General features: G+C 42.4%; 4 protein-coding genes and 1 long non-coding RNA gene across 20 annotated transcripts in view; 3 read left to right on the top strand and 2 right to left on the bottom strand.

Annotated features, from left to right (window-relative positions):
- TMEM106B (transmembrane protein 106B) overlaps positions 1-15779 on the top strand; it is a 21220-nt gene extending 5441 nt beyond the window's left edge. For 2 of the 3 annotated variants that reach the window (XM_083578896.1, XM_083578897.1), the window contains 7 exons: positions 1329-1541; positions 6967-7030; positions 7826-7985; positions 8091-8231; positions 8333-8382; positions 9804-9857; positions 11970-15779. In XM_083578896.1, coding sequence (XP_083435022.1) covers positions 1334-1541; positions 6967-7030; positions 7826-7985; positions 8091-8231; positions 8333-8382; positions 9804-9857; positions 11970-12108 — 816 coding nt within the window. In that variant the 5' untranslated portion in view covers positions 1329-1333 and the 3' untranslated portion in view covers positions 12109-15779. The remainder of the gene's footprint in view (positions 1-1328; positions 1542-6966; positions 7031-7825; positions 7986-8090; positions 8232-8332; positions 8383-9803; positions 9858-11969) is intronic. The other variant, XR_014540335.1, reaches the window with a different exon arrangement.
- A 9346-nt stretch (positions 15780-25125) lies between these two features.
- LOC310745843 lies at positions 25126-35914 on the bottom strand. 3 transcript variants are annotated; one of them, XR_014540366.1, is made up of 3 exons: positions 35684-35914; positions 33143-33229; positions 25126-26316 (listed from the first exon to the last, which is right to left on the bottom strand). It is a non-coding gene; the product is annotated as an uncharacterized lncRNA (long non-coding RNA). The 3 variants fall into 3 exon arrangements; XR_014540367.1 differs by having other exon boundaries at positions 25126-26372; positions 35732-35914; XR_014540368.1 differs by having other exon boundaries at positions 35732-35914.
- A 61-nt stretch (positions 35915-35975) lies between these two features.
- On the top strand, positions 35976-61882 carry LOC310745799 (uncharacterized protein). Its single transcript, XM_083578907.1, has 6 exons — positions 35976-36228; positions 42071-42166; positions 42593-42697; positions 43611-43706; positions 58092-58212; positions 61310-61882. Exons 1-6 carry the CDS (start codon positions 35985-35987, stop codon positions 61374-61376), a joined length of 729 nt encoding a protein of 242 aa, XP_083435033.1. The 5' UTR covers positions 35976-35984; the 3' UTR covers positions 61377-61882.
- Positions 61114-105420, bottom strand: VWDE (von Willebrand factor D and EGF domains). Of its 4 annotated transcripts, none has more exons than XM_083578440.1 (30): positions 104966-105417; positions 102763-102947; positions 101337-101568; positions 97896-97955; positions 96383-96642; positions 94829-94918; positions 93469-93613; positions 91446-91660; positions 90614-90687; positions 88456-88729; positions 86587-86795; positions 84224-85218; positions 82771-82907; positions 80251-80406; positions 79756-79860; positions 77434-77548; positions 75840-76090; positions 75491-75710; positions 74550-74687; positions 73701-73847; positions 71943-72629; positions 70989-71084; positions 68703-68798; positions 68008-68103; positions 66886-66981; positions 65207-65302; positions 64998-65093; positions 64255-64350; positions 62933-63036; positions 61114-62826 (listed from the first exon to the last, which is right to left on the bottom strand). In XM_083578440.1, the coding sequence occupies exons 1-30, from the start codon at positions 105048-105050 to the stop codon at positions 62806-62808; spliced, it is 5577 nt and encodes a 1858-aa protein (XP_083434566.1). In that variant the 5' UTR covers positions 105051-105417; the 3' UTR covers positions 61114-62805. The 4 variants fall into 4 exon arrangements, with proteins under 4 accessions (XP_083434566.1, XP_083434567.1, XP_083434568.1 ...); XM_083578441.1 differs by having other exon boundaries at positions 61431-62826; positions 75602-75710; positions 104966-105416; XM_083578442.1 differs by lacking the exons at positions 61114-62826; positions 62933-63036; positions 64255-64350; ... (3 more) ...; positions 68008-68103; positions 68703-68798 and adding an exon at positions 69598-70905 and having other exon boundaries at positions 104966-105420.
- A 14539-nt stretch (positions 105421-119959) lies between these two features.
- On the top strand, positions 119960-140175 carry LOC310745774 (uncharacterized protein C7orf78). 9 transcript variants are annotated; one of them, XM_083578845.1, is made up of 8 exons: positions 119960-120055; positions 120918-120989; positions 127327-127390; positions 128815-129276; positions 133012-133096; positions 135683-135831; positions 138813-138893; positions 139734-140175. In XM_083578845.1, the coding sequence occupies exons 4-8, from the start codon at positions 128836-128838 to the stop codon at positions 140004-140006; spliced, it is 1029 nt and encodes a 342-aa protein (XP_083434971.1). In that variant the 5' UTR covers positions 119960-120055; positions 120918-120989; positions 127327-127390; positions 128815-128835; the 3' UTR covers positions 140007-140175. The 9 variants fall into 9 exon arrangements, with proteins under 9 accessions (XP_083434971.1, XP_083434968.1, XP_083434972.1 ...); XM_083578842.1 differs by having other exon boundaries at positions 120918-120999; XM_083578846.1 differs by having other exon boundaries at positions 119965-120066.
- The last annotated feature ends 4004 nt before the right edge of the window (positions 140176-144179 follow it).

The raw sequence follows: 144179 nt of genomic DNA, 5'->3' as shown, positions 1-144179 counted from the left end.
GCTCAGCCCCACCTGCTCCCTGCCTCCAGAATGTCCTACTTAGAAGCTTTTTGCCGGCCGACACCCCACAGACAACACTCACAGTCAGCAGGAGGCCAGCTTAGCTAGGGGAGCTGGGTAGAGGGACCTCATTACTCATTTCAAACTGCCCCCAGCCCCGTTCTGGGCTCCGTTAGTCAAAGTTCTGCAAGTATAGCAGGGAAATGGAACAGACATTGTTGGACTGCAATTTCCATCAGCTCTAGCCAGCATGGCCAGTGGTCAGGTTTGATAGGCCGCCGGTTCCCCATCTCTGGAAGCAGAGTAAAAGCAAAGCAGGGATAGCCCATTCAGCCGAGAACACATATAACATTGCTGTGGATTTCAATTCACAGGAGCCCTATCTTAAAAAGTTGGCGACCCTACATGTTTAGTGTACTTACAGATGGCTCTCTCGGAGACAGCTGATTCCAGGATTTCAGATCAATATTTAAATGTTCTGGTTTCTGGCTGTCAGGATGATTTGTGAGGAACAAGTGTAGGATTAGTGTACTGAGTGGAACACATGAGTAGCTTTGCAGCAACATACATAGTACTGAAAGAAAACCAAGAGGTAGGTATTATGAAGAATGTATTCCCCATAACTAAAGATTCTGCACACAACTAGAAACTTTTGGCATAATTATCATAAAATGAATGTATGGGTGGTAATAATTCTTGAAACAATATAACTTTTTTCCCCAATCAGAAAAAGCAGATGATGATGATGATGATGATATATTATATCCTGCCTATCTGACCGGGTTGCCCAAGCCACCCTGAGTGGCTTCCAACAGAATATAAAATAACAACAAAACAGTACTAAACACCACCTCAGCCTTTCACAGACATAATGCTGAACAACTGTTTGTTTTCCTTAATTGGGATTATGTGTTGCAACTGAATACTTCAACTGTGATTAAGAATTGGCTTGCAACCAAACCAGGATGGGAGACCACAATGTCTGAGGTTTGCACATTATGGCTTGCATCAGTCACGGTTAAATATTACATCTGAACTGAGCCAGTCATGATTATGGCAGTTTGCCTCCTTTTCTAGGCTCCCTGCTAACAAGTTGCAAGCAAGTCTCCCTGAATGTTTTCCTGGTGGGCTGTGGTTTATCTCAGCAAGCTGAACCATAGTTTTAGTGTTTTTATTTATTCAATTCCCAATTGTCTCTAAGCATTGAACTGGAAACCCAATACAAACAGACTACAAATGAGTTCATAACTCTCCAAATGAAACCATATATATATATAATATCAAATGCCTTCAGGGTCTAAAGTCTGCCTCTTAACTTTTCCTACCAGCAAACATGGGGAAGTCTCTTTCAATGCCTTTACATGGATCTAAAGAAGATGGGGTTTCGTCAACGGACAACATGAGGAAGGGATTAGTTCACTCAGAATCTCACAGTGAAGATGGAAGAAATGGAGACGTGTCACAGTTCCCATATGTTGAATTCACAGGAAGAGATAGCGTCACATGTCCCACATGCCAGGGAACAGGGAGAATTCCACGTGGTATGTCTAAAATGCATGAAACAGTCTAAATGATAAAGTGCTAAATATGTTTTTGTCTTCCTCCTCTTCAAGTCCCCATTGGTTCTTATGCTTATCTGTTGTAGAAAGTGTATGATGACTGAGTACTGATATGTTTTGCTGGCCTTTTTTTGTACCTAAGAATATTATTGAAAGACTTATGGTAGGATAACCTTAGATTTGGGTCCTTTGATTTTCTCTCTCTGCTTTATTCACCAAATTCATAGAAAATCACATTGAACTTTTTAAACAATACTAATGTGATACCTTGCCAGTTTTCAGTTGCAAATATGGCAGCTGGGCATTCACAATGCAAGAAGGCAACCATCAGTCAACACCAGGGAAAACAAGCCATGGTTTATTATCTGTGAGCAGGATTCTGGTTTCTTCAACAAACCATTGTTAAAGCAAACTACGGCTTAGTTTTTCATCCAGTCATGGTCTATGATATCCTTTTACCATTTTAAAGTTATTTTTTCTCATTTTTAAATTTGGAAATGTTAGAACTTTTATCTGATGGCCTCTGTAGAGTTGTGCTTACTTGTTAAAGTTATGCTGATGTACAACTGGGAATTCCTTAATATGGTGCTAGTATATTGTATAATGTAACTGGTAGCTGAAGCGAATGTTACTCAATATACCAGTATATTTACATAAATATAAATTGCTTATACGTTAATAGGGGTAAGTTCTAAACAATGGATCCTATTGATACAGAAGGCTAAACTTAAAGCCTGCAGCAAAGTATGTTTTGAATGGAGTTTGAGAAAAAAACTTGTTGGATTAAGTAGCAGAAAACAATGTGTTGAAATTACTGCAGTCATTTTAACAAAATAAGTGAAAGGGTTTTTACTTTTAAAAAGCATTTCATAGGTTTCAGAACATGCGGTGCCATGAAAATTATTAATTCATAGATGTTATAGCGGTTTGGGGGGGGGCCAGCAGCAAGCTAAACAAAATACTAAATATAATGTCCATTGAAAATTTCCAATGAAAATTAGAAGCTGAGGGTAGGGTGGAAGACATATTCAGTGGTTGTTTGTTTAGTCATCCTGTTTATGTAGGACCTTTCTTTCCATAGGAGCACAGAATGAATTAGGCAGATTTTAATTTTAGGGTCTAAAAGTAGAGAGATACCTCAGATATGCAGATGACAAAACCTTGATGGCAGAAAGTGAGGAGGAATTAAAGAACCTTTTAATGAGTATGAAAGAAGAGAGCGCAAAATATGGTCTGAAACTCAACATCAAAAAAACTAAAATCATGGCCACTGGTCCCATCACCTCCTGGTAAATAGAAGGGGAAGAAATGGAGGCAGTGAGAGATTTTACTTTCTTGGGCTCCATGATCACTGCAGATGGTGACAGCAGTCACAAAATTAAAAGCAATGACAAACCTAGACAGCATCTTAAAAAACACAGACATCACCTTGCCGACAAAGGCCCGTATAGTTAAAGCTATGGTTTTCCCAGTACTATTGTATGGAAGTGAGAGCTGGACCATAAAGAAGGCTGGTCGCTGAAGAACTGATGCTTTTGAATTATGGTGCTGGAGAAGACTCTTGAGAGTCCCATGGACTGCAAGAAGATCAAACCTATCCATTCTTGAGGAAATCAGCCCTGAGTGCTCACTGGAAGGACAGATCCTGAAGCTGAGGCTCCAATACTTTGGCCACCTCATGAGAAGAGAAGACTCCCTGGAAAAGACCCTGATGTTGGGAAAGATGGAGGGCACAAGGAGAAGGGGACGACAGAGGACGAGATGGTTGGACAGTGTTCTCGAAGCTACTAACTTGAGTTTGACCAAACTGCGGGAGGCAGTGGAAGACAGGAGTGCCTGGCATGCTCTGGTCCATGGGGTCACGAAAAGTCGGACACGACTAAACAACAACACCACCTTTTATATTGTGTCTCTGTTGTGGAAATTCTACTCAGTATTGATCCAGAGTAGAACCTCAACGTATACTTAACCTAAACGTATACTTAAAAACCTAAACACGTTGTAGGATTCCCCCAAAATAGACCAGAGGCAATTGTACTTCATCCAGCAGAGCTTTACTGCTACTGAAGGCAAATGAGCATAATGGTCACAAATCCAATACATTCAGGATTGGCACTGTCCATAATAAATCCAGTTGCAGCAGACTTAACTTAAACATACAATTGTTGCTTTTGTTTCTGGGGGTAAGCAGGGGTACGCATACCCCTAAACATTTTGTGAATCTTAACGGGAGAAGAAACTACAAAAAATAGTTTTTTCTCTAACACGATGAATTGTCGGTTCTGTTACTACCTCTGATGGGGGCCTCATTTGTTGTCACAGTGTTTCCCGAGTCTCAGACGGAATGAAAGTACTCCTAAACCTTTTTAAAGAAAAAAAGCACTGCTTACAATAACTTATAATAAGACTAAACCGTAACACTATATACAGAACACCACACTAGAAGGAAAGAGAGACAGAAAGAGAAAGTGAAACCCAGGCTCCTTCTGGCCTTACTTTTATAGTCTGCATGACCTTGACAGAAGAGGTAACAGAACTAGTCTAAGCCAGCTGTACTCAGCTTCTCTGAAGGAATAACCCAAACATCAGGAACCTTCTGCTTGTTTCTTCCACAAAGAGAAGATTTACAGAACCCTCTTGAATTAATTAGAATAGGAAAGATCTCTGCACATCAGCTCAATACTTTCTGTACTAAGAAATGCAAACTGACACACACTCCTAAGGAGCCCAGGGTGGCAGACATTTATTTGTGTACAAAATTTCTATACAGCCCATTAACAAAGTTCTCTAGACAGTTTGTCTCTCTCCCCCCTGACATCTCATTTTAGTCTTGCAGGCAATAAGTGGCAAGTAGGTTAGTCTGAGTGTGTATGTGTGTTACTTGATCGAAGTAAACCAGCAAGTTCCCTTTCTGCGTGAGGATTTGAGCCTATGTGTCTCCTTGTCAGATGTTAACACTGAGGCCATTGCCCCATGCAGGCTCCCGTGTGAAGCCGATTTATGCGTAATTGCAATTTTGCAGCCTGCTTTCTTGACATTTTGCCAAAATCTTTGTTAACAAGAGTACACAACTCAAAAGCGATAGAGGCCTGAAGCCAACGATTTGACTGGCTACTTCAATACTCAGTGCAGATTCATAAAAGCTTGTTGCCTCAAGCCTCCCTACTATTCCCATGTTTTGCCAGCTCTTTTACTGTCCACCACACACTCCCTACCCCCAGGATCCATGAAGAGCACCCAAATGTCTCTTGTTTCTATTGTGGGAAGGAATCTGCATGAGGGTTTATCCTAATGTCTCATTCTGATTACCAATTAATTCCGCCCACTCCTCAAGTGCCTCTTTCCCTACCTCTTCTGCCTCCCCTTTCCTTGAGTTCCAGCTTCTCAGACGTAAAGACACCAGAAGAGCCTGCTGTATCAAGCCACAGGCCCATCTAGTCCAGCATCCTGTTCTCACAGTGGCCAGCTAGATGCCTATGGGAAGCCAGCAAGCACAACAAACTCTTCTCCTGCAGTTTCCAGCAAGTGGTATTCAGAAGCTTACAGCCTCTGACAGTTCCTCTCTCATCCTTTTGCCACCCTAACCTGAGCTTCCTATCCCCTTAGCATTGCCATCTTTGTCCTCCTTGTTCCAAAGCTGCCGATGAGCATCCACAGAAGTGGTGGTTGTGGATGAATCACAAGTTGTTGTTTTTTTAGTGATCAGATTTTCTGCAGTAAGGGGAGGGAGAATCCTGATTAAATACTTTTTAAAAAATATATCATGCGGATGCTACGGATAGCTGTTTGTGCATGAGCAGGACTGATTTCCCCAATAAACTCTTGCCTGGAAACACCCAAAATGGAAATATCCCTTTTCATTCAGGGCAGTGGCAGTGAAATGCTTTGCACCTCTTTTCTGAGCCGTGCGTAGTGATGTGAAGAGAGAATATTCTCCACAAACTGTAAATTCTAATGTAAGAACCAGTTTTACAACCCACATTTTAAAAAACTAGTAAATAATAAGTCAAGCTGTGATACAGCCAGTGTAAGTAATGAATGATGATTTTATTTTGATCCAGTTACATTATTGGGCAATGTGTCATTCACCATTAGCAGTTCTGAAATGTGAGCTACAGAAAACTTTTTTAAAAAAAGTTTTAAAAATGCTATTCATTTAATTTGATCAACATTTGAATTTGTATGTATTTCAGCTATATGTAATAGCCTTTTCTCTATTTTGGTGTGACCTTATTCTTAGCAATTCTATACCCTTGGCCATACAGTATGATTTATTTATTTTTACAGAAAATAGCTTTAATGCTTTATACACTTAAAAGTACCTAGGCCTATACAATTATGTGTAACAGCATGTGAGCTGGCCTTGATTCAAATGTTTCTATATTCTTATTTAGTGCCAGTAACTGGTTGTTTATATAATTTTCAATGAATTAAAATGAATATTCTATTTCAAATGAAAATTCTCTAATATTCTCATTAATTGAGAATATTCTCGAGAATAATCTCCAAAAGATTATTCTTGAGAATTTAACATCACTAGCTGTGCGTGTGTTTGCGCCCTTAGAACTGCTGGATATTGGTGATACATTCAGTAAGTGCTACTTGTCACACAACTATAGTCATGGAAAGTGGCACTGGTTGACTTTCTCATTATAATGTAGCAGTTCAAAGCACAAGAGGCACTACTGAAAAAGAAAGTAAGAACTCTGATGAAAGGTAAAGAGCAAATAATTTTCTGACCTAATTGGGACAACAGGGTGCTTAGGTGATGAGAGCAGCTATGGTCTGTGATCTGCCATGCATGTCTTGTACTGGTAGTTTCAGGTACAGTGTAGCCCTTGCCATTTTTCAGCCTCACTTGCCATTTTATCTTTCATTTATTTTAACATATTTATTAGCTGCCCTTCCACCCAAACTCTCATAGCAGTTCTCAAAACTAAAAGCATAATATAGTACACAATAAAAGCAAGGCAGAGCTAAATAAAATAAAAGCATAAAATGCATATAGTCTAAAACAATGCAAACCTCTGAAAGCCATGGGCAAATAAAAAGGTTTTCACCTGGCACCAAAAAGAAAGCAGGTGCAGACAGGACTCCTATTGGGAGAAGCCTTCAGAGGCATTATGCCACAGATGAAAAGGCAGCACAGAGCGAAGTGGCATGTCAATAAACTCCAAACCAGTTCTCTTCTGCAACAAATTTCCTTCAAAGAAATTGCCTCTTGATAGTTTTATTGCACATTTTTTTAAAATTTAGTAGACTGCGAAAGAATTCAGTGCAGAGCTGTAGTACTGCAGACAAGTCATTTTTATCATCCTAGGATGCTACACGTTTTATTGATTCTTTTTAGCTGCATCGAACATGGGTGGAAACTCAAGATACTGAACAGTTATGTTCTTATTTGTAGGTCAGGAAAATCAGCTTGTTGCCCTGATTCCATACAGTGATCAGAGACTGAGGCCAAGAAGAACGTAAGTTTTAAAGAAGCAATATAAACGTGTGTTGTCCATGAATTATTCAAGCTGGGTTTGGTCTATCCAAATCTAGAATAAAAAGATGTAATTTGGATGGTGTTCACTATGTGGCTTTTGAGTACTCGGGAACAATTCCCATTAACCTCAATAGCCATTTTTTGTGTTTGTGATGATAGGTGGCTGCTTTGCTAGAAGTGTTCTTGTGTATCAACACTGAAGCATTGTCATGTTTCTTTGAGTGGATGTCTTTACTATGGTTCAGGTCACTGTAGTGTTCTCAGGGGCTTCAGGGAAGAAAGCTGGCATCCAAGGTGTGCTCCTCCATCAGTGCCACTCTTTTTTGTTCATACCATTGGATTTTCTTTGCTATTATTTATCTATCTAAGATGCTTTGTCCAAATATTAGAAATCATAGGATGGCTCAGATAAACCTAGCTCTGCCTTGACTGGGAAAGTGCGGAACTATGTTGCAGTGGGTGTGCATAATGTCTTCATGCACTGTGCATAATGATCTTGTGGGGAGGGCGATCTGGCTCTCAGAAGGCTTTGTTGTTATGCTGGGTCTCTTTGCTCCCATACTTGCAGGATTTAGGTAGAATGCAGCCAAGCATTTGCGAAAAAGCGTATGCACACTACATGCTCTGTTCAAAACGGCAATTTGCTTTAGAATAGGTGAATGGTGAAGGGCAAAGCAAGTTGGGTGCAGCTTCTCCAAGAAGGTATCACATATATATAGTGTGTGTGTATCTATGTATCTACAGTGGTAACCTGTCTCTTCTCTCTTCCCTGCAGAAAACTTTACGTTACTGCTTCTGTAATTGTATGCTTACTACTTTCTGGGCTGGCAGTATTTTTCTTATTTCCTCGATCAATTGATGTTGAATACATTGGAGTCAAGTCAGTATATGTCAGTTACGAAGCACAGAGGCGCATAATATACTTAAATATTACGGTATGTTCATTGTTAAGTTCTCTTTTGCTTACTGTATATGGATCGTTGGGATGTGTATGACTTCTCTTTAATCTAGATTTTTTTTAAAAAAAATCTCTTTTGTAGAACACATTGAACATCACAAACAACAATTATTATTCGGTGGAAGTTGAAAACATTACAGCGCAGGTGCAGTTTTCAAAGACTGTTATTGGGAAAGCACGGCTGAGCAATAACACTCACATTGGCCCACTGGACATGAAACAGGTAAGTGTAGTTGATTTAATTCCATACAATATGGCTGAATGTGCCGCAGTCATCTCTTGTTTCACATTCTTTATCCTGATCTTTCTTTTTCTTTTTTCCAGATCGATTATATGGTGCCCACAGTTATACAAGATGAAATGAGCTACATGTTGTAAGTGGTTGGCTCTCTAGAGTACACTGACACACAAGAAGGGGGCCCACAATGAAATATTGCAGGGTATCCTCAGCCCCTAGCTAGCAATTACAGTCGTAACTTGGTTGTCAAATGCCTTGGTACTCAGACGTTTTGCTTCCCGAACGCTGCAAACTCAGAAGTGAGTGTTCCGGTTTGCGAGCGTTCTTTGGAACCCAAACGGGGCTTCCGATTGGCTGAAGGAGCTTCCTGCAGCCAATCTGAAGCTGTATTTTGGTTTCCGGAACAGATTCTGTTCCACTTCCGAGGTACAACTGTATGTCTATACTTGAAGGAAATTTGTCGAAGAAATACAGTAAAGTGTTCAGGTTCAGGTGCCATCACTCTGACCTTATTCCTCTTTAGCTGGGCTTAACTTCTTGGTGTGCATCTGTCTAGGAATTACTGCTGGACAGCCCAGCAGAAATCAGAGAGAAGCACCTTCCTGTTCAAAAGTGGCCTCTACACCTGACCATTAGGCTCACTTCCAGCCCCCCCCTCCATTTTTTCATTTTAACCGTTGAACATTCCTTGGGCAAAACTCCTTCAAGTATAGGCATAACATAAGTATAGGCATATGCCTTCAAGTATAGGCATAACAAGTATAGAAATTAGGATATGAAATGGTACATGTTTTTTGTTTTGTTTTTGTCTTTGTATGTTTATGTATGTTATGTTTATATGGAAAAAATTCTCGAATAAAAATATTTTTTTAAAAAAAACAAGTATAGGCATAATTGCTAGATTCAGGTAGTCCTCATTCTCACATGAAGCTAAACTATGGCTTAGTATTACATAATTGAACCTGGTTGATAGAAAAGACTACAACCGGAATACAGAAACAACACACGTACTTTGGTAACTCAAGAAAACCACAAGGAGGAGATTGGAAGCTTTCATTTTTAACTAACTGTGGTATAGCATCCTGCCCCAAAACAGTTAGTCTTAACTATGGGTTACTGAAATAAGCCAATGCATTGCCTTATTTCAGTAAGCTGTTATTAAGACTAATCGGCTGCTGTCTTGGTTTAGACATGCTAAGCTGATGTTAGTTAAATATTGAAACGAAAGCCTGGAGGTGACCGTCGCACGGATCATAGGAAAGCATGGATCATAGGAAAGCAATCTGAATTTCTCCCATTTTCTTCTGTCACTCTGACTTCAAAATACTTTTGTTTCGTTTTGTTTGTGGAACGACAGGAAAGTTTGGGGGATACATTTGTGTTTGGTTCAAGCCCGATTCCTGCCATCAACCAATTTTTGTTAAGTACCTTGTTTTACCTAAGCCCATTCCCAATTGAGCTAAGGGGAATCACTAGTTAGAATTAAGAACTTGGCGTGTTTGTTTTAGCCTTGCTAGCTTTTAATTATGCTTACATTACTTTTTTTCTTTCTTACAGTGATTTTTGCACCTTACTCTCTATCAAAGTGCACAACATAGTAGTCATGATGCAGTAAGTATATTTTGCATTTTCATTTACACAGAGCCCTAACTTTCTAAACTATGGGTTGTATCCAACATTCGTAATACTCGAGTACTTTCTATTTGCCATTAATGGGCACGACCAACTTAGGTCCATTAACTTCAGTGTGTCAGCTCTGATTATAATTTTAGTTCTGGAGTGGTGAACCTTTGTAGGCAATTTTTGACCCTCTGGCAGTTCCAGTTTGGCCCGTGAGGCCATGTTTTCTAAAGCCACGTCTGCCTGTCAATCAACTCGTGTCACTCTGATGGATGGGTGGCATCACTTCATTAGATGGTGTTAAATCATGCTCAGTTTGGCTGTGCATGTGGGTTTCCCACAACCAATGTAGCAGGATTCAACTCTTTGCTTATCAGCAAATGATTGGGGTTGGGTGGTGTTCCATTAAGAGCAAATGGTATGGGAGTGACCTCAGATAAGATGAGGAGGCGTATGATGACATATTTTTTCTTTATCTTCCATTGAATATCATGAAAAGTGACAGCAGCTAGGGTTTTCTTCTCTTTTGTTCCTTTTCTTTACAGTTTGTAAAAAACAGAGTTTAGTTTGTTGCAGGGTGGATGAAAATCAATGATTTGAAATAAAAAAATATTTTTTAATATTATTTAAATTGGATTTTTAAAATAAAATGCTTTTGGAGGAAAAATCTTTCTAAGGATAGTTTTCTATTTAAGTTACATTGTAGTCCAAAGGCTATTCATCAGGAAATAAGGATTTGTTTTGTTTAACCACATCAGTTAACAAACATGGATACATATGCTATAATGTTTTTGTTTTAGTTAAAGAAATTGTTTAAATTGTTACTAAGGAAATGATTATTTTTCTCCTTCCAAGAAAGTACTGCAGAAAAGTTTTCCAAATATAAAGTTAGCTTATTAAACCTCACAATAATTTTATAATTATTGGTCTATGTATTTCCAATAGTATAACCAAATCTGTAATTTTCGATATAACAGTTAAAAACTACTCTGAAAATTTATTATTCCCAAAAGGAAACCTTCCTCTGGTTGTAAATATTAAGATGATACCAGCAAGAATGAGTCTGTAAAAAAAATGATTTAAATCAAGTCTTACTGGCTAGAGATTTAAATCAATTTGATTTAAATCAAATCCACCCTGGTTTGTTAGAAGAGGTTGTCAGTAAATAAAAGAAATCTTAAGTCATCCTACTGAGAGCCGTAATTTCTGTTAAGAAAGCCTTGGCTGCTGCAATCCTGGGGCTTAAATCCTGCTCCGTTCAGCAGGATTTAACCCAAACCCCTGATCAAGAAGGTGTTTGCATTGAAGCCCTAAAGAAAAGGAATTTTCCTCCATTTTAGCAGCACCTTGCTGTCTGTGAGGTACCTTGAGCTACAGCACTTAAATCACCAAATCGGCTGATGTCAGATGATTGACAGGGTGGGCCAACCTGTCAAATTTGGTCTATAAGGCCAATCCAGATAGTTATCTAGCTCACAGAGCCAAAATGGTTCCCTACCGCTGAATTAGTTGGTTGCAGCTCAGTTGCTGTGTGACAACTGTTTCTTTATAAAACCAGAGTGTAGCACTTTATCAATCCCTGTCTACATATGTTTTATTGTTGTTGATTTACCGGGCACAGAACTGGAGTTTGGGGAACGAAACTGAAGGACTTGCATATTAAGTAAATGTTTGCATAGTGTGTGTTGGTTGCACTAATAGGAAAAGCCCTGTCAAACAACCATAAGCTCAGAAAATCCTGTAATTGCGGAAGAACGATATTTCTAACCTGTTAGGTGGTAGCAAAAATGGGTTGAATATGCTAGATGGACTGGAGGAGCTAGCCAAATACATCAATCTGGAGCTGTGAAAGATGTTTATCTTTATTCCCTCACTAAACCAAGAGTGTGCAGGCCCGATGTGGCCCAACAAGCCTTCCCCAGAGACCCCCCAGTCCCCCAACCCAACTTGGTGCCACCACCAGTGGATTTTTCATCTCAATATGGGTGCCCCACCAACATGGTCATGATTGCGAACGCCCCCTCACCTCCAAAAGCTGAGGTAGTATATAATGTATAAACTCTTCGTTCTCTCTTCCCTGTCCCTCCCCCCCCCCCTTTTAAGAGTGACCGTGACCACCTCTTACTTTGGTCACTCTGAACAAATATCTCAGGAGCGGTACCAGTATGTTGACTGCGGTGGAAACACAACTTACCAGCTGGGACAGTCAGAGTATCTAAATGTACTTCAGCCGCCTCAGTAGAAGAAGTAGAGTTTCTGGCTGCAAGAGGAAAGAAGATTAACTCTTGGTTCTTCTACTACCCATTGAAGTTGAACTTTCATATATAGTACTGCTTAAAGAGGTGGATGTATATAATTTAGCAGCCCTGAAGGCTTCTGTACTTTGGAGGCGTGAGCAGCAAAAGGTTAAACTGTATATATTCACGTTTGATAACTTTCCCCTTTCCACTCTAAATGTGTAAGTATTCTGTCAAACTGTTACAACGGGGAAGCGGGGAGGGGTGGCTGTTAAATCAGCAAATCTGTATTTTCCCTAAATGGAAACATGGGTACATGATTATAAAAGTCAGAGTGAAACCATATAATTGTATAAATTATGCTGTGATGCTAACAAGTATGTATTAGAAAGAAAACTAATAACGCACCAATAGTATGACTAAGGTGGTTTTTTTGTTTTTTTTAAATGAAGGAAGTTTGGCCGTATTGCAGCATTATAGAGGGTTACACATTTGCATTAATAACAATATGGCAGATTTCACTGTGTTGGAATTTTGATCTTAGAAATTTTTATTATAGGCGAAGTTACTGCTGTTTTTTCCACAAAGAACATAATTTGCTTGAAATCTTTGGGTATATTGAGTATATGAATACCACTAGATTGCTGCATATTTGCAGAGCAATAGGTACAAAATGAAGACTAAAATGTATTAAAATGTGGTTTTGTTTTTAAAAAACCTAAAATAATACATGTGCTTCAAAGCTTCACTATAGAAATCTGTAATGAGTTTTTATGGGTTTTGTGTTTTCCATATTAATCAATATAAAGAGGTCAACATGCTTATCTCAGAATGTGTTGTGCATTTTAAGCTTAAGTTCACTTCATTGTCATTTGAGTAATACCATAACTAGACCTCTGACAGCTTGAAGTGAATGTAAAATATACCAATCAAAACTGATAATGTCTTGTAAAAATCAACCATGTTTTGACTTAAATCAAATTTGAGAATTGCCATAGGTCAAAGCAATTGCATTGTCTTAAAGAGCTCATGTTTTGACTATCTTCTTACTGAACTGAATAGAGCGGTCACTGAATGAATGGTGTAGTCCTAGTATGGTTTGACTTGCTAACAGAGCCTTTCTCAAACTTGGTTCCCCAGCTGTTGTTGGACTACAACTCCCATCGTCCCTAGCTAGTAGTGGTCAGGGATGATGGGAGTTGTAGTCTAACAAACAGCTGTTGACATACTCCCATGTTCTTGTAATTTCGGAATGGAAGCAATTGCTATAGGAGACAGAATTGTTGCAGTGGTAGGTTATCAGTCACCTTTCAGGGATTACTTCCTTTCTAATAATAACATGAGATGCAACTGTTTTACAGTAGCTCCCATGTCATTCTGCTTATGTATGGATAGGGCTTGTTGCATCCAACTTGGACAACTGGTGAAAGGCGCATCATTTTGTCATTGCTTTGTTGAGATAGATACATTTTCAATTTGCTGTATTTTCAGTTGTATAAGCTCTGTTTTGTTGGTTAAGGAATACTAAAACTCAGCTGCAGTATTAGGCCCTGCTCATAAAATAAAAGCTAATTACTAACAATTTGAAAATACTGGACTTGATCCAACTCAAGTAAAGCAATGGGTTTACATGCCCATTTTTTTGCTTACATATATGTTTTCCATTTACAGATGTATATATAGACTTGATATGACAGGATTTGGACAGCCACACTTGTAAATTCTTATAGATTTCTTTTTAATGTTAATGGGGATAATGCACTTTGCTTGGGAACAATAACTGGTATGAGTTTTGCTATTGGAAAGAAAACCTACATGGGATTCTGAATCCTGAGATTTCTCTGGTATAGAGGAGTAAGTACATTGTCACAAACTGGCATACTGCCTTTGTATAGATATTTAGAATTTTGCTGTGTAACGTTTTTGGAATCAACTTAGTTAACATAACTGGGAAAATGTCTCATAGCAGGGGGTTTTTAACATGCTTTCTGCTGTCTGTGGAGCCTCTATGAATAGCCTTATTAAAATCATGAGACAACTCCAGGATGAAAATAAATAAATATTGGGCTATATTTGGCATCCTGAGTGAGGCCTTAAAAACCACGTTTTACTTAATATACAAACACAGAAGTAGTATATTACAGTTCTGAAGATTAATCTTTTCTTAATACAAAATGTCTTAAGCTTTTTGATCAAAATACAACAAAGAAACCGACCAACACAACAAATATAAGCAAAGGATAGGGAATATAACATTGTAAAATCGCTGAGATTTAAGAAATAAACTCGAGTGGTCAACGCCTCTTCTGTAATTCATTTATTTATTTGATGCATTTATATACTGCCTTTGTGACAAGGGGCAACAAATGGAATGAACACATTCTCTTGAGCTCTCTATAGTGACAACAAAACACAGTGATTGTTTTACACCCCTTAAAAGTTTTACATCCAGCAACCAGGCACTTGCGGTTTGGTGAAATGTAATTTTCGGCAATGCTCTTGCATTCCATCTCACAAAACAAAACATAATTTTGAGAGCATTAATGTTTGGCTGGGGGTTTTTTTGGTAGGCAGTATACACACCTGTACTATTTTGTGACTTTACTTAGGCACTCACGCTTTGATGAAATTCATACATCACCAATGTAATTAAACTTTTGGCATAGTCTATAAAGCGTAGGCCTCTCACAGTGATCTAGTCCAAACATGATTTAGAGGTATATGAGGGGGGCTGCTGTGAGATCCTGGGGTTTTTGTTTTGTTTTTAACCTTATCACAGAATAAACCACATTTCTATGTTTGGATGTAGCAGAAAACTCTGGTTTATTCAAAAACCGAAATTGGATGCTTTCAGTCTTCTCTCCTTGCATGTTGGGAGCTGGGAGTCAAGAGATTCATCACAGCACTCCCTTATAATGCTAAACTGCAGCTTGCTTTCCTTTGGGCTAGCATTGAACTTTTCTGCCATTGAACTTTGGGGAGAAGAAGGAGTTGACATGTATCTGAAGCAGTTTCTTTTAGAATAAAACAACAACAGGGTTTATGAAAACGGGTTTAAAACTAATTCTTTTGTGCAAACAGAATCAAAATGGCATTATTCATTGCTATCTTTCACATGTCTTTGAATGCCTTGTTTCTGGAAATTGTGATTGCTATGTTGGTATAAAAAATGGCTGCTACAACTGGGGAAAAAAAAATCCTTTTATTTTTCTTGAGTATGGAGTGCTGTCGTACTTACAGAACGCCAGTGCCACATTTAGACTACCAGCTATAATTAGAGATTAAATGTGCTGTGTCCAAGGCCAGAATACTAGCTACATGTCAATATTCTTGAATTTATGCTTGTCATTTTAGCCCAACATAAGGTAAATTGTGGCACATCTGTCATTATGCTGCCATGTTTTTAGCTGGTAATGGTAGGGCAGGCCCTACAATTTTTCTCTTCCTAACAATTTCTACATAAAACCTTGAAGCAGTAACCTGATGACCTACTTACTACTCATTAATTAACCACTAATAGTGCTCATAGGCAAATAATTTGTGTATAGAAATTCTAAAAGGTTATAACTATTTTTGTAATTCCAAAATTGTAATTCCTGTAATTCTGTGTGGCAAACTTACCTGTATGCAGTGTTTTGAAGCATGATAAATAAAGCTTCTCTATGCGGTTCTCTTATTTGGACATCCCTTTGGGGATCCTCTATGTAACTTCAATAATTTGTATCCTCTTACAATTTTTTATTGAAAAGGAATGACATTATATCACGAATTAATTTGATTCTTGCCAAGGGAAGTGTTGAATTTTATGAGAAGAATGTCACAATGTAATCCTATAATGTCTACTAAGAAGAAGGCGCCATTGAATTCATTAGGACTTCATCCCAGGTAAGTGTGGGCAGGATTACAACTTAAGTTAGCTAGGAGTCCTACTGGTGGTGTCAGGTGTGGGGCAAGTAGAGGCTCATTGGATTAGGCCAGGTATGTCCAACTCCCAAGAGACTGCATTCTACTCCAATACTCCCAAGTATTTAAAAAAATGGCAGTGATCTACACATTGTCATTGGAGGGAGGAGGAGCGTGGGGGGTGGAAGGGGAGGATTGCCCGGAGTTGTTGAGCTTTTTTTGGGAACAATTGCCCACAGTTGTTAGGGAATGATTGCAAAGATAAACATGCAAACGTGAAGAGCAAACAACAAACAATTGCACACAGGATGCGACGGAGGGGCAGAGTGAGGGGTGGGGGGCGGAGACATTCATTCCACATTTTTATACATCCAGAGATTGATAAGGATCCTGTGATCGACTGATCACCCAGGGATCTACCTGTCAATCACAGTCGACAGGTTGGACATTTCTGGATTAGGCCATTGGTTGTCAACCAGTGTGTTGTGGCACCCTGGGGAGACGTGAGGAATGTTAAAGCAGGGGGCTGTCCTTTCATTAACTTGTAGCTCATATTTTCCTGCATTCTCTCTCTCTTCCATCCCCCCTCCACGATGGCCAACCTTCTTTGAGTCGTCCTCTTCGCTGCCTCCCAGACACATCTCAGATTCCTAGTCTACCCACTTATAGACGTGCTGTAATGAAATCCTAGTGCAAGTAGTCACAGGGAAGCTGCAGAAAAAGAGTGGTTGGTCAAGGGAGCCGTGGACTCAAAAAGTTTGCAATTAGGCCAATGGTGTAGTCCAGCATGCCGTACTCATGGTGGCCAACCAGATCCCTGTGGGAAGCCTGCAAGCTGAACATGAGCGCAACGGCACTTTGCCTGCCTGCAGTTCACAGCAACTGGTGTTCACAGACATACTGCCTCTGATAGTGGAGGAAGAAGATAGTCATTGTGGCTAGTAGCCTTGTGTCCTCCGTGAATTTGTCCAGTTCTCTTTTAAGGCCATCCAAGTGGGTGGTCATCCTTGCCACCTCTGTGGGAGTCAGTCCCATATGGTGCTGCATGAAGAAAGTTATATCTGTCCTGAATAGTCCCAACATTGAGCTTCATTGGATGTCCATGAGTTATAGTGTTAGGAGAGGAGAACTTTTCTCCATCCACTTTCTCTTGTCACTTTGTAAGCCATGAGTAACTTCGTAAGTCGTGTCACCACTTTCTCACCCTTTAAGCTAAAAAGTACCAAGCGCTACAACATCTCATCGCCCCTTTGATCCTTTTGGTTCCCCTTTTCTGTCCGATTCTTCTCCAGTGCACAAACGGGAGCCTTAAAAGTCTGCTACCCTGTTGTGCGCTGGCAAAGGAAAGCTGTTGTGGACTAGAACCCACCACCGTGCATAAAGTTATCTCCTAAATTAGTGCCTATATTTACAAACAGTTGCAGGGCGCTGCCAAAAAGTGAAAGAGAAGATAGCAGGAAGGAAGTCATTTACGTAGAACAGAAATTAGTGTACAAGATTGTTCACAGTCTGCATAGATGTGTCACTCATGTATTTTCTCAACTGTTTGAGCTCCACCATGTAGTCTTGGGGTCCCACCATGCAAATGGGAAATTTCTCAAGAGAAAAGCCACTTATGGCACATTTCTAGATAGCTTTGTTTTGCTGGGATAGACGTCAGTGGTCTTGAAGTGTGATTATGGGCAAACTATTAACAAACTTTCCACACAGAATTTGTTTTCAAATCCCAACAGTAGTTTCATAGCTTTCTTTTAACATGTATTGAGGCCTATCATTTAGCGTTTGTGCTTTTCAGAGGAAATAATGGTGAAAATATTAGTTGTTCTTTAACAAGGTAGACTTTAGTAGCACCTCAGTTTTATTTCAGTTTAGGTAATCAAAGCTACACTTTCACTAAATCTGCTTTTCCAAACTCTTCATCTCACTCCGTGCTACTTTTTTAACTCTGGTCCTATAAATTTTTACATAATACAGTGAGGATATGCTCAAAATATCATGCATTGTTGATTTCTCTCAATAGATGGTGCCATATACTTTACATTCCTATTAGTGAAGCACATATTTATAATGTAAGCAGACAGGAAAGGCTCATATTATATTTTTATTAATTGTTCAAGGCTATAGAAATATTAAATGTATTGGGTTTTGCTGCAATATGGGAAAGTAAAAGAGGTACAATATGAAAAGAACAATTTATAGTACAGCCTCTGGCATAAACTTTTGATTGCCTAATAAAAGGGACTTAAAAATCAAGCATTGCCCAAAAAGAGAGAATGTACATGTACAAAAAGATAATATTATTCCATACAAAAAGTGTTTGTATGCAATCTTTTTTTTTTTTTTTAAGGCTTATCCAGTTTACTTTAATGGTCTCTTAGAATGATCTGTTGCAGTGCTATGAGCATAGTAACCACATTGCCATTTTAATCTGCTTGAGTTCCTCAAATATGGATTGAGGCCCAATCATGGTATTCAGAATGCACTTCACCTTCCAAAAAAGATATGCTGTAATTAATATATCTAAGGTATTCCGTGTGAACTTAACTCGTGTGTATTCAGCATAAACTAATGTTAGCTATCTAAGCTGCTAACTGTAAGAGAAGTGGGTACCTTATATTAAACTTGGCATTGTATGCAAATTTATTTCAGCAATAGGCTCAGCCTTACAGGACTCCTTTCACTCCATTGCTGCAGTCCAGCTTCCCCCTTTTTGCACAGGACATTCACTTTGAGATCAGGTTTAGGGACTATAGCTGTAGCCTTGTATCCAATGAAGCTGTCATGTTAGCACTTGGACTTTTGTCCGTGCAATGGGATGCCCTCTCCTGCTGCTCTCCTTCCGTGCCCTTTGTGCATTCCTCTCCCAAGTCTGTTTGGGTCATTCATCCAACCTTCTGGAGTAGATTGGGGAAGGGCAAGAGGAACCAGGAATGGGAGAGAGATGTAGTTTTGTCCCTTCCTAAGCATTTTAGAGCTGCCAGAACACACTGCACTTAAACTGCAGCATGTGCAGAAACGTAGCCAACAGCACAGTCGAATGAATCAGCTCTAGTTTTACGTTCCAAAACTTGGGAGGATAGGAGAAAATTCCCAAATGTAAGTGTGTGTCCTGCATTACAACTCTTCAAGCCAAGAACTGAGTGAATAACTTTCCACTCACCTAAATTAGCTATCCACAAGACACTAGTGTCTGAAACTTTGCAAAGTCTGTACTTTGCTTAAGGGATGTATTTCTCTCTATCCAAATGTTGAGGAAGGCACAGTATACGAGTAATAACAGACTTGTATAACTAAGGCCAACTGCAAATTGAGCCTTTAAGATACAGAGATTCATTTCTATATGCATTCTGCATCTGATATATTTATTTATTAAAGAACATTTAAAAAAACGCCTTCCTTTCAGTCTGACAACTTCCAGAGCATCTTGCAGACAGCATTTGAAAACAAGAAAAACGATACAAAATGAACAAGAGTACCGTAAGCATGCCAGAGCATACATCGAACCAAGATAATAATATGACCAATCCAACACTGCTGTTAACACAGCAATCCTTGCCACCTGCTCGACTGACTGGAAGTCATATGGGGAGTGTTAGAGCTTCACCCCTGGAGTTGCATCTCCACTGAGGAGGCCCCACAACATGTGCTGATGGCTTCATCAGTGTAGATGTACTACTGGTGGTGCTGTGGTCTAAACCACTGAGCCTCTTGGGCTTGTTGATCAGAAGGTTGGTGGTTCAAATCCCCGCAACGGAGTGAGCTTCCATTGCTCAGTCCCAGCTCCTGCCAACCTAGCAGTTTGAAAGCACACCAGTGCAAGTAGATAAATAGGTACCGCTGTGGCGGGAACATAAACAGCATTTCTGTGTGCTCTGGCTTACGTTCTGCTGCACCAGAAGCAGTTTAGTCCTGCAGGCCACATGACCCAGAAAGCTGTCTGTGGACAAATGCTGGCCTCCTCGGCCTGAAAGAGAGATGAGGGCCACAACCCCATAGTCGCCTTTGACTGAACTTAACCGTCCAGGGGTCCTTTACCTTTAAGCTTTTAGTGCTGGTGGTTCTTTTGCCAGCAAAAACCAGCATTAGGTCCCAAAACAGGACATTTGGGTGGGAAGGAAGGGGTGGGACAGAAGTAGTATACTAAACCCTGTATCTTTTGCTTGTGTTCAGGAAATATTTAAATATTTCTAACCAGGCTTTTAGAAAAAACAAGTTACAATAAATTGTTGACCATCTAGAAATGTACACCCAGGTTTTTTTGCATATTTTCCCCCATCCTTGCTTCAGATAATGATACCGGCAATGATATTGCTGCACTAACAACAGCGGAGGCAAACGGGGCTGTGCCCCACCAACTTCAACCAGCCCTCATCTGCCATCCGTACTTAACATCCAGTCCAAGGGGTGGTATTGGCTGTCAGCTTCCTCCTCCTTAGCCTCAGTTATGCCCTTGTAGAACTGGGCAGGGAGGAGGATGGAGCAAAAATTGAATCAGTTGCCTCCGACACTTACTAGCTCTGGCTGCAGCTACTGTTAATCTCCCTACTTTATCCCATTCGGCACCAGCCACCGCTGGAAGTAGGGTGGCCAATTATGCATTATAGGAAAAAAATGCGTCACCCAAAAAGAAGACGAAAGGGGACACAGGTTTCCAATAAATTTGCACATGCTAATTCATATGTATATATGCAGATATAGACGTCATAGTAACAAAATAGAAATGCATCTCACCACAGTGAAGAAGGCTGATGAAGGAGAAACCTGTGCTGTTCATGAGCTAATCGCTGGCAGGTATTTTCAAGCCCTCCCTCCCTCTCTCTGCCTTCTGATGGTTCTTTATCTTTACACCAGGACCTGGACCAGACAGCTCTTAAAATAGAGGATGCAAATAAAGTAGGACATATGACCACTCCAAATGCAAGTGACTCCATACGTGAAGATTTTGAAGGTGAACCAGAAACTACATTTAATCCAGAATGAGGCAGCTAGACTGGTGACTGGGAGTGGCCGTCAAGACCATATAACACTGGTCCTGAAAGACCTACATTGGCTCCCAGTACGTTTTCAAGCACAATTCAAAGTGTTGATGATGACCTTTGAAGTCCTAAACCGCCCTGGCCCAATATACCTGAAGGAGCATCTCCAACCTCATCGTTCAGCGCCAAGGGCCTTCTGGCAGTTCCCTCACTGCGAGAAGTGAGGTTACAGGGTACCAGACAGGCGGCCTTCTCGGTAGTGGCGCCTGCTCTGTGGAACACCTTCCTATCAGATATCAAGGAAATAAACAACTATCTGACTTTTAGAAGGCAACTGAAGGCAACCCTGTTTAAAGAAGTTATTAAAAACTTCTGGGTAGCTCCCAACAGAGTATTAAAAACATGTTTTATCATCAAACATTAAAGTTTGACAATAAAACGTGTTTTTAATATTCTATTGGGAGCTGCTCAGAGTGGCTGGGGAAACCCCGCCAAATGGGCGGGGTATAAATAACAAATTATTATTATTTAGTACATATGCTGGAATATATGCACATGTGCCAAATCTCTAAAATTATTTTAATGCCTTCACGTTCTTAAAAAAACAACCATGGATGAGTTGTTTCTTTATCTCTCCATCTTTCTCCACCACAGGGTAAAAATTGCCATGTGCTAGTTTAATTTCCTCCTTACTTACAAAAACCCTTGGATGTTTCCTCTCTTTGTCAGTGTAGTCGTTTAATTAAAACCACGAAACAAATCAATGTTAAGTCATTTTGCAAAACTGAAGACCTGGATAATGAAATCTACAATATGCTCTGCATCATATATGCAAATCACTGAAATATAACAGGTAGGATATCATTAAGATAATTTTATCAGAATTTCAAGTAATTGGACAGTAAGATAAACAACTCTTAGGCCTCTGAAAAGGATGATTCATACTGATGAGAGCTGACATCTTTAAATTAGCTCTCAAAAGTGCATCTGGGTGAGGTCATCTGTTTCCCCTACCCCTTTAGTTTAAAACTTCATGAAAATATACTGTATTTTTTGCTCTGTAAGACTCACTTTTCCCCTCCTATAAAGTAAGGGGAAATGTGTGTGCATCTTATGGAGCGAATGCAGGCTGCACAGCTATCACAGAAACCAGAACAGCAAGAGGGATTGCTGCTTTCACTGTGCAGCGGATGATCCCTCTTGCTGTTCTGGCTTCTGAGATTCAGAATATTTTTTTCTTGTTTTCCTCCTCCAAAAACTAGGTCCGTCTTGTGGTCTGGTGCGTCTTATAGAGTGAAAAATATGGTAGGTTTTTGATATACAAAAGCTTACGTGAATGTACAGTTGTTTTTCTGTAAATGATAGAAGAAAATTAGATGCTGCTTTTTTCCTCACCTAGGGAATAAAATAGGGTACACTGAAGAACCAGCTGCCTCCTGCCACACATCACAGGGCAGCACAGGGAGTCTGTGGAATCAAGTGGTGTAAATCTTCAAGCATTCAGTTACTGACCCCAGTCCTAAGGTATGGACTGCAAGGGGATAGATTCTCTTTTATATCATTAGAAATTCAACATGACATTATACAGACCACCTAAAAGTTTTAACCTGCAACTTGCTTTCAGCATTTTGATCCTAAACAATTTCAGCTGCCCTCTGTGCCTTCCGGCATTGTGCTGATGGAGTTGGTGGTTTGCTGGGGTAGCCAGTCTTAGGACTGAGCTGTTAAAAAGTTTTTCAGACTGTCTGATAAACCCATTTAGAGCCAGCAAGAAGGAAACAAAATCTGCAAAGTGATACAAAACCTTGTTCCCTCTTGGAATATTTCACTGCTACATAGGTCTCCAAAAAAAGCAGTCCTGCGGTTATGTTTCACCTGAAATGTTTGCCAGTTCTTTCACTGTTACTTTTGCTGCCAAACAAACATAACAAAACAAACCTTTATGTTCCATAGCCTCAACATGTAATTCTGTATTATAATTTAAATGGTAATGGGAGTGTGTAGTAACTAGTGTATCCAATGATTGTAGAGTTTATACCTTTGTGGACTTTGGGGCTTTTTAATTGAGCAAAAGGGTGGCCCCAGGAGCGTTCTGTAACATTTCATCACCTGAGCAAAATGGGACTGTGCCGTCTTCCATCTCCCTGCTGTCCCCACCCTCTGCCGCTCCTCACTTCTACCAACACCAGAACTTGGTGAGAGGGGAACATTCAGCTAGTGGTGAAAGCAGCAGGGTGGGAGCTCCGCCTCTTGCACTTCAGCTGCCTGAGGCAGCTCTGGGTGGCGCTGACTGTCAGTTTGTAGAACACGAGGAGGAGGAGGAGGAGGAGGATGGGGTCAAAACCAGAATTAGTTGATTCTGTGTGTCACTGACTCCGGCTCTCCCTACCGTTGGCCTCACTGGCTTCTGTTCCATCACTCTCAAAGGGCACCAGTCACCATTCTAACTTTGGTGTCCTCCCTGGCAATGTAATTTCTATAGGACACGTTATGCAACCGGCTGATTCTGCTTAATAAATATTTGCACTGCACACGCCTCAGTCAGAAGTTCTAGAGACAGACTGACCTGGGCCGTTGGTTTGCTTTAGATAGGTTTTTGCAATATCTGTTTTATTTATAGGTATACAAGAGCATGTTCTTCTGTAAGGCAGCAGGCCATCAGATTCCCAGGGGAGAGACCTTGAATCTCCAAAACGCTTCTAGCTTTCAGTCAACTCCTATCTCTTCCTCCCCACCCCCCAATTGCAGAACTCCTGATTCTACACACACACACACACACACACACACACACAGAGAGAGAGAGAGAGAGAGAGAGAGAGAGAGAGAGAGAGTACATCAAGTCACTGACCTGGGGAGGATCCCATTCTCTAAGCTCTGTTGGTGGCAACCTCTTTCAGACACATAGAGAGATTGCATTTCCAGGGGGAGCTAATGACTTTGGACACAGTTGGCAATCTCTTCAACCCTATAATTAAATAGGTGAAAACTAGGAAAGCACTTCAACTGGGCAGGAAGTAGGAGGGCTTTTGTTCTTCCAGGCTGGCAGTCAAATCCCTGTGCCAGCACCATTCTCTGCTCCGTGCATAAATTAGCTGTTCTGTCCAGCTTGATACCCCCAAGAGATTGCCATCTGCCTCCCAGCTGTATCATCACAAGGCTCAAGCTGAGATGCTATCTGGATTTCCCTGGGACAGCTACAAAGTCCACTGTGCAACTTTCCCTGGGAAAGAGTGCCACGTATAAACACATTTATGGTCATTTCTCTACCAATACTTGACTGGTGTCTTTGACAGAAACACCACTGTGATATTTCAGCAGATGACAGAGTGGATTGCCCTGGTAACTTTCCACGCTAATGCACTTCACTGGACATTACTGCCTCATGTTGATACATTGCACAGTGGACATGGGGGTTTTCAATGGAAGAAACAGTGAGCTGCTTTGGCTCTCTATATCCCCCTGTGTGTCTTAAAATACCTTTTCTTCCATTATTTCTTCCTCTGCCTTTTATAACTCAGAAAGCACACACAGGAGCCTTTGTTGCCCTAAATATACTGTACATTTACCGCAACTGTATTATTGGCTTCCGGGTAGTCTCCAGCACCTATTCAAAAGCACTGGTTTTAAGTGGGGTTTTTTGGAAGCCTGGGTCCAAAATGCCTTATGGACCATTTTCTTCCATACAACTATGAAGGCCTTCCTCAGACGTCTTGCTCTTGGTTCCCTCATTATCTGGGGGCAGGCAGTGGATGGAGAAGTAATTGAGACAGGGGCCTTTTCAGAAATAGCACCAAAAATAGCATCTTCACATACGTGTGTTGCTCTGTCCTTTCTCTGTTGGCCTTTAGCAAGGCTGGCTCAGGATGTACTTCTGTACGCCACCCACTGCCCACTTTCCTTGCTCATGCATTGCATTTCCAGATTTGTATAATGCCTAAATAAGACTAATGCAGGAAGCATCTGTGTACATGGAGCATATTGCTAATTTCTGCAAAGGTTTACTTCAGGAATGTTAATGTTCATTTAAATAATACCCAAGCACAGCAACCGTGATTTATTAGTCTGCTTTTATTTCAGGCTGACACTGTCCCTCTGCTAAAGTTTAATTGATATATATATATATATATATATATATATATATATATATATATATATGACCCAGCTTTTCAATTTATCATAGACTTGCAAGCCTCTTTTGTCCCATATTGGCCATCCATTGGCTCTCTGTGAAGCTGCACACAGAATCACGGTTTTAATGGATAGTCTGCTGAGGGGTAAGAGCGAAGGGATGACATGAATTACTTATAAAGTTCAGAGATATACTGTGGCTGACAACAAGACTAATGACTGGCTTCTAGGCTTAACTACTCCATTTCCCACCCACCCCTCACCTATAGGCTGTCATTAACAAACCACAAAGGTGTAAATGGGTTGAGAACACAGTCTGATGCCAGGATGTTCACAAAGTGATGGAAAAGCTATGAAATAATATGGGACGTGTACATTTTTCACGGCATCATATCTTAGCTTTAAATTCACAGATATCACCTTCTGAAAGAATATGCGGAGAGAATTGGCTGCGTGCCTTCCTTCCCCTTCAGATTTAGTGGGCAGGAGTCTTCTTTTACATCCAGACTGAGAGCGCAAAATGCTTTAGCAGGCTACAGTTAAGTCTGCATATTTTGGTATGTCTCCCAAACAAAGCAAATGTGTTTCTGTGCTGGGCTGCGGTTCAACATTCTGTGTTGTCTTCCTGTGAACAATGCAGCAGCTTCAGAAAGAATGCATGTGTGGGAGAGAAGTGGGGTTAATCCTTCAAAACATAGAAACGTGTCATGGGAAACGCTCCACCATCTGCTTTTACTAATCGTACAGGCACCCTGATCTTCGGTCCTCATCATCTTTTATCCAGAACACACAAAGGGGCCAAATGTGGTACAATGCAGTCTACGTGCATCAGCTCCAGGTTCAGCTTCCAGGAAGAAATTGTGGACTAACCCAATGAAGCTGGATGCTGGATGATTCAGGACACATAAAATAAAGTACTCCTTCACGAAGCACATAGTTAAAACTATGGAACTCACTTTTGCAGGAGGCAGTGATGGCCATCAACTTGGGTGGCTTTAAAAGACAATCGGACAAAATCATAGAGGACATGGCTATCAATGCCTAGTAGCCTTTTTACATTACACTTAATGGGAGAGGTTGTGGTAGGGAGAGTTCTTTTTACCTTACACTTAATGGCTGCCACTTCTCCAGCCCCACACTTGCAGATGGGGTCACGAAGTTGACTAGACTTGATTGCATGCAACTTCTGGTCTAGTTCGTTTCTCTCTTCATGGAGGACAAAGGAAAGAAACGTTATTGCAGTGCAGCTTTGAGAGGAAGCTCTACAAATATATATAATCAGATAGTTTAGCAATACAGGATCTGTTCTTCTAGAACCCAATATAGTTGGGTTAAATGAGCAACAATAACAAAACAATGCACATTGTTAGACATCTAAGCTTTTTATCTTCGGTAAACTTCTGTCTCACTCACTGGTACATTAGAAATAAGAAGCTTTTTCTCTTTTCATATGATGCGTTGTTTGGACATAGAAAGTGCATGTTGTCGTATTGTAATAGCTTACCCTCAGTTAAATGTGAGACAGTTGATTAAGGTGTTGCCCTGCTAGAGTCAGTTGCAAGTCTTCTGCAGGACATCCATTTGATGATAGAATCCCTGTGTGAGAGTGTGCATACACGCACATTTACGTGCACACACAGACAGACATGTGTGCTTGGAATTGAAAAGAAGGATGTGTCTATAGTTCAGCAAGGCAATCGAGTTGGCTTTTATTATTAGATTCATTGCTCAGACAATAAAACTAAGATCTTGCGGCTGGCGAAGTGCACTTTCCCTCCCCTTCCCAAATGATGTCAAATCACAAGGTGCTTTTCAAACTTGTCATTGTAATAAAGAAAAATGTGCTTTGAACATACTTCATTGCAACTGTTCTCCCGTGTATTGTATTGAAGTGGAACACTTCAAGCTGAGAAATAAAATTTTTGAAGAGAAAATATAACCCGCTTCAACTGTTTCAAAGGAAAATGTATGAGTATATATAAATGATAAACTTGCTGGGTATTAATGGACAAAGAAAAACGGTGTGATAAATGACCTTATTTGTAGAAACCCAAGAATACATTTTTGGACTTCAGCTCTGCTCCCCAACTGTCTGCCATTGATACTGGCTTGCTGAACCAAAAATTGGCTATTTCATAAAGCTTAAGCTATAGCTAGGTTTTTATAAAGCACTCAGTACAATGGTATTGAAGCATCACAATCCATTGGTTGTTAGTATCAACAAAAGCTAGCAGTACGGGACATTTTGCATATGTATAGCTTGCACTATTGGAAAATAAATCAATATCGAAAATAAATACGCTATCACACACCCTTTTGAAAGCACAACTGGTGCTTGATGTTCACAGGCTTCCTTTTTCAATAAGATGTCACAAGCAGCTCCGTAAGAACATTAAGAAGGCCCTAACAAGAGCAAACCAAAGGCCTATCAAATCCAGCTTTCTGTTCTCGCAGTGGACCTCCAGATGCCTATCGGAAGCCGACAAGTAAGACCTAATGGCACACTCCTAATTCCATGTGTGCATCCTTTTGATGCACACGTCTCAAATGTTGCAGTGAAGGAAGAAGCCTTGTCTTGGAGAAGGGATGAGGGTGGCGCTGTGGTCTAAACCACTGAGCCTCTTGGGCTTGCCGATCAGAAGGTTGGCGGTTCGAATCCGCACAACAGTGTGAGCTCCTGTTGCTCTGTCCCAGCTCCTGCCTACCTAGCAGTTCAAAAGCACGCATTTCATTGAGCCACACTTTATTGTTTTCAGTGGAACACGCATTTGAACATGCATCCCCATTGACATAATAGCACAGCCAGTCATGTGTAAAGGGTACTAAGCTAAATCAGCACCTTGGTATTTTAACAGATAATGTGTGATCAACTTTTGCTTCTAACCTAATACGTAGCTTTTCCAGCCCATTAACAGATATTTCAGACTGAAACAACTTAATTGTGACTGCTATAAAGTTGTGTCTGGTATTAGGCATAAGGGGCATAGATAGAACAACAGCATTAACAGCATTTGGTACACACATGCAAAGAGGAAAGTTGCTTCTTTGCTTGTATGTATTCCAACACATGACATCAGCTCTACTGCAAGTTTACTTTGTATGAATATAGCACATTTAACCCTTGCTACCCAAAGCTTTACTAACATTAATGAACTCTTACAACAATTGAGTTCGATCCTGTGCTGTTTCAGAAAACAGAAGCCTTGTTAAATGCACACCTAAGAAAAGCACAGATGTAAATAGCAACAATGCCAGCCGCGCAGCTCAGTGCAATGCAACCATGCATGTAAGTACCACAGAGTTCATTGGCGCTTACTCCCGAGAAAGTATCCATAGGAGTGAATCAGATCCAAAAAGTAAAAAATGATGCCCATTTTTCTTTATAGGAGCACACAGCTGGTTTTTTGTTTTTAAATGACAAGTAGAAAGATCAAGAACAGATCTAGGCACACTACTAAGACTCAAAGTCATGGCTACGAGTATTTTTTCCCCCTCAATCAAAGTCAACCTTGCCCATTTTTTCTTGCGTTCTTCTTTCCACCTCTGTTATTCACATACCCCAAAGATTCAGAGGCCTTTTAATAAACTGTGCGCCTACATATCAAATCATGATTGTACCGGATTCACACATACTGTACCAAGTTTCAAGAATGTGTAAAGCATTGATCTTAATGCACTGCTATAGAAGGACAGCTTGAAATGGTTCTGGCTGCTGTGGCATTGGCTTCTTCCTTTTGATCATGCACAGCATTATATTTTAGCATCCATTATGCAGAGGTTGTTGAGACCTTTATCTACAACAAGGTGAACTTCAGGAGTGACATTTATTCAGTACAAAGGGCCATAGCTCAGCGGCAGAGCTACAAATGTCCCTCATCTGAATCCTTGTAGAGTCACTGCCAGCCAGTGTTTGCATTCAAGCACCCATGTCAAGTACAGAAGTGAAAAGAATTCATTTGGCTTTTGGCTCCTGTTCCAAAAAAGTCACAAAATCCATTTATTAAAAAAGAATGTCACAAAACTAAAATAATTTCTAAAGAACACTAAGAGATTGGTTTCATGAAACAACAACTTAGAATGCTGGACTTTGTTTGAAGTCCAGCAATGCTAATGATGGTCTCCAGTATCTAAATATAAGTGAATACAATATTTTTCCTCATCGTTCCCCTGAATTGATCTAAATGGCTAAAGATTATTTGCAGTTCTATCCTAAGAACAGCACCGTTTCTGCTGGGGATGACTGCTCTGTATTTTGCATACAGAAAATGGTTACGAATAGTTCAACATACCCGCCTCCCCCCCCCCCCGCCGGTCGTCAATGCCCCCTTTACTCCAGTCCCTATTTACATAGAGCAATCTATGTATCAATCTATGCATCTCAGCATCAGCATCTATAATAAAACAGCACACACACAGATGGCACCAACTGGCTCATCCACCTGCAAAGGGGCTTTACAAAAGCCATTTGTAAAGACCCCTGTAACAGCCATTGATTATGTCCTAAGACAGAGATAGACTCTTTGCTCTTCTTCACAGTGGCAATCATTGGTTAGGCTCAGGAGGAAGGAGCTCTCTTTATTAGCATCAAGGCCAGGGCACTGGGGAGAGGAGGAGGGGGGCATGATACTAAAGGGGCTAAACCTTTTATCTGCACCATTTCCCCAATATAAATGAATCGCTCCCATACTGCCCTAGTAGTATGGTGGCTAAGAGATGGAGCTGTAAAGTCCCCAGTGTGAATCTTGTTTCTGCTATGAACTCATTAGGTTGGCCTAAGCAAGCCACTCTCTCTTATTCTCAGCCTAGAACAGGGAGGATAATAATACTAATTTACACAGGGCTGTTGTACCGATTACACCCAGATGATGCATGTGAACATTTGAAAATGCTATTAAAAGGTTGTAGTTGCTGCTGTTGTTGTTGTTACCTATACAGACAAGCTTTGAGGACTGCTTTTCTGATTTAAATTAGGGAAATGAAAAATGTGGCAAATGAAATCAGGCAAAGAAAGATGTTGGGAAATTCAATTCTGGATCTCCTCCATCAGATCTAGCTTTGTCTTTAGGGCCAACTAGAAGAAATAGCATGAGATACATTGTCGCGTTGCGGCAAAGCAGTCTCTCCTCCCACTGGTATAATTGTAAAGGATTCGGTCTGTTATTCGGGATCTAACTCACTGTTGTTTCAGCTGCTTATTTAGTCTGAAGGAGGAGAGTCAGCACAGTTCCTAAAGGAAGGTAGACTAGTCAATGTTCTCTTCCAACATAGTGGGAAAATAAATATTCCTTTAATGAGGTGCCACCTTGTGGGGTCAGGGAGGAAGCCGGAATTGAAGTGTTAATTCATGGGTAGGCAAACTAAGGCCCAGGGGCTGGATCCGGCCTTCTAAATCCGGCCCGCGGACAGTCCAGGAATCAGCGTGGTTTTACATGAGTAGAATGCGTCCTTTTATTTAAAATGCATCTCTGGGTTATTTGTGAGGCATAGGAATTCGTTCATTCCTCCCCCCAAAAAATATAGTCTGGCCCCCCACAAGGTCTGAGTGAGGGTGGACCGGCCCCCGGCTGAAAAATTTTGCTGACCCCTGTGTTAATTGGAGACACGGCCTGGAAGATAGGGCAGACAACAGCATCTGTTGGCAGTGTAATATGGGAATATTTCTGCCCTTTGTAAAGACACAGGATTTATTTATGTATTTAAAAGATTTACCGGTATATAATAAGCACCAACCAAGGATGGTAACCCAAAAATTGAAAAACTAGATGTATTTATATTAAGAAATGTACCATTAATTTCAATGACCTTCAATTGAAGGTCTCACTCACACCCCTTTAAACTTTTATCAGTCAATGACCATTGTTTGTGCATTCAATAACAGTAGGATTTTGTTCAGCCTTTCTTTTGTGAATTGGAAGGACAGTCCCTCCTCTTCACACACAAAACCAATTGAGCAGCTATTGGCTGCAAGGTTTTTGGTTTGGTTGTCACCAAATGTTTTGGAAAGATAAGAGCTTAATAAAGTTACAGCATGATGGTTGAATGGCTAATTGTTTTCGATTTACTGCAGTTAATGTTTGCACTAATCTTTTTACAAGCAAATTAAATGGATGGATTTAATGGATGGCAACTGCAGGGCTTTTGTTTGGTTTGGTTTTGTATCTGCAGCATGCAAAAACCCTCCAGCAACCACATTTTTAAATGTAAAACAGAATGGCAAAGCACCAAACTCTGGGTTTTTTTAAAAAAAATTAATTCATAATTTGTAGATATTTCAGTTACTAGTCTAGAGATGCTGGTAAAAATATGTCTGTTTCTCTGGTAAAAGAAAAAAACATTATATGCTACTGTAGTACCATGACACTCTGCCAAAAATTTCCATATTCTAGTGCTAAATAATTGTAGGATTGGATGAGACCCCAAGTGTCATCTAGTTCAACCTCTTGCAATGCAGGCACTATGCATGGTGCAGCAGGTAGGTGTCAATATATTTACTTTTTTTAAAAAAAACAACAACACCTTGGACAATGTAATGTGCAACGTGTTCACAATGGGTTATCATGTCATTTTCTTTTGTGGCAGAATTACGGTAGCATTTCCCCAACAGACCCAAACCAAACTGTTCAGATGGATTAAAACATAGATCAGTTGCTCTGACTGAATTAAAAACTATTGCTGCCCTAAGCTGCCATTAACTGAACGCTATGATGTATTTTTTGGCTGGGGAAACTGGCGTGATCAATGCTGCTAATCTATGATGTAATTTTTCATTGTCTGGTGTGATAAATCATAGATAGAATGATTATCGTGGTCTGTATACACGGGGCTGCCTTTGAAGATGGCTCAGAAACTGCAGCTGGTGCAGAAACCAGGAGCAAAAGTACTGATGGGAACAAAGCAGCTTGAACATATAACACTGGTTTTGGCACAGCTGGCTAAGCCACTTTGAATATACGCAGATGCAGCATTCATCCTCTTGAGTCGCTTCTCCAGGTGGCCCCACTGAGAAACATTCGGGGGGCAGGATGGCAAGAGAGAGGTTCCCCATCCATTGTAGTTCCCCATTTATGGAATAATCTCTCATGAGGCCTGTTTGGTGCCAACATTAACATCCGTTCAATGCCAGGTTAAAACATACCTCTTCTTCCAGGCGTTTGAAGAAATATGGTCATCATTACTACTGGTGATTCCATGTTATACATATCTTCTTTGAAGGGGCATTGTTGAACCACGTGAGTTTCAATTGCGTATGCAAATTGCGTAGAAATGTTTTGTATTAGGCAAGAAGGATGCAGCTAGCCCCATATGCCTGATGTTACCGTGTGCACTTAAAACATGAGCCTGAATATTTTCAAGAACCGGCAAATGAAACCCCTCTCTCTTAAGTAGTATGAATATGGGTATGGGTTGGCTTCATCTGTACAGTCCACTTTTCATCTCTGTGATGCAGATCTACTGCATGCCATAAAATTAGTTTCCGGTCCCAATTCAAATTGCTGGTATTGACCTATAAAGCCTTAAACAGCTCAGGACGGCAATACCTCAAGGACCGCCTCTTTCCATATTAACCCACCCGGACCCTGAGATCATCTTCTGAGGCCTTTCTTCGTGTGTCTCCTCATCAAGAGGTCTGGAGGGTGGCAACACAGGCCTTCTCTGCAGTGGCTCTCCGTTTGTGGAATGCTCTCCCCAGGGAAGTTCGCCTGACGCCTTCATTATACACCTTTAGGTGCCAGCAAAAATATTCCATTTTAACCTGGCCTTGGGTTGATTTGATTGATATCCTATGTCCTTTTAAAATGTGTTGGGGTTTTTTTTGGTGGTGGGGGGAGGGTTATTGGGTTGTTGTTTTTATTTTGATTACGGTATGTATTTTGTGGTTTTACATTTTGATTTTGATTTTATTCTGTGAACCTCCCTGAGACCTGTGGGTATAGGGTGGTACATACCAGTATATAAATTCTAATAACAACAACAACAACAACAACAACAATAACAACAACAACAACAACATATACACTGATGTCATACTCACCTGTGTTATTTCCATGCATCCCTCTTACCTGAGGGGAGCAGTAAGTTGTGATTCTGTTCCCTTCTGCCTCCAGGGACAACAAATGGGCTAGAATATAAAACATAACACTGTTAGCCTACATATACCCAAGTGACACCATTCTGCTTTGCAGGGCAACTGGCATCATTGGGCCAGAGGTTAGGCAGCTACACCAGTGCAAGGAGACAAGGTGCCCCCTGGTGCCCAACTTGTAATATGAGATAGTGCGTGTTTTTAGGATCCATTTGACAACTGGCAAATTTTATTTTATTTCAAGATTATAAATAAATAGTTTTTGAATGGGTATGTTTTTTTGGGGGGGTGTCTAGTTCCATGTCTGTGAACTCAGCATGCATCCCTTTTTATTGTTATTTTTATATTAAGCGGTAATATTATTCAGAAAGGAAAAACATGCCTACTGAGGTTACAAGCACTCGTTTTAAATGAGGTACAAACTGCATGACTCAGGCAATTTAAAAATGCAGATTACCAGACTCATAAACCCTTAGATGAATTTTGGTGCACAAAGATAATGACTAGACCTAATCCCTAATATTGGAGATAATGTTTAAACAAATGTATTTAATTTAATGAGACACCTGGACAAGCTTATTTAATTCACCCTTGCATCTAATTAGCTGTATTGAAGGGACAGTTACTATATTTCATCTTAAGGATTCTCCCCCCACCCATTTCATATTAATCCTTTTAATACCCTCAAAGGAAGCACAGATGAAAACAGGGAGGGGCGAATCTTGTTAATTAACCTGGACCTCTGGAAACCCTTTTCTGGGGTGTTATAGAATGCTGCTAATACTCTGACCTCCTATTAAAATCTGAGTTCTGTGCATGAATAATAATAAGTACGCAAATAAATGTATGCTGTTGCCAGAAAGAGGACTCTGTTAATATTAAATTGTTCAATAGTTATACCTAATCATATAAAACCAAACATTATATTAATAAAAACTGTGGTGTTTCCCTAGTATTTTAGAAGATTTCCCAGAGCAATGAAAACAACGGCCTAAGGCCCCAATCCAAAGATGCTGCCTTGAGCTCCTTGGGAGGCAGGATAAAATTGCGTAATAATAAGAAGTAGCAGCATATAATGCCAATCCTGCCCCAACTGCCAATTAGTTTCTGGGCCCAATTCAACATGCAGGCTTTGACCTATAAAGCCTCTCCCCATATGAACCGACCTGGACCCCGCAGCCCTTCATGTGCCTCCTCTGCGAAAAGTCTGGAGGGTGGCAACATGAGAATGGACTTTTCTGTGCTGGCTCCCCTGGCGCCCTTGTTACATATCTTTACAGGGGTGCCAACTTGAATAAAATATTGTGGGGGCCCAAATAGGCCCCGCCCCATTTAATTGATCACAGGACACAGTGCACACATACCATTTGAATGGGAATGCCCATCAACTTATTGCCCAATATTTTATTGTGGGGGCCGAAACCCCCACAGCCCCTAGGAGTTGGCTTCTATGCTTAGGTATGTCTCTCAGGCAGGGGGCGGACTTTCAAATGCCCTCAGTGCCCTATGTAACGCCGAAGTTCGGTACCCCCTGCCTTCTGTTCTCTGTGTGTGCAGTATTGAATTTGCTTTATGCCAGACTGTTTTACTTGATGTTTCAATGTGTTGTCTTTTTTCTTTTTTTTTTGATACAGTGGTACCTCGGGTTACAGACGCTTCAGGTTACAGACTCCACTAACCCAGAAATAGTACCTTGGATTAAGAACTTTACCTCAGGATGAGAACAGAAATCCTGCTCTGGCGGCTAGCTGAAGTGGTACCTCAGGTTAAGAACGGACCTCCAGAACGAATTAAGTTCTTAACCTGAGGTACCACTGTATTTTTATTTAAAATATTAAGCAGTATAGAAATGAAATTAATAATAACTACAATGCCCTGTGGTGCCCACCCCCCTGTCAGCTTGGTGCCCAGTGCAGGACCGTATTTAGGTTTGATGAGGCCCTAAGCTACTGAAGGTAATGGGGCCCTTTATATGTCCAGCTGTCCTCTGTCAACAACAAGTTGTCGCTGCTTTTTGTGTTGAATATATGCTGTATGGTAATTTATGGACCTATTAGGTATCTAAAGCCATTCGCACATAACAAAATATGCACATCATAGAAGCCCACGAAACACTGTTGCTGTATGTAGGTTTTATTCTATTTGTTTTTTATTTTATATTTTGGAAATGTACATCCAGTTTTTTTTCCTTTAATTTTTTTTGGGGGCCCCAAGAGAGTGGGGCCCTAAACTATAGCTGGTTTAGCATATACAGAAATCCGGCACTGGAAGCACAAGCTTAACCTGATACTTTAAATTTGCCTCTGCCCCAGGCCTTTCTCCCTTAATAATTAATTAAACAATTTTTAGCCTTTAAAACTGGGGGTTTATTGTTTCTGTTTGTTCAGATGGTATGCTTTGTTTCCATTGTAAACCACCCTGTGATTCTCTGATGAAGGAAGCTATAGAAATCAATAATAATAATAATAATAATAATAATAATAATAATACTCTTGCATTGGACAAACGCTTGGATTTTGCTTCGGAACATAAACTCACGTGCACAAGACAGAGCTTCCTTTCAGTGGCTCCAGCCACCCGAAGAAATATGTCGTGTAACGAATATATATATATATATATTGAAAAAGAGAAGCGAGTGAAACGAGAGAGGGTCCGGGAACAGAAGGCGGGGAAGGGGAAGGAGGGAGAGAAAGGGGGAAAGCAGAAGAGGAGGAAAGTGCGGGAGCGGAGGAGCGAGCGGCAGCGCGCACAAGGGGAGCGCAGCCGGGACCAGAGAGCGCCAGGCCGAGCGATGGGGTGGCGCGTGGCGGGAATCCCTCAGGCGGCGGCGCTGTGGCTGCTCTTGGTGGCCTGCGCGGGGTCGCCGCTGTTGGCGCTGGCGCAGCCGTCCAAGGTGTCTCGCGGCGTCGCCGTGCCCTTCGTCTTCGACCCGCGCGCCGTGTGCGACGCCCCGCCTTGCCAGCACGGGGGCCTGTGCATCCGGAACGGCACCTGCTTCTGCTCCAGGGGCTACGAGGGCGAGCGCTGCCAGTATGGTTGGTATAACGGCTAGAAGAGCGGGTGGTGGCCATAACAAGTGTGGGGGAGGGGAAGCCCCCTTCCCGTGCAAGGTCATTGCTGGACTTGAGATGTGTGTTTTCAGGATCCAACCACGTACCTTTGACTATCAGGGCTGAATTTTAAATTGCTGTAAGCCGCCCTGGGATCTTGCTGAGAAAGTGCCAGTAATAAATGTAACCCTAGTCCCTCTGGCGCAGGTTTGCAGTTAAGCTCTCCTGCCTCTCTGCACCTTTCTTCGGGGGCTGCCCATCCGAAGGGATGGAGGAGCGACCCTCTGGGTGGAGGCAGATCAGAGAGCCCTCTGGGGCGAGGTGGCAAGCTTCTTTACGGTCCCATTGTTTTCTTGGAATTAGTTTTGGGAGTTTTACTTCGAAGTCAAACTGCAGTACTCTGCATGCACCTTTACCTGGGAGAAATGCATGGGTGTTGGTTCTTCCAGATTATAAATACGCAGGAAAGGGGTTAGGGCACATTCAGGATCGAAGTTTTGCTGCCCGATCCTATCGTTTACTTGGAAGCCCCGTCGATTTCTGGCTGTCAAGTCAAGAAGTCGAGTCAAGTCCAGGAAAGCTAACAGTACAGTAAGACTGCAATCCTAAACCTAGGAGTAAAGCATCATTGGGCACAACGGGACCTTATTTTGAGTAAACATGATTGAGCACTACACTTCTCCTAAAGATTCCTGCCACAAAGCTCATGTTTTGTGTCTGCTGTGAAAGTTGACTGCCTGGAGTTTGTCAGCATTGATTTCATTGGTGCTGCTTGTTCCCAAGAAAGTGTCTGTGGGATTGCAGTCATGAGAACAAAGAGCGTTTTGGCTTCAGCAAGAGATTCTTCTTACTGAAAGCAAGATCTTGCTTGGCCAACAAACCCTGCCTCAATTCTTATACTGAAGTGCTTTTACAGGAATACTTTTGTGACTGTGAAGGAAGATGTAACCCAAGTATTCATCTGGTGGGAATAATGTGCTTGGCTGTTCCGCTTGCAAGTCACCTATTTTCCAGCACCAGGGAAAATGTTTGAGCAGGGAATCTAAAAAAGAAGAAACGCTGACCCTACTTTGTGTAATGTTTTTGTCCTCCTGAAAGTCCCAGATCCCAAAGAATGGGGGGGGAGATATGGGGGTGGACCACACTTCAGGGACTTTCTGTAGTGCTTTCCTAAATATTCAGCTTGTTTAAAAGTGGGTCTCTAGCCCTTGTAGAAACTTTTAGAGAAACAAGGAAGAACTCAGTGAGTATACTCTCCAGTTGATCCCTGCGCACCAAAGTTGTTCCTGCCTTCTGCTGTTCTGACCAATGAGTGCAAAGGCATGGGGACAATTGACAAGTGCTGGGGCAGCTAGGGAATATTGCATGGATTGTGAATGGAGCAACGTTTTGACAAACTTTGTGGAGAAACATCCAGGAGCCACCTATCAGTGGTGAGTGGAGCCTGGTGCAAAAGTGGACATGACTCTTACTCAGAGCTTTCCAAACTGTGTGCCGCGACACGTTAGTGAGTCGGCTGCAGTGTGTAGGTGTGTCACACGCTCCTCCCGGGGCTGGAAAGGGTTAGTTTAACCTCTGGTTTGCTAGTAAAACCGAATTACTGTGTTATGAAATGATGCAAAATTGAATTACTGTGTCGCAAAATGATGCACGTCCCAAAAGTGTGTCACCATCTTGAAAAGTTTGGAAAGCTCTGCTCTTATCTTTGTACTGTAGGCTGTGTTCTAGCTGTACAAATTCAGATGTTTCTACAGACACCCATTACATCTCTCTCCATCTTCGTTCTGGCAGGCAAGAGGAAGTGCCATCATTCAAGGAAGGATACATTCCAGCCAGGCAAAAGCACTCAAGGACGGTGTGCCCCAGAGAAAGCTTTGAGGGCCAATAGAGAGACCTAGAGGACCCAGGCCTGAGATTCCCCACCCCTACACTAAGTCCTTATTTCTACCGTTGCAAAATGTTTTTAAAAATTTGAATTAACATTTAATTAATTCATTTTATTTACCTTTATGGGCTGCCCAGTAACAAAAGTTCTAAGGGTGGTTTATGATGGCATATTTGTGTGCTCTGGCTGTACTATGGTGATTCCCTCCTTCTTTAGGCTTCCTCACCAAAAACCTTCAAGACCTCAGGATTCGGTCTGAGATATAGGTAAGTTGAGTAAAAGCTGGAAGATAGTGAGGACATAGTGTTCTAAGCCTCAAGGCTAGAAGCAAAGAAGATGAAGGGTTGCAAAGAAGATGAAGGGTAGGGTTGCCATATTTCAAACAGTGAAAATCCAGACAGAAAAGCTGTTGAGCCTTTTTGGCTAGATCGCAAAAAAATGCCGTTTTTTAATGAAAAATGGCACTGCCGACATGGGGTGCCATACGTCCGGATTTTTACCAATTTCCGCCCAGACACTGCTGCTGACTCCAGTGTTCCAGATATGTCTGGGAAATCCCAGCTATATGGCAACCCTATGAATAGGCCCAGTCTGTCCCTCAAAACTCAACGATCTGTGGAGGCCATTTTGATATTTTGCCAAACATATCCTAAGGCCAATGCTTGTTTGTTAATTTGTTTTGACATTTACACTCCATCTTTTATGATTTAACTCAAACTCTATGAAATTCCATTTGATTATGAATTAAATTTCAACTTAAAATTATAAATCACAACAAGGTTCGAGCAGTCCTAATGCTTAAATGAAACATCTGGAAGAATGGCAGCATAAAATCAGCCATCAACAACTGACAGAAAACCACACCAGTGGCTTATGCTGCCAGTGGCTTTAACTACAATATGCCTGCCAGAATACAGTCTTGGGAAAATGTATAAAAGTAGACACCTTTATTGATACAGCCAGTATAATGAAAGGAGATTATACCAATTAATCAGGTATAGTTGTGTCTAGGGTGGAAAGCTACTTATAAGGATTATCACAAGAGGGGGTCGAATATGAAGAATCTTTTATTTGCATAATTGAATTAGGAATAGTTCTTTGGAGAATCAAATGTATATCACTCTCTATTATTAAAGTGAATAGTTAGCATGCAGGTACACTGGGTATTAAAATGGGTGGGTCCCTGAAGATGGGAAGAAACAAAACCCCTCCAAGTATGCAAACAAATCTTGCTTTTAAAAAAAGAAAGCCCAACTTTTACTTTAAAGCCCGGGTTACAGAGCTACTACCACTACCCTATATCCATGGATCTCAGTGTGGTTCACAACGTAAAATCACAATATAAAAAACAGAAAATGAAAAAGGAAAAAATACATAATGAATATGTGTATATATATATATATGTGTGTGTGTGTGTGTGTACCTAATATGTACATGCATTTGATAAATAATAATACATTTAAAAGGCCATAAACTGTTCAATTAGCACAAGGCCTGGGAGAAGAGGAATGTTTTTGTCTGGTGCCTGAAGATTTATGACGAAGGTGTTAGGAGAGGCTCCCTGGGGAGAGCATTCCACAAGTGGGGAGCCACTGCAGAAAAGGCCCCTTCTCGTGTTGCCACCCTCTGGAGCCACCTTCATGGAGGAGGTACACAAAGAGTGGCCTCAGATGATGATCACAGGGGCCAGGTCAGTTCATATGGGGAGAGGCAGTCCTTGAGGGACTGCAGTATTTTGTTGAACATTTGAACAAGTTTTAAAATACTAATAAATGCTTACCGCGACCTTTAAAAAATATTTGAAGGATTTAATAATAATTTTGAAAACACTACAAAATAGAGAAAAAAGAATGGTAGCAGTGGACTACTTATGGGCAATACTTATTGCAATGCGCTGAAATATTTTTTTCTGCTCTTCTTCATTCATGAACAATGATTTAAATAATTCTTGCTCACGTACTTTTTTGAGAAGTGTTTCTTCTTGTGATAAGCTGCTAATGTTTGCCATTCATTATTTTTTGTTAAAGTGCACATCTTTTTATTATTTTAAAAAATTGCCATTTCCAACATTTAATTTGTGCGTTCAGAGACCAGAACCGTCATCACACATTATAGACTCCTGCCAGTAAATTCCTGGTGATCACCTGAATCTCAATTTAATCCATAATGCAAGTCCAGAGGAAAACCTGAAAACGTTCTATTGAAAATTGTTTGCAGATAGCAAATACATCGAAATCGGGATTGGCTCATGAATGATTTATTAGCCAAGAACTAGCTAAACTTGTCAGATAATTTGTTTGCACAAAATCATCGAAGCAGCCGTATGCCAAAATGTGCAATTTCCCAGTTATTTATTTGTCCATCGTGCAGGCACATCTTGTAGCTGCCACAAAGTATTCCCCTAGAATCCACAAGGAATACTGTTTCCTCAGCAGGTTTTCATTTTAAGCCCATATTTAGCATGGATGAAAACTTAAGAAAATGCTGTTTGCTGTAGGAAAACTATTTGTGAAGAAGCTGATTAATCACTGGGAAAGGCTGGTGAAAGGGGTGGGGTGCGGTGATGAGAAAAATGGTTGTTTGAGGACATAATCAGTTTTAACCTGTAGAAAGATTTGCAGTTGTGTTGTGCAGTTCCACATGGCTTCCAACCATAAAAAATAAAAAACTTAAGAGCTCAGATGAAGTTAGATGTGGGTTCACAGCTGCTCCCAGAACTGTCCTGAATAACCAGGCAGTCTAAGGACCCATGATATTCCCAATGGATTACTAGCATCAATAAAGCTTTAGAACCAACTACAGTTGTACCTTGGAAGTTGAAGTTCCAGCAGCCAATCGGAAGCCACAGAAGTTGTGATGGATGTTTGGGTTCCAAAGAGCGTTTGCAAACAGGAACAATCACTTCCTGGTTTGCGGCGTTTGGGACCCAAAATGTTTGACTCGCAAGTTGTTTGAGATCCAAGGTATGACTGTAGTTCCTTTTAGATAGACCTGTTAATTGTGTATTGCCCAGATCAGTGCAAGGGGTAACAATGAATGAATGAATGAAATCTGCTTTTTGAAATGCACCTTTACATCTTAAATAAGAAGCCATTCATGAAGCAAAATGGGCACTACTCAGAAAGAAGCATGCCAGAAAATAAATGATCAAATTATTAGTGTTACCGAAATGATAAACTCGCTGATTCAGGGAGAATCAATCAGGTGTTCAAGAATAAAGGGAGGGGGGGAGTTAACTTTATGCAGACTGAGCACTCGCTTCTGTCATATCTATCAGTACACCCAGCACTAACTTCAAAGGGACTTCAAGAGCTAAACCTGTCCCACCATCCTTTGACCAGTGAGATAGGAGTGATTCATTTATAATATTTCTGTAGCCATGTTGTACTGTTACATTTGCACCAATGTTCATCTGGATTAGCTCTTAATCAGAGTTTTAAAGCAAAGCATTTCCCATTACTGTAGCTCTTCTCTTTTGCCTCTGGTTTAGCTATTGAGGAATAGCTAATCTATTGAAGAATAGCTATTGAAGAATAGCATGACCCTTCGCTTTGGAGATTGGATTTGGTTCAGGGTCATCTTGTCACCAGTTCTTTTCATATAGCATTTGAGAGCTAAATAATATAATCAGTTGTGGTGGTTGTTATCAGATGACAAGCTTTGCTCCTATCACTGGATAGCAAACAGCATTTAACACAATAAGAAAGTTCAGTCTTCATTATAGCCATTTCACAAACCAAATTAGTAGATTATATTTACCATTACTGAATGTATAGCATGCAATCATATGAATTGCTGCCCGGACTACTGGGCCCAGGCAAATGTATGAATTAACTGGTAGGCTCCTTGAAGGAGCATGGTGCTTTTGAGTAGACTGTTCCCAACCCCGAAGCCCAGAAATGTCTTATCTAACTTTCTTTGTCCCTTTCTTTTGGTTCAAAGCAACTTGTTATCCGAAATGTAAAAATGGTGGGAAATGTCTCAGGCCTGGAAAATGCAGATGTCAGCCTGGCTATGGAGGACGATACTGTCATAAAGGTAAGTTGAATTTAGACAGTTTTCAAATTGTAGCAAAGAGTGGGGGAATAGTCTAAAACCATTGCACTTGTAGTCCAAAATTTTTCGAGGGTACTAGGTTGATCAGGACTGTAATACAAACATGGTATAATGTGTCTGGAACTCTTATATATTGAGATTAATATTTGATTACTATTTGCATTTCTGGATCTGTTGTGCAGTCGCTTTGAGTGTTTCATTTTGAGGCAGAAAGTCAGGATAGCAATGTTTTCCATAAATAACAATAAGCAGGTATAACGTTATCGTAAACAAATGAGCATGAAATTCCCACCTATATGCCTCAACTCCATTCTAGAATTGTTGCTTGGAAGAGGCAACATTTATGCAACAAAACACCCTTACTATAATGCTATAATGGCTTGCTTTGTGTGTGCCGTTTCCTTCCAGTAAGCTGTGAGGGAGGGTGTCAAAACGGTGGCGAGTGCATCTCGGTCAACGGGCTGGTAAAGTGCCTTTGTGCTTCAGGCTGGACAGGATCAAGATGCCAAGAAGGTAAAAATCTTCACTTTGTTAGTTATTGCGTTTCAGTCCCACTCTTCTTTCAACTTGGAGTTTTCCCCATTTTATTGTTGAAACAATCGGTATAACTAGATTAGGCCGAGAGAGAGAGAGAGAGATTTGTTCAGGGTTGCTCAGTAACTTTTATGGCTGAATGGGGATCTGAATTCAGGTCTCCTGTTCCAAGCTGAACTTTTTCCACTATGGTACACTAGTTATCTAATGCCTGGCAGAGGAGTGAAGATCTCAACTGGTGCTTGGATGCAGTTCATTAAAATATATCCAGTGTGTTTCAGGGGCAAATCGCCTTATATGATTCTGCACGGAGGGGTTCCTTCTACTCTTTCGCCCCAAAAAATCACTGTCAGAGCTAACACAGTTTACCCTCTGTTCAAGAGGTAACCGTTTCTGAGAATGACAGCTAAAGCCACTGCTCTCAATCGGTCAGTTTCATGCAAAGGTAGAATGTGGTCACTTTTAATGATGTTAGTGTTCTGTTCTGGTCCGAGGGAGGAAATATCCGCCCCCCCTTAAACCAGGGATGCCTAACCTATGGGCTTCTGAATGTTATAGAACTACAACTCCCATCAGCCTCACCCAGCATGGCGAATGGCCACAGATGATGAGAGTTGTAGTTTGGCAACATCTGTAAGACCTCTGCTTTAAACATTCTCTAATGCTCTATAGTGGGGGTGGGGAAATCTCATCATCACCCCTTCAGATGTTGGTGGACTACAGTTCCCATCATCCCTGACCACTGGCCATGTTGGCTGGGGCTGATAGAAGTTGGACTCCAGCGACATCTGGAGGACCATAGGTGTCCCCCACCCCCTGCCATCCCCAGCTCTACAGTATAATATTGAGAGACCGAGATAGATGACTTTGCTTTATTGTTCTTTCGTTGCAGCGGTTTGTCCTCAGGGATGTCGGAATGGAGCAACTTGCGTCGCTCCTGGAATCTGCAGCTGTGCAACTGGCTGGGTCGGCGGCGCCTGTCATTTAGGTGAGTTACATATCTTTTAGAGCCTCTTAAATGAAATGCCTAAAAGCTGACATGATCATTGCGACACCCGCAAGAGCAACAAAGTCTTTGCAGAGGCGTATGAGCTGCACCCAGATTCCCACCCTCATTACCTGTCTCATGTGTGTACTATCCCCTCATCTAAATATGAACGGATCGATGCAGATAGGAAATATTGCATGAGTTACTAATTTTGTATTGGGATATAGCTGACCTGAGCAGTTGCTGGCGTGTAGTTGGCAGTTCATTAACTGTACCTGCCTTTGGTCAGTGGCTCTTTCATGGCTGTCCCATGCAAGATTGACTGAAATGAATGAGACAGCAGCAATGTAAGGATAGATTGCTGGTTTGCATTGTTAGGCAAGTCCTACTGAAATTTATGGAAAGTGAATAGTAGTAGGAATGATGATGATCATTGTAGTAGTTGTAGTAGTAGTAGTAAATAATAATAATAATAATAATAATAATAATAATAATAATAATAATAATAAATTTTGTGCTTCATCTAATGCGGTCTGTTCTATATGAAACCTGCAATCTAATCTAACTTCAAATTTCATTGGGTAAATAGCCGTTACCACTCAGATGCTGATATTGGTGAAAGTTAGGATAAAATAGACAATACTGATGCTCCAGAAATGAGTTTCATATTACAGCAACCTCTAGGATTTCTTTTTCCAGTTCAGCAGGACTTTAAAAAGAAGGGAAAGAGTCTTCCTCTTCCCTAAAGGCAGACAAAAATAGTCTGTCCATAGCTGCTGCAGGCTTGAAGTGGAAAGCATGCAATCCTCTTAATGCAGTGGTTTGCAAATGGTGGGTCAAAGCCCTTAAGGCAATGATAGATGTCAAGTGGGCGGGTCACTAAACTGAGTAGCGAGTGCCAAGCATGAAGCAATGCAAGTGGATAAGAGAGTATCTTAAAAGCAGCTTCTGGGATCCTTCAGCTAAAGGATATAAGTGACTGTCAAGTATGTCTGTGCCTGGAGCTGCATTTGTCTGGGTCAGTGGCTGCAATCTAGTAGTGCATTCTGAATTAAGGCAATGTGGGATGGATTGGGTACAGAAGCTTCCAGGCAGGACCTTTCTTTAGGCAGAAAGTCAGCTGAATTGAATTGTGCTGCCATCTGTCTTTCCTTGAGACTAACGTGACAGCTACTCTTACAACAAATGACTGAGACTAACCATATAGGAGTGACTGTGAGGACCATAAACCTCTTGTGTTTACTGTACCTCTAATTCTCAAATATACCATTACTTTCCGTTGGGGCATCATTCTCTTTCAGTACTTGCATGATCATGAGCGCTTTTAGAACTATCAGTGGCAACTTCTTTCTTTTCTTGCTTCTAAGATGGGGGAGGGCTGCTTTCGAGCGATGGCCCTTGAACCGAGTTCCCTGTGAAGTGATTAGCTACTTCACTTTTGAGTCTCTGGATTAATCTTATGGGTTAATCCTCTTGAAATGAATAATCATTGCAATAGCAGTAAGTTGAAATAACAGGTATAGAAATATAGAACAGCACAGAAACATGCAAAACAGTAGGTACTGCTAGAATGGCTCTGCAAAGGAACACTCTATTCTGGTTGCTTTTATTAGGAACCCACACAAATCACCATCACTGGCTAAATAACTTGTAATTTGCTTCTCTCACCTGCAATGGTGCAGACCTGGAAACTGCTTTAAAGTTCAAGAACACCCATGAGGGTTATTTATTTTTCTATTTGTTTTATGAGTCACTTCTCAACGAGTTGTCTCCGAAGCATCTTGCAATATTGAAAAAGCTTGAAACAATAATGAGTGATAAAACCATAATCAACAGTAATGTAAACAACAGGCAGAAGTGAAAATTAATAAGGGAGCAGTCAATAAAAATGCAGATCCAATAGAAGGCAGAAAACAATTTAGCTTTGGTAAAAAGAAAAAAGTCGACACGGTGTGTAAATGATGATAATGTTTAGATTTACAGACCTGTCTAGGGAGTTTGTTCAAAAGATAAAGCGTCACCACTGAAAAGGCCCTTTTTTTTATTCCCAAGGTGCCAATTACAGTGTCCTCCTGGAAGGGAAAAACGTGTGAGCATCAATCAGTTAGCACAACAGATGTCAGGCGTCAGGGAATCCAACCCCCCACGGTAGACTGCCAGGAATAGATAAAGAAGACTCTTACCAATGTCATATATTCAGTATTCACAGAGGGGGGCTTAGAAATGCAGCGTCTTGGAGTAATGGCATAGCTCTGAGTAATCTTCACCCCCCCTTGTCTCCTCAATTATCAACAGACCACCTAACTTACGGTGGCTGCTTAGGGCCATTTGTCTCTGAGCCCTTTGCTCTCCTACTTTCACTGTTTGCTGGGTTCTGGGAGAAGGGGGGTCTGGAATGATTTCTAGCGATACGTGTTAGCCAGCTGCTCCGGCTCCTCTTCTCCCATTATTTCCCAACTTTTCCCCTCATCTGCCTCTGAGCTGTGACCTCCCTCAAACCCCTGTTGTAAATCTAAACTGTCTTCCTCTTCTCTGGAAGGTTCAGGCTGGGGAGGCGGTTTCCACCATTCCTCCTCTGTCCAGTCCCTGACAACAGATCGCCCTGCTCAGGCCTAAATTTTGTACTTGCGTGGAATTGTCATAGTCCTGCCAAGCCATGTTTCCCTTTCAAACCAGTTTGTAAACTCATGGGCAGGCAAGCAAGCAGGATGGGTGGGATTTAAACAAGCCGTAGATTTTGAAATCACAAGACATTTCCCCATTTGAATTATTTTTAAATCACGACAATCGTTTCTCCAAGTATAAGATTTAACAAAATTCCGACACTATAAGGATGAATGGCAGGCACGGATACTGTAGTTCTGCTGTATGTTACTGATATTTTCTTCTTAGGAATAATTGTGATAATTCAATAAAATACTATGCATCAAATGTGGCTATTGAGATGAAATCTGTGCTGTGTGACTGATGTGAGTTTTGGACTCTCCCCCCCCCCCCAGCAATGTGTAGGTTGCCATGTCACCATGGAGGCAAATGCATCGCTCCAGATGTGTGCAGATGTCGTTCACCATACTCTGGTATACAGTGTACAAAGAAAATGAAGCAATGAGACAGCCTACTCTGAAGACGAGCTCCTTTTATTTTAATGAATAAACATTGGGAGAAAGGAGAAATTTTGCATTATGCTAGTCGGTCCATCCATAGGATTTTAAAGTCTTGATTATATATTAAATGAAAGCTCTCCTATACTGAAGGGCGTTTTTGTTTTTTTAAAGTATGACAATATCAAAGCGGTTGAATGTGTATCAAAATATATGCGTGGGGAGAATTTGGAAGCACGTGGATACCTTATGTTTCATTTTAGCACATGTAACATTGAATATTTTTTACTGAATAAAGCATTCCCGCCCCCCGCCAAAACCTCCCCTGCTCTTGCTGTTTCATTCACTTCCACAAATAGAATATGTTTTCCCATGTAATGAATATAATCTTGGTTTTTAAAGCTCTTTGATCTAGCATGAGAAATCGCTGGGCAGAAGCAAAGAATGAAATGTGGATCTTGCTGGGTCATACGGTTTTATAGACATTGCTTTCCTCTAATAGTGAATTCAATGAGTATCAGGATAGCCTCAGTGGGGACACATGAGAAAAAAGAGGGATGTATCAGAATGGTTTTTGGGGGGTGGACTCCAAGGTTTGCAGAAGTACAAATTTTAAAATCTTAAGGGAATCGCACACAAAGTATGCGCGCACACACACACACACACACACACACACACAAAATACGAGTCCAGTGAATATAACAGGTGCTTTGGTTTTATAGCTTCCTGGCCCAGCGTGAAAAACCTCTGGGGCAGAAGCAGAGTTCTCTGTGTGGATTTTGCAAGCATGTACTCAGGCCTTGGGTGCCTATAGCCAGCAGTTGGGGCTGCGCATGTGGTTCTTGAGGAAGCCTGTGCACACACTCTATGGCACTTATGCAGCCCCCCGGCACTAAAGTGTGGTCAATTCACCTGCTCTATTAGCTTGTGGTGCAGATAGGAATAACACATGGGCACCCTCTGTCTGGAGCCAACCGCACACAGTTATTTCTCTGCATAGCTAGTCACACACAACGTTTTCTTCTATGCAGTTATTGCTGGGTTGGGGACAAGAGCTCCAAGGAAAAGTAGCTGCTTTAGATATATTTCCTACTTAGTGATTTCCTCTGTATATTAAAAAAAAAAAACCTAGCAGTCAACAAGAGAGAAAACATTTCTCCCCTCCTCCCCCCAATCCCTTTTGAGGCAGTAATCGGAATGTGCATGCGTTCAGAAATCTTATTCTGAAGTTGCCACGGTGCTAGACAAACATTAATTTCATGGTTCTTTAATTAAAAGCATGGTTGCTTTGCCAACGGCAGGCAAATGTTGGCCTCTTGCAAGGTCAGTGAATTTCTGTAGTTTTGGATTTTAAAAAATTGCTTGAAAACAGCTCCATCTGCTGGCTGTTAAGTTTGTTTTTCCCCCCTCCTGCCCAACTTTGTCCATTCCCCTCTGAACCTTCAATGTAATTTTACTATTCAGCATCAGCTCTCTTAAGTCTGGTCTGACACAGCAGCACATAGAATCCATGTCTTAAAGGATCAAATCACAAAGGCTGTGTTAACACAGAGCCTACGTCATAGCATTTACATTTGAAATGGACAGAGTCTGTGCCAGAACTAAATTTAGTTAGTTGCTGTAGTAGCCCCTTACCTTGTGTGTGTGTGTGTGTGTGTGTGTTTTACTACGGTCAGTGGGGTGGATTTTTTTTTCTTATTAGGCTGCATTTAAGATTTTGTCTGGGTAGATGACTCATTGCTAGAAACTGCTGGTTGCAGTCTAAATGTGTTGGTGTGTGTTGTAGAGTGAGGTATAATTATATTGATTTAAAATGGTAGATAAGAACAAAGCCTAATTACATGAATTGGCTTTAGCTGCAAATAGTTGTTTGTGCTCCTTGCTACAAGAGATAGCCTCTTCTGCCTCATTTGCCATAAAAGCTACAAAGCTGTTGGTAAAACAACAACAACAATGACACAGGGTTACACCATTGCTGCTGCTGGGCCAAAAGACCTGAAATCAGCATCTCTTGTGGCAACAACAGTCAGTATTTTTGGGCACCTGCTAAAACTCATATCAACATCTTTGGAGGAGAGTGGCTTCTTCTTAGCAAGCAACAGGCCTCTAGCGTTGTTCACTACTCAGCTGTTGAAACAGTATTTAAGCGTAGCATAAGGAGTTTATTTATTTTGAGAAAAATCTTTACTTTTCCAACTTTTAGATTATGGCTCCAGATGAGCACTGTAACCTCTGGTGAGCTGGTTTAAATTAAAGGGTATGAAAGATATAACGATAAGACTCTTGCCAAATGGCACCCAGTGAAAGAAAATGTGCACGCAACAGCATGTTGAAGCCTACAGGTTTTATGTTAGTGCTACCAATCACTCCTGGTCACTCACAGCATTCTTGCTCAGATTTGAGGGGAGGGGCATTGGTGAAGCACAAGGTGCCCTCTCCCCCATTTCACACACAGAAGCCAACTAGACTGGGCAGATGACTCTTACTTCAGCACCGGCAAGAGGACAGCGTCCTCCTCTTGGCAGTTGGCTAGATTAGGATGCACAAGCTGGGCTGTGTCGATACACCTGCTGCTCTGTCCTCCAGCTTCCGGAAGCACTCTGCCTAAGGGTAGGACCAACTTGGGCTCTATTGAGCGCATCTTGCCCAACCTTCCCCAAATACCGGTAATCTCTCATCAACCCCTTTTGCAGCAGAGGGGGAAAGGATTGCACGATGAATTGCAGAGAAAGAAGTGTTTCTTCTGGAATGTGAGTCCATCCAATGAAACTATGGGTGCTGGAAATTTCAGGACGCATAAAAGAAAGTGAATAATTCACACAATGCATAGTTAAACTGTAGAATTTGCCCCTGCACGAGGTGGCGGGAGCCATCAATTTGAATGGCTTGAAAAGAAGACGAGACGAATTAGTGGAGAACAAAGCTATCCATAGCTACTAGGCACGTTGACTATGGTCTCCCTCCACTGTTGGTAATACAGGCAATGACTGGCACAGCCAAATGGTGCGTTATTGCGCATGTGCACAGAGTACTGAACCCAGAAGTAACCCCAAAATGTCATAAAGTTGTCATGGAAAGGAGCGGGGTGGGCTTACACGTGCTCCACTGATGCACATGGGGTCCAGAACGTAACCCTCACACAAAACAACAAGTGCCTGTATGTCTCATAACTACCAGTTGCTGGGAATCACAAGTGTGGAGTGTGCACCAGCAGGCATCTATCTGGTTGGCTGTTGTGAGAACAGGATGATAAGACTATATGGCCTGGTCTAGGAGAGACTTGCTTATGTTCTTATTATGAACATTGATCTGATTGAGCAGGGCTCATATGTCTTCTTCTTTGGTGATCATTCGTAGCTGAGTAACATTGTTTTCCATAAACATGGTTTTAACAATGAGTTCATAAGTGACTCTGGAGGCCAGTTCTGGATCCACATGTCCTTTCACAGTGGGGTTCAGGAAAAAAGGGAGGCATCTTTTCTAATCCCTCCCCCTTTTCAGGGTGAGCAGAGTGGGTCCCAAAAAGGGCTGCTCAGTCATGGATACAGCTGCTGAGCTGTTCAACTGCCTCATTTCTTGAGTCAGAACGACTGAATCTATCCACCGCCCATGTGCCAGTTCATGACTAGGTAAAGGTAAAGGTACCCCTGCCCGTACGGGCCAGTCTTGCCAGACTCTAGGGTTGTGCGCTCATCTCACTCTATAGGCCGGGAGCCAGCGCTGTCCGCAGACACTTCCGGGTCACGTGGCCAGCATGACAAGCTGCATCTGGCGAGCCAGCGCAGCACACGGAACACCGTTTACCTTCCCGCTGGTAAGCGGTACCTATTTATCTACTTGCACTTAAGGGTGCTTTCGAACTGCTAGGTTGGCAGGCGCTGGGACTGAGCAACGGGAGCGCACCCCGTCGCGGGGATTCGAACCGCCGACCATGTGATCGGCAAGTCCTAGGCACTGAGGTTTTACCCACAGCGCCACCCGCGTCCCCAGTTCATGACTAGGGGCTTCCAAATTTCACGATCGTGCGCCCGTTACCATTTGCTGATCGCCATGGGACTTTTGGGGTTTGGGATGGGTTTTTGGAAGACACCTGTGCATGAATTTGTTTTATGTGTGTAGATCAGTGCACGCTGACCAACGCACAGTCTTCAAGGTAAGGCTCTGTTCCAGTGGCATGAGAAGTCACGAGGACCAGTAGATTCTTATCTGCTGCAGCTTTCATCTGCCTTCACAGCCATTGTAACATACCGTTTGTTATCACCCGCCTGCTCTGCCATTGAGGACATCTTGGATCATTCTTTGTCTAGCTCCTTCCCTTTGACCTTACCACTTTGGGTGACTCTGCTGGGAGTACGAGATTCCCAACGGCTTTGCTCACAAGGGTCATAGGAACGTGCAAGCCCATTCATCACGACAAGGTGATGATCCAGCACGTGAGGGCTCGTATGTACAGTGGTGTGGATTAGTACTGCTAAGGTAATGTAGTGCCAGGTCCAAGTGTAGCACTCGTGCTTTGAATCGTTACACCTAATCTTTTACACCTTTTGAGCTGCAATCTGAAGGCAGAGGCTTATGTGACTCAATTTTAATAGACGAGGAGAAATTCAAAATTACTCCACACTTTTGTAGCTTAACTTGGAATTGAAGTGGGGCTGGAATCATGTCTTTTGTTTCAGACATCCCTTAGGCTTGCACATTTGTCATGTCTTTATATTCTGATGATAGCAACATAGCCTCCAGCCTTCCACAGTGGCGCTCATAGAGTTGCTCTAGTGAAATTTCCAGGCTAAAGTCACCTCTGTAGGAAGACTATGTCAAGTTACTACAATGAAATGATAAAAGAAAGTTACAGATGCAAGTCATAAAGATAAAGATAAAGATAAAGATAAAGATAAAGATAAATTTATTGTCATTGTCCGTATATACACAGTATACACAACAACGAAAATCAAACACCCCCCCAAAGACCGGGTTCACATACACATTTACACGTATCTCCAACACTCTCATCCTATTCAGACATAATCTATAAAACATAACATAATCCAGAATATAACATAACCTATTTAAAGGCATAACATAACCTAAAACCTATCTCATTCCTTCCTACTCCCTGCTTGCTATTTCTTGCAACTGGCCCTGAGATCATTATTTAGTGCAATCAGAGCTCTTGGATAGAAACTATTCAGAAGGCGTGTGGTTCGTGTTTTCATTGTCCTATATCTTCTGCCCGAAGGCAACAGTTCAAAGAAGTTGTGAGCAGGATGGGTGGGATCTCTCAGGATATTGTGTGACTTCTTCAAAGTGCGAGACGTGAAGATCTCATCCAGGGTTGGTAGTTGGAGCCCAATAACATTCTGGGCAATTTTAATTATTCTCTGTAAAGCTTTTTTATCCGTTTCGGAGCTGCTCCCATACCACGATAATACACTATAGGTTAAGACACTCTCGATGGTACTGTGATAATAGGACAGAAGTAGGTGCTGGGATAGATTCAGTCCCCTGAGCATTCTCAGGAAATACAACCTCCCCTGCACCTTCCTCACAACCATATTAATATTTGCAGTCCATGAGAGGTCCTCAGAGATATAAATGCCCAGGTATTTAAAACTACCAACCCTCTCCACCTCCTCGCCATTTATGTACAATGGTAAAAATACACTTTTCTTTCTCCTAAAGTCAATTATGAGTTCTTTGGTTTTTTTGGTGTTAAGCATAAGATTGTTTTCTTTACACCATTGAATTAACCCCTGTACTTCTTTCCTATAAGCAGTCTCATTGTTCTCACTAATGAGCCCCACCACTGTTGTATCATCCGCAAATTTGATGATTGTGTTGGACTTATACAGTGGGGTGCAATCAAATGTGTACAGGGAATAGAGAAAGGGACTTAGCACACATCCCTGAGGGGCTCCTGTGCTTAATACTAGAGTAGAAGAATAGTAAGGTCCCATTCTCACTGTCTGCGGCCTATCAGTCAAGAAATTCCTTACCCACAGACAGATCTTCTGATGTATACCCAAATTGGTCATTTTAAGAAATAACCTGTCTGGCAGAATTGTATTGAAGGCAGAACTGTAGTCCACAAACAACAGCCTTGCGTAGGTTCCCTGTCGTTCTAGATGACTCAGTACAGTATGGACAGCGATGGAAATAGCATCATCAGTAGATCTGTTTCTTCTGTATGCAAACTGGAACGGGTCTAGAGTGGATGGAAGACCAGCCTTAATATGATCTAGCACCAATCTCTCAAAACATTTCATAACAACAGATGTTAGAGCTATTGGTCTATAGTCATTGAGAGATACCACCACTGACTGCTTGGGGACTGGCACTATAATCGATGTCTTCAGGCAGGTAGGGACAGAACCCTGCAACAGGGATAGGTTAAAAATGTCCGTAAATACCCCAGCTAATTCTGCAGCGCAGTCCCTAATAGCCCGTCCCATAATTCCATATGGGTCATGCAAACCAATTGTGTCTAGAAATGTGTCTGGAAAATCAGACATATTTTTATGAAGTAATGCTTTAAACCATTTGTCAGGGGGGGGACTTCCGGGTTGGCGCCATCGCCGAATGGCGGACTCCCTCCGAGCTCCGGAGGGAGTCTGCTCGGCAGGGGCTGGGTTCTACCGCACCGGCGATGCGGGGACCCTTAGAAACCACGGCCACGGAGGCCGTGGACATGGAGACTCGGCTTGCACCGTTAGCGCCCTCCCGACTCGTGAAGGAGCCTTTTTAAAGGCTACGGATCGGGTGCCGGGGAGAAGCGTGGTGCCTTGAGTTTTCTGCTTCCCCTGCTGAGCGAAGCCGCATGCCATCCGGCGGAGAGCGCTGACTTCTTCCATTGAAAATTCGGACTTTTCAACAACAACCCGTGAGTAAATTTGGAAATCGGGTTCAAAAGGAGGAAAAAAAATTTTTTTTTTTCGAATTGGATACGAGCGGGGGGGATCCAAAAAGGAAGTCAGTCCCCTCCCTATTGTAAACTTTCCAAAACAAGGACGGGGAAACCAAGACCCAAAAAGGCTTGCATTGCTGATAAAAATCCAAAATTTCACGATGGGGAACTACAAGAACTGTGCTGGAGGAGGAACTGGAGAAGGGAAACGCAACCCCCCCCCCTGGGAACCGGGGCGACTGAAGAGAGAGCCTGGTGAAAGGAGTCGGAGATTTTGACAGCTGTCAAAATAGCTGTCAAAGTCGAAAAGCGGAGTGGATTTTATTATGAGAACTTGGCTGGTTAAATTTGATACAATTTGCTACAACTTGTTAAAATTTGGATACAAAATGGCGAATATGGATAACAAATTGACTTTTGGATTAGAGGAAACAAAGTCACAACAATCCCCCTTGAGGAGCTTCGGGACATTACAAGGATTGGGAAAGTGGAAAAACACCAATGGAACTTTACAGGACTGGTTATCTTCTGGGAAAGCTGCTAAACGGAAATAACATCTTGTCTTCAGGGTGTTTTCTTTTTTGTTTTTTTAAAGGAGACAATAGATTTTTCTATTGAAGAAAGGAAGGGACTGAACGTAAGGTTTTGCCCCTGGATAACAACCATCCCTGCAGACTTACCAAACTTTCGAATTACAACGTTTTAGCAGCGGAACAAAGGGAAATTAGACTACAACCTGGAAAGAACAATGGAGGGAGTTCTATTACAGTTTTATTAAAGACTGAAGTTAAAGTTTTGAAAAATAATGATAATAATAATAATTTTGATTTTCAAAAAATTTATTTTTAATTTTAAAAAGAAAAAGCCAGCAAGGAGTTGGGGAAAAGTTCTGATTTATGGCCTTAAGAATTCCAGGCAGACACTAGGGGTTGATGGTCAGGGGGAAATTAAACCGGAGACAGGGGGGGGAGAACTAAAACTCCAAAGGCTTGCCAACTTTGTTATTTTTTGCTGAATTGGTCTATTATTCATTATATTTTTTTTTTATTTTCTACCTTTTCTGTTTCTATTGTCTGGGGTGTTTCTTTTATTAAAAAATGGAAATTGTGGAATGACACGGGGTGGGTCTTGGGGAAAGAACACTGGGTTTTTTTTCTTCTTTTTTATTATTATTAAGGGTAAAACAAATTAAGTTTCAATTTGAATGGGGAACTTGTTTGGCCAACAATATGAAAGGGGAATATGGTAGGGGTGGGGGAAGGGGGGAGTCCCGTAAAGTGATATTTTTTGTATTTTTGAAAAATTTTAATAAATATTATTTAAAAAAAAAAAAAAAAATAAACCATTTGTCAGGGGAGGGGAACATTTCCAGCATTGTAACATGTCAGATAACAAACACCCTTGATCTTAAACTTTTAAAATTGTAATGTACATGGTTTACAATGTTGTAAATGGATTAAAGGGGGAATTTTTTTTAGGTGCTGTAAATCCCTGTTCTTCTAGGTGGTCAGATGGAGGTCTTCACCTCTGGCATATTACTTTCTCTGAGTGAAGATGGGGTCAGGCTCTGACTTCATCAGAATCTTTTGCTCAGTGTGAAGCAGATGATTGGTGCCAACCGCAAATCCCACTTGTGTTACAGATTGACTCACCTCAGAAGTAGTCAACCCCAGCAAGACCAGCAGTTACCACCCAATTTAAAAGGTGCTGAATATAAGCCTCCCTTTCCATTATTATTATTATTATTATTATTATTATTATTATTATTATTATTCCGCCCTATACCTGGAGGTTCACAGAATAAAATCAGAATATAAAACCACAAAATACATAATCAAAATAAAAACAACAACCCAATAACCCCTTCCAAAAAACCTGACATTTTAAAAGGGCCTAGGATGTCAATCACTCAACCAAAGGCCAAGTTTAAAAGGTGTATAATGAAGGCGCCTAAAGGTGTATAATGAAGGTGCCAGGTAACTTCCCTGGGGAGAACATTCCACAGACGGGGAGCCACTGCAGAAAAGGCCTGTTCTCATGTTGCCACCCTCCGGATTTCTTGAGGAGGAGGCAAACAAAGAAGGGCCTCAGAAGATGATCTCAGGGTCCAGGTAGGTTCATATGGAAAGAGGCGGTCCTTGGGGTATTGTGGTCCCGAGTCATTTAAGCCTTTATAGGTTAAAACCAGCACTTTGAATTGGGCCGCAAAACTAATTAGTAGCCAGTGCAGTTGGACCAGGATCAGTGTAATATGCTCAAACCAGTGAGCAACCTGGCCACTGAAGGCTGCAATAGCTGAAGTTTCCAAACCATCTTCATAGGCAGCCCTATGTATAATGCATTGCAGTAATCTAACCTTGAGGTTACCAGAGCATAGACAACAGTATTTAGGCTATCCCTGTCCAGATAGGGGCATAGCTGAGCCACCAGCCAAAGCTGATGGAAGGCACTCTGGGCCCAAGCTATGAACCTCTTTCAGAGGAAGTGTAACCCCATCGAGCAGGCAATCTCCCACCCATCTGGTCTAGGTAACCACACACTAACAGTGCCTCAGTCTTATCTGGATTGAGTTTCAGTTTGTTGGGTCTCATCCAGTCCATTACCAAGGTAAGACACTGGTCCACCGCTTCCACTGCCTCACCGGCAGATGTAAAGGAGAAATAGAGCTGAGTGTCGTCAGCATACTGCTGACAATGTACTCCGAACCTCCAGATAACCCCATCCAGTGGTTTCATGTAGATATTAAACAACATGGGGGATAGGATTGAGCCCTCGGAACCCCATATTGAAGCATTCCCCAAGAAACACCCTCTGGGAATGACCATCCAAGTAGGACTGGAACCACCGCAAAGTGGTGCCACCACCCCTAGTTCAGACAGTTGCTCCAGAAGGATACCATGGTTGATGGTATTGAAAGCCGCTGAGAAGTCGAGACGTAACAGGGATATGTTTCCCTTGTCTCTCTGTTGACAGAGGTAACCATACAGGGTGACCAAAGCAGTTTCTGTGCCAAAACTGGGCCTAAACCCTAATTGAAATTGATCCAGAAAATCAGTTTCTTCCAAAAGCGCCTGGATCTGGCCTGCAACCACTCACTCCAGAACCTTGCTCAGGAAAGGGAGATTAGCAACTGGCCAGTAGTTAGTTAGATTTTCCGAATCCAGGGAAGGTTTCTTAAGGAGTGGCTTTCTGGCTGCCTCCTTCAAACAGGCAGGGACCACCCCCTCTAGTAAAGAGGCACTGACTGTCACCCTGGTCCAGCCAGCTGTTCCTTCCCTGTTGCTTTTTATCAGCCAAGAGGGGCAAGGGTCTAGAGCGCAAGCCCTGACCGACCTGAGCACCTTGTTCACATCCTCGAGCCTTACCAGCTGAGCCTTTCCTTGGAACAACCAGGAGTGCAGTCCCAAGTACTCCTTTGCAGCCACACATTTACCTGTTCCATGTGGCAGGTGTAGGTCAGGTGGTTCTGGCTTGGGCAAAACAGCTTCCCTAGCCACCCTTGCTTAGGCCAAATTTCTGGCTCAAAGTCTTATTGTGCACTCTAAATGCTGCCTTCAAGATGCACACAAGACAAAGTTAGATGGTTTTAATAATAATAATAAATCTCTAAGATGACCAGTAGTCAGTCTTTTCCCCTCCAGGATGGAGCCTCCTCTTGTTTGGAAGAAAGGTTGAATGGTGTCTTCACCAGGGAAAGGAGAACCCAGGATGCAGAGTCTTTATGAAGCTGTGTTAAATTCCAGCTTCTGTAACGAATAAAGCTCCCTTACTCCTCCATCCCTCATGACAGCAAATTAGAAACTTGTGAAGCTGCCATTGGTCTACCTAGCTCTGTACTGCCATGATAAGGACTGGCAGTGGCTCTTCATGATTTCAGAAAGGACAGTCTCAGATTTATACCTGGAGATATTAGAACCTTATGTTCCACCACTGAGCTACATCCTATCATGTCAAGTCTGGAGGTTCGACGTGACCCATCTTCTGTGCAGACATATAGAGCACAACAGCACTGTAATGTCAATTTCACACCTTCTCCCCACTCTGTCCTAGGCTGAAATAGCTCCAGGAGCCTTTTCAAAAGATAAATGCCAAGGTTGGACCAGCATTATCTCCCAAAGCCTGCAATCACAAAAGCTACAAAAAAAAAGTCAATAAAATCTCTGGCAGTACTGCAGAAATTGCAAAGTCAATCCCAGGCACAAAGTTCAGGAACAAGAGGGAAGGTTCAGCCTGCAGTCTCTAATTGAGAGTCTCAATGCCCTGAAGGCTAGAGTCACTGCTTCAGTTAAGGAGCTGCCCAGGAACTGGCCTAAGGGAATTGCTGGGAGGGAACAGAGAGTCTGGCTAATTGGATATGATGAAGGTATGCTCTTTGATTTAAAGCTTCAGGGGAAAGCAGCAGCAGCAGCATCCCTTTTGAAGAAAGAAGATACCAAACAGTCCTTACATCATCAGTCATGTCCTTCCCCACCATTTCATCAACAGACAAACTGCATTCTTCAAGGTAACTGCCATTGCTCCCATCAGAGAGGAACATTTCACTGGATGCTAAAGCCATCACGAATATTATGGAACAAACCAGAGCTGGAAATAAATTACATCTATCCTTCTCTCTGTCTTTAAAGTGAAATTCTGTGTTTCCATAATCCCTGGCACAGATGCTTCTCCTATGCAACCCAAGGCAATTCCCATCACTTGTTTGCCCATGGGACTCCAGCGAGCCCATATTTGAGTTTCATAATCTCTCAATACTATAACAAATCTTACATAGGGCAGAAAGGAGATGCTGAGCATGACAGGTCCCCCCCAAAAATATTCATCAAGAGCTCAACTTAGATTGCTGAATCAGAACTATAGTCTAGCATTCTGTCTCATCCTATGTGTGGCCAACCAGACACCTATGAGAAGCTCACAAGGAAAGCAGGACGTGAGCTCAATTTGGATAGCTCCATTGGTTAAAGCGTGATGCTGATAATGCCAAGGTTGCAGGTTTGATGCCCATAAAGGACAGCTGCCTGTTCCTGCATTGCAGGGAGATGGAGTAGATGGTCCCTTCCAACTCTGTGATTCTATGAAGAACATTCAGTAGTCTACTCTCCCACTCATGTTTTCCAGCAGCTGATACATATTGGAGTTAATATCTAGCCAACGTTACTAGCAGCCATTGATAGTCCTACCCTCCATATGTGGCAGGTGATATTTCTGTGGTTTTAAGAACATAAGGAGAACCTGCTGGATCAGGCCAATGGCCCAACTAGTCCAGCATCATCACAGTGGCCAACCAGACTCCTATGGGTAGCTTGCAAGCTGGACCCAAGCAACTGAGCACTCTCCCCTCCTGCCATTTCAAGCAACTGGGAATCAGTTTTGTTGCGTTGTTCGCTTTTCTTGCTTGCTGTTTTAATATGTTTCATGAAGCCTGGTGGAAACATAAAATTGTAATGAGTGTGTGTGTGTGTTGGGGTGAGAGCTCTGTGCAGGCTTGGCAACTGTTGCCAAGGAGATCAGAATGCTAGGAGAGTGATAGTCGGAGGGCATTTTAAGTAAGTGTGCAGCTGTTGGGAGGGGGGAAATGAAATAATGATAACTGAGGGGAAAGAAATAGCTGTTTGGAGTTTGTGGAGGACATCTTTGGTGGCGACTGAACAGACTCCACAGCATCAAAACAAGACTTGAAAAGCGGAGTGAGGGAGACTGCAGTGCCAGCTCATCTCTCTATAATTATGTTGGGAAAAGGCATCCCTTTCTCCACTTATAATAAACACTGATTTGCCAAAGTGTTTGTGCAGGCTTTCAAACTCCCTTCCCAAACGGCAAACTGAGAGTGTGGCTGGTCACAAGTCTTCTGGTGTCAGCAACAGGATCTGGGAATGAGGAATTGGAAGCAGAGACAAACAGGGAAGCTGGAGAAGAGCAAGGCCTGCTCAATTTAGGCATCTCCAGGAAGGGCTGAGGTGGACTTCTGTCTGAAACTCTTTGGTGGCACTTAACTGGTGTGGCTCATGGTGCCAACCCATGGTAATTCCTCACTTGTGCCTTCTTTGTTATCTAATCACTCTCATGCCCGTCCTAGATTTCAGTGAAATCCTACTTCCAAATTCAGGTTTATGTCTGCTGCTACAGCTGGACGCCCTTTGTATTCCCAAGGTGTTCAGCTTTCAGGGACACGGGCTGAAGGTTGCTCTAAGCTGTTTTTCTTATGCTTCAACCTCACAAATCAAGCTGCAGGAGCCCTGATTCTTCTGGAAGACTTTAGCTCATGGGCAGCTATGATGCTGAAACATCTGCGGACACTATATCAGCTACCCCTGCTTGATTTAAGTTCTCTTCCTTGCCTCTTGTTCTCTGTCCCAGAACCTCTGCACTGTGTTTGATATTTTCTCCAGGTTTAGTCAGGCTTCCTCAGCCGAAAGGCACCAGTCAGTGTCTTTCTAAATGCTGGATTTCCATTTTAAACTATAACAGGGGAACTCAAAAATGAACCCAAATACAACTTAAAAGGGAAAAAAGTTTAAGACGGTGGGAAGCCAGCACCTCCTCTCAAGGAGTGTGGTACATGAAGGAATCCCATGACTTGAAAGAGTTGGTGGTAGTCTCCATTTGGGTATAAGAATCTAGACCCCGGTTTCCCTCAACAACCCAAAAGTAATACAGATAAATATCCTAGTCCATTCGTGACAATGTACTTCAGTGAAAATCCAGTTGTTCATTTCTCTTTGTTCACTCTGACAGGACAGATCATTCTCATATTTCAACTCCCTCACTTCTTTCCGACTTTCACACTCCCCCAATCTTGCTCACATTTTCCCCTCCTTTAGTTGGAACATGTACTGTGTGGCACATGAACTTTGCCTGCTTTTTATCTGTCCTTCCACAAATAAGGTGGGTCTCTAGGACTTCTCCACAAAGCAATTCTCCACCTCTAGCCCCTTCTATTTCCACAACGTGGAATGGATAAACATGCAACCTTTAACCATTTTACTCTTCTACATCAACACTTCAAGCCTCAAAGCCTTTTTTATTTCTTGTTTGGCCAGTTACTTGTGGAGGAGACTCTTGAGAGTCCCATGGACTGCAAGAAGTTCAAACCTATCCATTCTTAAGGAAATCAGCCCTGAGTGCTCACTGGAAGGACAGATTCTGAAGCTGAGACTCCAATATTTTGCCCACCTCATGAGAAGAGAAGACTCCCTGGAAAAGACCCTGATGTTGGGAAAGATAGAGGGCACAAGGAGAAGGGGACGACAGAGGACGAGATGGTTCTTGAAGCTACCAGCATGAGTTTGACCAAACTGCGGGAGGCAGTGGAAGACAGGAGTGCCTGGCGTGCTCTGGTCCATGGGGTCACGAAGAATCGGACACGACTAAACGACTAAACAACAATAACAACAACAAAGTATTCTAATTATAACAGCAGTGTGATTATTTCCAATTCTCTGAAGCAAGCATTCCTACTGGCATTCAGGGGTCATTGTTAAGACTCCCTAGTGCAAGTGGCTTAATGGGGTCTACTGCAGTAACAGCTATGATGTGCAACCAGCTGCATTAAAGATCTCCATAGCGGTGCTAACTCTCCTAAACTGGCATTTCTGTGACTACAGGTTCTTCTTGGGCATATGCCAACCTGGTGACACCAACAACAAGCAGCAGGTCCTGCCAGGGCCCTGAAACAGCTTCCCAAGGATGCCAGCTGCTGCTCATTGGGCAATGGAGTAATAAGAATTAGAAAGAACATGCTATTCACTGGATCTGTGTACATGCGATATGTAGCCAAAAGTTCTCTTACATAGATGAATTGCTATAGGAAACCAAACTGTGATTGGCTAAGGTAGAAATGGTTAACATAACAGGAGCACAGGGATGTTTGAAGCAGTAACCCTGAGAAGTAGATGGAGCCATCCAGCATCCCCCAGCTTACTCAGATGCCGGTGTGAGGTTACAGTGGTTCATGATGTCCTATCTTACTCACAGGTCCACAGAATGCTGAGCATCTTCACTGGGTCGAGCCAGTCCTTTTGTATGTGGGCGTGTTTGATCTTTAATTTTCAACCTCAGCAAAAGTTCATCGCATACAAATATGGAATTCTCCTGGCTCACAGAGTATGGTGCAAATTTATGGTGCCGGCATGTTACATATGAGGGGATGTATAAACCGTTCCAGAGTTTCAAATTCATATTGTCTCCAAATGCTCATTTTTCAGTCAGTTGCAGTAAACAGATGGCTTTAAGCGGCACAATTGAATCCTACACCATACATATTGGCAGTGTCGTATTCCACGACTGAACTGGCAGAGGCACCTCACAAATTGCAAGACAGAATCCCAAGCAATATTAGGCACAGGTTTCTTTTCTAAAGCTTGCTCCCTCCAGCTATCATGGATTGGGAATCCGAATTATCTGCCTTATCCAAGTATTTATTACACAAATTTAAACCTGCCATAACCTAGTTCTGAGGCACCATGACAAACGTGTAAGTGATGGTGTATTATGCCTGATTTGGATGTTTTGCATTAATTAATCTCATTGGTTTTCAAAGCCATACTGAGACATATTCTTTGCTGTAACAAACTTGGGGTACTCCAGCCAGAGTAGCAGTGTGATGGATGTTGATTGCCAGTCAATCAGGAGCATTTGCTGCTATTCTGAGCCAGCTGCAACTTACTCAGCCATTTGTGGTTAAGGTAAAGCCTGGTCCAACCTCACTTGGAAGTATCCAGCAGCCCAGTCCCCCTTGGATCCCACATTTGATGCCACTATCTTTCTGCTGCAAAGAGTCTGCAAAGAGTCTGTGCACCACAGCCATGGGGAGAAGCAGGCCACTGGGTGCTTCGAGGTGAGCCCTGGACAGGCTTCTGCTTAACGTGATTGGCTGGGAAGGTTGCAGCATGCCTGGCAAAGCAGCGTTGTGCCCTACACAGAGGCAGCCTGGTGGGGAAGGGAAGAACTTCAAAGCATTCATACGAAGAACAACTCTGCACTTTGCATGTGGAAGGGCCAGATTGTGCCACTCATGTAACATTGTCTTGAGTGATCCTCTCCACACCAGAGATGGCTGACATCCATGCAGCACATTGTGTGACCCAGAGACGTTTGTTCTTTACACGTGACGTCCTTGTACCTTTGAAACATATGAAGCAAAAAGACGGGCAAATTAGGATGCAGCTTAATTTCTTCCTAAACCTCTTCCATCTTTTGAAAGCACTGAGTATTTGTACTATGATTACCTGAATTTTTTTGGCACATGTGATTCCCATGTAGCCAGGACGACAAGCACATACGTTCGGCAATATGCATGTACCTCCATATAGGCATTTCCGGTTGCACGTGGCTGAAACATACATGTGTGCATGTGTTTTAATCTGGCAATCAAAACAAAACCTGTCTGTCGATGAGAGAGCCCCTGGTGATTCTGCAGTAACTCTTAGGGTGCACAAGCATGTGTTTAGATGCCACAGCTCAGCAAGATAGTGCAAAAAACAAAAACAAAACAAAACCAGAACAACAATAAAAAGCATTGGTCAGAAAGGCATCCCTCATTCTGTTTCCAAATGGCCCATAAATATAGAGCAACAAAGCAACGTTTTCAAGAGTGTGTGGCTCTGCTAATGGCCCAGTCATTTGATGAATGTTGCACTCCTATAAGACGATTTAAAAAATGATATCACACTCCTCAAAGGCTGTGAAAAAAATGTATGTATTGACTTCCTATGACACAGTGTTGGAGATGCTAATTTTAGACCTATTTGATGAGACTGTAGGGAAATACAGTACTGGGCTGGTGAATATATAAAAGAGATATCAGGGTAAAAAGACTGCTAACAAATACAACTGTGTAGCTTTTAGGAAAGCTTGATGGTGCAATCCTGTAAAATGGCAGGTAATATGTGGATTGCAGCCTGTTTGCTAGTGGAAGCAATAGCAAAAGGGTGTAGTGTGGATTTTATTTTTGCCAATAATAAAGACTAGGAAAGGAATAGGAATTTAATGTGTAAGGGCGCAATTTTAACTCCAGCTGGCTGAGGTGCCTCAGGAAGAGCAGGAACCACTGTTCACCTAGGGAAGATGGAGGTACTGTGCACATGTGGAAGATCCAGAAGTAGCTAGCCCTCCAAAAACCACTTTTGACAGGTGGAAGGGCTCTCCATCTGTCAGTCACCCTATGTTGTGTATGACATTGGCAGGTGACTGAAAAGTCATGCCTCAGCTGCAAAGAAGAAGCCACAGTTTGAATTCAAAACAACAATACTGAAGTAGATTGGCAAAAATCTGGCTGGGTATAGGGCAGTTTCCTACATTCCATGGAAGTGACATTTCTGACCATCAGACATAAAAGCCCTATTGTTTTTAAACATGACTGATTACCCTGGGATGAATGGAAGGTGAGGCAAAAGTACCTGATCTTGCAGGGAATGCTCTCTTTCAAGTTACTTTAATAAAGACCAGTTCATATGGTGCAGCTCTGGATGAACAAGCTATTAAAAGCCCTATAAAAACACCTGTGGTCCGATCCCCCTCCACTGTAATCCAAACATTACATCTGACTCACGTGTTTGACACTGAACTCCTTCCCATCCTGGGGGGCAATGGCAAGTACTTGGTCCAATACATTCGCCCCCGTTCCTGCACTTCTGAAGGCATATAGCTGTACAAGAAAGGCATGCGTAGAAAGAGAAGTGTGAATACCCTCAATGGCTCAATATCTGCGCAAACAATGAACAAATGGTACTGGGAACTGTAAGATATACCTTTGCTTAATCTGCCTGCCATGTTGATGTGTTCCCACCCCTGATAGTTTTCTGCGAGCTTAGGCAAATTCTAACAACTGTCTGCTACTCTTGGCAATGGCATTTGCCGGCTTTTTATATATGAAATTAATGCAACCTAATGTTGACCTCATTTGCATTAGTTTAATCAAGCTACAGCCTCATGTCTTCTAGAGGAGAAATGGGAATTTGTCTCCCAGAACTGTGGTAATGCTTCAAAAAGACTGAGGGAGACATGCTGTGCCAGTGAGATACTAAGTTGAGCATTCAAAGCCTGTTTGCTTAAGAACGGAGATAAACAAGGAAATCTGAGCATGCCATTCTGGAGCAGAAGCTAAGACCTGCTTCCATCATTTAGACAGGAAAACCCTCAGGGTCACATTAAGCAGCAGTGGAAAGATGCCCTCCAGTTACAAGCAAATCTAAATTAAATGCTACTTATTGCTGTAGCTTGGACGGAGAGCCTTTTTTATACGCCCAATTTAACAGGCTTCTCCTTTTCCAAGCAGCTGAGAGTAATACATACGAGTGTTACATCTTTTGCCTCTCCAGCCCGATGGGCAGGAACAAACGTTTGGGCCCACGCATCTTCCTCTGTTCATGCATACTGGGTCACAGACACCTGAAACCAAAGAACAACAAGAAAACGCTCAGCACACGCGATTGAGCTGCTGGCATCGCCCCAAGTCGGCGTGTTGAGATGCGAGAGCATTTTTTTTATTGAAGCAGTCTTACTTTTTTCACACCGTCGGCCACCATAGCCTCCAGGACAGGCGCAAACATTGTTTCTCATGCAGTGGCCGCCATTCTTACAGGCAGGGTTGCAGATGGCTAAAGACAAGAGAGAGAGAGAGAAGTGAGGCAGTGGTTCGAGTGCTGCATAGCAGAGGGGCCTATTATTTTCATTTTCTTTTCTACAGGGAAAAGGCACCTTAGGAAGGGGTGCGGGATGCGGCCCTCAACTCTTCTGTATTTGGCCCTCCAGATTCTTCGCAGGCCACATCCCCTCATTGGCTCCCCTTTACATCCTGTTTTTGCCAGACTGGAATGTGTCCTTGAACTCTGATCATGCATCTGGTTTCACAGGATGGAGGGCACAGAGGGGTGTGTGAGCACAAGCACACTAGTGGCCAAAATTGTGGAAACCTTTTGGGGAAAAGTGTATTTCTGAGGTTTGATGCTTCATAACACCTGATTGACTCTCTAAACACTCGTGCTCATTGGCTACATTCAAACGAAGGAAAGCAATTGCATATCAACCTAAGCAAGTTGTGGTTCCATTTTCTAGTCATTTGGCTATAACTTTGGATAGAATACAGATAATTGGACAAACTTGATTGCATTACATTCTTCATTAACTTATCTTTCCATTGATATATAATTTTATGGTATTACTCAAAAAAAGTGTTATGAGCCATCAAACCTCAGAAATACACTTTTTCCAAAAGGTTTCCACAATTTTGGCCACTAATGTAAGCTACCTGTGTGACCTTCAGAAGGGAATGCCGCCCACGGGGTTTTAAAGGTTCCCCACCCCCTGATCTAGTTAGATCTGAAATTCTCGTCATTGCGGGTTGAGAAGGGGAGCTGATCGGTTCTCTCCAGCTTCTTAATTAGAACAGCTACTGCTGCTCTGAAGCCTGCAACCAGTGGCGTAGCGTGGGTTGTCAGCACCCGGGGCAAGGCAAGTAATTTGCGCCCCCTAACCCGTGGATTTGCGCCCCCTAACCCTAACCCCCAGATGTTGCGCCCGGTGCGGCCGGCCCCCCCTGCACCCCCCACGCTACGCCACTGCCTGCAACTACTGACTGTCCACACCTAGGCCTATTCATTCCCCATCAGCACAATCCGATGAAGATCAAAGGTGGGGCAGTGTTCCCTTTTGTGGATCATGTATAAACTGGGTCGTATATGATGAATGGTGCTGGAGTTGAGACCTGCCCCCAGCTGCCCTGCCACAATACGGTTAAAATGGGAAAGGCTGAAACCTGATGGCACTGAAACCCTCCATATGGATCCAGCAGTGCTTCTGCAACAAATTGCTGTCCTTCAGCTCCTACAAATTCTGACCAAGTGCTTGGGTTTGCCCAATGCTCGGACCACGATAAGCTACATTATCCCTACCAGGGGTGTTTTTAGAGCAGTGGTCCATGACACAAATTTGCATGTGCTAATTATATGTTCTGCCAGCACTGGTTTGTGCAGACTGCCCATAACCGAAATGGACGGAGGCACAGAAGTTGTGGGGTCCACCGCAAAGACGAAGGGGTCACCACCCCATCGCAATGCCCTTTGTGCCTGCTATATGAACCATTTGGAGCCATTCTATCAATCTTTCTTCCTTGAAAAATAGAAGTGGGGGGGGAACCATTAATTATCGTACGTTTCTTTTAAAATAAGCACAACAAAATTACCATTCTGGCAATAGGCACCGAAGAATCCATTGGGGCAAAGGCAAATGTTTGGTTTAATACAGGATCCGCCGTTGAGACACACTGGGTCACACACAGCTAGAGAAGACAAGGAGAGAAGAGAAAAGTATTTCATTTTAAAGGTTAAGTGGAAACACATTTAAGCATGTGTGCCATGTAGTGATTTCATTTCACTGCACACAAATACTTCTTTAAGTCACTTAACTAAGTTGTAATGGGAGAAATAACTGAAGTGTAATTTGCTTTGAACTGTTCTTTGGAAGGAGGGCTGCTATATCTACCAGGCCAAAAGACAAAAGAATAACCTATGCTTATTTGCATAGGTGGCTTATATAAATATATGCTTATATAAATATAGGCTTTTCACAACTAGCATGGAAACTGTAATTAACAACAAAACACCCTCCTTTTCCGGGAGAACAAAACACAAGGGGGGGGGATAGAACAAACAAACAAACAAACAAACAAACAAACAAACAAGAAAAATCCTAGTTGGGTGGCTTAAAAGAGGCCAGGTGACAGTCCTACCCAGTGTTTAAAAAATCAGTGAGGACTACAAGAAACTGCATGAAATATTATTAAAGCTGTTCTTGCACACATAAGAGAGTATTTGATTTTCAAAGCTATAGCAACCCCTGACTTCCCCCACAAGCCTCTCTAGAAGGTTGGAACCCACCTCCCTAAACCCCAGTTTAAACTAGGAAGCCAGGGGCTGCTGAGGGGAGGAGCAGGCAAGAGCTCATGTGGCTTCAGTGGAGAGATCCAAGCAGCAAATTCCCCTTCCATAACTTCCTTAAGTAGGATTGAAGCCTTGACTGTTATTCTGCAGAGGAAGACTGAGCAGAGCTCCACCATGTGGTTCCTACAGAAGCTTTCCAGACAGAAGTTCTTGTGGGAGCCGCTCCCTCTCCATCTCTACCTTAACACTTGTGCGAATAAATCTATTACCACAACCAGCTTAACGCTGGTCCTTCAAAGCCTGCCACTTTTCATATCACCAATCGTAATTTCAGCATTTTTGAGCTGATCTTGTCTCTCTTGGTGGCAACGTGTGTGTGTGGTTTTACTGCAAATAAATGGCCTTCGGGGCTATACTTTTTTTACCTGTGCTGCATGTGGGTCCATTCCAGCCAACCCTGCACTGGCAGACATCTGGGGCAAGACATTCACCGCCATTTTCACAGTGCCTATTGCAAACCACTAAACCAAGCAACCAATGTTTAAGAAACAAAATAAACAGAAGTTAGTAGAGGAAAAGGGGGTTGCTGTCATAGCTTTATTGCATATCTATATACACCCAAATAATTTCCCAGGTTTTGTCTGCAATTGTCTTTCTGCTATGATATTTATTTAATAAGATTTGCACACCAATCGATAGTAAAAACAAACAAACCTCAAAGTGGTTTACAAAGAGAAAATAACGAGAACTACACCTCAAGATATTTAGCTGAATCGGGACTTAACCATGCTTAGAACAGGCCTGTTGACATCAAAGAGGTTGCTGTTAGTATGTATTACTCCATCCAAAGAGCTAAATAGAAGTCATAGGTGTATTTTTCTGTTTTTTATCATTGCAAAGTATATTGTATTATATTACTGATTAGTTGCCTTGAGTTTCTTTGGAAAAATCAGGAAGGTCGATTTGAAAAAAAGCAAACTAATAATTTACTTCTGACAAATTCACCAAGAGGTTATTTTGGGGCACAGAACATCAGAAAGGTATAGCACCTCTTATCTATGTGCATCTTGCTACACCAGGATGCTTTGTTTATATGTTTGTCACATATTCCATTACTTACTTGTTTCACAATGTGGACCCACAAATCCATATGGGCAAGTGCAAAGGTTTCTGGTCAGACAGGTCCCTCCATGTTGGCAAGGTGGCTCACAATGTGCTGGAGGCGGAAAGGGAGACTGGTCAACATATCGGTTCCAGAAATCAATTAACATTAGAAACTTTTAAACAAAAGGTGTAAAAATAGAAAGAAAAGATTTCTACAACACTATTTTTGCATTGGTTACTGGCAAAACTATCATGTTGGGTCCATGTCCCCACCTAGTGGTCAAAAGGCAGGACAACAACTTGTGAAGAAGGAGACTCACAGAATGCATCTCAGTTCATCCTGCCTTTGAACAAAACCAGTTCAGGTTTGCTTGCGAACCATTTGAAATTGCCATCATCTTGTTAAAGAAACAACTGAAGCTGCTTCTTGGAATATCGAGAATATCCTGGTTTTAGCAGGGATCCAACTTAAGTATGCGTATAAATAGGCATCACTCTGACGATATCAACAGAGACAACACTGGTAAAGGTCAGTGCTGAACTCAATCTATGTTTGTTTTTGACAGTGGTCTAAGTAGCTTAATGACAGGAAATGTGCTCCATGGCAGATTTAAGACCCCAAGGGCTATTTCATTATCATCCTGTGCTTCACAGGCAAGCAATCCCAGGGTGAGTTATATAATCCAAGCAGACTGTATACAGTAAAGCAACACAATATTGAAATGTTGGTGTTTTTTTTACAATCTTCCATAACTTACTCCATCTCCTCCTTCTCACCATTAAAACAACTGGCCTACTATATTACTCCTCCTCCTCACCAAGAACCTGGAGGGAGAGCTGGGCCTTTAGCAGGGCTTTTTTCAGCCAGAACACACCTGAACTCAGTTCTGGCCCCTCTCAGGTGGGCTAAGAGAACAAGGGAGGTGTTCATGGTGAGTTCTGGCACCTCTCTTTCCAGAAAAATAGCACTGGCCTTTAGATTATCTATTCTAAAGGAAACATTAATTTGGCCATGAGGGATATGTTTCACTGAGTACTGTGTATTTAGACAATATGTCAAAATGTTGGCCATCAATAAAATGACCACCATTGACATCCATCTTTATACATATGAACAGGCATGGGAACTATGATTCCAAAAATATAGGGTCTTTAAGGACAAGTATATGTGTGTATGGATATTGTGTGTATGGATATTGTTAAGATGGAGAGTTGGGAGGTATATTCTGGGCGGTGTGGGGAGAAATTCGATTTTGTTTGCCTTTTACTGAGAAACTTCCTAATCTGCGCTTTTCAATTCAATGCGCGAACCACAATTTGCATGTCTCCAAATTTTGTGATGCAGTTCTCCAGTCAACTAATGGGTGCAGAAACAAGTGTATTAGGGGAAGTGTGCACACATGATTGAAAATAACATAATTAATGCATTACGTTTAGGAAATTTCCTTCCAAAAGGCATACATTAAAAACTGCATAGGGGGGAGAATGTATGTATTAGGTGAAATCTGTCCTAAAATGCTGTTAAACTTTCATGAGGATTCTTTTTAAAATACAAATTGCTGCAGAAAAGTGAATTGCATTTAAAAGTGGAAAAAATGAGAAACAGAGAAAAAACAATTGATAGATTCATCAATATCCCTACTATACCTTCCCTACACATTTATCACACCAAAAATATAACACAAAGCTGTGATGCAGGGTAGAATTAAGGAAGATGGAATAGGACACAAACAGAACTGAGAAGAGCTTGGGGGTGACTCATGCATGCATTCCAGCCATTCTAAGGCCAGTTACAACAGAACAAATCTTTGCACCAGATACATGGCAGCAAACTGTTAGAACAGAACAAGAGTTGCCTGCCTCATGCAGGGTGCCATTATTGCTATTCTCAGTACAGCTGCAGTTCTTTGGAATACCTTTAGGACCAAGAGTGGTGCACTAGAGTTTCTGCTGTTGTGGGAACATTGTGATAAACACGAAATACAACTTTTTCATTTGTTTCAGCTGTTTTCTGGTAGGAGTGAAATAGCTGACACTGCAACTTCTGAGAATCCATTTTGACACCGACATTCAGCATGCATTTTGGGTCATCCTTTAATTTTAAAAGGACAGCCCAGTGTTACCTTCATCACAGATGGGGCCACTGAATCCAGGGGGGCATTCACATAAATTAGGCTGGGTGCATTTCCCATTGTTTTTGCACTCTGGTCGACACAGAGCTGTATAAAACCAACATTAAATTCTTAGATGTACCATTTAATATTATTAAATGCAGAGGGTGCATAAAACAGGCATCACTCACCAGCCTGACAGCTACGGCCGGAGTAACCAGGCTTACACCTGCAAGTATTGGGTGCCACACATTCCATGTTTTCACCACAGTTATGCCTGCATATCGCTATGAGAGAGAAAAAACAGGGAAAATAAGATCAGTAACTCATCTGGTTTGTGGTATTTACTTTTAATACCTAGCATGCAAAATTAGCTAACAGCATTGACCTTGAAAACACTATACTTTCCATCAATTTGTGCAATTATGAAGTTCAAGTTGTTCTGCAACCCCATCACATGTGGCCACCAGCAGATATGGCGAAACGCAATGATCAGTGAACAGAATGTGCATTTGGGGAGCCATTTGTGCCATTTCTGTGACCTTGTTGATAGCGCTCCTGCTCCCCTCTCCTTCCCCACCATGACTGCTCTTTAGACACAACTCAGCCATGCAAAGTTTCACATAGAACAGCAACTACCCTAAATTTTTGTGTACCCCATGCAGCTTGGAAGCAGCAAGCTGTCCAGCTCTATGGTCTGGTTCACGCATAACAATAAGCCTTAGCTTGTTTAAGCAAAATCATGAGGTAACCATAAGTTGTTTCACAGATAATCAAACAAAACATGGTTTGTTCCTCCAAAGTTTGTTTCCAGCTGCTCATGCCTCATGTGTTTGTAGTTTGGTGAACCTCTGGAGTGGAGTGCTCAAGCCATGGTAAAGGGTGCTGAGTTCACATATAATCAAAGGTTCCTAAGTCAACAACATAAACATGGCTTTACATCGTGTTTGTTAACAGTAAACCAATGCTGGGCTGGGTTTACACACAAACCTAAGCAACGGTTAATAAACCATACTTTAATAAACCACAGTTTTGTGTTATGTGCATATCAGGCCTCTACCGCCATTGTAAAAGTTCGGCAAGAACATCTGCTGGAAATAGGATTATGTTGGAACAAAATAGCAAAACATATGTTGCCGCAGTACCTCTACAAATAATACCATCTCCGTAATAACCGAAAGGACAACGACCGCATCTGAAGCTTCCATTTTCACTTGGCTCACAAGGAACCCCGGGGAAACAGGGTGACTCTGCACAAGTGAGTAACAGGGAAACAGTTGACGCAGAGCCTGATTTTCGATCTGTGCCAGGCCTTTGGAGTGTCACAGCAAACCTTTCAAAGGTGGGTTGCAAAGTGCTGTCTTTAGGTTTGCCAAATGGCCTTTGGAATTTGTGGCCACTTCCTCCTCCCAGTTCTTTGCTGGTTATCAGTGTCACGTTAGCTTTGCTGCTCAGTGTTATGCTGGCTTCTAGGGGAGAATAGATCTGCTCTCGTGCCACTGTCGTCTTCTCAGGAAATACTGTTTTATTCCTAAGTGGCGTGTTAGATGCAGAGCCTACTGCATCTGCTGCTGACTCTTCCTTTGTGGTGCCAGAATGGATGTTTACAGTACTGGCACCTAATGCATAATCAGGGGGTGCACTACTAACAGGCTTTCTCAAAGCTGGGCTCTGGGAAATGAATACATGTGAAGACGCAGTTGTTTTGGCTGCAGAAACGGATGGACTGCTGTTGGCTACTTCTGTGGGAATGAAACTTCTGGGAACATCTGTGGGATTAAGAGGGAAGTCTGTGGTATTTGGAACCTCAGCAGTTGACAGTTGCAGGAAACCTGCCAAACAAACAGGAGACAGACACAAGAGCATTATTACAAGATTTACATTTCAAAGAGAATAGTTTTAAAAAAGTAAAAAAAGAAAGTAGACTTCTACATATATCTGGATTTTTCCAGTCGTGCTTGCTGCGGTGTACTTAGCATTAGAAGTCTACTAGAAAAACACACAGAACGTTAAACCCAAACAAGAGCTCCCAGAATTGTCGGCGGGGAGCATAAGACGTAACGGAGAGTTGGCAGGGAGTGTAAAACATAAACCTGAATTTAATACTCCTTAGCATCTACCTATCAGTAGCCTGCACAAGAAGTGAGCCGCAACACAAACCCTTTCCATATTCTTTCCTGTTTTTCAGTCCATCTTCCTTTGGATAATACATTCTCCAGAACCTACAGCCTAAGCAAGATGGATAGAAAAACAGAAAAGAGTGAGGCCAAGAGCTTATGCAAAGTAAGAGTAATGAGAATGAGGCATAAAGGAAGACTAGGGCCTGCAAAAAGTGTTTCAGTGAGGAATGCACCTGCTCAGGATTACAGCCAGCCATGCCTATTATTATTATTATTATTATTATTATTATTATTATTATTATTATTACCACGCCCATCTGGCTGGGTTTCCCCAGCCACTCTGGGTGGCTTCAACGAAAGGTTAAAAATACATCAAAGCATCAGTCATTAAAAACTTCCCTAAACAGGACTGTCTTCAGATGTCTTCTAAATGTCAGATAGTTTTTTATTTCTTTGACATCTGATGGGAGGGCATTCCACAGGGCTGGCACCACTACCGAGAAGGCCCTCTGCCTGGTTCCCTGTAACTTGGCTTCTCGCAGTGAGGGAACTGCCAGAAGGCCCTTGGAGCTGGACCTCAGTGTCTGGGTTGAACAATGGGGGTGGAGACACTCCTTCAGGCAAATGTCATTCCGTTTTCAGAAATGGAATATCCCCAGGAATACAATGCCGTTCATTCTGATGTTCAGAAATCAGAAGGAATTCTAATAATGTTTGCCTCCCACCCAGTTCTTCTATCTTAAAAATATATATGAATAACATAAACCTGAGCTCTTTACTTGCCAGAGACATTTTCATCAGTATGGGCACCAGCAATGCTATATCCGTGATTATTGCCCGCACCGATTTTTTCACTGGGGTCTATTTTGTTATATCCATCTTCTGGAGTCAAACGACCAGAGGGAGCCTTACTTGTTGGTTTTATTCCTGCTGTGACATAAACAAAAGAATGCCCAAATCAAAGGGATAGCAAACCAAAGATAGCTTATTTAAAGGAGAGCCAAAGGGTTACATAAAAAATTGTTAGGCTTTTTGAAAAATGTTCAATGTTCCAGGTTACAGCCACTGCCAGCCTCACTATTCCAACTGTGGCCAGAAAGATTCTATGCACTTCTTCTGCAAGCACACAGAGTAACGGACTGTACAAACAAACATTTAATTGGAAGTTGCTTATATGGGAAAACACATACAGACACAATTATTTTACCGCACTGTGCTGATCCTCTCTTGGAAAGTCTTAGTTTCTTACCCAGTAAATGCTGCTATTGTTTTTGTTGTTTGATTCCAACTCCCATCAGCCCCAGTTAGCTCAGACAATTGTCAGGGATGATGGGAGTTATTCCCCCAAAAATCTGGAAGGCAACTGGTTTGGGAAGGCTGACTTAAGTCAATCGTTCAACCTCTCCACGAAAACTTTTCTCATTCAAAACCATGTCTCCTATCCCATATAGACAGAATCAGCTATCAAGCATGAAAGTCCTATGAATTTCTATTATATGGGCAGTATTATTAGACAGGTTTCTGCCTTAGGCACATCCAATATTTTAAGCATGGCTTAGTGCAATGAACAAAACACTTGGAAATAAAATGAAATATGATTTTTTTGGTGACCAAAAAAGGATAGCTTTTTACCATAACATCTTTTCCCATCTCCGTACAGGCCAGTGGGGCATGGACCACAATAATAGGAATCCATAGTATTGAAGCAAGCTACTCCAGGGAAGCATGGTCTGGATTTGCATTCATCAGGGTCTTTTTGGCAATGTCTACCTAAACAGAAAGAAATACATTCGGGCATGCATCAAAGGCCCTTTTCGGGAACTAGTAGCTCACAAAAAAAAAAGCCACAAAGATTTTCAAAACAGAAAGCAAACGTTGGTTCATTGCCTAACTCTTGGGAGACAGCAAGCCCTCGATTTTCCAGAAACAAACAAACAAACACAAATCTGGGATTTTTATGATGTATTTGTTCCATATACATTTAAGGGAACATGGCCACTTTTGCAGAAAAAACCTCCAGCCTCAGGAAAAGTTATTTGGGATTGATTTCAAACAGCTGTGATGGAGATTCTGAGTTTTGATCATATAGATTCATCTGGACACATATCTCCCCTATTTATTCTTAATGTTTGGTTGTTTCAGATAAGATTTAAGACAAAATGATTTCATGTATATATTTATGCGGAATTTAAAAAATGAATTTTATGTAAAAAAATTTTTTTGTTCTCCTTCTATGCAGTCTGCGGACTAATTCAATAGTACCCTATCCTGTAGGATTAAACTCAATTGCAGGTACTTCTGAGTAGGCATGTATAGGATTGCACTGTGCTTTCTAACTCCTTATTCTAGCTTCCACTGTAATCTGCAAACCACACAAGCTTTTTGAAAGCCAAGCTTTTACCCCTCTTCCTCATTGGCTTTAACTGGCCTGAAGAGGCGTACACGAAGATCTAACTCAGTGATGCTTGAAAAATATTTGTTCTGCTTAAATAAACCTCACAGTAAACTGGAGCCTGAAATCATGCATGTAATTGAATTATTGTTATGTAAATGTAGAATAAGTGACAATTCACCCTGCAGCCCAGGTATACATTCACAGCGGAAGCTATTTATTCCATCAAAACATCTGCCAAGGCCACAGGGGTTGGATGCGCAGTCATTGGTATTCACTTGACAAAGGTCACCTTCAAATCCTGGCATGCAGATGCACAGATATTTCCCACTTCCAGGAGGGAAATTGGTATCGGTCACACAGGACCCTCCATTTAAGCAGTCACATGGTTTCACGCTGACCTACAAAACATGCCCAATAAACAGCAGGCTATAATTACTCTTGAATGGGATATTCCATTTGCAATGGAGCTCTTGTCATGGCTGCATGATAGCAATTAGCGTTGGCTATTTGACCACAATAGTTATTACCTCGATTGCAACTTTGGTTTCGGCACTGCAGTCGTCCGTTATGAAAAAGGTAAACAGCTCAGGCTTCTTTGACAATGCCTTCCATATCAGGAGTCCAGCGGGAGAAAGACTGGCACCTGGTGGGCCGGAATTCAATAAGAAAACGACAGCAGAGCCTTCTGCGTCTGTTGCTGAGAACTGATACACAAAATCCTCCCCGTAAAAGGTTTGCAGCCTTTCTTGCATATTTTGAAATACAGGAGGCTGGTTGTCTGAAAGGAAATAAATGGAACAGCCACAAAGTGAGAAATAGGAAAAACGGATAACATCAGGAAATTTTATGATCTGTTCCCCACCTACGTACATAGCCACTGTTAGGGACCTATACCAAATGTGCACCTGACCGCAGTGCTTTACTTGATCCCATATCATAGAGCTGTTGAAAGAGAGCATGAGGATCACCTAGTGCAATGCAGGAATCTTTTGCCCAATGTGGGGCTCAAACCCAAAGCCCTGAGATTAAGAGTCTCATTCTCTACCAACAGAGATATCCTCTTGTGCTTTTTCATTAAGCATTGCAGTAAGTCAGCCTTCCCCAACCTGGTGCCTTACAGATATTGTCAGATACCAACTCCCATCACCCCTGACCATTGGCCATGCTGGGGGTCCAACAGCACCTGGGGGTTGCCAGGTTGAGGACAGTTGTGCAACCAGTCCATGACACCGGCTCTAAGCATTTGCTGAAAGGGATTTCACTGGGGTGTGTGAGTTCCTGCACAAAGTAGTTCCCTGCTTCCCACTTGCCTGTGCCCATCATGATGGCAGGCATTGCTCTATACAAGGAATCAAATACAACCACAATTGCATTTCCTGGAATTTCAATGGGAGAGAGTTAATCGCAGGTTGCACTGAAACCAATGGGACATCAGTTAAGTTAGTCTGGATCCAACTCAAGGCTCTTTAACATTCAGAGGGTCATGAAATGTGTTTCTTCAAGACCTGTTTGCAGGTGCCAATGGATGCAAACAGGTCTTGAAGAAACACATTTCATGACCTACTGACATGCAATAAACATCACCCTCCCCCAAGAGCATTACGCCACAGAACAAAATGGCACAAATCCATCAGGAAAATGAACCCATGATGAACTTTAGCCATCATCCTGGCACAGGCAGCTAGGAACAAAATGAGCTGATTCAAGGTAAGCAATTGCTAGATATCAAATTTCGTCTGAAGTTTCTGTTTCTCATGAGAAGGTTCACAAGTCATACTCTCAGGCAAGAATGGACAGCCTGTGGCCTTCCAAGATGGTGTTGGACTCTCAACTTCAGTCACCTCCACCCAGCATGGCCAAGGGTAAAGAATGATACACGTTGTAGTCCAAGAACATCTGGAGGGCCAAAGGTTTCCCATTCTTGTAGGAGTAACACTTGACTCTCTGCCAGCTCCATGTCATATGTATCTCCTCCTCAACTTTCTGGAGATGTGTCTCTCCTTCACAGTTTACTGTAAACATTGGTATGCACATGGAAAAAGTGCATGAATCTGAGAACACAAATCATTTGTTAGGTTTAGGCATCTGAACCAGTGAGCTTCATAACTAATTAGAACTTACTTTCAGCAACTGACCAAGTTAACTTTGATATTTCCGGTCTGCAGAGTAAGCAAGGGCTTGTAGGATTTGTGTCACCTTCACCGTAACAAAGTCCATCTATGTTGCATGTTTTCTCCTTTGCAGAAATAAAACATCATTCATTAAGACTTCGGAATATTTTTCCTGCATGTTTATTCGTGTGCCACAAACTGTCAAAGCAGTGGCCTACTAGTTACTCTCACATGCCCCCAGCCTCAATTTAATTTTTGCATGCTTCAGAGAGTTCACAACTTGTTACAAGCCAGGTCTTCAGAAAGGTATTCTACACCACTGTCGCTAAAATGAACAGAACTTGGGCTGGACCGAGTATGGCCATGCTCTTGCACAAACAACATGCCTTCCAGTAGGGCATTCAGGAAATCCTTTGTAGTCCATACCTGATAGGATTTCAAGGTGCCTTGTTGAAACGACTGAGTTTGGTGTTTCAATTCTTGATCACGCAAAAGTCCACTGTGGGAATCTGAATTATTGGGAGGGTTTTGTAGTGGATCACTAAATTCAATGCTGTATTGTATTGTTCTATAGCAGATTGTGAATTTGGGTTGCAAATACCATAGAGATTTGCCTGGGAAGAATTCTTGCTGAACACAGTGGGACTTACTTCTGAGTAAACTTGCACAGAATTACCACATCCTTCCCTGAATTGGTGCCAGCCATATGTTGTTGGACTCTTCCATCAAACCCAGTCAGCATGGCCAATGGTCAGGGATGGTGAGACTTGTAGTCTAGCAATGTCTGGGGGAACCAGGGCAGGGCAGGCATGATGACATTTATTCATATCAAATTTTTTTTGGTGGATACCTGGTAATACAATACCATTTTGCATCCAAGTAGAAGCTGCCTGTTTTTAATTAGAAAATATCTTTTAAGCAAACCATTCTGTGCCTGAGACAATCCATCAATGTTCTGCAGTGCAAAGCTTCTACAAAATCTGTGTTATGCTGATTCAAGGGCTGCTCTGAAGTAGCTCTGCTATTGGTCTAGGGCAGAGCTGGAGAAATGGCAGTCCTCCAGATGCTGGACTACAACTCCCATCATCCCCAGCCACATGGCCAATGAGCAGGGATGGTGGGAGTCGGAGTTCAAGAACATCTGGAGGGCCATAGTTTTCCCATCCCAAATTTAGGAGATGTGAGACTCAGTAGCGCACACAAGGAAGTGATATTGTCATGGCTGTGATAACCTCTTAGACCTAGAGATGTGTGAGACACCTTAAGGACAGGAGGAGGAGGAAGGGCTGAAAGAGAGCACTTTCCCTTCTGGAAACAACCAACAATCAGAAGTTATTTCTGGAATGAATCCAGTCAACCCAGTAGGAAGCTGGGAAGCAGCATTATGAGTAAAGTTGGGAAGTAAGGCATTACAAGTAACAGACTGCCTACTTCCAACCTGTGAACCTTAAAAGTTTCATGTTCCCATCACCACTATTGGCCATCCTGGTTGGAGCTGTTAGCCAATGGGGAACTCCCCAGATGCTCCTATCCCTACACATTTAGCTGGGAGTCTCACTTAACTCAATCAGGCTTGCTTCTGAGCAGACATGTCTAGGACAGTATTGTTGGTCCTATGCATCTGATGGTGTGGACTCTAGTCATGAATACATATGCCATAAATAAACGTGTTGCTCTTTAAGGGAGTAAACCCCAAGGAAAAATTTGTACTCGCTCCCTTGTTGAGGAGCAAACCCTACACAAATCTGGAGTGAAGTCCCCAAGATGGTTGGATCACGTCTTGTACGCCTCCTTCCAGCAACTCCTGCAGCCAAGCTCCTGTCAAACGTATTGCTCTGCTTCCCCTTGTATCACATCAGCAAGGCCAAGAGTGGGGGGCTTGTCATCTGGGCAGCCCAGGACCTCCATGCACACTGCTAGGGCTTACACTCCAGAGAGGTCACTTTGGCGCTGCTAATGCAGCAAAAACAACGTAGGAGGCAGCAGTTATGAGTTACCGATCTCTGCAGCCACAGCAAGCACTATGATTCTCCAGCGGTTTGGCTTCACCTCTGGTGGAGCACCCTATCATCTCTTGAGACAGACAGATGCCAACAACAACTCATTAAGGTGCCACAAGACTCACAGCTATAACGGATTAACACTGTTGCCCCTCCAGAAATTGTGTATTGCATATTTAACTGACTAATTAATTGATCACTCCGCTGAAATTGTACATGATTAATCTATTCCGTTTCATTTAATGAGATGACATCTCTGCTAGATTTATCTCCTAGCCCTAATGAGGTTGTAAATATTCAAAGCAAAACAACAACAAAAATAAGACACTTGCCTTTAACGTGCAAAAGCCATTTGATTGTGGGTCGCATATCTGACAAGCTCCATCAAATAATGTCACTGTTTTAGGGTTGCTATAAGTGAACCCGTCATTAGAAATCTGTTTAGACATAGAGCAACAGTTCTGTGAGTTATATAAGCATCCGAAAGGGGATTATGGCGCGTTTCACGATTAACAACATGCACATCCTACCTAGATCCCTACATATTTTAAACTTGATTCCTACATACTGTAGGGGTAAGCAGAAGATATAACGGGAAGTAATGGTATATCTCTGGGTGACCTATTATAAACAGAGAACAAAACTTGTTTCTTTTTTATGATACAATGTGCATCCCCCCCCCAATAGTGTGCCTTCTGATGATTTTCTAAATGATTTTGCAAGCTATGCTCGTGCACCTCCTCAGCTTACTTCTGCGGGATTTGTTTTTTTAAAAAAAATTATCTCAGTCACTATATGACTATATGAAGTGAATCTCTAGAGATTACCTTAATTTGCCACTTTGCAATGGGTTGGCCATCCACAAGATCCAGACCATCATTCTGGTGTCCTTCAGTGGGAAGTTGGCAATCCACAGTCCTGGTGTTGTGGAAAGTGGCGTGGGTGAATAAAGATTCCCCAGGCACCCACTTGTTATCACTGTACTGAATTAAAGGACCAAAAATGCCTGATTTAGTGACCCTATAAACAAGACGGTGATATACAAATAGATATGCAAATAATCTCAACTGAAGCAAATCTCTACAGAGTACCTTAATTTGCCACCTCTTTTGACCCAATTTGGCAGTTCTGGGGGTACAAAATGGGCAAGTATTCTGCAGCACTAATGCATCATCAAATCAGAGCCATATAGCGTAACGGCAAAAGATCAGTTATTGGATCTCCTCAGGGCTTTTTTTTTTATTATTTAAAGCAATGGAGGCCCTAATTTAGATTTAGGCTATGACACTTGGCAATAACCAGTTCCCACTCCCCACTGAGGAATACAAGTAGGTCCCAGCTTGTGTGTGTGGGTGTCATTTGGATTGCAAAACCAGTGCAAGGAAGAAAATGGTTTAAACCATTGACCTACACCATCTCACATCTACTTCTAGAGGAGGGACTTTTTTTGCTGCATACCCTGAGATGATTCTCATTCAACCTGCGCAAGCACCTAGCTTCATCCACTGACAATGGGTCACTTTTATATTCTGTCAGTGAACTCTTTATTTACAACATAGTGGGTGAAATGTCCACGGGCCACTTAAAGAGTAAAAATCCTTCTGCTTGCTTCTTTAGGATGGTTTCCACTGCTCCCACATATAAGGTAAAGAAAAGAAAAAAGGTAAAGGACTCCTGGATGGTTAAAGTCCAGTCAAAGGCGACTATGGGGTTCTGGTGCTGAGGGAGCCAGTGTTCGTCCACAGACAGCTTTTTGGGTCATGTGGCCAGCATGACTAAACTGCTTCTGGCACACCAGGACACCGTGATGGAAACCAGAGCGCACAGAAACACCATTTACCTTCCCACCACAGTGGTACCCATTTATCTACTTGCACTGGCATGCTTTCAAACTGAGGTTGGCAGAAGCTGAGACAGAGCAACGAGAGCTCACTCTGTCGCGGGGATTTGAACCGCTGACCTTCCGATCAACAAACCCAAGAGGCTCAGTGGTTTAGACCACAGCGCCACCAGCGTCCCTCATATGGAGCAACTCAAACATAATACCTTTCTGAGAAACAACATTCCCTCAGAACATGGAGTATTCAAGTTGAATGTTAAGCAAAAACACAAACACAAAAAGGGGAGTCGGGGGAGAAATAAATAAAGATGACAGTGGGTAGGCATAGTGAAAAAAGTATGCCGTCTGTAAGGTGGATTGCATGAGCTGTGCAACACAATTCCATGCATACAGGTGCTGAAACAAGTCCCACTGTGTCCAACAGAGCTTACTCCCAGAAAAATGAGCAGAGGACTGCAGGCCTAATTAGGTCAGGTTGTGCAGTATGTGAGCAAAAAGATCTCAGGTTGTGCCAGAAGTTACAGCAATGGCTGTTCTTCTCCCTTTGCAAAACATAAAAATTAGACTATTCAGCTCTAATGACTCACATGGCAACCCAAAACTTTATCTGCTTGATAAAAGGATAGGCCACAGAACCTTTTTGTGGGGGGGGGGGAGCATAAGACCAAGCGTGTCGCTGCTGAAAGTGTTATTAAAACCCTCCAGCTTGCAATGAGTGAGGAGTGAGACAGTTCAAGCTGTGATAAGTGAACTCCCAATAATTGTCTCACTAGGAGTTTGGGGAGCAGCTCTTAACTTAATGGAATGTAAATGTGCTGTTGGCTTCTCGTTTCAAACTGACTTGCTGACGAGAGGATCCATGTTGTGTACAAAAGGAAATCCACAGCCTGCACTGTAATATAACCTGCCAAAATAACCTCAGCATCAGCTGGACGGAGCCAAGTATAAAGGTGCGCTGGAAAAAGAAAATGTTTTCTACTGAGTCGATGGGAAAATTGAATTTCTTAAACATGAGGGATTTTTATTTTTTTAAGTTGTATTATATCTCAGAGGCCAGGTGCTAGTTTCAGCTCCTTTAGCGCAGGCTTCTGACACTGGCCAATTGATCAAGGGTCTTGGATAAACTCCAGTTTGAGTAATTGCTTTCTCCCCTACAAAAATTGTCCTGTAAATTTTGCTCGCAGTCTTCATACTTAACCAGTAGTAATGCAGAACCAAGTAGCTGCACCCACAAGTCTGCATGGGACTTTCCAGTTTGTCACCTTCCCATGGGGCCAAAAAATAAAGTTGAGAAAAGAAAAGAAAAGAAAAGAAAAGAAAGGAAACCATGCTGAACTCGGTTTCTCATAGCTTTCTATTTCAGGCTCTTCCACTTGTACTACCTATGATTTCCTCAGTCAGCAACAGCTTGAATATGGACAATACGGATGCAGAATGGCTTACAGGAACTTCAGGTTCTAAAAACCTGAACGCTGAACCTTTATCAATAATACATAAAATAATCCACCTGCAACTTATTAATTTCACATCTGGGGCCTGGTGACTCCATGAATCCACGGCCAAAAACTCTTACAGTTGTGCAGTCATACTGCCGGACATCACACAACCCTCCATTGTTCAGCTCTGTAACTTCCGGAACCTGATCTTGAAAACGAAAATCAGAAAGTGAAACACACCGAGTCAATCAACGGGCCCTTCGTGTAAACAGTATGACAAAGCTTTTGTGCCAACAAATACCTATCAAACAAATATGAAGAAAATAGGGCACTACAGACACAAAACCTGGGCAAAGAAACAAACCAATTTCAACATATTTCACATTGAATTTCTTCGAGAAAATTCGACATACCGAGTTCTGTTAAAGGAAGACATAGGTTTCACAAACAGTGAGAATGGGGGCACACTTGTCTCTTAACCTCAAATTTCCATTCTGCAGCCGGGGTGGGGGGGTGCGCTCATATGATTTGAATAATGTTCCATCCAAAAATATCCCCAGCGCTCAGAAAACTGAATGTCGGAGAGAAGTGTTCTTACTTAGATATTCTAATTGTTTCATATGCACAAAGAATACGGGGATCATATTTAGATGCATTACAATCTGCGTTCAGACCTGGCCACAGAATGGAATCAGTCCGGGTTGCCTTGATGAATGACCTTTATAGAGAGCAGGACACAGGAAGTGGGACCTTGTTCCTGCATCTTGGTCTCTCATCATCAACCATGGCATCCTCCTGGACCAGCTCCGGGAAATGGGAATTGGGTGCACTGTATTACAGTGGTTTTAATCCTCCCTTCAGTCCAGAGAGTAGTATTCGGAGAGTGTTTTTCGGCACCCTGACAGCTATGCTGTGGGGTGCCGCAGGGGACTGTCTTATCTCCAGTGCTATTTAATATCTTCATGAAGCTGTTGGGAGCGGTCATGAGGAGTTTCAGGGTGAGTTGCCATCAGTATGCTGATGACACTCAGCTCTATTTCTCCATAACATCTGAATCAGGAGGCCACACAGTCCCCTGGCAGAGGCATAGTGTGGGGGGTGCTAGGGGTGGCCATGGGCCCGGGCACACAATTTATGAGGGGCTGTGAACCAGGCAACCCCATGTAGACACCCCCCAGCATGGTGCTCCTCTCCACCCACCAAGGGCCGTGTTGCATTATATAAAAGACCCAAAGGGTATCTAATAGAAATACCAAATAGAGGCATCTGGCTTCATTCTATAAGGAGGCTGGAATGTGAAATTGTACTATTTCCCCAAGCTAGTAATTGAGACTAGCGTTTCAGTGAGCAGTGGTTAAATATGGCACAACAGGAGCCAAATAGTACACGACTTACCTCTAGGAAACAGGACAGATGCAGAACAGACTGCAAAGCTGACTGTTTTACAGATTAGAACATAGATGTTGGATAAGGAGGCTTGCTGTGGGGCAGAGAAAGAATGCTAGTAACTGTAGCTCGACTCACCAGATGAGATGCTGCAGTCGTACGAGCTGAAGCCTTGAAAACATGCACAGCCCCATTCAACGCAGTGACCTCTCCCGCTGCAGAGGTTGGGACACTTCAGTGCTAAGAGCAAGTCCTCAGATAATCTCTTGTCTTCTTCTCCGGTGCGGTAATTAACTTCTTCCAAAGCTCTCTTTTCACATTCATTTTCTAGGAGGGCCAAGCCTGCCTTTGCCCAGCTGAGGTCATCTTTCAGTTGCAGATCCTTGATGCACAAGTCTACCACATCGTTGACCCGCTGGCCGAGGAGAGCCTTGCAAGCCCTCACTATGCTGGAATTGGCAACTGTCTCCCGGCAAAGGTCCAACGCATCCGACTCAGTGAGGCCAGAAGGCGTAGGCCATGAAGACATGGGCTCTTGGTATGGGTCAGCCATGTGATCTTCTGGGAAGAAATAGCTAAATCCATCCAGATCTGTTTGGCTTAGGCTCTGGGATGGAAACACAGAAAGGTACTCGTAGTCTTGTTGGCGCTTTGGGCGTGAATGTCTTTTGCGGCGCCGCTGGCTGCCAAACTTGTCTGTGTAGCTGTCAGCCCCCCAGCCCCAAACAGCCTGTTGGTGTGTTGTAAATCCTGTCTTGGAGTTCAGAAAGAGAGCTGTGCGTTCTGGGGTTGCTGTCTGAAGAGCTCTTTGATTCAGAGAGCGTCCCTCTATGGAGGGAACAGCAGAAGAAACCTCCTCCAGCACGGAAGCACGTTTCCTCAAGCCCCTGATAGGATCAAGCGAGCCAATGTACTCAGCGGTTACATCCAGCCCCGGGATCAAGGAAGGGAGCCAAGCGTTTTGTTTGTTTCTTCTGCAGGGCAAAGACAATTCCGCCTCAAAAACGGAATTCAGTTTATTTGCTGGTTGGTCTTCTCCCACGTCACCAGCATTGCAATTACAGAGAACTATATCCTTGGCCGGAGTTGAAAGATCCGGTATTTGGTCAAACAGACTCTCTCCTGGTGAAATCCTGTCAAAAAAACAACTGGAAAATCTCAACATGGCTGCTATCCAAACAAGCAACACGGATGGATGGATGGATGGATGGATGGGAGCGGGGGGAGGGCCACTGGAGCTTTGTGATACTTGTTACCATAGCAATTTTCCTTTTAGACATTTGGCTGTCCAGCCTCTGTTCCAGCAAATGAAATCCTACCAGACCTCTAGGCAATTGATTTAAATGTTGAACCAGTCTAACCATCAAGAAATTTCTCCTGCCACCCAACCAAAAAATATCTTCCCATAACTTAACGTCCATTAGATATAGGCGTGCCCTTTGGGGCAGCAGAGAATAAGAGCCTGCTCTCTTCTATATGACAGCCCTTCAGGTAATTGAAGAATGTCCCCCACTCAGGCTAAGCAGTTCCTTCAAACCCCCTAGGACTTGTTTTCCATACTGTTGAGCATCTCTGTTGCCTTTATGGACTCTAATTTGTCAATATCCTTCTGAAAGTGCAGTGTCCATTATTGCACAGTACTATATAGCTGGATTTTTTGTGTCTGTATATATAAACACACAAATACATAAATAATGGTGACACACCTGCCATCCCCTCAGCCTAGATTGTCTCATTGTGCGGATAAAAAGATCAGAGACCTTAAGCTATGGAACAGGACACATTCATAATGACAGGGGAAATTAATTAAATGGAAAATGGAGATTGTGTAAGTTTGTGCAGTATCTTTTCATATTTTTTTAATGTTATTGAGGAACTAGATTCCACATCCCCTTCCTGCTGTTATCATTTCCATAATTAACTTTAAGTGGCAAGAAGTCAGGGCATTTTGGTACAACATTTCAAAATTCGGTCAGTGCCTGGACGGAAGGCTGGGAACCACATGTATGTCACCTTGGGTTCCATGGCAGAAGAAAGGTAGAACAGAAATAAGTCTGCACTATTGCAAGCCAGTGTGGTATAGTGGTTAAAGCAGGCATAGACAAACTTGGCCCTTCAGATGTTTTGGGACTACAACTCCCACCATCCCTAGCTAACAGGACCAGTGGTCAGGGATGATGGGAGTTGTAGTCCCAAAACATCTGGAGGGCCGAGTTTGCCTATGCCTGGGTTAGAGTGTTGGACTAGGACCTGGAAGACCAGGGTTCAAATCCTCACTCAGCCATGAAGTTCATTGGGTGACCTTGGCCCAGTCACTGTCTCTTAGCCTAACCTACCTCAGAGGGTTTGTTGCAAAGATAAAATGGGGAAGGCAAAAAACCCACACATGTATGGCACCTTGAGATCCTTGGAGGAGAGGCGGAATATAAACAAATAATTGAAAGAATAGATCTCCCCTTTGCAATAATATAAAAGATACTGATAAGACTTTTGGTCATTACCTCCATTCATTAATAAAAGACGTGTAAGTATCAGCTCCTCCAGTGATTTCAGTTCCGTCCACATCATGGTAATCGTTCTCCACAATGCCATCAAATGTTCCACAGAGGCCCAGTGTGTGTTTATAATCCAAACTGGGGGCCCTGAGAGTTAGACTCATTCCCCATTCACTCACGTCGGCTCGAATAAAAGCTCCAGAAGAAAACGAGATCTAAAAACAAATGGCATCACACCGAGCGAACAGGAAGACCTTTCCAGACTGTGGTTTCAATTTATTGACCATTTTGGAGATGAAACAAATTACTGCTTTGCCCTATCTCATCTGACTCCTTTTATTTGTCTTTTAAGTACAGTAAGCCCACAACTTACGCAAGGAATACATTACAGGGATGACGCCTAAAGCCAAAATTGTGTATAGTCAAACACATTGGGCTTGACAGTGGGTGGAATTGCCAGTGTCTTTTTCATTTTCCCCATTCTAAATTTTCTATTTTGCCAAGTGCATAAAGCTGATTGCACACAAGTTAAATGCCCTTACTGCACAGCACTGCGTTTTCAAAGGAAACGAACCCTGTGCAACAACTCCACTTGCAACTGACTGCTATATTCAAGGGATGGAGGCCCTCAGGACAACCAACCACAAATCTGTAGATGGTAGGGAGAATTGTCACTTTGACATGGATACGTAGAAAAGGTTGGCTTATCAACACAAAAACCTCTGTGATGGTTCTCGTTCATCCCTGGACCACTCCCAAATCCATGTCAACCTCAGGTCACCAGATCATGTGAGAGAGGCAGAGGACTGTGACCCAGATTCTACAGATAATATGACCAACAGGACAATGGGGTCAAGAGCTTGTACCGCTCTCCTCCTCTGGCGTGGTCACAAGGAGATCAGAATCTTTTGCTCCTGCTTTCAATTAACAATTGTTTAGGATTTGGACATACGATTAATCTTAACTATGGTTTATTGGAAAAAACCTGCTTTATCAATCACAGTTTGAAGTTGGCTTCTTTCAGTAATCATAAAAGGTAAAAGTAAAGGACCCCTGACAGTTAAGTCCAGTCGTGAACGACTCTGGGGTTGCGGCGCTCATCTCGCTTTATTGGCCGAGGGAGCCGACGTTTGTCTGCAGACAGTTTTTCCGGATCATGCGGCCAGCATGACTAAGCCGCTTCTGGCGAAACCAGAGCAGTGCAAGGAAATGTCGTTTACCTTCCCGCCGGAGCGGTACCTATTTATCTACTTGCACTTTGACATGCTTTCGAACTGCTAGGTTGGCAGGAGCTGGGACTAAACAACAGGAGCTCACCCCATCATGGGGATTCGAACCGCTGACCTTCCGATCGGCAAGCCCAAGGCTCAGTGGTTTACACCACAGCGCCACCCGCATCCCTTTCAGTAATCATAGTTAAGACTAATTGCAGTTCATCAAGGTTTAGACATAATAATTGTAGCTAAGGCTTCTAATTTCCTCGTGGCCACACTGGAGTAGCAGAAAGAAGGAATGCACAAGTCCAAGACTAAGCCATGTTTGTTTAGATAATCAGAAATCATGGCTTATCATTAATGTCCGAACACAGCCCATGTATGTTTATTGGATTTTTTAATTTAAAAATCCCTAATGCTAAACTGTGGTTGGTTAAGAGTGGGTAACAAAAGCTCCTAGTTTCCTCATGGCTAAGTTGGAGGAGAAGGGCTGGGCAATGCAGAAGCCCAAGGCTCAGCCAAGCTTCTTTATGCAACGATAAACCATGGTTTATCATTCATGTCTGAAAGTAGCTTATATATGTGCATTGATTAAAAAGGAAACAGAAAACTCCTCCTGAATCAAGTTGCTTTACAACGGATATAAAATGGATCAACACACCGTGACTTTTCTTCCTGAATATGATTCAGTGATCCTGACGCCGCTGTCTGCCGAAGCTCTGCTCTTCACAGATAAGTGCGGCTGCGAATCACGTAGCTGACCACTGCACATGTCAAATGCTATTATATCAGCCCCTTCCTGGGCAACAAAACCACAGTTACATGATGCTGGGTAGTAGAGGCTCCCACAGTCCCACTGGCGTACGTGGACTTCAAAATCACGGGAAGTACTTCTGTATAACACAAACGTTCCCGTTTTAAAGTTGTCGTACATCCTAGAAAAAAGGAGAGCATGCGAAATTATTTGTGTTTCAAAATTATCATCACTTTTATGAATTGCTATTTTAATGCAGTGCCAATTCATCCAATGTTGTCATTTTTTAATTTAACTTGGGGGGGGGGGGGCTGTTCTAACAGTTTTTTTTATAACCCTATGCATGTTTACTCACAGGGATGTTCTGCCTAGTTTTAAAGGGCCTTGCTCCATGAACAGGATTGCGCACTTCCTCACTGAAATAAGAAAGTCAAATTATACCTAGCATTCTGTTGCGTGTAGTTTATCCCAGATTTCTTTTTATTTACAAAATATAGCTGGACTACAAACAAAAGCCGAAGGCCAACATTGGGTGGCAGTGATGATTTCTTAATCATTTTCCTTTTTGCATTTCCCACTAAAAATTGCCCCCCCCCCAAAAAAAAACAATTTTTGCCCTGCCAAGGAAAATATGATGCCTGCATCATTTTACTTGAAGGGTAAAAAGTTATTGAGGTTAAGGAGTTTTTAGGGTGGAAACTGAATGAGGGGAAAGCGTTATGAACACCTACTTTTGTTTACAGCCCCCATAGCTGCATTTTTGAAGAAAAAGAAACTATCAGGGACAAACTGTATGTGACTGAGGATCGGGTTTAACTTTGCCTCCGTCAGAGGATGTTTCTGGAACTTTCTTTTTCCTTTCAAGGCTGAAGAAATATTATTGGGGTGGACTACAATTCCCATCAGCCCCAGGCCATACAGTCCCCAGGGAGCTGAAACTGCTATAGGAGAGTCATTTTTACTCATGACGTGCATTATTATCTCTGCTCACACCCAGGGTGTAGGGTGAAGCCAATTCCCTCAGAAGAATTCCTGTACAAAAAACACTTTGGATTTGGCTTGGAATGTTGGATTTTGGACTCAGAGATGCTAATGTTTCTTTGAGCAATGTGTGCTTTGCTTCGACAGCTCCATGCTACTCAGGCAGCTTCCACAATTGTAAGTAGCACAATTATTACCCAGACATGGCAAGCACCAGATCTCCTGTCCTCTAATGGAACCTTACCTTACTCAGGTAATAGCTGCACTGAACTTCCTACTGCTCAGGAAAAGAAAGTAAGTTATTTCTTTGTTTGTTTGAAAGAGAACCAAAAGAGTATGCCTCAGCCTTCACCAAACTTGTGGCATTCAGATCATTCAGACGACTGCCGTTATCCCCAGCCAGCACTGTATGGCCTGGGGCTGATGGGAATTGTAGTCCGAAACACCTGGATGACACTAGGTTAGTGAAAGCTATATTCCACAATATTATTTAATCACTCCCTCCCCATTCCTTGGTGTGTTGATGTTCCTCCAACTCCCTAAATAATACCTTTTTATTTTTAAAGGGAAGGTTTTGTGATGACATGAGAATGGCATGATGGACAGTTTTTTCCAATACCATTCAGGCAGGCCGCACTTACCTGTGTGAATTTCAGGTAGTTGCTAGGAGACTGGGCTGAATAAAAAAATCTCACTGCCTCTTTGCCTAGTCAACGCTCACATAATATGGGTTTTTATAAGCACACGCTTGTTCCTGGCTACGCATTGTGGGTATGGAGCATTCAATGTAACCACCATTACTCATCTCTAGGGACATATTCTGTAGAACTGCTGAGAAGAGATGATCATCCCTAGCTGTGTTTCATTGTGACAGAACAGATTTCCTTCATAAATATAGCAACCGGCATCACTGAGTTGAAGCAAGTCACTAAAGCCATGGTTCTTTCTCCCCAGCATTTTGATGGGGTGGGAGAAGGTTTTGATTAACAAGTGACAGATAAAAAATATTAATGTATTCATCTTACGATTAAAAAAAAATCCTCTCTTGAAAAGAAAAAGGGGAAAGAGTAAGTTTGTAAATTACCTGCCATCAAATGTAATGATATGTGGGTCAGTAAAAGAGTAGCAATAGGCAGAGGGCAGATCTTTCACAGTAACCTTTAAAAGAAGTGAAGACATTAAGGTAAATCAGCTGATCAGGAATCCTTCAAATATATTGACGTGCTGATTACGGAGCTTGACTTACAAGTAAATAACACAGCAATGCTTCAATTCTAAGCCTCACTAATTTCAAAGAGACTTACTTGTATCAGGTAAGTGTGCAGAGCAGGCGATGGGGAATCTGTGCCGTTCACAGATGTTGTTGAACTACAACTCCCATCAGCGCCGGCCTGACTGGCCAAAGGCCCGGGATGTTGAGAGTTGTAGGCCAGCAACATTTGGTCACTGGTTTCCCCCATACATGGTGTATAGAGCGGCTGCTTAAGGGGGTCTACCTCACACATACAAAGGAATATGCTAGTCATCACTGGCTTTTCATTACGTTTTAGCAAACAATAATGTTTTTAACTAAATTTATCCATCAATTAGAGGCTTCTGATGAGGTGGCAAAATGGTTTTAAAATAGCTTTTTAATCAATTAAGATGTCCAAGTGCTGTTTTTATTTCATGTTTTATATATACATGTAAGCCACCTTGGGAGAGCCCTGCCCTGAAAGAATTTCACAAAACAAAACAAAACAAAACAAAACAAAACAAAACGACATGCTGTGCGAATTAGAAATGTCATTATAAATGATGCTCGTAAGTCATTGTTAAAAACGTGCAAAAAAAGAGAAAACCTAGCCAGTTTACATCAGCTAACTTCCAAGTGATTTCTTTTTCTTTTATCAAGACTGAACGGAATGGGTTTCCACCTGAATACTTTCCACCATGTAGCCATTCCACAGGAAGTTGTCGCTAACAATAGGTTCTGCCGCAATTCTGGTTACTCTTTCTCCATTTCGGGTGAAATCTGTCACCGCGGTATAATGGATGCTGGCGTGGCCACACGTCCCATTGTGGCAGGGATGCTGAAGAAGCTCCACAGAGCAAAAAGAAAGAGCCACGTTTAAGCTCTGCGGACCTTTACCTGTTCCAAAGCAGACAGCCATTAGCAAGATTTCTCTTTAAGATGCAACAGAGTTCTGTTTTTAGCATTAGTGATTTGTTAAAATCAAAGCAGTTTTTTGGGGAAGTGGCAGGATATAACTGTCAGGTTGCAAATAAACAGAGAGGCAACTAGTTTAACCTCTTGCAGGATCTTGTATACATTACTCACTTCTATCTCATCGCCCTCTCTTAGCTCCAAAATTTACTTATGTTATCATGTGCACACAAGCATGAAGCAGGGGTGGGAAAATGTGTTATTGGGGTGTCAGGCTGTGTGCCGAGACCCTTCTCACCCCTGGATACAGCAATGTCAGGGAATGGTCTGAATAAGATTGGGAAGTGTATCCTCAGCCAAATCAGCTTCTGTCTGAAGAGGAGGAGGAGGGGAACGATTCACACCCCTTCTACTGTGCAGTTTCAGTAGGAGAGAGAGAGGAGAATGCTGCACAGTCTCCGCAGGAGTTACCTAGCTACAAGATAGTTGAAGAAGAGGGGAAAGGGAGGGAACAGCCAGCAGAGACCTCCCTAGAGAGACTGGATGACCCCCTCTCTCCTCGGGCTCATAGGTCTCTCCATATTAGAGAATAGAGGATGCAGAGGGGTGAAACTTCCTGTTGGCGCCCAGGATGTTGCTGGAGATGGAAGGGAAAGGCTCAGAGTAGCCAACAACCTCTCTTTGTGGGGAGATATGGATTATTGCTTTGCAACCAGATGACTGAATAAAAAGGACTATAGAATACAAACTGCTTGTGATTCATGCCTATGAAGTTACCAGGGAAGGAGAGGACTCTCCATGCCTGACAAGCGAGTATTAAAATATAAGTCAGGCTAGCTTCCTGATGAGGTGATCACCTTGGTAATGGACCATTAAGCGAGACAAAGGAAAGGGGCTCTGTGTGAGACAACAAATGGGCAGGGTCCCCTCCTTCAACTCTTGGGGTGTTAATACTGTGAGCCCCTCCATCAGGTTGTACATATGTGTGAACAAACCATATATCATAAAGACACCACAGTCTCCACCGTGCCTCATTCCCAAAGGAGACATGAACCCTGGGTAAGCATCTGAAAGCCCTGAATCTCACACTGCTTGGAGATTGGGGTGGGGCGCAACATTATCACAGCACAGCCAGTGCCAGACACCAATACATCTTATTGCCTTAGGTCAAGAATGAAGAATGGAGAACCTTTGGTTCTTAAGATGCCATTGGCGTTCCCATCAGTCCCGGTCACTATGGGTCAATGGTGAGAAAAGGTAGGAATCAAAAATTCAGAACAGACAAAAGGAATTACTACCAAAGAAAGGCCATAGCTCAATGAGAGCATTTGCCTTGCATGAAGCTGGTTCCAGGTTCAAACTGCAGCATCTCCAGGTAGGGCATGGAACATCTCCTGTCTAGAACCCTAGAGGGCCATGCATATTGTCAGTATAGACAATTATAAGCTAGATGGATCAATGGCTGACTCAGTATACGGCAGCTTTCTGTATTCTATGTAGCCCAGTTTCCACACCTGTGACTAAGAAAAAGAACATGATGAACCCTCCTGCAACCACACTGGTTTAATCTTAGTTTAACGTGGGCATTGGCATGGTGTTTTCCACTGTTCCAAAGGGCAGCAAGCTAGGCTAGAGGTCTGAGCTGCAACACAGTGCTGGCTCCTCACACAAAGGCTGCCATGCAACCAGCATGCATCACCTGAGCAGAGCAATGCATGAACATGTCAAAATGAGGATAAAAAGTACGTATTCAAGGCACAAGCCAATTAAAAAAAAATTGAAGAAGAAATTACCTTCCTCTACTGTTCTTAATTTTAATGAGATTTTGCAGCCATTTTCCAGCTGACTAGCTTGAGGACAAGGAATGGGAATTTTGCTTTCTATCGTCAGTCTGTATTCCTTTCCATCTTCTGATATTATAAATGCCTCAGGATGTAGCTGAGTATAAGAAAAGGAACATGCTATGAACACAAGGTATCTGTGGAATTATCTCACAGTAAATGTTCAGAACAATGCTGAAAAGAATTTAAAGCGAAAACTGGTTTTTACAGCTGTAGAAAACAACAGAAAGGCAATCAATAAGATAACATCCAACTGTAAACCACTGCTGTGATGATGGCAATTTTAAAAAAAAGTCCCTTGGACTTAATTTCAGTAATCTTGCAAAATAGATTTCCCCCCCCCCCCAATGTAAAAGGAATACAAAAGCGTTTTGCTTTTATAAGGAAACTCCACAGAGTGTGCCTAAACACAGGCTGATTTAAACAAACAAACAAAATGATTGCGTGCCAACTCGTTAGTAGAAATAATTTAAATGGTTTGACGAAGACCAATTTAGCTTGCACTTAGTTCCCATTATGTCAGCATATATAAGCACATGACTTCCCCCAGAGAATCCTGCGGACTGTAGTTTACTCCTTGCACAACTACAAATCCCAGCAACCATGGCAAGCTACAGTTTCCATGACTCTTTGAGGGACATCATGTACTTTAAATGTATGGTGTGTACGCAGCCTTTTCACAGTGATTTAAATGGGACCCAAGTGTAATTAACTCAGGCTGGAATCCTATACACAATGGGGTTTAGTTCTTAGCAGGGTAAGCTTGTACAGCATACCTGGGCCAACTCAGAAAAAAAATTGCATGCATTTGGAGTGCCATTTATTACATTTACATGCTATCACACCACTAATTTTATTGCCAACAGAGAAGAATTCTTGCACTAGCAAATATTACAATATTGTTCTTCTGAATACTTGCACCACTGCAGTGAAGACAATTATGACTTACAGCACAATCCTATACAGCAGGGGTGAGAAACCTGAGGCCCTCCAGATGTTGCTGGATTCTCCTGTCAACCCCAGTATGGCCAATGACAGGGATAATGGGAGTAGCAGTCTAGTAACTTGTGGAGGCCCATCTACACATATATCTACTCAGAAGTAAACCCTACTGAGTTCAATGGGGCTTACATCCCAGTACAATGTGCAAGTGTGGGTCCTGTGGCCCTCCAGATGTTGTAGGATTCCAACTTAACTTCCAGCCAACATGGATGATGGGAGTTGTAGTCCAACTTCATCTGGGTGTATGGCTTTTCCACCTCTGAGGTACAGGGTCATAACTACACAATGCACTGTTTTCTTTTCAGTGTACCTTAATTCCTGCAAAAAATTCCATGCTCTCGATGAGTGAACTCTGCATTTCTGGTTTCTCTAAGAAAAAGGTGGAACTGCTGCAGTAAATCTATGTAAAGAACAAGAGAAGGGACAACACTATATTAAAGCAAGAATGGCAAAGAGCCTTGTGGCACCTAAAAGACAAACTAACTTAGCTTTCAAGGGTTAGAGTCCACTTCGTCAGAGGCATGAAGTGTCGTCCTCTGTTGCAGAAATATATACAAAATCAAGAGGGGTAGACAGGCAGAAGCAGTGAGATCAGAAGGCAATGAAATTCAAGGAGTACAGGCAATGCAGAAGATCACAGAATGTTTAAAAAGCAATTCCTGAGACTTGGTGCTTCGCTATTTCTGTGTTCCTTTTAACACTCTTATGTATCTCAATTAGATCTCCTTCAGTTATATGCCACTGGGGTCATTCCATATATCAAGTGATCCAACTTTTTTACCTCATGTCATCCAATTATCTTAACATTTTGTACACTCATTGAATGAGCAAAACCAAGTTTAAATCTAAAATTTTAATTTTTAATCTTATCCAGTTTTTGAGTTATGACGGTTTGAAATGTCAAAAATAATGACAATTTTGGCCTTGCCAGACTACACAAAAACCTTTAAAGCTCAGCCCAGGATTGAGATACATCAAAACTAAAAACACCAGTCTCTTCAGAACTTTAATCATTTCACAAGTGTACAAAATATTAAGAAAACTGGATGACATGAGGTAAAAAAGTTGGATCACTTGATATAGAATGACCCACCTTGAGAGTTTTAGGTCCTTAAAAATGAGATATAACTACTTTAATTTTTTTAAAAAATCCTGTTCCTTTGCCAAATTTGATTCTGGCACTGCCTATTTTGCCTCTAGCCACACCCACCACTGGTATGCGGCCCCCAGGAGCCTGGCCAAAAGGGAACATGGCCCTCAGACTGAAGTCTTCACCACCCCTGCTGTAAGCTTTATGGGCAGATGGAGATTTAAACCTGGATCTCCCTGATCAAAGTCTAGCCACCATGCAACGCTATCTCTTAGGTTGTAGGCATTTCCAGTGTCCCCTAACAGAGGGAACAGCAAGATGCTCTAGGTCAGTTTTCAGTTCACTTTTTAAAATTTGTATACTGCCTTTCCATATTACTATACAGTTTTTATGGAAATGCACTGAGATACATGTTATTTGTTTGCTCCGTACCTGGTAAAAATTTGCTTGCTTGTGGCAATTATGAGGGGGTAAATTTAACAAAACCAAGTGTTTAGACAGATGCAGATATAACCGTCTCCATCCCAACCCTAAAATCTCATCCGGTGAGCTTGCTGGATTCTTAGAATAACAGATACACAAACCACAACCTGGGAGTTAAGGGTGCTGCTTCTAAGGGAATCACAAATAAGGAGTTTTGGAACTCAGCATTTATCATTTGGTGCGACTCCTTGCTTAACATGGATTAACTTTTTGGACTTGTAATTAGAAGAGCACTGAGGAGCATTACCTTTTTGCAGAAACATAAAACAGTAATACAGAACTTAAACATACCCTGTCTCCTAGCCGGAGGTTTACCCCATCCAGTTCTAAGAGTGAGAATGCCTGGACTGTTGTCTCTTGCTTCAGTTCTTCTTTGATGCTTTCAGGAGACAGTCTGGACCAAGCCACAAGAAAGCCCACAGAGGTGTTTGTGGTAGGAACATCAAAGGAGCACCTTAAGAAAATGCTTCCTTCAAGTAAGACCGCCACTATTTCAGGTGTGCTTGGAGGGGGTGGTGAAGGAAGTGGCAACTGTGAAGTAGGTAATTTCTCTAACAACAAAAACAAGTGGAGAGGTGGGTTAATGCCATTTAAGAAATGTAAAGCAGAGAGAAGACTTCCGGAAACAAGCAGCAAGCAAAATAATGTGATTTCCTGCTAACTATTTTAAACAAGAACATAACAAGAGCCCTCCTGGATCCAACCAAAGGCCTATCTAGTCCAGCATCCTCTTCTCACAATGGCCAACATTTAAATTTAGTCTTGATGTAATCAGAGTCAAACAGGTATAGTGGTATAGCATAGCATGTGGTGTGAGAGTGCGTGGGGAAAGGGCGGCTATTGGGAACAGAAAAATCAACACGCAATTAACACACAATATCCATTGAACCTATGAGCAGATCATGCAACATAATGAAAACCAAACCATTTATTGATTATGTTTATTACTTTGAGCTATAAAGAGTTAGAAATTAATGCTGGTGTGAAGTCACAAAATGGCCGCTGTAGGGTGGACACAAATAACTTCAAACATGGGGAAAGAACGAAATGGACAGATAATACTCCATAGATTCCTTGTTACTTTTTAGCTGTTGTATTTCATTTCCCCAACCCCCACCCCAAACTGGTCAACAACAGGCATTTTCCAGTGTCTTTTAGACAGAAAGACTTTATCATTGCCCAAACTTGAGGGTGGTTACAGGACAGGGAAAGAAAAGCCAAGTATGTCAATGGGAGTCACCTCATGTGGGAGACATCACAGGCAACCACCCTTCTGGTGTCTCCCACTCTGGGCCAGTGGGCCACCATTGGGAGCTAATAGCTGCACCCACAAGGAAGCGGCAGATAGTTGGTGGAAGGACCCGAAGTGAGAGGTAAGGAAGTGAAGATCTTGAGAGGCTGCAAGAAGAGACAAAAGCTCCCAGGTGACTGCTCAGCAGGTCTGTCATTTTCTGTGGGTGGCCAGGACTGAGATCTACCTTTGAGAGAAGAGTCTCAATTTGCTGTATTTGTATTTTAGATACCACGTTGCTGATTTTCTCCTCTTTTTATGCAGTTGCGAGAATTTGTATTGCATTCTGTATTCCTGAATGTAACTACATTTGTATAATTGTTCTGATTTTAATGTTGCACATATATCCTGTTATGGTATTTGTGTTGTAAACTGTCCTGTGGTCTTCTGACAAAGGGTGGTATGTATAAACAAAACAAATAAATGTTAAATAAAATCAGAGTTAAGACAGAAAATACACAGAATCCCTGGGTCAAAATAATATATTGACAAAATCTGTACAAAACAACTTACCACTGCATGTGTTTTCACTCTCCCCAGTCTGGCAGGCTTGCAGTTCAGCACCTGAAGTAACTAGAAATATATTCCTTACATATAATTGCATCAGGTGACTGCTCAACAGGAACTCTGAGCATTTTTGCCTTGTATTTTATTGAAGATAAATTAGAAAATTAATGGCCTAGATTTTTGAGCCTACATTAACAGACCCTCCAAGTGTCCCTATTTTACAGGGATGTCCCTGATTGAAAGAAGCTGCACTGGTTTCTGATTTGACCCTGGAATGTCCCGCTTTTCCTTAGGATTCCCCTATTTTCATTGGATATGGATTGACAGCTGTGGCAAATTCCAGAGTGGTGGCCATGCCAGTTTCTCACAGCAGAAATAAGGGTCCTGTGACATCCTTTCAAAGCAGGTGACGAAAGCTAGCACCTGGTATCAAAAGCTCTCCACAATACTTTTTTGGCTTTTGCTCCAGCAAATAAGCATTTGAATCAGGGATTGGGGGACTGTGGCCCACCAGTTGTTTGTTGCACTACAATTCCCATCATCCCTTGCAATTTGACATGCTAGCTGGGGGTAATGGGAGCCGGAGGGTGTACATGTGCCCTCAGAGGCCTTCCTTTGTGCCCACAGGATTCTGTCCCCTCTGACCCTCCCTCAGCTGAAAGAAGCCCCGTTTAGGGAAGTTTTTAATATTTAATGCTGTATTGTTTTTAACACTTGATTGGAAGCCGCCCAGAGTGGCTGGGGAAACTCAGCCAGATGGGCAGGAAATAAATAAATAAATAAATAAATAAATAAATAAATAAATAAATAAATAAATATTTAGCCATCTATTTTTGCAGTGTGGGGTCAATGCAGGAGAGGCTACAACTGGGGTGGGTAGAGTCTTGCTGTGTGTGGAACCACAACAGTTGCTCTGGTTTTCAAATGTGCCCATAGGCCCCAGAAGCGTGGGCAAACCCTTCTATACTTACTCCGGTTTGAAAGTTACACCTCTGGGAAGCTCTGGCCTGGTTTATTTCTTCTACAAATATTAAACACCACCCAGGACTGAGTTATAGAGTGGGAAGATTGTTCACCCGCAGTCAGTAAGTCCCTAGTATTGTTAAATGTTGACATCTAAGTTCACCCTGAGAATGCTTATAATTAAAAGTTCAGTTTTTATTATAAACTATTCAAGCTGAGTGAACTGTTTAAAAAACTTTTCAGCACGCTGCAATTTCACTAAACAGCACTAAGCTTTTTTAAAACCAAATGTATTTTGCTTTTTTAAAGACAGCTCATTACTTTCAGTTTAAGAAAACAAGTTGGCTTTTAGTTTAATGTAGCAATGAAAACGTTTTCAATATTTAAATTGTTCTCCGCCATAAAAACAAATGGTATATTATACTATACACATTTCGCATTTTCAGTAAATAAGCTGCATAGGATGATGAAGAGTGTTTATGCCTTTCACTATCGGCTTTTCGCTGGCATAATAAAGAAATCCATTAAATTATGATAATTTCTTTTGGCACATAAAAGTAATAAAGAAAACATTATTATGGTGGCCTACTCAGGGTAAGTAACAGTTCCTCTTCCTGATAATAAAAAGTTTATTTCATGTCTTTTAATTAAAACACTAGACAGTACGAATTTAAAACCCTCTTTTACTGCAAGTAAAGTGACTTTTACTAAGAGATCCTTTTTTTGTTCTAAGGCCAATTTTCAGATGCAAATGGAATTTTGCTCCAACTACTCATCAAGTTTTTGAAAAATAATGCAGCTTAGCATGTCAATTGCTCATTTATTCTTTAATGGGAGGGTGTTTCAGAGGCCAGGAGAAGCATCAAATCTCCTTCTTTTAAGAAGAGAAAGGGAGAATCATAAGCAGAAGATTCAACATGAGATGCCTCCTTCCTGCCACTGTGAAAACCTCCATAGCCCTTGCCCTACTAGAAGGGTGTGCAGACTAGTGGATTGGAGATGGGTTAGTGGAAGTTTGGATCCAAAGGATCTATAGACTACCCAGTCCCTCCACACACCTCCAAACCGCAGAAGCTGGCATAGGGAACCTCCCTTTCACAGTTTCCAATGGGAGGGAAATCATTAAATACAAAATAACAACAATAAGAAGAACACCTGGAAATGGAGATAGAGGTGCTCGTGCCTTGCTTTGCCATTATTTCTGTCCTGCTGGTGAGAGGTTGGCAGGATTTTGGAAACTGCAGTATATCTGCCTTTGATTCTCCCTTTCCCGCAGCTTTTAGGATCATCATCATCATTATCATCATCATAATTTATTATTCATACCCCACCCATCTGGCTGGGTTTCCCCAGCCACTCTGGATGGCTCCCAAGAGAATAATAATAATCATAATAATAATAAAAAAGCGAAAAAACATCCAACATTAAAAACTTTCCTAAAAAGGGCTGCCTTCAGATGTCTTCTAAAAGTCAGATAGCTGTTTATTTCCTTGACATCTGATGGGAGGGCATTCAACAGAGTGGGCGCCACTACCGAGAAGGCCCTCTGCCTGGTTCCCTGTGGCTTCACTTCTCGCAGTGAGGGAACTGCTAGAAGGCCCTTGGCGCTGGACCTCAGTGTCCGGGCTGAACAATGGGGGTGGAGACGCTCCTTCAGGTATACTGGGTCGAGGCCATTTAGGGCTTGCAATCTAACTCAACTAATTCTTGTAGATGGGGCTGCAGCCTTGTCTGAGCTTATGAGGAACATATGATTTATTATTAGAGACATTTTATGTAATAACTTATAAGAATAAAGCACAATTCCTGTCAAGATTTTGGCTTGTGATAGGTGATCGCTGATTGTTCGGATCACTTTTGAGAGAGGACACATTGAGAGCAGCTTTCTAGAAAGGAAACATTTGAAAACAATATTCCCCAGCTGCAGGCTGGGGTGATGCAGTCTGCTCTATAACACTTCAGAATTCTTTCATGAGTAGACAAGGCCTAATATTCTCTATAGATGTAAAAGGTAAAGGTAAAGGGACCCCTGACTGTTAGGTCCAGTTGCGGATGACTCTGGGGTTGCGGCGCTCATCTCGCTTTACTGGCCGAGGGAGCCAGCATACAGCTTCTGGGTCATGTGGCCAGCATGACTAAGCCACTTCTGGCGAACCAGAGCAGCGCACAGAAACGGCGTTTACCTTCCCGCCGGAGCGGTACCTATTTATCTACTTGCACTTTTACATGCTTTCAAACTGCTAGGTTGACAGGAGCAGGGACCGAGCAACGGGAGCTCACCCCGTCGTGGGGATTCAAACTGCCCACCTTCTGATCAGGAAGCCCTAGGCTCAGTGGTTTAACCCACAGCACCACCCGTGTCCCTTCTATAGATGTAGAAGGACTTATAAAAACGTAACAAGAGACCAAATGTTTTGAGACACATTTGGGAAAAGAAAACATATACATGTTTTGGGATGTAGCAGGCAGCATGTGCTTCCTCACCTTCTGCACAATATCCCATGCACCCCTGGGTGGGCTGGAGTAAGTATACAAAGAAATCTCCACAGTTCCTCACACTCACAGGAATTCGGAAAAGGCAGCAGTCCTCTGTGGTGCTGAAGAAAAACTGCCAAGTTGCACAGGCTGTTAAGTGTTTGATCTCACCAGGCTGAGGCAAGGACTCGGACTCTCTCAGAGACAACCAAACAGGGGCCTGTGTCCCACAGTGATTCATCTTTTAGCACCAAAACCAAAACAGAAGAAAACAGTTGATCAACAGAATGTTTCCAGCATCCAAGATAAGAAAACACACACACACACACACACACACACATAAGCCAAGCCAAAGAGGAGATTATGGCCACTTCACTCTTCCTTGGTTGTTTTGTTGGGCTGAACCAAGCCACGGTTTGGCTTAGCTTAGCAGACTGTCTGATCCTGGGCACATGGTTCAGCTCTCTCTGGAGTAACCATGAGCTGTAACCAAGATTTGCTCTATAGTTTACAGCTCATGGTTCAACAGGGAGACCAAGAAGCAGATTCAGATGAAGAACTAAGTCAAACCATGGCTTAGCTCAGCACAGAACAGAAGCAAAACCAAAGAGCAAAGGGGTTGCAATCTCCTCTCTCGGAGCTTGATGCCGGTGCAAAATCATGGTTAGCATAACAAGCAAAACAGCCTTTTGAGAAATAAGGGACACCATGGGCAACCCATTCCCAACCTGTTGAGCGCCATAAAAATAATGAGGTTGACAAAGCACTTGGCAGGCAACAAATACATGCTGGTGGGCAGCCTCAGACTACGCAACACTTGGACTATACAAACTGAGTAGGTCTATAGCAGCAGCTATCTCTTAATACAGGGTAGGGAACCTGTGGTGTTGCAGAGGCTGCTGAACCACAACCTCCTCATGCCTGACTGTTGGCCAAACTGGTTGGGGCTGATGGGAGCCCAACACTATCTAGAGAGCCACAGATATTCCAGCCTTACTTTAGTGATAAAGGAACATAGGGAGCTGCCTTTCACCATTCTGGTCAGATTATTGTGCCTCCACCTTGCACTATACAAGTTGATTTTGGCACAGATGATAGAGAGCTAGAGGATGTCTTTCATAAGTTGATCATCTGCATTCACTCAGTGTCAATAATGTGGGGAAAGTAAACTTGTTTTAGAACAAGAACAGAAACTTTTTGATGCTGCCTACTAAAATCTTGCCCACCTCAGACCAAACAATTCTCTATCACTACTCTAGAAGAAGAATATTCAGTGAAGTTTTAGGATGCAGCTGTGGACTTTGCAGCCTTGTGGTGGACCATAAAGCCACGCATAACAGCTCAGATTTGCATGTATGGAAGATGAACAATATATATATTTTTAAAGGAGTCTGCCATATTATACAATTATAGGTTAAAAGGAGAGCATCCCTACCTCCACACACTTGGTTGGCATTTCAGCCTGCTTATCGAAAATCAGGAAGCGGTACCACCCTGATGGCAGTGAATGATCACATATTAAATCCTGGATGGCTGATTGCTGAAGCCGTGATGAATCAAAATCAACACTTCGGTATGGACTCTGAAGGATCTGATGACCGCCTGGATGACATTCCAGAGCTGTAGAAAAATTGGAGACATTAGCATTCTTATGCATTTATCTGCAGTGGGTGTCGTCAGTCATAAAATGGCTGCTATGGAGGATGTGCGAGTGGTTTAACACAAAATGGCTGCCTGGAGCACAGCGTAACACTAAATTAGGTAGACAACCCCTCCCATCCTCCTTAAGCTTATGACAGAACCTTAGCTATGTCCTGATTATGGAGGTTACACACACTGATGCTGTCTAATAACAACAGGGAGCATTCCTAGCCAAGGTTGCCACACCACTGTAATTTCACAGAAATCGCTTAGAAGTACCTGCACATTTTGCCCCATAACTTCCTTTCTAGGAGGGTTAGAGACTTACTTTTTTCTAAAACAAAAGCTGAAGTCTAGGGTACCTGCCAGAAGTACCATTGGAAACCTGCTGGGGTGCCATGGGCACCAGGTTGGTGACCTCTGATCTACAGCATTATATCTAATCTCGGTCTGGTTTGCAAAATATGGCAACCCAAACTATGGGTATACCAGGACAACTCTTGGGCACAACTTGTGGTTAGTGAGGAGAAGGCTTAACCATGAGCCTCAGTCTGGAATACAAACTAAGCCAAACTGTGTTATGCAAACCAGGCCACTATTTGCCGGAACAAAATGATGCCTTGCTTTTGCTACTAATATTTATATTAAATAAAGGTCTATTGAGCTCTATTTAGCAGGGAGCTAAGAAGTTCTGGAACATGAATCATTTAGCAAATCTGTCCCTTCTGTCTATCACAAAGAAGCTATGTTTGCAACTAAAGGAGTTTGAATATCCTTTTAAAAAATGCAAAGCTTGTGAATCAGTTGAATTCTGATAATATTGTGTGATATTTGCCAGAGACTCTAATCAAGACAGGAATCAAATATATAGTTTTTTGGGGGTTTCCCCCCCTTTGGAACAAGCACCTAGTATATCATGGCTCATTTCACCACAAAGACAAAAGACAACCATCCTGAACTGAAGAGCTTGAAATGCAGTATTAAACAAGAAGACAACTGCTTAAAGTAATCAATAGACAAGGAAGCACAAGATAACTTAATAAGACAGTCTCGGTTACCATGATAAGCTTAGGTCAAAACATATCAGCAATGCAATCTGTCTTTGGTTTGTATAATATGGCTAACTTCTGCCAAGTTGTCAAACAACATTTATATAAATGTTTTCTACTAAAGCCCATAACATAAAAAAGCAACTCGGTTGTCACTTTGTGTAAAAAATCATTATCAGCACTAAAATCAGTTTATAATCAGTGCCAAGACAATCGATTAAAAATAATATTGAAGCCTTTCTCACTTGGATTCTCACATTTCATGTACTATCCTAACCACAAAGAGTTCCCCATAGAAACCACAGCAGAAGTATTATAGTCCTGTCTCTTAACTTCTGATCACCATCATTATTCATTTGATTTATATCCCTCTCCTCCTCCCAAAGGAGTCCATTCCTGTATATATTCTGTTAATTCATCTAGAATTAGTACCCCGACTCCCTACATTCATACAGCAAGAGAAACATAGCATCAGTTATTAGCAATTATTGGTAGCAGTAATAAGGACATCACTATTCTGTTATTGAAATTCCTGAGGCTGTGCGCACACCATATCTTTAAAGCACATTCAAACCACATTTTTTACTCCTAAAGAATCTTGGGAACAGTCGCTTGTTTACCCTGTACGGAACTGTAGCTCCGTGAGGGATAAACTACAATTCACAGGCTTCTTTGGGAGTTAAAAAGCGTGCTCTGAATGTGCTTTAAAGGTACCAGAGCGCGCAAAGTGATGCTCAACAGGCACAGAAGGAAAACAAAACCACAGAACAACTTTTGCGGAGTTTTTTTTTTTTAAAGAACGATCCACTACAGAAGACGGCATTCCATTTGCCAGCATTACACCCGTGAACGCGCCCCTTTCCGTGAGCCTAAAGATCCTCCAGAGGCTCCCTTTTTCTTTCTTCGTGCCCAGAGCCACCGCGCGCCCTTGCTCTCCTTTCTCCTTACCTTGCTGGCCGCGCGCTACCTCGAAGCACACCACCAGCGCTGCGCAAAGGGAGAGGACGTTCCCCGGCAGGCTTGGAGAGCGCATAGCTCTCTCCTTTCTCCCACTCTGGACAAGGCGCTTTCTCCCTTCAGCAAGCCAGCTTGGAGAGCGAGCTTGGCCCCGATCCGCTGGGCACCCTCGCCGAGCGCGCTGGGAGCGAAGTTTGCGCGCTCTGGCTCTGCTGCAATCTTCTCGCTGCTGCTGCTGCAATTTCCCAGGTCCCGGGACAGCCTCGCGCGCCCTCTCCCTGCAGGCCGCTCCGCCTGGAAGAAGGAAAAGGAGACAAACAAATGCAACAGCTGGAGCACCAAAGCTGGGAGGGAGGGGAGCAGCAACCCGAGTAGCTGCAACCGAGCCTGGTCGCTGACCCCACTCAGGTCGGCGGGGCTTTCAGTTTTGACTGCCAGAGTAGCAGCGCAGTCCTAGCCGTGCCGCTTACTGCTAGGTAAGTGAGGTTGGGATTGCAGCCTGTAAGCCCCGTCGACCGTACGCTGTGGGTCTCTCCGGCGTACACGGGATTGGCCATTCCTCCGGCATTCTCACGTTTGGAATGCACGGAATGCTACCAGTGTGCGGCAGTGAAGCGTTAAGAAGCGGAGGCCCGGCACTTGTTCTTTCACAGGCCTCTCCACCTGCAGGGTCCTCCTTATTCAAGGTAGTCGTGGGATGATAGAGGCTTCTACAAGGAGATGAAGAGAAGGTGGCAAAATAAAATAATCCCAGGGTAGGAAATAAATTACCAATCTCTCCAACAGAAATAGGGGATGTGGACAACAGGCAGAATTATGAAAAACCCAACAAATCAGAAGAGTCCAGCTTTTAGGATTTGGCTTAGTGGTTAGTCTTAATTCCAAACACCCTGGAGCAGATACACAAACAAATTTTTCTGGATTATGCCCATTGTACAGAAATCACTGCTGGCAGTAGTAACAGAATGTTAGACTAATTATGCATACATTTAGTACATTGGGTCTTTCATAGAAGCATAGTATCAAAGAGCTGGAAGGGTCCACAAGGGTCGTAAAATGCTCCACAGCTGTGCCATGGTTTGTTTTGTAGGAAAATATAATCAGCAGGTTAATTAGCCAAATCCTATGTGGCGGATACTCAGTTTTGCTTCTTGTTTCTGTTAACTAATCTCAGGGAGTTACCGGAAATCTTAACCAGGTGTCCAGAGGTGGCTTTTGGATGGATACAGGCGAATGAGCTAAACTTAATTCAGATAAGATGAAGGTCCTTGGGTGTGGGTTGGGAAATCAATGACCATTTCCAAATGGTTCTAGATCAGGGGTCAACAACCTAAGGCCCATGGGCCGGAAGTGGCCCGCGGAGGTCATTTGACTGGTCCATGAGCCACCCCCGAACCGAATTGCCCACTCGTGCGCTGCACTAAATCTGCGCAGCACGGCGCAAGGACCCACTTCCACGACGCCGAAAATTGTGTCTGCACACGGGCCTGCGCGCGATCTGGCCCATGGAGGGATCTCCGCGGGACTGATCTGGCCCAGGCAAGATAAACCTTGCCGACTCCTGTTCTAGATAGTGTCATTCTTCCAAGCTTGTGCCTTGATATCAGTGCAATTTCTGGATGTGCAGGTAACACACCAACTGCAACCCTTTCTAGAATATGGACCTTGCCTCAATTTCTCATGCCCTGGTTACACCCAGACTAGACTCCCAGTTGGTAAAAATGCAGCTGCCCAGCTGTTTGTTGGAGCCAGATGTTTGGAACACGATACACCTATAACTGCACCAGTTGCATTGCCTGCTTGTTTGTTTCTGGGCCCAAAATCAAATGCTGGTATTGATATGGAAAGCCCTAAATTGTTCCGGACCAGGTTATTTGAAAGACTACCTTCAAATAACCTGGGAATCACAAGTGGGGGAGAGTCTGTTGCACTCAAGTCCTGCTAGTGGACTTCTCATAGGCATCTGGTTGGCCACTGTGAGAATGGGGTGCTGGACTCGGTTGGCTCTTGGGCTATTCCAGCACAGCTGTTACATTCTGATGTAGGTTCCCCATGGGATGTAAAATCCTGGAAATCAGAGAGCCCACAAGAGTGAAAAGAGGCTCATTGCCTTAAGCAAGGAACTGTTGCCTGCCATGGGATAACTCACTTGGTAGAGCATGGTAGAGCATGGGACTCGTAATCTCAGGGTTCTGGGTTCGAGCCCCACATTGGGCAAAAGATTCCTGCATTGCAGGGGGTGGAGTAGATGACCCTCGTGGAATCCTCCAGCTTTACAGTTCTACGAGCTTGTGGGAGATGAATGGAGGGGGCAGAGTTAATGCACTTGTCCCTGTATCCTCCTGCTTATGTGTTAGTTTACACAGTAGCCAGAACACCTTAAGAGGGTTCTTGTGTATCCTTTTGTTTATCCTTCTAAGCTTGAAATCCTAAACACCCTTAACAGGGAGTAAGTCTTACTGAACTCAGAGGGACTTAATTCTTAAACACACAGGATTCTTCTGTAAATCTCCTTGGTTTACACATTGCTTTGATATTGAACTCTGCAGATGTATGCTGGTTTTGCAAGAGATTGCTTAAGATCACACATCGGTATATGATTTTTGACAATACTTCAATGTCCCACAGCAAATTTTTACTCGGCTTCAATCTTATTGACGTTTCTTTCCCTTTCTATCCTCTCTATCCTTATTTCCCACTCCAAATCGTTCCTTTTCTCCCTGCCTTTCTTGATCACTTTGATCATTTGCATCTGCATTGGGTGCTCAACAAAACTGTTCTGAATCCCACTTTGCTGAGTAGTAGGTGTGTATTTTTATTTTAAATCAAAGTTAGCAAAAGGTACTCCTTTAAAACAGAGGGCCAGACTTTGTTTAAAACTTGGAACCGCTGTTTCTAAGAAATCTGACATGTTGATTACAGGACCAGGCATCAGTGTGCAACATTAATCACTAGAAAACAACATCAGGCCAACTTCCAAAGGTATAATCTGAACAGCAGGCTCCAGGGGAGCTGATTCATGCATATTAGTCTCCTGGACAACTTACGGTAATTATTCTGTCAATCCTGTCCTTGTTACCTTTTTTCAGCCAGGGTAATTTTCCCTTCACAGTCAACTGTCCCTCATGCTTTGTCTAAGGAGCTGTGCAAGCGACAGGCAATAAGCTGTCCAGTTTCTTGGCCATTTTGTAGATACTTGGTTATCATCATTGTAACATTTAAACATACTCTTGTTTTGTTTTGTTTCTTCCTTTTTTAATGATTTTGAAAAAATCCAAACACCACTTAACGCTCACATTGATAACAGAAATAGCGAACTGGTAAATCTGTGCTGTGTTAGGGTCGTTGATTATGGTACTTTCAGGCTGCAGCAATGTATAATCTCCACTAAAGTTAAAAGGTAAAGGACCCCTGGATGGTTAAGTCCAGTCAAGGCGACTTTGGGGAGCTGCGCTCATCTCACTTTCAGGCCGAGGGAGCCAACTTTTTAGTAACAACAAAATTTATAATTCTCTGTGTGTAGACATCTGTGGACATTCTTAATTAGTGGACAGGAGAGCTTATTAAAGGGAAAAGATGTTGTGAGAAATGGCAAGATTATGGTGGATTGCAGTAAAACAAATTTGCATTAGATTTTCACCACTTGGAAGCATTTCTTAAGGGACTGATGCACGGCAGGGATTGTTCCTATTCCACAAAACAGCCCATCTCACCATTTTGGTCTTCATCTTTTGTGAGTTGTCAGGCACTAAAACTATACTGCTGGTCTTTGCTCTGTAAGAAACTTACATTTTGTAGCCTAACCATTTGTTGCTATGATCACCCTGAAGGTTTTCCCTGCTGATAATCTAACTCTGCAAGGCCACCATTGGTGTAAGTTTGAGCCAAGGTTTATCTCAATGGTAGTTCTGAGAGAACTTCCATAAAAGTCTCACTATAAACTTCAAAGCCTATTAAAAAACAACTTTCTGAGATGGCCAAAAGCAGTTGAGGCCAGTTTTGTTGCTTAGTCGTTTAGTCGTGTCCGACTCTTCGTGACCCCATGGACCAGAGCACGCCAGGCACTCCTGTCTTCCACTGCCTCCTGCAGTGAGGCCAGTTAGTAAATGTTAAAAGAAGGTGGAGGTGTTTTAGGATCTTTTTAAAAGACTTTATAATTTAGACTTCAAGTCTCACCTCACTTACCTAAGAGTAAGCCCCACTGAATTCAATAGGGCTTATTTCTGAGTAGGCATCTTCTCTGAGAATGGACCTTTCAGCCACTAATTCCTTGAAACTGAATTTTGCCATCGCTATTCCCTTTTCCTGTTAAAGAAAATATGAATTCATGAATGGTTTTCTGATTTTATAGTTAGTTTTAATTGATTTTATCATCATTGTACCTTTTGTAACCTCACTGTATATCAGAACACACAATTTACCTCTGTGGCAGCTTTTTCACTACCCTTGAAGAGTGTTCTTAAGTCCTAGCAGGAGTTATGCAGAAGGTGTAAAGTGTGCAGCATTTTTTTAAAAAAGAGCATGTGGCTTCTTGTAGAGGATGCTATTTAGAACAACGATAATGATGGCCTTCAGAGTATAATGAAACTACTGTGTTCTTCAGACCAAGACAAAGGCAGAATTTTGCTTCAGGGCTTTTCTTTCTTTGGTCATCTTGTTCTGCCACAGAGAGAGGTTCGCTGAGTGGCAGCTTCTGATCCCAGAGGTAATGAAAAACAAGTAAAGGGCTTTGCAGATGGTGATCTGGTGATATGAAGTCAACAATAAGAAGCTAAGGAGAATCTAATTGCATCCGTGAAACTTTTCCTGTACTGAATGACGAGTGCTCATCCTGCTTTGCCATTTTGATTCAGTTTGGCCTTGGCAAGAGACGGATTCATCCCACCTCTCTATAATTATCACAATTTTTAAATAAATTGACTCTTAATTAAATGCACCTCTCACCTACTCAGAGGAACTAACTTCTCATTTGCAAGTCAGTCCCTGCCCTGTGAGTCACCCTTCCTCCCATCCTTACCTCCCTTAAACCTTTCCCAAGTTACTTCTGCTGCCCATCATTCTCATAGGCTGCATGCAGACTTAAGGAGGGCCCAGGGCAAGTGCTGCAGACCCTCCAAGTGTCCCTGTTTTCCAGGAACAGATTTACAGAAGCCGGTCTGGTTTCTGATTTGATCCCAGAATGTCCTACTTTTCCTTGGAGGTTCCTATTGTCATTGGAGAAATGTTGGAGGGTGTGGAGTTATGTGACGCCCGAGGCAAGGAGATAAGTAACACTGTAATCTTTAGAAGACATCTGAAGGCAGCCCTGTATAGGGAAGATTTTTAAATGTTTAGTGTATTATTATGTTTTTATATATGTTTGAAGGCTCCCATAGTGGCTAGGGCAACCCAGTCAAGATGGGTAGAGTATAAATAATAAGATGATGATGGAATAAGACATCCCTATTTTCATCTGAGAAATGTTGAAGGGTATGCAAGTGTTATCTGTGAGCACTGCCAGAGCTCCAGCAGATGGCCAAGGATGCCAAATGCTAATGCAGGCCCTGTTCTACCTTAGTATCGCAAGATTGTCATGAGAGCACTGGGACTAAAATTGTCAACCAAAAGCTTTACTTTTCTGGTTTATCAGCACAACAGTTATTTACACTGGGCTTCAGTAAAGCAAATAATTTAATTAGACTTCCCTATGACTTCGCTATGATATTGAGCGACAGAATAATCTGGCCACAATTAGGAAATTTTGTCCACGGTATGATTATTTCCCACCTAGCCATTTTGACACTTTGGCACCCTATTTGCAAAATTTAACAATTCCAAAATACAGACGCGCTTTCACTTTCTCAAGATAGAGTATACTGCCATCGGCCGTTCTTGAGGGTCGATTTCAAAAAATTCCACTGGAAAAACGGTTGCTGTATTTTTCCGTCTATAGGACGCCCCCATGTATAAGACCCCCCCTATTTTGGGGGACTCAGTTTTAAGAAAATGAGGGGAGATGGCTCAGAGTTGTTGAGCCTCTCCCCCCAGGCAGTTGCAGGCAGGAAATACTCCCTAGATCGTTTCCCGCTCACTGCGGCATTGGGGGAAACTGCACTCCTGCCAGCTGGATGGCTGGCGGTGCCCTGCTTCTCTCCCCCCCCCCCCATGCCACTATCCGTGTATTGGACGAACCCAGTTCTTTGACGTGATTTTTTAGTCAAAAAACCTCATCCAATACACGGGAAAATATGGTATGTCCCTGTGGAGATGGCAGTATTGAATGAGTGGCTCATGTGCTTCTGGCTTGCACTCTTGATGAAGATTTGAGGAGTGAGGTTATTACCCCTCTATTATTGTCTACGCCAGGTCGCTCAACCATTGCTACTGTGTCCTTTGTTTCAGTGGATCAAGATGATCAGGTGACAGCAAAAACTGCAAGGTTTTGAGTGGGAGCAAATAGAATAAGATCTATTATTTGATTATTGACGTAAACCTCCAAAATGTATTTTCCACAGTTAAGTTTTTACCTCTATCTTCAGTACATTTTATTTTATTGTATTGCTATGGCTAGTGGCTGTTGCAAATAAAGATTCTTCTGATTCTAACGGAAAACAAACAAACGCCCCCCCCCCAAGATCTGACACCATTGCAGTAAAGTCACAAAAGAACATAAGAAGAGCTGCATCAGGTCAAAGGCCCATCTGGACCAGCATCCTGTACTCACAGTGTCTAACCAGATGCCCCAATGGGAAGCCCCCAAGCCGCACACACACCCTAGCAATACCTATAGCTCGTATTCCGAAGCATCCTTTTCCCAGCTCTATTTCATGTGATGCAGCTGCAGCCATAACTTTGAACAATAAGCCTCAGATCTTTTAATTTCCTTGTTTATCTTTTTTTTTTAAAGGAAACATTAGCAAAGCTATAGCCCTCTGTTTTGTATCCAAGGCATCCATTAATAAAAGTGTTACTCAGAATCCTAAGGAAGGTGTGTGTTTCTGAAACGTAAAAGCTCCATGTGTTTTATCTTAAGAAACAGCCATAACAGAGCTAGTTATTTAAAAGTGATGCACCCATTTTTAACAAAAAGCTTTATCAGATTTCCCACCAATCCATTAAGAACTCTCTTGGTTCTTCTGCAAGCACCCCAACGTTGACTCTGTGACTCAGAGTCTCAGAACCCGTATAGTGCAACTTCTAACGGATGCAGATAAAGGCACAGTTTTCCCCCAGCTATTTGCTGCTGATGGGGTGAGCTCCTGTTGTTCGGTCCCAGCTCCTGCCAACCTAGCAGTTCGAAAGCACGTCAGAGTGCAAGTAGATAAATAGGTACCACTCCGGCGGGAAGGTAAACGGCGTTTCTGTGCGCTGCTCTGGTTCACCAGAAGCGGCTTAGTCATGCTGGCCACATGACCCGGTAGCTGTACGCCGGCTCCCTCGGCCAATAAAGCAAGATGAGCGCCACAACCCCAGAGTCGTCCGTGACTGGACCTAATGGTCAGGGGTCCCTTTACCGTTACCTTTATAGGACAAGCCAATGAAAGTTAACCATAGGCAACCATAGGCACTTGTCGCCTCTCTGCTCTATAGTTTTAAAACACCCTGTTTTTAACTGTAGCCTTGCTTAATGCCTCTCCCAGTTTTAGTCATCATAGCAAGTCACTCTGGCAGTGCCTGAGCAAACTTGACACAGCTAGGTAAATTTATGTCATGCATGTCTAATTCTTAGCAGCTTGAAAACAAATCATGTCTTTAAAAACCTTCGTGTTAAGGATGGGAACAGCAGGCAGCATCTTGGAAAACCTGAAACCTCCATGAAGCAGCTTCTAAAAGCACTTTTTATAAATGCATGGTTAAAAAAAAGTTTGAAAAGTTGAATCCTGCATTTCGTTTTTACTTGTACCAGAGTGATTCTGTAGTAAAGTAGCTTATGCAAATATATAGATTCCAAGCCTGGATATTTTAATGCCTCCTTATTTGCACCACAGCCAACTTATCTAAGGTTATATGCCCATTAGCAGTTTAAAACTGTGCCCCCCTTCTCCCGCAGGGTTCCAAGTTTCATTTGCATGTTTCTATACCAGGCATAGGCAAACTTGGCCCTCCGGATGTTTTTGGGACTACAATACTCATCATACCTGACCACTGGTCCTGTTAGCTAGGGATCATGGGAGTTGTAGTCCCAAAACATCTGGAGGGCCGAGTTTGCCTATGCCTGTTCTATACACACAAGAGAAGGGGTAGGGGTGTCTTCTCCTAATGTGCATTACCTAATGTCCTCTCACACACCAAACTGATATTCAGTGAGACTCATCTGCACACGCACAACGGCTACCTCAAATGCACATACCACAGCTTAACTGTGAAGTGAATGTGGCAAATAGGATGGGAGCTGGTTTGAGGGGAAGTGCATCACGTAGCTCCAGGCTAGAGATGGATTGTGACTCATGTTGTTGGGACACAGCTTCAAAGGCCAGGCGTGAGAGCACACTGGAACCAGAGTAAACATTAATGTGTACACAGCCCAAGTGGATCACACCAGAGGTTATTTAGTCTGTAATTCAAATTAATACATCATGCAAGGAATACTGGAACAGTTCCCCACATTTTTGTGACAACAAATAGAACTGCAAAATGGGAAGTTTCCATGCACAGTCATGTTGACGGTACTTAATTTAGAGTGGGGAAAGGATGTTGGGGCTCAAATCAGTCTGGAAAGGTCATCTTCCAGTCTAGAATCGAGACCCTTATTTGGGTGGAGACAGAAATTCACTCTGGACTTGCTCAGAGGCCCTTTTAAATTCTGTTCTTACTGCTTGTGTTCCGGAGTTGGAAACTTGGCACTGGAAACGGATGCCATGACTGAGCCTTGGCACAAATCGAGTCATGTGTAGTGAGTAGCAGAAGTTGGCATGGCATGAAGCTAAACTGTGGGCAGGGTACAGCTATGATTGCTGTTTTGGCATGAAGGTCGCTCCCATGCAGATCCTGAAAGTCCCACAAACTACATGTTCAGCAGGGCGGTCTCGGTTCCAGTCATTGCTACTCTCTCTTTGTAAAACTTCATTAAAAGCTTCTACATAAAATGCCAACTAGGCTCCATATATATATGGAGTTGATTTTGACATGTTTGAAACCCAGGCTTACCTATAAAAATGACCTTTTAAAAATGAACTAAAACAGAGACCAATCGTTTAGGAGCTCTTGCAACGGCAAACTATTTTAGATGTCCAAAGACCCTCTTCAAATACAATGGATGGGTGGAAAAGGCCACAGGTACAGTGGGTCAGTTTGGCTGGCTGTTGACTGGAAGTTTGGTGGTTTGTGCACAACTAGGGATGGCTGTGAGCGATTCTATCCCTGCCCCCCTTTTCCCCTTCTCTGTCTTCTTCTTCTTTTGACAAAGTAATAACCATAAATAAATAAGAATAAAAATGTGCACCCACCACTGAGACCATTCCATTGTAACTATCCAACCTTGCAAAATTTCAACACCTCTTGCGATGGTTTGACCCCTTTCCATTTTAGCAGTACAAATTCTACAAACACCTTCCGTTATCTCCTCAAAATCATTTCTCCAGTGCAGTCCTCGTCTTACCTCAGTGGCACATGTTAATTTATCAGTAATAGATACATCCCACTCCTCTTTATACCATTCTTCCATATTATATTCTGCTTGCCCCTTCCGTGATTCTATTATAAATTGGATGGTCAAGCTGAAATCTGGGTAGACTATCAATAGCCACTAGCCACAATAGCTCTGCTCTGCCTCCATGGTTGGAGACAGTAATTTTTCTGAATACCAGTTGCTGGAAACCACAGGAGGCGAGACGGCTCTTGTGTTCATGTCCTGCTTGAAGATTTTCCACTGGGGCACATGGTTGGCCACTGTGGGGACAGGATGTAGGCCTGAATAGGACACTGGTCTGATGCAGCTGGTTCTTGTTATGTTCTTAAGGTTTGCTAAAATCCTATTGAACTCAGCAGGGCTTACTAAACACTTGTAGGATTGTACTGTTAGATCTACGTACGTATTTTGATGGAGGTGTGAAATTTCTCTACCAGGACCGTAAGACTTGATATCCACAGGCAAAACAGGTTTGCCATGCATTAGGCTAGGGGATGTGACTTGATTGAAACTTGCAAGGAAGACCAGCTGACTATAATCAAAATACCACGGATGGAAATTTCTATGCAAATCTGAATCTTTAGCATTGCGGGTGTCGGAGCAGAGTTTGACATATTTTCCAATCCTAAATGAGTTTCCGAGATATAATACCTCTCTCTCTTTTTGTGTGGCTTCCCCCTCCCCATTTACATTTTGGTAAAATTACACTTCCTTCCACTCTGCCTCCTATAGCGATGGGATTTCAGAGGCTTCACTTTTCAATCATAATTCGCAGAATTCTCTTAACACGATGTGAGCACAACACCGTCTTTGTTCATAGCTAGGAGCTTTTCGAAATATCGTTACTGAGATAAGATCTCTGATTCAAAGAAGGCCGGACAAAGCACTTTTTAATGCCATTTGGTTAAGAAAGTAAAATGTTTTGCGGACAGGTTAAGTATTTAAAATGATAATAAACACTTAGTGAGGGGAAGATTTGCTGTTCAAAGCCACAAATTTGAGCTTGAGTGATTCACTAATTGCTTAGGGCTGGACAGCTGTGATAGAGAAGAAAATGTATCATCATATAGGTAGTTGATGGATGGATGATCTGCAGAGAGTTAAAATGGCTTTCATTCAGATTTGTAATTACAAATGGATTATTTGACCCCCCTGTAATTCAGCGGGTAATCTGAACTCATTATTATTATTATTTTAAATGTGTTTATTGAGTTTTCAAAAACAACAACATGCAGACAAGACGAACAATGAATAAAGAACAACAAGTGTGTGGAGCACATTGTTGCAGTTAGAATGAAATAAACAGAAGGTTCAGTACACTTTTGCAGACATAATAAAATAGGGAATCTATTTTAGGCATGTGTTGTTGGGGGGGCCTATGCAGCACATTATTTTTATTTGTGAGGCATAAAAACAGAGACCATGCAACATCAAAATGGTCTTATTTCTTAACCCCCTTATCACCCTCCTGTGATGGGTTAAATGCTCAGACAAAGCAATGGTCCCACACCCTCTCAAACCATCCATCCCTAGAGAGACCCAGTGCAGACTTCCAACTTGTGGGGATTTCTAGTCTGGCTGCAGCCAGCAGCAGACCTAGCAGCTCCTTGTGAACAAGAGTGGGATTTAAATCACCTTCAGTTATATCTTGTATGTTTGCTTGTTTTGTGTTACATATTTACTTTTAGCTAAATGACCACAAAACTAGGAAGAGGACATAAAGAAAAAACAGGAAGAAACACCAGGGCGCTTTCAGACTGTGACTGTTTTTGGGTCTCAGTGCACCAACACAGGTAGTTGTAGTGCGGCCATAGTCTTGCCTCCTGGACAAGGAGGAGAATGGTCTGAGGAAAGGCATGGAGAACCTTATTGGGCTGCATGGCCTGAGGTTCCTCACCTATAGGTTCACCTATAGGTTTAGCGAAGTGCAAGTTAGGGAAACACTTGTCCTACCAACCTTACTGTATGCTTGTGAAATATTGACCACTTATAAACGCCATCTCCAACTCCTCAAAAGATTCCATCAACAGTGTCTCCAAAATTTTTTTACACATCACTTGGGAAGACAGGTGAACTAATATCAGTGTACTGGAAGAAGCAAAGATCACCAGAGTGGAAGCAATGATTCTTCAACATCAACTTCGTTGGACTGGTCATGTTGTGTGGATGCCTGATGATCATCTTCCAAAGCAACTACTCTATTCCGATCTTAAAAATGGAAAGTGTAATGCTGGTGGTCAACAAAAGAGGTTTAAAGGCTCTCTCAAGGCAAATCTTTAAAAATGTAGTATAAACACCGACAACCGGGAAACACTGGCCTGCAAATGCTCCAATTGGAGAACATCCTTTACCAAAGGTGTCATGGGCTTTAAAGACACTCAAACTCAGGACGAAAAGGAGAAACGCCCTAAGAGGAAGGCATGCTTGGCAAACCCTCACCATGATCAACTTCTGCCTGGAAACCTATGTCCCCACTGTGGAAGGACGTGTGGGTCCAGAATTGGCCTCCACAGTCACTTGCAGGCTCACTGTTAAAACCATGTTTATGGATGGCAATCTTACTTGGCTACGAGTGATTGCCAAAGAAGAAGGGAAACACTAACTCAGAGAAAGAAAGATGGGGGGGGGGGAGAGAGAAGGAGCCCAGTTATTAGTAGAAAATTCTTTTTTTTTTTTTTTTAAAGAAGCCTGGAAGCACGTTTATGTCAGTTTTTAAGTGTCTTTGTATGACTAGAACATTTGCTAGCCCCTTAGTGAGGTAGCATCTGCATATTAAGGAAACTAATGAATGTATGGTGTGGTAAAATAGCACATAGATTTTTTTAAAAAAGCATCAGTCAGTCAATCAATCAATCAATCAATCAATCAAGGTGGGGAAATTCCTGATCTTTTAAAAGGGTCATTCTGTTCTCAATTTCCTGTTTCTCAGTGTTGAAGGCTATTAACAAAATAATAATAATATGTGTCGGCACCAGGTAGTAGTTCATAAAAGCTGAACTTTGATTCCGTTTCCTGTTCATGGAAATGTTAAGCTTTTAAGATTTGTCAGTTGTCCCTTTGTGTTTATTAAGAGGACACCATTGCATTCTGAATTCTGAGATCCAAAGGAAATACCTCTATTCAAATCCAAACATTGGGAAACGATAAATTGCCAGTAATAAAAAGTACCCCTTTCTTTGCTGAGATAAGCTATGGAATCGGAGTGTTGTCTTTTCCATCACTAGCAAAGTGGTCACATACAACTTATGCACCACCAGCCTCACAGCTGATTGTTGAATCGTCTCTGCACAGCATCCACAAAGCCGGCAAATCTCGCACAAGGGAGCAATTCACTGACTCTGCTAATGGATCTACATCAATATAAGTGGCCATTGAATTGTACCAAACGCTTGTAGAATCACAGAGTGATAATCCTTCGATCTGTGCTTCCTTCCATTTCCTTGTTTCACCCATCTGACAGCATCTGTGAAAAAGATATGGCAAATTTCCTGTGTATTCAATCATCTGTTGGTTTACAGCTTGGACAAAAAAGCAAAAAGAAAAGAAGAAAGACTCCCACAAGGACATTAAAAGCATAAATAGCAGGAGCTTAGTGAGGCAAGTGTCTCCATGGATGGAAGAAACCATGAATTGTCTGATATGCTTCCACAGAAATTGCACTGGTCTTTAAAGGCTCTTCCTTCTTGAAGCTCCTAAACAGAATGTCAGTCTCTCGATTGTCCCCAAGTCCCCATCCATGTGTAAAAGGGCTGGTTTATTAGATTGGGGATGGGGCACCTGTGGCCCTCCAAATGTTGCTGAGCTACAACTTCCATCCTCTCTTACCCTTGGCCTTGCTGGCTGGGGATAATGGGCGCTGGAGTTCAAAGTGCATCTGTGCTAGAATGTTGCATGAGAAAAGTTAAACTCAACAACGTACATTGGAAGCTGCCAAGTCAGACCCAGATTGTCTGCATTGTCTGGCAGCGACTCTCCAAGGTTTCAGACAGACCACATTCCCAGAGTACCTAACCCTATCTGTGTAGCAATTGCAGGGCTGGACTCTCATTTAAGCTCTTGCACAAGTGTTTAGGGAACAGTGCTAGCAAGCTATTTCCCTTCCGCCCACAGTTCTCTGGCTCTGTTTTTGTGAAATTCCAACCTGGTCTCAAGCCAAATAAACAATGAAGAGAGAGGAAACCGATATTTGGGGATACTGTATGTTCCAAAACCCTATATATGCTTTTTCTTACATGTGTCTATGGAGTTAATCTGAGCCAGGGTTTAACTGGACTCAGCTCCAGAGGCTGATTTCAAATGCCAGGGCTCTGCACTTAAAGCAGAAAAGAGAGAGAGACTCTGGGGATGTGCAGAATGTTTTTCTTAAGTCCCGACTGGGCTGCTTCCCCTGCATGTGAAGACAGGCTCTGGTGGATCGAGCAGACGAGACCAAGAATAGGTCCAATGATCAAAAAGGTGGTTTCTGCATGTGCTGTGGAGGGAAGCTTGGGTGCCTGCCAAGTTGAATAAAATATTGGGGGGACCCAGGTAAGTCCCGCCCCACATAATTGATCACAACACATGGTGCATGCACACCATTTGAATGGCAATACCCATCAACTTTGGGAGCTCCCGGACCCCTCAAATATTTAAGGGGGGGGTGAAGGGACCTCAGCCCCTAGGAACTGGCTCCTATGGAGGGAAGTGAGAAGTAGATGGGACTTGTCAACCTGGAAAGGGAGCTCATCTAAGAGAAGGGAAATTCTGATCCTGAACCTCTTCTGCCTTGCAAGATATCTTTGGGTGAAGAAAAGAGTAGGGAGTAGACCCTACACAAATCTGGAGTGGAGTCCCTAAGACTGTTGGATGGTGCTTTGTACACCTCCTTCCGGCAACTCCTGCAGCCAAGCTGGTGCCAAACATATTGCTCTGCTTTCCATTGGATCACATCGGCAAGGGCAAGAAGGGGGTCTTGTCACCTGGGCAGCCCAGTACTTCCATACAGACTGCCCAGGCTTGCCCCCCGGAGAGGTCACTTTGGAGCTGCTTTTTAAGGGGGAATCTTTATAATATACTTCAGTCAAGTGTATTAAGCACCTCTTGGTGATCAGTAATATAAAAGGGATGGTTCAGGATTAGAGAATATGGTAGAGAAGGATGTCCAGTTGTCCGTGTTGAGTGGAGATTCAATTGCCAGTCTAGTTGGCTTCTGTATCTGGAAGGGGGAAAGGTGCAGCAAAATGCTTTGGAGTTGCCTAGAGTAACAAGTGCCTGGAATTTCTGCTCTCCTAGCTGTCCTTTGTGAGGTCACGCATGGATCTTCCTTTGGGTTGCTTGTCATGAACCGGCTTTTGTGAGATCACAGGCATGCTTCCGGATGGAAGGAGCCCTACATCATCGAGCAGCGTCGTGATCTGAGCCATTGGCCTGCATGGCTCTGCGTCTCATCCAATGGGAGTTGTTAGGGTGTCTTTCGTTTCTGTACGCAGACAAAGGTAGAATTAATGTATGTGTTCTAAAAGCAACCGAGTCAGAGGGAAAGGGGGATCAGGGAAAGAGTGCAGATAGGTAGGAACTTTAATGATCTCCTTCATTTCCAAGCTTCCTTGATATTTTCTGATTCCAACGTGAGTAACTAATATTCCAAATTAACTTTTGCCCAATAGCAAGGCACTGCCAATAAAGAAATAGTTTGTCCACAACTCTGATTGATAATGCAGCCTGTAGGACAATTGAAGTTACTGTAAATAAATGTATAAATCTCAACAATGGCCACAACGGGCAGTACAGTGTCCCTTGAATTGCAAGAGTATATAAACTTTAACATACCCGATTAACAAAATGTTCCACTTGGCCTGCTTTTCCTTTCCAGTGGCATAAAGAGAGATTTTGCAGACAATCGTTAGATTTAAATACCTGGTACAGTGATCCCTTTTAAGCCTCTCCCACAGGTTTTGTTAAAAGGCAAGCTTTCCTGTGTCTTGTTTTAAAAACACAGACAATATTCCTACAGTTTTATTGTTCATGACCTGGTGTGGACTTTTGAGGGTTTTAATGATGATGATGATGATGATGATGTTGATATGGCATATAGTGACCTGGCTTAATCCTACATAGGACTCCATCTTGTATCTAATTCTATACCTCTGAAATCAGTGAGGCTGGCAAGATTGGAGCTACCCATTGCCAAAGTAGAAAAACAGAAGAAAGGAATGAACCTGTTACCCCGTCTCCCATCAACCCCAGACAGCAGGGATGATGGTCAGGGATGTTGGAAAGTATAGTCCAACAGCATCTGGAGGACCACAATTTCTCCATCTCTGCCGTAAATTGATTAGGACATATTGCTGTTTTCAGGCTGACAAACAAGGGATTTGGACCCTCCGTTGCTATAGGGAATCACCATGTGGCACAGGATCTACAGTACAGGTGGGAAGAGGTAGGTCATTCTATGTCATTAACAGCATGTGCATCCCGTGCCACTATCTTCAGATGTGATGGGTGTAACCCCATGAAGGCAGGGCCTTTTTGGTGGTGACTCCTCAGTTGTGGAATAGGTTCTCCAGGGACCTTGGCTGCCACCTAGCATGTGAGCTTTTGAGCACAGACTGAAGGCAATTTTATTCTCTCAAGCTTTTAATCAGTGATGTACAAGTGACTCCTGCATTTGCTAATTCACTCATTTTATTGCTTACTTTTATGGTGGATATTGCCGTTTGGCTTCAGCTTTCAATGTCACTTTCTAGCTCAGTGTTAATTGTTGATATTAAACCTTCATTCGTAGGAGCCTTGGGCGCCACTTAAATTGCAACATGGGATAAAACAAAACAAACTTTAAAATAAGTAAATCACTAATACATAGTTCTTTAATCTTGTGGTGTTTCCATTTAAAGGACCGATAGATTAATCTTGGAGTCTCTGAAAATGGAACTTTGCATGTTGTTTGATTTGCAAGTTGATTTGCAATTTCTTTAACAGTATATGGATTAGGTCTATAAGGCCTTAAAAATCACGCTTTTGAACTCTGAAAGTAAATGTCTCATAGCTCTGGCCTTGAATCTGAGGTACGAAGGGATTGTTTAGGCTATAACAAGGGGTGTCTCTAAATTTCCCATTAGAGATCCTGCTTTTAGTGTTGGCAGTTCCAGTCCTCTGTAATAGGCACCTACTGCAGAAGTTGATTTTGCTTAAGAAGGCTGTCCTGAAGTGTGAAATATTAGGAAATATTAATTGAACATTTGTATGAATTGGTTTGTTGTTTTTAGAGTTTGTTGAAATGGGTTTGATTGTTTTTAGAAACTGTGTTTTCTGTACAGGCAACCCCTGATTTGTGTGGGGGTTGCATTCTAGGTCATTGTATGTGACGGGGAAGGTGTATAAGCCTGGTCTAACCCCCCCCCACCCCCAGTTTCGCCCCCTTTTCTAGCCACTTTTGGGTCACCATGATGTGCGCAGTTGCGCACATATCAAACGCATGTCAATCGGTCATTGCCTGCATTTTGTTTTTTTCTTGTTTTGCATCACTTTGATGGCCTCAGGCTGCAACACGGTTTATAGACTCCTAAGATCATTACGTCCAGGGTCTGAAATTAAGTACTTGCACCTCTAGTGAGAATCAGGCTCCCCACTATTTAATTAGTTATGGAAAAACAAATTATGTATTGAAGAATGTATTAAGTATGCATTAAGTATAATGTATGGTTCTTGCCAGTGAGTATAATAATGTATAATCTATAGATTAAGCTAACATGGAAGGGTTGACCCAAACTTGGTTGCAACCTGAGAATCTAGGCTGTAGGTATTTTTAGCTGAAGATGGCGCAAACATCCTCTTTAATTATCTGTAACAAAATCTCCTAATCCTGTATCCTCAGGAGATGATGAGCAGTCATCAGTTAACCCCATTTAATATACGGCTGTTTGAAATGAGAGGAAGTCTGTGTAGTCAAGCATTTTCAGCACAGTGAAATTGAGTAAAAAAAAGGTAATATAAACCTGTCGGAGAAAATATCAGGAAAAGTAAGTGCTAGGATGATGGGGGCCTACAGGAAACAGATTGAATTATTTACACACATAGAATGATAATGCAGTAAATATATCCGGAAAGCCGTGGCTTATCCTTTATACACGGCAGGTTCCAATTAACCTACAGCCTGTGAACATCCAAATCCATTATATTCAGAGTTTAGGAAAGAGAATGTAATTGATTTAATGGTAACTTAATGGCACATAATTTTATACCATATTAACAACAATTAGATTCCCCCCCCCTCTTGTTATGGGATGGCGACTGTGGAGCAGTAGTACCACTGCTTCTGTGTGTTTTTAAAAATTCTGTCGGAACTTTGAGGGCTTTTTTGGGGGGGGGTGAGGGAAAGGATTTGTACAACTCAATCCTTCTCCATACTGAACGTTTAAGACAAATACCATCTTATATTGGGTTGGATCCCAATAAAAGCTGCAGTCCGACCTAAGCCCACTGAAGTGCCACCGAACCCAGGAGGACTTACTTCCGAGTAGACATGGTTGGGATTGCACTTGTTCTCCACTGAAATAATGGGACGTAAGTAATGACCAATGCAGGTTCAACTAAGTTAGGATTTAATTACCTATTGACAAATCCAGGTTGCGCAATTAAGGTAGATTTAAAGCTCCTACACAACAAACCCACTTCCTCCTCCCATACTCATAGCTGTCAACGTTTCCCTTTTTCAAAGGGAAATTCCCTTATTCCAAATAGGATTCCTCGCAAGAAAAGGGAAAAGTTGACAGCTATGCCCATACTAAATGGGGAAATGCACTTGAAAGTGCGAGAGAACACCTAATGCAATGTTGTCTGCCCTCTCCACAAGCAGATCAGCATAAATGATGCATAAATAACAGCCAGTGTTGCTGAACAGCAACTTCAGGCAAACAAACAAGAATGAACATTCAGTAAGGTTATCTGGCAGTGACTTTAGTCTGTATCCAACCGGTTATGTACTATCATCGTTCAACTTCTCACACTGTACAAGTAACAATAACTCCCCCATGGGCCTTTCTGGACCTTTTGCTACAAGTGTGAATCTCGGGTGTCTTTTTTCGTTGCCCCTGCAGCTGTTGTTTTGGAAGACTCATGCCAATAAAGCAGTGCAGAAGCCTATAAACACATCGAAGATGGCTGCTCACGCTGGTCACATGGCATGATTAGCAGGGCTTTCCATCCTCCAGATGGTTTGGTGCAGAGAATACAGCAGCACTACTAGCCCTCATGGAAACATCCAGACCTTTGAAATTGTAGCAACAGAGATGGTAACCTGTAGTTACAAATACACTGCACAGGAATGTCTACCAAAACTCAAAACCAGGCATAGGCAAACTCGGCCCTCCAGATGTTTTGGGACTACAACTCTCATCATCCCTGACCACTGGTCCTGTTAGCAAGGGATGATGGGAGTTGTAGTCCCAAAACATCCGGAGGGCCGAATTTACCTATGCCTGCTCAAAACTATCAATCTCCCACTTTATACAAGGAGTGTGCCAGCACCTTGGGTGATGATGTCCGCATAGAGCCTCACAAAATCCTTCTTCTAGCTCTACGTTTTCTGGAATGCAGAGCATGTTTAGCGGTGGAATCACGTAATCCTAGAATCATACAATCACCGGACCAAACCTCTGACCAACTTTGATCCAAGTCCTCTATGAACACTTTTGGAACGTGTCCTCAGATTTGCTCTGCTTCTAGTTTTTGTGGATGGAGGATGGATCTGTGTGTTTGTGTTCGTCGAAACCTCTGACTTTTGAATGGCAAGAAAGTTGCATCCATTGCCCTGCCCATGCTTGTATCTGGCTGCGCCCATCTTTGACTTCTGGCCACATGCATCACTGAAGGGATTGCTGCACTCCTGCCTTGGTTGCATTCACACCATAAATATAAAGCACTACAGTACCACTTTAAACAATCATAGAGTTGGAAGGGACTCAAGGGTCATCTAGTCCAACCTCCTGCCATGCAGGAATCTCAAGCATCCATAACAGATGGCCATCCAATCATGGCTTCCCTCAAAGAATCCTGGGAGCTGTAGTTTGTTCGGGGTGCTGAGAGTTGTTAGCAGATCCCTATTCTCTCCTCAGAGCTAACATTCCCACCCAGAGAGGTTTAACAATCAATCCTTCTTCACAGGGAACTCTGTGAGGGAGAAGGAATACTTTGTTCTGTCTTTCTTTCGTCTTTCTCCAAACTGGATGCCATTGCCTCTTGCTTTTATTCATTTCACAATATTTCTGCTTTCATTTAGATGTAAATAAATAATGCCTTGGGTTAGAAAAATATCAATTTATTTTGCAGAGCTATTTGTGGTTGCTTTTCTAAATTTTTTCATTATTATTATTACTATAGCAAGTAATACCCTGCCATCTAGTGGAGAAAAGAACCACCCAGTTTTACATGTCTGATGATGCCGGATATATGAATTCCCTTCACCTTTAATACACAGAAATCAATCCTTATGATTAGGAGTTAATATCATGCTCACGCATTCACTTAGATCAATAAATTTGGATCAATAAATTTGGATAGAAAATCTCAGGCTAACACTAGTTTGATGCCAGTACTTATTCTCAGCTTAAATCTATGTAACATTGACTATTTAAAATGACAACTTTTATACATTTTAATATTCTGTGCATTTCATTGAAGAAGAAGAAACACAGCAAGAGCATAAAATGGAACTCTGAGTACAGGCTGATTGTCATAAAGGCTCACTATTATTTTTATCTCATCCTTTTGACTTGCAGGCTTGTTATGTGATGTGTTAGTGGATGTGTCCATCTTGCTCCTATAAATGTTTTTTGTCTTTAGCGTTTCTTTGCTTGCGGCAAATTGGTTGCCCTATATTTCCTTTGCCGCTAGCGCTCCTCGGAGTTTTGCATGTCACTGATCATCGATACAGGGGATTTGTGGTGATGTGCAGAATTTGTGATGTCTTCTCCAGATACAACTGGAGAGGAAGGGGATGTTCAATCCATTGTGTGCATGGAAGGATGTGCTGGGTACAAATGATGATGATGGTGGTGTACAACCAGTGCTTTTTTTCTGGGGGTACACAGGGGTACGCATACCCCTAAACATTTGTGAATCTAAGTTTGGCCTCATTGAGGGGCAGTATTTCAATATGAGTAGGAAGATGAAAGTATCCCTAAACATATATTTTTTTTAGAATAAAAGCACTGGATACAACACTTCTTCCAAAAGCAGTCAAGGGCTGTGCACAACAATAATCAAAACATCTAAGCGCTACAAAACTAAAACAATATAGTACCACAGCATGGTACTAGAACTGCTAGATTCAACCATGTATTCGTTGGCATTTGGGGTGTGTGTGTGTGTACACACACACACACACATATATATATACATGGTGGAATCTCGGGCTACATACCGTCCTCCTTACGAATGCTTCAGGTAACGAGCTGCGCTAAGTAGGTGTTCCGGGTAGCAAACTTTGCCCCATGATGCGAGCGGAAGTTGCGCGGCACCAGGAGGCCCTATTAGTGAAAGTGCACCTCAGGTTAAGAACTGACCTCCGGAATGAATTAGGTTTTTAAATGGAGGTACCTGTGTGTGTGTGTGTTGAGACTGCAGACTGAAAGATTAAAGAAACTTATGGTTTATTACCAATGGCAAGCAAAGCCATTGTGAGTACAAGCTTATATGTGGCCATCATGGAGTCATAACAAAAGACAGAACACTAACTGACTGAGGGAGGAGGAGAAAGGAAGTAAAGCCTGAGAGAAAACAAATCTGCAGGTAGTTGCTTGATCAGCGAGGGATGAAAAGGTTGCCTTTCTGTTTATTGCCTTCTGCTGGTTCAGATAACTTACTGCAAGTGTTGTTACTCCCAACAGTACTGCCCTTTTCTATCTGCTGTTCCTGGAGACAGGACTAGTTTTCCATATTTTAAAACTGGATCCACTGGCCATAAATTGTGGAGTACTACTCAAGTACAAAGGTACCAACTTGGCAAAAGGTATACCATGCCCTCCAAAATTTTCTGATGAAATGGGGACGTCCTATTCCATAATAATAATTTTACTACCCTGCCTATCTGACTGGATTGCCCCAGTCACTCTGGGCAGCTTCCAACATATATATTATATAAACATCAAACATTAAATAACTTCCCTATATGGGGCTGCCTTCAGATGTTAATGGATAACTGCATAACCTCCAACATTTATCCAATGTAAATAGGGATGTCCTAAGGAAAAGCGGGGCATTCAGAAACTGGGACGGCTTCTGTAAATCTGGGATTGTCCCTGGAAAATAGTGACACTCAGAGAGTCTGTTATATGGGAGAGAGCTTGTCCTATAAGAACAGGAATAAAAAGACTGTCTTTGTGCTGGATCTCTCTCAATCGCCTGTTTCATCTTGTTCGTTTTCCCTCAGTTTCATTTCCCTCAGTGAACTTTTCTGTTTCCTAGCATTTGAAAAAATAGCCTTGAACTGGTGTAGCTTGTTGCTAGGTTTCAAGCTCATTTTATACAGCCAAGAGAGGCACTCTTTTCAGGGTTGTTTTTCCCCTCTTTTTTGAATTTTGAATGACGTCCTGAGGCAAGAATTGTCCTGTTTCTTAGCAACCCAGATGGGTTGAATACATTTATGCATTCAAACCTCTTTGTATAACAAAAAAGAAAAAAAAAGAAGAGCACAAGCATCTCCCAGAACAAACATTGCTGTTATGAGACTCTCCTCTCTCTCTGTGTGTGCTTGCTTTGCTCTAACCAGGGCTGCAAAGGGAAAAATGTGATCCGGCATGAAACACTTGGGAAAGGACTTGGCTTTAGAGAGGGTGAGTAGAATCTCCTTGCTTCTTCAGCTCTGCCTCCTTTAAAAGGGTTGCAGTTTTACTGTTATTAATAACTAGGGCAGCACTTAAAAGAATTGTGATGGTATCGGGGAGAACTGATATATCTAGCCAGGGGAGATTTCAAAAGTTCTCACCACAATTCCTAAAAAATGCAAGTTTGCACTCCATGCCAGCCTACTCCATGCCAGGTTCAGGGTTCCTGGGCTGATATACAAATGCCAGAACAACTTAGGTCCAGGATAGCTTAATATAAAGCTCAAACACTGTGATCATCTGGAGGAGTGCAGTTAATTGTCCCGCCTCCCACTCCTCCCTGTAGCAGAGGCCCACCTGGATGAACTTTAGGCTGGTCATTGAGTGTCGCTGATTCCATTCTTTGGAACACCTTCCAAGAGAGATTCAGTAAGCATCCTTGCTATTGACTTTCAGGTGTCCCTTGCAGACTTCTTTAGCTGACAGGCCTTTGCACTTGTCTAGTTTTTATTTTTGCTTAGCCGGTCACCTTAAATATTAACTTTTAAACAGTGTTTTGTGTTCTAACCATGTACACCGCCTTGATATCTTGGCAGTACAGATATACTTCTATAAAGGCATAAATATCTGGCTGCGAATATATCTGCATATGGGAATACAAGCCAGCTACTGATTGCATTTTTCCTTGGGGGAATGAACTTTTTTTGTTTTGTTTTGCATTCTTGTTGGGTGGGGGAGGGGGAAATGTATGTGGAGATGTTTTGCTGGGTACCATGTGTTGCCACAACCCCAATTTCAATTTGCTCATTGCCTGAGCACAACTTAGTACAGTGATACCTTGGGTTACATACGCTTCAGGTTACAGACGCTTCAGGTTACAGACTCCACTAACCCAGAAATAGTACCTCGGGTTAAGAACTTGGCTTCAGGATGAGAACAGAAATCGTGCTTCGGCGGCGCAGCGGCAGCAGGAGGCTCCATTAGCTAAAGTGGTGCTTCAGGTTAATAACAGTTTCAGGTTAAGAATGGACCTCCAGAACGAATTAAGTACTTAACCCAAGGTACCACTGTACTCAGCTACGTTCGGAATGAAAAAGCACTTTATATGCATTATAACACTGTGACACCAGATGGCATTGTGGAATCCCATCTTTCGCAAACACGATTTCCCTTTATGAAGTTTACAACGTGTTTAACTGAAACACTTTATTGATGTGTCTCAGTCCAGACCTAGCCAGTTTTTTTCGATGGTGACTTCTTCTGTCTGCCCAAAGGAAGCAATGCAGTGGGCTTATTTTCATGGGTTGTTGCTGTTGTTTCTAAACAGCTGTTTTCTGCAGAATTGTATTAAAAATAAATTTGTATGATAAATCAGTAATAATCGAAGTCTTTCTTCTTATTCCTCTTCCTCTTTACCTCTTTACCTTGTTTAGGCATAGAGCGGCGAGTGCAGAATGTTCCCCAATATCCATTCTGGGAACCAATCGAAGTGTACTTTCGATTTGAAGGGGAGATTTGCTACGAACCTGGAGTTAGCTTTACAACGAGATCGAGTCAATGAGTCTCAGCCACTCACAGCCCCTCTGGAAAAGGTTAGCTGCCTAAAACAACCTCCTGATTTCAGCTACAGGCTTTATATCACCCGAGGCCTTCTCAGGAAGCCACGAGGAAAGTCGAAAGAGCTGAAAAAGAAATCGCCCCCAAGCACGGTGCAGGAAGAGTTGCAGAGGATAAGGTCCAATTTATTTTTCTCCATCGTGGAACGCGAACAGGAGCCCAAGATCATTACTAGGTTCCCCCACATGGGTCCCTACGAAGCCCAGCTAATGTTCGTGAAGATGGGAAAGTTCAAGAGCAGCAAATACCGAGATCCAAAACCATTCGACCATAGACAGGTAAAGGGAAGGAAGAATTGAGATACAGTGGTACCTTGGGTTACATATGCTTCAGGCTACATACGCTTCAGGTTACAGACTCCGCTAACCCAGAAATAGTACCTCGGGTTAAGAACTTTGCTTCAGGATGAGAACAGAAATCGTGCTCCGGCGGCACGGCGGCAGCAGGAGGCCCCATTAGCTAAAGTGGTGCTTCAGGTTAAGAACAGTTTCAGGTTAAGTACGGACCTCCGGAACGAATTAAGTACTTAACCCGAGGTACCACTGTAGAGGCAACTGGAAAAGGGTGGCCTTTGGTGGAGTGGGGGATTGAGGCAATGTGCTGCACCAGGTGTGGGTAGACTTCAAGGCTTCTGGAATCTGCTTTGTGCTGTCCCAGATGTATTGGGACATTTATGCACAATCTCACTTTCAATACCGTTTACACTGTTTTGGGGTGGACATACTGCTTTGTTTCCAGTCAATGCATGTCCCATGACTTCTTGCTTAAAACACTTAACTTTTCATACTACAAATGTTCCGGGTTTGTTTGATTGTTTTCCTGCTTTCATTGTGCTGCAGCGCAAGACTGTCCCTTCAGACAGCAATAGTAACTAACATCAGGGAAGCTTCACAGAGCAACTAATAAAGCAAAATAAGCTGTGGATGGTCCGCAGCATAAATCTACCACAAATGCATTATTATTGCGTCAATGGCATGTTGCAGAATAACCTGCAAACAACAACAACCAGCCAAGACGGACTGTTTGGGGTCATTTATTTATTTGTTTGTTTTAACTATACGGCCGTACCTTGGTTTGCGAACGCCTTGTGAGTTGAACGTTTTGGCTCCCGAACGCCGCAAACCCAGAAGTGAGTTTTCCGGTTGGCGAAGGTTCTTCGGAACCCGAACGTCCAACGCGGCTTACGCAGCTTCCGATTGGCTGCAGGAGCTTCCTTTGGCAGGGCGACTTGATTCCATTCTCCTCGAAAGATGAACCTACCTAATTCACATGTCCCGAAATAATACATGAATCAAAACACAGCCATCCTTTGAAATTTGCATTTCTCCAAATTTTGCAGTGTGCTTCTCCGGCCAAGGAATATGTACAAAAATGCATGTACTAGAGGAAAGCATGCATATAAAAGCATGAAAGACAATAACATACAACAGGAATACTGCTTTGTAAAAATGTCAGTATTGGGCAAAATTGTATGCTACAAGGCTGATGAATTTTCATGAGGACTTAAAAAAACACACACTAATGTGAAGAACGAAAAATAAATATTAGAAAAATGAGAAAATGAGAGAACCCTAAATTGACAGTTTCGCCTATCCCTACCTACATAACACAGAAGCTACATCATTTCTGATGGGTGTGTCTAAAACAGGCATAGGCAAACTCTGGCCCTCCAGATGTTTTGGAACGACGATCCCATGATCCCTAGCTAACAGGACCAGTGGTCAGGGATGATGGGAATTGTAGTCTCAAAACATCTGGCGGGCCAGAGTTTGCCTATGCCTGGTCTATAAAGTACACACACACACCAAGAAACACACACAAGCAACAGAATTTAGTGTCTCCACAAGATGGCACTATTGCAACAAATGCTTTGGTCAAATGAATTCAGTGATGTGGATCACATTTATCTTTTCCTTATAGTGTAGTTGGGTTATGTGGTTATATTAGCCTTTGAAAAATGTCTTTGAAGCCTCAGGGTTCTTCAGAAACTTTTTAAACATTAAGATCTTCATCTTCAATCATGGTACTCTGTTGGTGACTGGATTTTTTTCATGAGACTTAAATTATTTTATAGAGTCACATTAATGTCCAATACAGCCATTTCTAATGCATTTCATTGTTTTTCTCCATTCAACCACAACACAAATTAACAGGTTAAGCCTCCCTGTGGTATTAAAAAACCCCCCAATATCATTACTTTTATCACACCGAACATTTAAGGTTGCAGCTAGGACAGGAGGCCTTTCCACCTGGTCCTCAGGACTCTTCCTAGGCCTCATCCCTTCCCAGGCCAAACCCCTCACTGGATCTGCACCCTTCTTGAGTGTTTGGCCTGGAGGATGCAGAGAGGTGTAGGGCAGTTCTGAGCTAGATGGACCAACAGTCTTCCACAACAGAAGGCAGCTTCCTATGTCCCTATGAGTGTTTCTGAGTGGCTGGAATATGTTCTTCAGCCCTTACTTCAATGGAGGACAGAGAAGGGTGCATGAATACATGTAGGAAGTAGCCTACCATAAAAAGGTAAACTTTAGAATTGTTGTTCTCCTACTTTTCCCTCTCATCTCATGTACCACTAGCATGCAGCAGGTTGCTTAAAAGAAAATGCGGCCCCAAGCAGAAATTGGTCCTCAGACCTGACTTAAAAGTGTTTGTTTTTTTCATTGAAAGACGGCCCTGCTTATGCAGTCACATGTGAACCTTATGATGTTAGCAAGGGGCAGGTGTTTACTAGCAGAACCGGTTAAGAATGTGCATACGGAGATGATTATCTGAGGTGCTTTGAAAAGCTAAGATTAGCATTTCCATACTAAACTTACTGGATAACTTATTCCTGCCTTAAACCAGGAAGTGACTGTATATTATTAACGACAGCTGTGTGTCTTCTGTTGACTTTTGAGAGCCTCAGAAGTTTACAAATCAGTTTTATTGATGTTAGCTGAGCTTTAACAACTGAGTATGTGGCAAGAAATGAGCTCTGTCCGGTTCCAGGATCACTTTTTGTTTGTTTATTTCTTTTAGAGAATCTCTACCCTACCTTGCAATCTGCTAAAATAAGTGTCTTCAACCTTTTCAGACCCATGACCCACTTTTAACCCAAACATGCATTTGGAGACCCATTTCTTAGTCTTTTACTTTATATTTGCAGAGTGCTCCTGTTGCCACCCACCTTGAATCAGGCTGCCACCCACTAGTTGAAGACTACAGTGGTACCTTGGTTTACAAACTTAATCCGTTCCGGAAGTCCGTTCTTAAACCAAAGCATTCTTAAACCAAGGCGTGCTTTCCCATAGCAGCAGGGGACTGAGTTTACAAATGGAACACACTCAACAGGAAACAGAACATGTTCTGCTTCCAAGGCAAAGTTCACAAACCAAAACATCTGCTTCCGGATTTGCAGCGTTCTTAATCCAAGTTGTTCATAAACTAAGCTGTTCTTAAACCAAGGTACCACTGTAGTGCCGTAAAAGGACCCCGGTGTTGCCTCGAGACTGAAACACAACAATACCAAAAAAAAAAAAAACCACCCCCAAAACCCACCCTAGTAACATAAATAAATAAAGCAAAATATGGGATATAAATCCATTAAAAACAGCAGCATGAAAGAAATGTAGAATGGCTCACTTATTAAAGCTATGTACACAGTGTATATTTAAAACACATGACTTCCCACCCAAAGAATCCTGGGAGCTGTAGCTTGTGAGTATGCTGGGAATTGTCATAATGTGAAAGATAAAATACAGTTCCCAGAATTCTTTGGGGGGAAGTCGTGTGTTTTAAATGTGTGGTGTATAGCCTTTGCTTTAAAAGTACAGTGCCACAGCAGGAGGCAAAAAAACTCGACAAACCTAAAAAAAATTAGAAGTATGTCAAAATAAAATAAAATAACCCTGTTTGCTATATACACAAGGAAGTCGCTGTGAATGGGCAGTAAGAATGACAAGTGCCAAAGCATTGCTTCCAAGTTGTTTGCCAGCAAATCCAGGTGTTCCCTCTTCATGTTTTTCCCCGTGCAGTATGAGCCAGATAGACCAAATTTTGTGACCAGCTATGCCAGAGACCCTCTGAATCTAAAGTTGAAATCCCAGTGTTTAAGCAAAGGTAAGTCCTCGCTGATCTTCAGAAGTAGGTATGACACCCGTTTAGTGCATCAGAGGAACATTATAGTTTGAACATCATGTTCTCTCAGTAATAAATTGGATTGGGAAGCTTGCATTGTGCTGGGCATGGGGTGTGGTGTGGGGTGTGGCTCTCAAGACTCTCTCCAGGCTGCGCTTCATCCTCCTGTTCCTGCTTTGCACCCTCCTTCCTTAGCTGAAATATGTCCTTGAAATCTGATAATGCTTCTTACTTACTTGGGTGGAGGATAGATAGGGGTGTATGAGTCGATATACTATATACTGTATAGCAGCCTACAGCATAATTGCACTCAATAGCTCAGTTGGTTAGAGCATGGTGCTGATAATGCCAAGGTTGCAGGTTCGATCCCCACATGAGACAGCTGCCTATTCCTGCGTAGCAGGAGGTTGGACCAGAGGATCCTCAGAGTCCCTTTCAACTCTAAAATTCTATGATTCTATAAAGGTAACAATGTCTGCTGCTCTACCAACTTTTGCTGCTGGCCCTGCAAAAGGTAGCCCACATGACAATGTGGCCCCCATAAGCTGAAAAGGGCTCCTCATCCCTGTAATAAATAATAGAATCATTAATAGAATCATGTAATAAATAATAGAATCATGGAGTTGGAAGGGACCCCGAGGATCATGTAGTACAACCCCCTGCTGAGCTATCCAGGAAGTTAAAGAAGGTTGCAATTGGCTCCTAGTATGTTTCTGAACCTCCTGCCAACCTAGCAGTTTGAAAGCACGTCAAAGTGCAAGTAGATAAATAGGTACCGCTCCAGCGGGAGGGTAAACAGTGTTTCTGTGCACTGCTCTGGTTCGCCAGAAGCGGCTTAGTCATGCTGGCCACATGACCCAGAAGCTGTACGCCGGCTCCCTCGGCCAGTAAAGCGAGATGAGCACTGCAACCCCAGATTCGGCCACGACTGGACCTAATGGTCAGGGGTCCCTTTACCTTTACCTATGTTTCCGAGCACAATTCAAAGTGTTGGTGCTGACCTTTAAAGCCCTAAACAGCCTTGGTCCAGTATACCTGAAGGAGCTTCTCCACCTCCATTTGTTCAGCCCAGACACTGAGGTCCAGTGTCAAGGGCCTTCTGGCAGATCTCTCACTGCGAGAAGTGAGGTTACAGGGAACCAGGCAGAGGGCTTTCTTGGTAGTGGCGCCCACCCTGTGGAACACTCTCCCATCAGATGTCAAAGAAATAAACAACTATCTGACGTTTAGAAGACATCTGAAGGCAGCCCTGTTTAGGGAAGTTTTTAATGTTTGATGTTTTATTGTGTTTTTAATATTCTGTTGGGAGCCGCCCAGAGTTGTTCTTCTTCGACACTGATAGTATTAATCTTCATTAAGCAGACATATTAAGTAGTTGGCCCTCACAACAGCCATTATTTCCTTTAGGGAACAATAGTAATAAAGGTTAGTTTCAGGCATATTTATAACACAAAACATTAATGTTAAGATTCTCATTTGACTGTTTATAACACTCAAAAGTCAACATATCATTACAAATGGGTGATTGTGAAGCTTGGCTAGGGCAGTCCAAAGCTTCCTCTTTTGTTCGTATACCCCACTTAAATTTCACTTGCCATATTTGACCATGCTGCTGCCATTTAGCAGTGTCCTAGGTGCTCTGGAGAATGTGTAAGTGGCACTGATAGACGAGTTCAGAACTGAACATCTACGCTAACTGGTTGCGATCTATGGAGCAGCAAACTCGGCAGAAGGCCGAACATCTGCTGTTGCATTTACAAAACTTCATGCGAATATGTGTCCAACTGTTAGGTAAATGGGATACAGCAAGAGGCACAGGTGTATGATGTGCCTGGTGCAAATCTGGCCACTGATTCTTGATTTATTAAGATATGCATGGCACTTGATTATAAAAGCAAATAATTTTGGTTTGCAAAATGAGTAAAACAGTGGAATTATCAGTAAAAAAAGAGTTAAGAACAACTATTTAAAACATTTTTTTGGGGGGGGGGAACCCCTCAATAAGCAAACAACAACAACCCCCCCCAGAATAAAACATATATCGATGTTCTGCCTATCTTGGTAGGCTTGCCTAAATGAAACTGTTTTACCAGGCACAGAGAAGGCCCTTGGCTGTCCCCTAGTTACTTTCAATTCACATGTACGTTTTTCTACTAAAGCTAATCTCCAAGCACTTTGATACCAGTAATCCAACATCACACCCTTTAATAAATCTACCCAAAATCTAGCCCAGTGGCAGACATTGGGCTCTCAAATTTTTGTGTCACCCTGTGCAACGCTAAAAATTGGCACACACAAACCCCACCTCTCATGCTCCATTCTGCATAGTGGTTGTGGCACCCCTTGAGGTTATTGGCACCCTGGGCAGCCAGACCAGTGTGGCTCCCCTAAAACTGGCTAGTTGCTTTGGCTGCCATACTATTAGTCCCATTGGCTCTTGTTGGACTTTCTCCCAAGTAAACACCATAGGATTGTGCTGCATGCACTTTCAAATCCTTTCCCTGTCAGCAGCAATGCACAATATGGATTCTGAGCACAAACTGCCTTTTGTTTTCTGTCCCTCTTCAGTCCACGGACTCCATCCTCTCGCGGAAGAAAAGGGGGGAGCCCGATCCAAGGAAAGATTCACCACCTGCTACAAGCCTCAAGAACTCAAGTGGGATTCGAAGTTACTTCTGCCAAAGGAGCCTTGGCCTACTAAACCTGTTTCCTTCACAGTTAGTACAACACTCCATAATTCCCTTCCCTTCTCCGCATCTTCTTCCACTGTACTCATATTTGGAATAGAAATCTGTGGGTGTTCTGAATGGTTTTTTTAAAAAATAAAATAAAATAAAATAAAATAAAATAAGGGCATTGCTTTGCTGGAGTACTTGGGAGTTTCTGCAAAGCTGATAGCTAGCCAGATTCTAACCTAAGGTGATATAATTAGAAGACAGGCTGTGGGTTGTTTTTTAAATGTCTCATAAACAGGTTCTCACAGGTAGAAGAGGAAGATATTTGTAGTCCTGCTGTTATTTATAGTTTTGTTTGAAAACTGTAACTGTTTCTCTTGCAAAATGCCATGAATGAAAGTGTGTTGCTTCACGCCATCAGATATGGGGATACTTTGTAAAAAAATATATATTTTTTAGAAAAAGCAAAAAATATACTGTAGAACCTTGGGTACATTGGCTACATTGCAGGCTGAAAGGAACAGATTCACCCAGTTTTCCAGGGATCAGAAGCGACTTGGGCTTTCTGACAAATTATAGACTTTTCCTAATGAGGCATGAATGACTCTTGTGTTGTTTTAAACGGAAACAAGCCAGAGCCATTTCAGAATGTGGGAGGCGTAATTTTCCTGAGCTAGTCTTGGAGATTCAAATGCATGTTGGCAAATAGTGTAATAGCATGTGTAGAATCTTGCCTACTGTTTAATGTTGCTTGAGCTGCAAATGCTCTTAAATTATAAGCACTAACACATGTGGAAGAAAATTCCATTGTAACCAGTAAGGTTTCCGTCTGATCCCCTGCTATAGATACGCTATATTGGGGATAAGGAACCTTTGACCCTTCAGATGTTGTTAAACTACAATTCCCATAATTCCTGAATTTGGCCATGTTGGCCAGGGCTGATGGAATCCAAAAACCTCTAGATGACCACAGGTTCCCCACTGATGCCCCATATGGAATGGGACACCTCCCTGACATTGGGTGAGGATGCCCATATGCACATGCAAAGTTTTGGATCGTAGCTATGAAGATATCAGTTAAGAATTTTTAGTCACTTTAGGGAATAACATACTAAGATTATGTTGTTTATGGTGAATGCTTGGATTTGTTCCTGCTTTGTTTAGATGCTACACAAAGTAGGTATAATCACAGATGCATGTATTCATGTGCCAGCATTTGCTGGGCAGCACAGAACCCAACTTTCTGATGCAGAACCTGATTTAGCAACTTTTTAGAGCTACATAGAAAATAATGGGCAGATATTTTTCTTGCAAAGCAGGGCCAGCCCACCTATGAGGCAAGGGGAGGTGACTGCCTTGGGTGGCAGAATTCACAGGGGCAACAGATCTGGCCTCCAAGGCATGCATTGCCCACTGCGGTGCGCTCCTTGGAAGCTGGGTCTGCTGCCTCCTTGGTAGCACCCCCCATGCCAACTCTATAGTGGTCTCTTGGCTAATAGGAGGTGCTGCTGTTCTCCCTCCCCTAGGGAGGAAATAGCAAGGGCTGCCTTCTGGAGTCTCCTAGGCTCTGCACCTGCCTAGTGCAGGCGTAGGCAAACTCGGCCCTCCAGATGTTTTGGGACTACAGTTCCCATCATCCCTGACCACCGGTCCTGTTAGCTAGGGATCATGGGAGTTGTAGTCCCAAAGCATCTGGAAGGCTGAGTTTCCCTACGCCTGGCCTAGTGTGATTCAGATTGGGCCCCTCCGACCCACCATGATTCACTGCTGGTTAGGTGCCCTGTACATTATCCTGTCCCTCCTGTAAGTTCAGATGTTTACTGCTGCCCCCAACCTATGCTTTCTGTTATTTTATTTGTTCCTCTCTCTCTTTGTTCTTCTGTGTTCAGCTTGATTTTTTAAATTTAAAAAACACATGGCATATTTTTAGGCATTGTGCGAAATCATATCACAGTACAAATCTTGCCAGTCCTCTGTATGGATGATTGGATGAGGTGCTTCCTGTTGTTGCTGAAGGGACTTCAATCGCTTGAAACGAAGCACACATCATGGAGGCTTTCAGGAACTTCGGCTTTGCCAAGAAACTGCAGGAAAAATAGTGCCAAAACACAAACATGCCACCACCGTTACATAAATGGATTGCTAACATCCCAGTGCGAACCATGTCTGCTTTGATGTAAACCCTGTTGAATTCAGTGGGGCTTATTCCCAGGCAAATGGAGGATGACAGGGATGGTGTAAAACTAGTTTGCTCGCATGTACTGAATGCCTGAAGGAGCGTCTACACCCCCACCACTCAGCCCGGACACTGAGGTCCTTCTCTAAGGGTCTTCCCTCAGTTACAGGGAATCAGGCAGAGGGTCTTCTCAGTAGTGGCGCCCTCCCTGTGGAACACCCTCCCCTCAGATGTCAAGGAGATAAAGAATTTAGCAACTTGTAGAAGACATCTGAAGGTAGCCCTGTATTGGGAGGTTTTTAATGATTGATGTTTTTATTATGTTTTTAGATATGCTGCAAGCCACCCAGAGTGGCTGGAGAATCCCAGCAAGATGGGCAGGGTATAAATAATAAAACAACTATTGTTGTTGTTGTTGTTGTTGTTGTTGTTGTTGTTGTTGTTGTTAAGCTTATATCTGCTGAGGCCAGTGCTCCTCACAGGCAACCACAGATATGTGAGGAGACAGACCTGCTGGGGAAAGTTTTTTGACAGGCTCTCATCATATTTGGCAACTGTGAAGCACTAGCATTAAAAACACTTGAAACAGGCTGAGTACATATCCTCACTAGTAAATGGGTGTCTGTATGATATTCAATTTGGATGGGTATTCAATTATTGCAGCTAAAGCCTTTTTTGCCAGTAAATGTTATATATCTTCTCTTCAGGCTATGCTTCTGTTATAAAGCCTAGCTGCAGAGCAAGGCCCTTTTGTTTTAAGATGTTTGATATCTGTGAATCCCCTTTTGGCTAAAACCATGCCCGTCAGTAGTTTTCTTATATCATTTTAATGATTTTTTTTCTTCAGAGGCACAGAAGCCAACGAGCTGCACACAGTGCCTTTCTGGAACGTGTAGAAGAAACACTAAGCCAGCTGTGGTTGAAAGAGGTAAGCTGCCTTCAGGAAATCTAGCAACTCAGTTTTAAACCAGTTTATTCCCCTCTAAGGAACTCTTATGGCATAAAGTACAGAGAATATTTAGACAACTCCCACCAGTTCCATTCAACACAGAGAGAGCCACAGGTTCCCCACATCAGGGGAGGAACTGAAGGAAAGTTGGGATAGAAGTTGTTGTGGTGGTTAGTTGTCCATGGGACTGGTGGGGCGGAAGGCCGGTAGACCAGAAGTAGGTAGAGTCAGAGCCAATGACAGGCAGTGCCACCTCCTGATTGGTTCTAAGTAAGAAGATGAGGGCTGACTGAGGACAGACTGACCCTAATGGACTCACCCAACTTGCCCTAATGAACCAGCCTCCACTGAGAAGAAGTGAGCAACGTGCTCCAGGAACACACCTGCAGCTTCATGGATCACATAAATAAGAACATATGTATCGTGCCAGAGGCCCATCTAGTCCAGCTTCCTGTTCTCACAGTGGCCTTATGGCAAGCCTGTGGTTTCCATTCAGAAGCATTACTGCCTCCAGCTATGGAGGAAGAGGAACAAGCATTGCAGCTGGTTGGTAGCCATTTCCTCCACGAATGTGTCCGTTCCTCTTTTAAATCCTTCTAAGTTGGTGGCTACCACTGCCTCTTGTGGCAATGAGTTCCACAGCTGAACTGCACTCTGTGTGAAGCAGTGTACCATTTTATATGTCCTCAATCTGCCCAAATATTTGCTTCATTGAATGCCCGTGAATTATAGTGTTGTGTGTGCGAGAGAGAACAAAATTAGGCAGGCTTTCTAGATATGGATGTTGACCTTTTGTGACATTTCCTCCCTGCTTTCCAGGCAGCCCAGAAGCAGGCCCAGGACAGAAGAAAAGCTGCATCTAGTCTGAGGCAGAAAACGCCAAGCACAGCTGTTTCCATTGAGAGCGATATTGAGATGCAGCAACAGGCCAGCAGGCAGCAGGAAAAAAGCTTGCAAAAAGGACGGCTCTCTCAGCCACCACCTATGGCAACGCTGGGGTTACAACTGTCAATGCATATAAAACCAGAACCTTTGGGCTTCTTGCTGCCAAGCGGCGTTGCCCAGAGTGTCGAGGAACTGAGGTGCAAATAATGAGGGAGAGACCACAGAACACTCTGCAAACACCTGGATTGTAGTATACTCATTGCTGCTATTCTAGTGCCAGTAGGGTTCTGTATTGCAGGGGGATAAATCTCATCCTCTCTTTAGCACAGTGAATGTAATAATTGTAAAAAATAATAATAATAAACAAACAAACATACATACAAGTGCAGCAAGGGGTGGTTTTCTCTATATAATACACTCCCACATCTAATGGCACTCAGGAGTGTTTTGCTAAAAATGATATACAGCGGTACCTCGGGTTACAGATGCTTCAGGTTACAGACTCCACTAACCCAGAAATAGTACCTCGGGTTAAGAACTTTGCTTCAGGATGAGAACAGAAATTGCGTGGTGGCGGTGCGGTGGCAGTGGGAGGCCCCATTAGCTAAAGTGGTACCTCAGGTTAAGAACAGTTTCAGGTTAAGAATAGACCTCTTGAACGAATTAAGTTCTTAACCCGAGGTACCACTGTAATCAGAACCATCAATCTGTATTCAAATAGGGGGAAATTAGCAAAAATATGTATGTTAATACCATGAGAATGAAGTAGAACTTCCTTTGGAGAAGACAAACGGCCCTGCTGCAGAATCTGCACCGTGATGGTGTGAAAGATCTGGGATAGCTCAGATTCCTGCATTGCAGGGGGTTAAGTTAGATGACCCTCGTGGTCCCTTCCAACTCCATGATTCAACGAAGTGTGTCTCACATGAGCATGGCCACAGCTGTCACTCCAACACACCACACAGAAATGCAGGCGCATATGCACTCAGCCCATGCATGAGCACACACGCAGGTGTGTAAAAGAAGTTCAGGTCACATAAAGGCAAATAGGATGCATGCATCTAAAAACAAAGGGGAAATGAGTGTTATCTGCCCCATGCGTGTGGAAGCACACTGTAGACACAGCATTTGCCAGGCTGCTGAAAAAAATTCTCACAGCTCCATGAATGAGTATAAAGGTGGTTTCCCTGGAAAAGCACATCACGTGCGCCTAAAGCTCTCACCCAAATGAAAGGCTGTGTCAGCGGTTGCCGTTTGTCTCTAAGCCTCGAGTCCATTCAGTGCTTGCTGCAGGGGAACAACAAAGATGTTCACAGTGTACGGTGCCGGATTTACATATAAGCTAAACAAGCTATAGCTTAGGGCCCCACTCTTGGGGGCCCAAAAAAAGTTTAAAGGGGGGAAAAACCCTGGATGCACATTTTCAAAATATAAGCTAAAAAAACAAACAAAATAAAACCTACCTACAGCAACAGTGTTTTGTGTTGTGTAGGCTCCTATGATGTAAGTAATGGGCTCCACCTGCTAGCCTGCTCCCTAAAATATCACTAATTTGCTCATTTCTATATATAAGGTGCCTACATTCTGCATGGACTGGTTGCATCAGTGACTACAGTATCATATGAGCACTGATCCAGAGCATATTTTCTACAGCATTTATATTTGCTTACATGTAAGATTGGCTTGTTAAGAAATTGAACTCCATCCTTCTCATATTAATTCTTACAAGTCTAGCTGATGAAGAATTGATGAAGCATTGAACGAAACAGATTGGTTATCTGGAAACTCTGTTCCGGCGATATTTGGTGACAGATTATGTATATATCAATTTTTTTAATTATTCTACTGTGACTGGTGAAGAAGATTTAGAGACTCTGGTTGTAATTTCTGATCATTTGTATTAGTCTATAATAGTGTTTAGTGCCATTGTTATTGGCCATTGTGTTGTGTTATATTGTTCAGCTTGTCTATATTGCAACACGGGTCTGTTTACGGATGGACTGGTTGCATGGCATCATGTGTAAATGGCTTTAGATACCTATTAGGACCATAAATTACCATATAGCATATATTCAACACAAAAACAGCGACAATTTGTTGTTGACAAAGGACAGCGGGACATATAAAGGGCCCCATTACCTTCAGTAGCTTAGGGCCTCATCAAACCTAAATCTGGCCCTGACTGTATAGATTTTCTTTATTGAACTATAAAGAGCATTCTGGGTTCTTTGATGAAGAACCTTAAGTGAAGATCACTTCATTCTTTTATTGAGCTGGTCTCAAGATATGGTGTTGAGGACTCCTAGACTGCTGGTTTTGGGGGACGTCAACATCCATGCCAAGGCAACGGGCTCTGGGGTCGCTTCATGGCTGCCATGATGACCATGGGGCTGCCCCACATTTCACCATTTGGCAGGCTACACTCTGGACCTACAACTGGGCACATGCTCAGAGTATTTCTTTTTTTAAAAAAGAGTTAGCTAACCATTGTTTTTGCTGTAACACTCTTAAGGAGTGTAGAAGCAATCGTAAAGCATGAAACAGTGTGTGCTTCGCTCCCCCTCACTCACTCCCCCCACCCCAGCAAGACCATTAAGTCCAGGGTCTAAAATGATGTAGCTGCCCCAATGGAGACGTCAGGTCAGCTTGTTACATGGACACATCACAAGTTGTCATGATCATCTTGTGCAATGGTCTTTGTGCCCCATTCAAAGTACTTTTTGTTGGCATTCATGACCCATGAGATGAGGCCTTAAATTCTTTCATGTATTTTTAACAGTACGAACGAGGTTTTTTAAAGACAAGTCAAATACACGTAGCTTTTTGGACTGATAATCCACATTTTTGACAGGGATCCTTGTTTGCTCTATTAGGCTTGTTACATAACTCTGAAAACGGCGGCAGTTTTCTCTCTCTCTTTCTAACGTCAAGGCAGCTTCCTCTTGTTCCCTGGAGTCAAAATAGCTGTCAGAAACAGAATAGGAATTTCCTTGTGTTTTGGAGATGTGCTTATTAATATCTGGAAACAGGAACCATCTAAAGCTTTGATGCAGAAGGGATCTTCCTTAGCACTGGAAAGCTTTTAGGCAATGTTGCTTTGGCCACTCTTTAGCATACAATGCTTGCTTCTCTCAGGACCTTAAACATGTTGAGGGGTAAGAAGTAAACACTCTCTTCCTTTCTATTCCTAGAAGACAGAGCCAGATCTTCTGTAAATTCCACTCGAGACAGTTTGGAAATAGACCTGTCCCTCTCGCCTCTGATCCAATTTGCTTGACTGTCCTTGTGAGGCCTTGATCCCTTTGAAATCAGTTGAAAGACCAAGCGCTGAGTTTAATGGAATTTGAATCTGTCCTTTCCTTTGCAAGACAGAGCTGTAGAACAGTTCATTTCCTGTCTTGTTCAAATGGAAACACAATAATTGAAAGTTTGTAGAGGGCTTTTATAGCAAGAGAGGCTCCTAGGGCTCTGAAGCAGTTTGGCATTGTTGTGCATGTCTTGTCTAAGCTAGCTGTTGACATCCATTTTGCAAAATACTTTGGGAAAAGCCGTTGCAAAACAAGAACTGGAAATAAATTAGGCGGACTTTGTACAGTTGCAGTTTATCCGCACCAGCCATTCTGATTTCTGCTCGGTAGAATATGAAACACGATTTTAATTCTGGCCACTTAGCTCGTAAAGATTGTTACATCATAACATGATCGTGAGATTTAATCACAGAACAATGCAAGTGCTCTAAATAGCTTGAGGGTTGTCTCAGCTGCTGCTTAATGTTCTGCTAACATTGGATTCTTGGATTTTGAGACAGTCAAGGGGAGCTGTACTGAAGAAAACTCAGCTTGCTATTTGCTTATACAGACTAGATGCTTCTCACTCCTGTGGTTTTCTTCAGGCAGTGATGGCAAGTTAAAGGGAAGTGTCTATTTAAAGAATAATAGAATCATAGTTGGTAAAGATCACGCCTTTCGCACATTTGTTCAGTGAGAGACAAACTGTGTGGTGTAAACAAAATGTTGGAAAGTAAAGGTGAGAATGCTCTGTGGTGTACTGTGTCGAGCGGGAACAAACTATGAGGGGTTTATTTGTTTATTAAATTTATATCCCATCCCTTCTCCAAAGGAACTCAAAGAGCAGGGAGAGGACATATCACCCAGCAAAGCAGAGCTTTCCAGGTGCTATTAAATTTCATGTTAGTAGTACATGTGAAAAGGATCCAGTGGTCTTATCATAAGTCAACAAGCTTAACATGAGTTGCAGTGTGATGCCGCAGAAAAAAGACTAATGCTGTTTTTTTAAAAAGCTAATGCCACTCTGTTCTGCTTTGGTCAGGCCATACCTGGAGTACTGTGTCCAGTTCTGGGCCCCACAGTTTAAGAAGGA

The sequence above is a fragment of the Podarcis filfolensis genome, assembly GCF_964270895.1.
Source record: "Podarcis filfolensis genome assembly, chromosome: 12".
NCBI classification, from domain to species: Eukaryota; Metazoa; Chordata; class Lepidosauria; order Squamata; family Lacertidae; genus Podarcis; species Podarcis filfolensis.
The sequence above is the reverse complement of the archived record's forward strand: the minus strand, read 5'-3'. Positions and strand labels throughout refer to the sequence as shown.

Excerpts from the sequence above, each read along its gene's own strand:
- VWDE (XM_083578440.1), bottom strand. The coding sequence starts at position 105,050 with ATGCGCTCTCCAAGCCTGCCGGGGAACGTCCTCTCCCTTTGCGCAGCG. Across the intron at positions 94,919-96,382 it reads ACCTCCGGCTAGGAGACAGG|ATTTACTGCAGCAGTTCCAC; the intron begins GTATGTTTAAGT and ends TTCTTTACATAG. Across the intron at positions 93,614-94,828 it reads AATTTTTTGCAGGAATTAAG|CTACATCCTGAGGCATTTAT; the intron begins GTACACTGAAAA and ends TCTTATACTCAG.
- LOC310745774 (XM_083578845.1), top strand. The coding sequence starts at position 128,836 with ATGTTCCCCAATATCCATTCTGGGAACCAATCGAAGTGTACTTTCGAT. Across the intron at positions 133,097-135,682 it reads ATCCCAGTGTTTAAGCAAAG|TCCACGGACTCCATCCTCTC; the intron begins GTAAGTCCTCGC and ends GTCCCTCTTCAG. Across the intron at positions 138,894-139,733 it reads GCCAGCTGTGGTTGAAAGAG|GCAGCCCAGAAGCAGGCCCA; the intron begins GTAAGCTGCCTT and ends CCTGCTTTCCAG.
- LOC310745799 (XM_083578907.1), top strand. The coding sequence starts at position 35,985 with ATGGGGTGGCGCGTGGCGGGAATCCCTCAGGCGGCGGCGCTGTGGCTG. Across the intron at positions 42,698-43,610 it reads AGGATCAAGATGCCAAGAAG|CGGTTTGTCCTCAGGGATGT; the intron begins GTAAAAATCTTC and ends CTTTCGTTGCAG. Across the intron at positions 43,707-58,091 it reads CGGCGGCGCCTGTCATTTAG|CTTCAGGGGAAAGCAGCAGC; the intron begins GTGAGTTACATA and ends TTTGATTTAAAG.